The 144,179-nt window shown below is 44.0% G+C and overlaps 3 protein-coding genes across 10 annotated transcripts in view; 1 reads left to right on the forward strand and 2 right to left on the reverse strand.

Annotated features, from left to right (window-relative positions):
* Positions 1-4,949: 4,949 nt before the first annotated feature.
* PHAX (phosphorylated adaptor for RNA export) lies at positions 4,950-21,673 on the reverse strand. Of its 2 annotated transcripts, none has more exons than XM_080677575.1 (5): positions 20,999-21,673; positions 17,981-18,594; positions 15,558-15,678; positions 14,037-14,120; positions 4,950-5,968 (listed from the first exon to the last, which is right to left on the reverse strand). In XM_080677575.1, exons 1-5 carry the CDS (start codon positions 21,092-21,094, stop codon positions 5,699-5,701), a joined length of 1,185 nt encoding a protein of 394 aa, XP_080533701.1. In that variant the 5' UTR covers positions 21,095-21,673; the 3' UTR covers positions 4,950-5,698. The 2 variants fall into 2 exon arrangements, with proteins under 2 accessions (XP_080533701.1, XP_080533702.1); XM_080677576.1 differs by having other exon boundaries at positions 21,005-21,192.
* Positions 21,674-29,674: 8,001 nt separating this feature from the next.
* Positions 29,675-89,786, forward strand: ALDH7A1 (aldehyde dehydrogenase 7 family member A1). Of its 4 annotated transcripts, XR_013961063.1 has the most exons (20): positions 29,675-29,925; positions 31,616-31,669; positions 32,216-32,281; positions 37,624-37,704; positions 38,325-38,448; positions 42,183-42,315; positions 44,413-44,457; positions 51,380-51,457; positions 53,479-53,576; positions 56,510-56,551; positions 58,227-58,321; positions 61,120-61,204; positions 62,795-62,901; positions 65,073-65,189; positions 66,310-66,407; positions 66,605-66,678; positions 70,003-70,078; positions 71,438-71,494; positions 80,906-80,969; positions 88,792-89,786. XR_013961063.1 is itself a non-coding variant. In XM_080677574.1 (19 exons), exons 1-18 carry the CDS (start codon positions 29,734-29,736, stop codon positions 71,490-71,492), a joined length of 1,620 nt encoding a protein of 539 aa, XP_080533700.1. In that variant the 5' UTR covers positions 29,675-29,733; the 3' UTR covers positions 71,493-71,494; positions 80,906-81,094. The 4 variants fall into 4 exon arrangements, 2 of the variants coding, with proteins under 2 accessions (XP_080533700.1, XP_080533699.1); XR_013961064.1 differs by lacking the exons at positions 80,906-80,969; positions 88,792-89,786 and adding an exon at positions 74,010-75,922 and having other exon boundaries at positions 71,438-71,738; XM_080677574.1 differs by lacking the exon at positions 88,792-89,786 and having other exon boundaries at positions 80,906-81,094.
* Positions 89,787-107,285: 17,499 nt separating this feature from the next.
* The window catches only part of GRAMD2B (GRAM domain containing 2B), a 110,686-nt gene continuing 73,792 nt past the window's right edge, over positions 107,286-144,179 (reverse strand). Inside the window, exons 2-15 of one of the 4 annotated variants that reach the window (XM_080677578.1) lie at positions 138,098-138,217; positions 137,263-137,305; positions 134,695-134,806; positions 130,561-130,627; positions 129,617-129,720; positions 126,276-126,371; positions 123,473-123,544; positions 123,280-123,375; positions 119,758-119,869; positions 118,260-118,382; positions 116,163-116,250; positions 114,822-114,926; positions 113,517-113,610; positions 107,299-108,483 (exon numbers count right to left, since the gene is read on the reverse strand). In XM_080677578.1, the coding sequence (XP_080533704.1) occupies positions 108,442-108,483; positions 113,517-113,610; positions 114,822-114,926; positions 116,163-116,250; positions 118,260-118,382; positions 119,758-119,869; positions 123,280-123,375; positions 123,473-123,544; positions 126,276-126,371; positions 129,617-129,720; positions 130,561-130,627; positions 134,695-134,806; positions 137,263-137,305; positions 138,098-138,217 (1,274 nt within the window). In that variant the 3' untranslated portion in view covers positions 107,299-108,441. Of the gene's footprint in view, positions 108,484-113,516; positions 113,611-114,821; positions 114,927-116,162; positions 116,251-118,259; positions 118,383-119,757; positions 119,870-123,279; positions 123,376-123,472; positions 123,545-126,275; positions 126,372-129,616; positions 129,721-130,560; positions 130,628-134,694; positions 134,807-137,262; positions 137,432-138,097; positions 138,218-144,179 lie in introns of all 4 variants that reach the window. The other 3 variants (XM_080677580.1, XM_080677579.1, XM_080677577.1) reach the window with 3 other exon arrangements.

A 144,179-nucleotide genomic window follows, 5' to 3' on the forward strand; every position in this document is an offset into this window, starting at 1 on the left:
AATCCCTTGGTTGATAAGCAGATCATTAGCGTTTACTTCTGACTACATAGAGTTCTAAATGTTGTTTTAGAAATTACATAAGGGGCTTTTAAAAAAATTAGGGATGGCCCTGGCTGGTTTGGCTCAGGGGATAGAGCATCAGCCTGCGGACTGAAGGGTCCCAGGTTTGATTCTGGTCAAGGGCACATGCCTGGGTTGCGGACTCGGTCCCAGGTGGGGGGCGTGCAGGAGGCAATTGATCAATGATTCTCATCATTGATGTTTCTATCTCTCTCTCCTCCCTTTCTCTCTGAAATCAATAAAAATGTATTTAAAAAAGAAAAGTTAGGAGTGTTTTTTTTCCTAGTCTTCATTTTCAAACTTTTTATGTAGTAAAATATATATAATATAAAATTTTGCCATTTTAACTATTTTTAGTTGTACAGTTTTGGGGCATTCGGTACATTTCACATTGTTCTGCAACTATCACTACCATCTGTCTCCAGAATCCTGTTTTCTGTTTTCTTTTGTTAAATCTATGTTTTCCCCATTTTTAAAATTTAATTTATTGGGGTAACATTGGTTCACAAAACCAAACAGGTTTCAAGTGTGTAACTTAATAAGTCATCATCTGCACACTGCATCCTGCAACCATTGCCCCATGAGTTAGGTGTGTTTATATGACATTAAACAATTCTAGATATTGAAAGTAGCTCTACAGCTCTTTAAAAAATTCACTGAAGCTGGTGGTGTGGTTCAGTGGTTGAGAAATGACCTATGAACTAGGAGGTCATGGTTTGATTCCTGGTCAGGGCACATGCCCAGGTTTCAGCCTTGCGCCCCAGTAGGGGACGTGCAGGAGGCAGCCAATCATAGATTCTCCTCATTGATGTTTCTATCTCTCTCTCCCTCTCCCTCCTCTGAAATCAATAAAAATAAAGATATTCACTAAATGTATAATTAGTAGCTGAATATAAAATAAAGCAATTTCCATTGGTGATGATAGTCTCACAGTACCAAATAATCTTATTTAATACTAAAAACTACATCTTTAAAAATCCAGTTAAACATTCCAATTTGCTGAAATTACTGAGGAAAAAAGATAATTATATCAGCTACTATTGAAAGCTCTAAAGAAGTTATTAATAAAAATACAGGCTGTCGCCCTGACCGGTTTGGCTCAGTGGATAGAGCGTCGGCCTGCGGACTGAAGGGTCCCAGGTTTGATTCCGGTCAAGGGCATGTACCTTGGTTGCGGGCACATCCCCAGTAGGGAGTGTGCAAGAGGCAGCTGATCGATGTTTCTCTCTCATCGATGTTTCTAACTCTCTATCCCTCTCCCTTCCTCTCTGTAAAAAATCAATAAAATATATTTAAAAAAAAAAAAAAAATACAGGCTGTCCAGTGGCTCTCTAACAGTGCTAAGCCCTGTATTGTTTCTGCTTTTATTTGATCTGTGTATGTGTGTGTGTGGGGGGGGGGGAGGTGCATTTGACTTCAGGGGGGTGCATTTTGTTTCTAAACCAAGTACTAAGCTTTAAAACATAAAATATTGATGCTTTCTGAAGAGACACTTTAAGCTAAAATTGCACTTAAGACCTGGTTGAGCCATAACATTTCCGCTGTGTGGTGTTAGTAATGAGGACATTTCCAGCCCTGAGTGGCACTAAGTTCTTTGTGAGAGCAATAGAGACAATCAACATTCTTTTTTTTTTTTTTTAATATGTTTTATTGATTTTTTACAGAGAGGAAGGGGAGAGGGATAGAGAGTTAGAAACATCGATGAGAGAGAAACATCGATCAGCTGGGGATGTGCCCGCAACCAAGGTACATGCCCTGGACTGGAATCAAACCCAGGACCCTTCAGTCCGCAGGCCGACGCTCTATCCACTAAACCAAACCAGCCAGAGCTCAACATTCTTGAGTGCTGTGACAAGCTCCTTATTTGAAGGCCCAGATAGCATCGTGCCCTTCCCTGGTGATGTCTTCCAATTACTGGCTCTATGTGACCAATGCCACCAGGAAAGGGGACAGGACTTACCTTACTATGTATTTTCTAAAAGCGAATATAATCATTGCATTGACTGTGTGCTCCAAATGTTCATTAGAAATCCAAACCAAACCAAACCAAACACTTTTTACTTTTAGTAATCATGAGTCTTTACATATTTATATAATATATTGCACATTATATATATGCCCTGCTTACACTATTTTATTTATTTTTAAACATATTTTTTATTTCAGAGAGGAAGAGCGAAGGATAGAAACATCAATGATGAGAATCATTGATTAGCTGCCTCCTGCACGACCCCTACTGGGGATCAAGCCTGCAACCTAGGCATGTGCCCTTGACCAGAATTGAACCCTGGACCCTTCAGTCCACAGGCCAATGCTCTATCCACTGAGCCAAACCAGTTGCAAGCATGTCAAACTTGCGGCCCGCGGGCCACATGCCTCATTTATTTGGCCCATGTTAGCCACTGAGTTTGACATGCTTGGGCTAGGGCTTGCTTACACTATTTTAAAAGAGAACATTGCTTTAAACTAATAGGTTTACCTCAATACTTATCTTTTTTGTTAAGAGAGAGAGATCAATTTTCTGCTCACTCATCCATGTACTCATGGTTGATTTCTGCATGTACCCAGACCATGGACCAAACCTACCACCCTGTCACATCAGAACGATGCTCCAACAAACTGAGCCAGGGCTCAATCTTTCCTCTTTCCACTGGTTCTATACTGAATGCCTCTTCTTGAATAATACATTTTACATCCAATGTAAAGAACAGAAAAATTCCCAGTGTTAATGCATTACCACCCACAGAGCTACCACAATCAAATTTTGATCCTTTCTTTTCTTTAGAATTTATAGTTGCTATGATTGTTACTGATGAAGAAACAGATGTCACCAAACTATTGTGGGTTGTGGTCCTTGTGGATATTGACACCTGGGATGTGTTTTGTGAAAAACTTGTTACTTTGGGTGTAGACTTTAAAGTGGTGGAAGTCGTATTTGTGAGCCTGGTGTCATTTTAGTTGCTATGGGTTTCAAGGTGGTGATTATCACTGGGGCAGCTGGAGTTGTAGATGCTTTCACAGTGCTGTGATTCTGTTGTAGGACTGAAAGGCACATTTGAGGTATTCCCTGTTGGTTTAGAAGTGAAGTTTTCGGGAAGTGCCAAGTCTTACTACTTGAAGATCGCACAGGTTTCCCCCCCCTCCCCGCCCCCCCCCCCCCCCCCCCGTCCTAGATCGCCTAGCAACAGCAGCGCCCGCCCACAGCCCAGCCACCTCCGCTCCAAGTCCCATTGTTTCGGGGGCAGGATGCCACGATCTCGTAGGTACCCAACCAAGGTGGCGATGGCATTAACCAGAGATGCCCAAACGCGCATCTGACCACCTGCCCCCCAATAACCAAATAGGGTGATGGAGCCCAGCCCAGGAGGTGGGATTTATGTCCCTTCTTGAGTAAAACATCATTCTTATCATGAAAAATTAAAACATAAGACTGTTGCCAAAACCGGTTTGGCTCAGTGGATAGAGCGTCGGCCTGTGGACTGAAGGGTCCCAGGTTCGATTCCGGTCAAGGGCACGTACCTTGGTTGCGGGCACATCCCCGGTGTGGGGTGTGCAGGAGGCAGCTGATCGATGTTTCTCTCTCATCGATGTTTCTGGCTCTCTATCCCTCTCTCTTCCTCTCTGTAAAAAATCAATAAAAATATATTTTAAAAAAAAAAGACTGTTTGCAGACACTACAAATCTGACAAACATACTAGAACATGTACTAAACAATTACTATTCACAAACACTTCATAATATTGTCTTTAGCTGGCTTTCCTCTTTATATATTGCACATGGTGTGTCCCATTTACATTAAACCATTAGACATACACTTTGAGTGTAAATCTAATTTGCTTACACCCAAACCAATTCAACCCATCTTATCCCCTAATATTCGAGTTACATTGTATTGTAGAGTACAAAAACTAATTTTAATGAAGAAAGGTTACAAGTAATGAGCATCTAAATGACTAGAACAGAGTGGGGGAGGGTTATTGTAAACCCTAGTAGGAAAAATGTTAGTGCAAAATACCAGCTCGTTTATTAACTGAATATATATCTGGCAAGTTTAGACAAGTATCCCTACCTAGATCTGGATACACAAAAAGCTAAAGGGGAAGAGTAATTAATAGGCAAAACTTTAGGAACCTTAAAAATTGAAGTATTAGTTTGTATATAATATTAGGGTGTGATACAAGCAAGAAATCTGTGGTTTCCAAATATTAAAGAAACTACTGAAGAAAATGATTGAGGAAGGTGAGGAACAATCCATTTAATGAAGATAAAGTAACCTTTCAGGCATTAATGCCCTTCAAAATCAGTAACTTTCACTAAAAAAAATCAGCTTTATATGAATATGTGGGATTAGATTTCTGAGTGTCAATTCTTTCCAATTTTACTGTACCTTTAAAATAACCTCTAAGAAATAATCCCACAGCCAATATCCAGTTACCAATTTAAAATATTTTCCTTTCCTTGGTTATAATAATTTTATGAAAGAATATTTGAGATTAAAAGATAAAGTCACAGGGGCTGGGAGGAGGAAGGAAAAATAGGAGATATCTGTAATACTATCAACAATAAAAATATATTTAAAAGAATGGTCACTTGAATCTCATTAAGGACTGCCAATACTAATTTTATTTTTGCATTCTTTATGAATAAAAAGCAACCAATAACCATTTTCCTTTTCTTTTCCCACTTAGATTCTTTAATCCACTTTCAATGACCATTATTTCAGGAATGACTGAGTTTAAGTACATTGCTAAAAAGAATTGTTTGTAATCACTTCCTAGATATTTTTGCTTAATCTATTTTATAAACTATCGTCAATTCTTGGAACATCTTAAGTAACCTACCTTTAGAAGGTTTATTCCTTTCATAAAAATGAGTACTTGGAAAATCCATGCAGATGTGATATTTTTAATACTTCCTTAACATAAGGTAAAACAAGCAGGCCCCACTGAAAACATTTTAAATATCCATGGTAATTAATTACACAGGTATGGATCACATTCAGTATTTAGTGTATGACCAAGTTAATTAATGTCGAAAACAAAATAAAATAAAAAAGACAAACCAAAGTTAAGTTATGAATCAATACATCTTCGAAAAGCTCCTGCTGTTTATTTACTTCTGGACATACAAGTGAGAAGGCCCATCAGAATAAACATAATTGAATTTTAATCACTATCCTTAAAATAGCCTAAGAGTTCTTCAAACACAGACATACTAAATTTGGATGCATTTGTAATAAATAGTTTAACAATTTATGTATCTTAGTAGGATCTTTTAATGGAATGTATTAAAACCAGTCATAATTCACTGCAAAGATAAATAGGAAAAAGAAAACAAACTTTTGAATGGCATGTTATAATGACCTGGACAAAACTGATTATCAACTAGTCATAGCACATGCAACAGATCGAGAAATTAAATTCTCGGCTATATATACTTTTTAAGTATTTTGTCAGATACAAGAAAATGCAAAAGTTTCTACCAATCTCATTCATCTCCGCCCATATTCAATTTCATTTAAAACAAAAAAACAGACCTTTTTCTCCAGATATTCATGTTAATCAGTGCAAAGTAAAACAAAGCAATTCAGTAGAAATGATTTATTACAATATTATTTTAGGAGGATTCCTCAAATGTACTAAAAAATGTCTAAATCATGAGAATGATCAACCTCAATATCTTCCTCTACATCCAACTTAGTTTCTCCATGTCCCTCCTGTGATTCATCGAGAGAGGCCAAGGCCTCATTCGTGTCACTTGCAAAAGTTTCTCGTGATGTATCATCATCTTCTTGAAAATTCAGACTTTTAATAGCTTGCTTCATCTTTTTCCCCAACAATTGTGTTCTCCTCTTCCTAGCAGCTTTTTTATTTTCATATTCCTTTTGATTTTCAATGTAGAAAATGTCCTAAATAGAGGCACAACTTTAGTAAATAAGAACTACCATGTATTAAAAGTCTATTACAAGGCAGACCCTTTACATTATCTCTATTTCTCACAAAAAAACAAGCCATCACTATTAGACTGACAATTGTATACAGAGTCCAAGATATTAATTAAGTCCCCACTGCAAGAAGAGGATGAAGCTATGATTCAAACTCAACCTAGTGCTCGGTCTAGGGCCCATGTGTATTATACCATAATACATCATCTCTAAAGTTAAAGGGTTATAACTGGAAACATACTGTAGGAAAACCATGTTGTTTAACACTTAAACGAAATATAATTCATCATGACAAAACGTAAGTCTTTGGAGTAAAGATTTACTTTGAAATACCATCATAATCATATGCTAAGAAACGGAGCCATTCCTGAATTGTGTGACTATGATAATGTAACATACACAATGCAAGAACAATTCCATTGCTTAAAAAAAACATGACTGTAATTCACATGTGACAATGTAAATCTTTGTCAAAAACTTTTATCACAAAGCACAAAAATAATAGAGCACTGGAATACATTCCAGGTAGAGTTTCTTAACCTTGACACTACTGAAATTTTGAGCTGGATAATTCTTCGTTGTGGAAGTTTGTTGTATGTATTGCAGAACATTTAGCAGTACACCTGACTCTGTATTTTCTAAACCAAAAATTAAAAGTACAGCCCAGCTGGTATGGCTCGATGGTTAAGCATTGACCAATGAACCAGGAGGTCAGTTCGATTCCTGGTTAGGGCACATGCCCGGGTTGCTGGCTTGATTCCCAGTGGGGGGCATGCAGAAGGCAGCCAATGATTTTTATCATTGATGTTTCTATCTCTCTCTCTCTCCCTTCCTCTCTGAAATAAAAAAAATATATATGTTAAGGAAAAAAACAAACACTAATTCTCAAAGAGAGTTAAAAAAAAAGTACACGGTCACATACAAAACAAAATCAAATGGAAACAAGGAAAGCAAGCCCACTCAGTTTAGTTCTGCTTCCAAGTTTTGCAGACTATGATTGTTAGCAATATAGCGATTAAGAGAATAATTATAACATCATCATCTGGATGGCATTTGAAATTACCTGCAATAAAATTCTATTTGCTTTCAGGTTTTTTCCTCTAATAACAAAGGTACTCAATCCATGCACATACAGAAAATTTGAAAAAACACAGAAAAATCTTAAAAGCCAAAACATTTATAATCCCTCACAATAGATCAAATCTTTGGTTAACATTTTGATGTTTTACATACCCATCTATTGTCCCATGCCTCTTTTTCTTTATAAATTTGTACTTTGCCTATTTAAAAAATTTAGTATTTTTGTACTGTTTTCATTTCCTTAAAATTGCTTCACAAAAATAGAGGCTATAGCATAATCCCTTTTAAAAAAATATATTTTTTTAAAAATATATTTTATTGACTTTTTACAGAGAGGAAGGAAGAGGGATAGAGAGCCAGAAACATCGATGAGAAACATCGATCAGCTGCCTCCTGTACACTCTCCACCGGGCATGTGCCCGCAACCAAGGCACATACCCCCGACCGGAATCGAACCCGGGACCCTCCAGTCCGCAGGCCGATGCTCCATCCACTGAGCCAAACCGGTTAGGGCTAAATATATTTTTATTGATTTCAGAAAAGGGAAAGGGAGAGAGAGATAGAAAAACCAATGATGAGCCCTAACTGGTTTGGCTCAGTGGATAGAGCATCGGGCCTGCAGACTGAAGGGTCCCAGGTTCGATTCAGTCAAGGGCATATACCTTGGTTGCGGGCACATCCTCAGTAGGGGGTGTGCAGGAGGCAGCTGATCAATGTTTCTCTCTCATTGATGTTTCTAACTCTCTATCCCTCTCCATAAAAAAAATCAATAAAAATATGTTTAAAAGAAAAAAACACCAATGATGAGAATCATTGATCGACTGCCTCCTGCATGGCCCATACTGGGGATCGAGCCCGAAACCCAGGCATGTGCCCTTGACCAGAATCGAACCCAGGACCCTTCAGTCCGAAGGCTGATGCTCTATCCACTCAGCCAAACCAGCTAGGGCTAGCATAATCCTTTTAAGAATGTTCCTAGGGGACCCCTCCCTACCTGGGAGTCAGTTCTGTGGGACTCCTTCCCTCTCCCCATGTGGGAGTCTGTACTTGTTCTTCAATAAATCTCCATCTTTGCCATAAAAAAAAAAAAAGAATGTTCCTATAGCCTGGCCAAGGTGGCTCAATGGCTGAGTGTCAACCTATGAACCAGGATATCATCCTTTGATTCCCAGTCCAGGCATATGCCCGGGCTGCAGGTTTGTTATTATAATGCAATGTTTCTGGTAGTTTAACATTAAAAACTAACATTGAAATCCCCTTCTCTACAATGAGTTAGAAGGATTATTTCAAAGACATGTGATTTGGTGAAAACATAGGTTTGAAAAAAAATAGGTTTAAAGCCAGTCAGTGTCTGTGTGATCCCAGGCATATCATTTTTATTACTCTTCATTTGCATAACAGGATAACACTCACTTAGATAGCCTGTGTAAAGATAAAGCCATATAAGTATTTGGCCCAATGCCAAGCTAAGGATGAATAAATGCTCTTTTCTTCTTTCTTGCTTCTGGAAAGTCTGCCCAAGTGTTAGGTACAGAAAGCTTTTCTAGATATTTTATTTAATCCTTTCATAGCCCTATTAAATAAGCAGAGCACATATTAAAGTCCCCACTTTATAGATGAGAAAATGGAGGCAAAGGGAGAATTGCTCATGGTCACATAACCACTAAATGGCATATTTAAGATTAAAACCTAGATTTTTGAATCTTAAGAGAATTCTATTCATTACATCATGCTATTTCTCTGAAAAGACTAACATTTTGCTATCTAATGAAAACCCAAGAATTTCCTTCTAACTACACACTATTTGTCAGAGATTATATTGAGGGAGGAGAGAGAACATTAAGGTTTAAACTGTTCTACCATTGCTAAGGAAATTTATATTGTTACAAATTTATGTTATCAAAATAATTGTCCCAATAAGAAAGAAAGCAGTTACTGACTAGAGATTTCAAATGTGCAACAACAGTAATTTCAATAACAGATCTTTAAAAAGTGACTCGGCCCTAACTGGTTTGGTTCAGTGGATAGAGCGTCGGCCTGTGGACTCAAGGGTCCCAGGTTCGATTCTGGTCGGGGGCAGGTACCTTGGTTGAGGGTACATCCCCGGGGGTGGGGGGGTGGTGTGTGCAGGAGGCAGCTGATGGATGTTTCTCTCTCATCAATGTTTCACACTCTCTATCCCTCTCCCTTCTGTGAGAAAATCAATAAAATATATTTAAAAAATAAAAAAGTGACTCCGAAGTGAACAGGCAGAAGACCTAAAGTAAAACAACATGGAACAGATGCAAAATATGCTCACATCAGCTCAAGAAAAATGGCTCTTATTTATTCATCATTAGCATTATAATTAGTATGGCTACAACATGTTCCTATTTTATCACCCACTGTAGTAATAAAGAGAAGACAACACTTCTCAAATATAGCAGGCATGGCCCGGCTGGCATGGCTCAGTGGTTGAGCGTCAACCTGTGAACCACAAGGTCACTGCTGGGTTCCCAGTCAGGGCACATGCCCGGGTTGTGGGCTTGTTCCCCAGTGTGTGGCGTGCTGGAGGAAGCCGATCAATGATTCTCTCATCATTGATGTTTCTATCTCTCTCCCTCTCCCTTTCTCTCTGAAATCAATAAAACTATATATTTTTTTTTTAAAAAAAATATATATATAGCAGCTTTGTTGCACGTACACACATTTTTCCAATGTAAGAAGTTAGACTCGAATGTATCTGCTAAATGAAAATCATGTTCCTTAATTAACAAAAGATCCAATTTTGAGCTATGAAACACCCACATTGTAAATTCCCACAGAAGACATTCTTGTAACACAAAAATGATTAAGAATACTGAAGTGCCTAGCTCAGCCATGGGCAAACTACGGCCCGCGGGCCAGATCCGGCTGTTCTATCCGGTTCTCTTGCTCTCCCCTCCACTCCTTTACTTTGAATTTATATTAGTTCACACAAACACTCCATCCATGCTTTTGTTCCGGCCCTCCGGTCCAGTTTAAGAACCCATTGTGGCCCTCGAGTCAAAAAGTTTGCCCACCCGCCAAAACCGGTTTGGGTCAGTGGATAGAGCGTCGGCCTGCGGACTGAAGGGTCCCAGGTTCGATTACGGTCAAGGGCATGTACCTTGGTTGCGGGCACATCCCCAGTAGGGGGTGTGCAAGAGGCAGCTGATCGATGTTTCTCTCTCATCGATGTTTCTAACTCTCTATCCCTCTCCCTTCCTCTCTGCAAAAAATCAATAAAATATATTTAAAAAAAAAAAAAAAAGTTTGCCCACCCATGGCCTAGCTTCTAGTTTATAAGAAATGTTGGAAGAGAGGGATGAACAAAACAAACCCATGAGGAGACAATCACCAGAATGTATATTCTTTAAGATTCTTCAAAAGGTCTAAATCATAGAGGGAAATGTGGGACTAAAAAGAGCAAAAGATATAATAAAATGGAATGTGGAAATCTGGACATGATCCTGTTTTGGAGGGAGAAAAGAGTTGAAAATAGATTCTTGGGACAATTCAGGATACAGGAGTTGGCAAGAAGTTGGATGAAACAAAGAAATTGTTGTATTTTTCTTAGGTATGCCTATGTAGGATATTGTCTTTATTATTGAGAGAGGCTTGTTGAAGTAATTAGGGTTGAGTGTCATGATGTTACTTATTTCCAAATGGTACCAAAAAATTGTAAAGTAAGATTGTTAGAGGAGGAAACCAAGATGGCGGCATAGGTAAACACCTAAACTGCTGCCTCGCACAACAATATCAAAACTACAACTAAAAGTCAAAACGGACACCATCCAGAACCACAGGAAAGCTGGCTGAGTGAAAATTCTACAACTAGAAGGAAAGAGGAAAGCACATTGAGACTCAGAGGAGCTGCAAAAGGCTGAGGTACGGAGACTCGCACACAGAGAAGACGGGCGGCTGAGTGTGCGGCTGGCTTTCTAAAGCGGGAGGGAGAAGGAAGCTCCCGACTGCACTGAACTCCAATCCCGAGCGAGACCCTGGGAAACCAGACTCATTCGGGGGGAATCTGGACTGTCAGGAAAAGAGAAAGCACACTGAGACTCGGGAACTGCGGAAGGCAGAGGTCAGGAGGCGTGTGCGCAGAGAGGACTGACTGCTGAATGCACAGGCGGCAGTGCGCGGCTGGCTTTCTAAAGTGGAGGGTGACAGAAGCTCCTGACTGCACTGAACTCCAGTTCTGGGCAAGTTTCTGGGAATCCCAACTCATTCGGGGAGAAACTGGACTATCTGGCAGCAGGCGAAACTCGAGGGCAGCTTTCTCTCAGAGGTGCTTGCAGCAATTACCGAGGGACACTGAGACCCAGGGGCCTCATAGGGCAGGGCTGACAGGAAACCAAGGCTGTCTGCTCTGCCCTGAAACTCTGTCCCATCCAAGCTGAGCACAGAGGCTTTTGCAATTTTGCAAGTCTTGTCTCATAAGAGTGTCTCCAGCACAGACGTTCTCCCAGCGTAGACACAGCTGATCCTCACAGCCAGTTGGCCTGGAGGTCAATCCCTCCTGGTGATACCAACAACAATCAAGGCTTAACTACAACAAGACTGAGCACACAGTCCACAAAGGGGTGCACCAAGAATGTCCACCTCAGGTAACTGGGGAGGCTGAGCCACTGGGCCCTATAGGACACCTACCACACAAAGCAACTCTACCAACTCAGGGAAGCAGCAAAAATGGGGAGACAAAGAAACATCACAAATGAAAGAAATGGAGGAAAACAAACGACTGGATATAGAGTTCAAAACCACGGTTATAAGGTTTTTCCAGAATTTCCTAGAAAAGGCCGATAAATTTTAGCAAGACCCTCGAGGATATGAAAAAGGACCAACTAGAAATTAAACATACACTAACTGAAATAAAAAATATTATACAGAGACCTAACAGCAGACTAGAGGACAGCAAGAATCAAGTCAAAGACTTGAAATACAAAGAAACAAAAAATACTCAGCCGGAAAAGCAAAAAGAATCCAAAAATTTGAAGATAGTGTAAGGAGCCTCTGGGACAACCTCAAGTGTACCAACATCCGAATTATGGGGGTGCCAGAAGAAGAGAGAGAGCAAGATACTGAAAACCTATTTGAAGAAATAATGACAGAAAACTTCCCCCATCTGGTGAAAGAAATACTTACAAGTCCAGGAAGCGCACAGAACCCCAAACAAAAGGAATCCAAAGAGGACCACACCAAGACACATCATAATTAAAATGCCAAGAACAAAAGACAAAGAGAGAATATTAAAAGCAGCAAGATAAAAACAGTTAATTACCTACAAGGGAGCACCCATACGACTGTCAGCGGATTTCTCAACAGAAACTATGCAGGCCAGACGGGAGTGGCAAGAAATATTCAAAGTGATGAATAGCAAGAACCTACAACAAAGATTACTCTACCCAGCAAAGCTATCATTCAGAATTGAAGGGCAGATAAAGAGCTTCACAGATAAGAAAAAGCTAAAGGAGTTCATCACCACCAAACCAGTATTATATGAAATGCTAAAAGGTATTCTTTTTTTTTAAATATATTTTTATTGATTTCAGAGAGTAAGGGAGAGGAAGAGATAGAAACATCAGTGATGAGAAGGAATCATTGATTGGCTGCCTTCTGCACGTTGGATTGAGCCCATGACCCAGGCATGTGCCCTTGACCGGAATTGAACCTGGGACCCTGTGGTCTACAGGCCAACGCTCTATCCACTGAGCCAAACCGGCTAGGGCTAAAAGGTATTCTTTAAGAAGAGGAAGAAGAAGAAAAAGGTAAAGATAAAAATTATGAACAACAAATACATGTCTATCAACAAGTGAATCTAAAAATCAAGTGAATAAAAAATCTGATGAACAGAATAAACTGGTGAATATAATAGAATCAGGGGCATAGAAAGGGAGTAGACTAACAATTCTCGGGGGGGGGGGGGGAAGGGGTGTGGGGGGTGCGGGAAGAGACTAGACAAAAATCGTACACCTATGGATGAAGACAGTGGCGGGGGAGAGAAGGGCAGAGGGTGGGAACCAGGTGGAGGGGAGCTATGGGGGGGGGAAGAGGAACAATTGTAATAATCTGAACAATAAAGATTCATTAAATTTTAAAAAAATAAAAATAAAAAGATTGTTAAACTATCAACAACCCATGAATCTAGGTGGAAGATATATGGGTATTCATTCTATTCTTTCATTTATTCTGCATGTTTAAAATTTTTCAATAATAATAGTTGTAGGAGGGTAGAAAATAATTACGTGCTAAGAAACCAGGAAAAGATGCCATAAAAGAAATCTCGATCTTGGTTCTGGAAGGGAAGAAAAAGAGGCGGAGCTTTCCAAAGGCACAGGTTTCATTTAAAATGAGACTATGACAAAATTGGTCAATTTAAGACAGAGCAAGTGATGAAGATTAGTAGAAAATGAAGTTAGGGCCCGGCTGGCATGCTCAGTAGTTGAGTGTTGACCTATGAATCAGGAGATCACAGTTCAATTCCCGGTCAGGGGGGCACATGCCCTAGGTCAGTGGTCGGCCAACCACGGCTCACGAGCCACATGCGGCTCTTTGGCCCCCTGAGTGTGGCTCTTCCACAAAACACCACGGCCTGGGCGAGTCTATTTTGAAGAAGTGGCATTAGAAGAAAATTAAGTTTAAAAAATTTGGCTCTCAAAAGAAATTTCAATCGTTGTACTGTTGATATTTGGCTCTGTTGACTAATGAGTTTGCCGACCACTGACCTAGGTTATGTGCTTGATCCCCTTTGGGGGCATGCAGGAGGCAGCCAATCAATGATTTTCTCTCATCACTGATGTTTCTATCTTTCTCTCTCTTCCTCTCTGATATAAAATATATATATATATATATATATATATATATATATATATATATTTAAAAAAATGAAGTTAAGAGGCTGAATAGAAGTCAAGTTATTATGAAAAGCCAAGAATATTATCATTTTTACCTTAATTTGTTCCTCACTGATACTAGGAGTGTTTTTCAGGAGATTCAGGAAAACTCCACCTGGTGTTCTTCTTCGACTACCGTTCTACAAAAAGAAACAGAAAAAATATACTTTATAGTCTCTTCTCATGAATGGCCAAAGTATCTTGTCAACAGAGATGTGCCTAAGGAGATGAGGTCTACCCTGACCACTCCAGCTTAACTGCAATGCCCTCCTCACCTCTCTGTACCTACATTTGATCTTTCTTTCCCCACAGCACTTATCACCGTCTAATATACTTAAAGATATTCTATTTACTCTTCATAGACTGTCTTCCTCCACCCCCCCCCCACCCCACTACAATATAAGCTTCCTGTGCCTGGCACACAGTGATAAAGGGAAAGAATGCATCAAAAGAAAGTGAATTTGGACTTCTATCTTCCCAACAACCAGTAGATTTGCATTTGCTCGTTGGAATATAAAGTTTTATTACATTACTAAAGAATTAAAACATTGATGAACCTCTAACTTTGTGTTCAACTAAATGAAAATCAAAGTACTTTAACAATGACACAAACAGAAGGGCCAGTACAGACTATTACAATTTGTTTTAGTTTTTACTTCAGTAATCTATGTTCACAGTCTGTTTCCTCAGCCAGTGCTATCAATTCCAATTGGTTTCCACAGCATAATATTGATTTACTCTCTTGTGATGTTATTATTCAGATTTCCGAGAAGTAAATAAGAAGGAAGCCATTCAAACTTCATCCTCAACCGGAGGCGAAAGCTGAGTGACGTGAGATCTGCAAAACCATTCTGTGGGATAAACTGGCGCTGCCCGGGATCTGGCCCCAGCCAGAGGAGTGCTCTTGCTGCCATTCTGAAACAGTGAAGTGTTTCTCAGCTGTTTTTTCCATTATTGTTTCCCCCACTGTAAGGAGCCTTTAGACTTTTTCCTATTCACACCCACCACCCGTGAAATTTTAATACTCACAGATATAACATGTATCTATTGTGCTTTTTACATAACAAGGTTTTTTCCCTTTTGTCCCAAGAACCAATTTTGAAGAATGCATGAATTAAACCAAAAGTAACACTTCGGTTCATCACTGCTAACTAAGTATTGGGCCCTGTGATAAGCGCCTCATGTGTATCATCTCATTTAATCCTCGCATTAATCGCCATTTTACAGCTGAGGACACTGAGGCTCCGAGAAGTCAAACAACTTAGTCAAATCTCATACCTAGTAAGTTGCAGATCCCGAACTCAAAACAATGAACCCCCTTAATTCCAAAATCCATATTCTTAAAATTTGAGCTTCCGGGTTAGTATGTTGTCTGCACACTAACAGGCTACAATTTACAAATTTTTTTCTAAGTATTAAAACTGACTATACTTTTTTATTCAGTTTTCATTGTTAACAAAGTTTTTTTAAATCTCAAACCAATAATTTATGATCCAACAATCAGAGACAATTTTATTTTGTAAAAAAGTCATATTAAGCACAATTAAAAGTGAAAACAATGAAGCTCTTGGTCTTACCATTATAAAAAGGCCACCATTTTGTTCTACTTCAGCAGTTTCCATCAGAAGTTCAATTGCCTTTTTGTTCCCAATAATACTCACTACTCGGGCTATCAGATCTTTCTTTGGTTCCTGCAACCTGATAAGGAACAAATAAAGTAATATTAACCTCTTTATTTGTTGTATAAAGTTGAAGAAATCCACCTTAGTCTCGTTCAGTCGTCAACTAGAATTTAAGTTTTATTCTAATAACATTTGCTTTTCAAAAATCTTTAATACTTAACTCTGAAATCGATGACATGGAGACATTCCTATCTTGGGTCACCCAAGGAGTAGTAACCTCAAGATTTCATCTGAAGTCTCATAATTGGCCTCTTCACTTCGCTTTACTGGATTATGGTGGGTTTCAAAGTAAATGTGCACAGTGCTTACTCAAGCAGCACATATACCAAAATTGGGAAGATACAGAGAAGATTAGCATGGCTTCTGCGCAAGGATGACACACAAATTCGTGAAGCGTTCCATATTTTTTTCACATTGATGTTTCTCTCTCCCTTCCTCTCTCCCAAATTAACAAAAACATTTATTTTAAAAGTAAATGTGCACATACACTGAGGGGAATGCAAGCCTAAAAGCAAAAGATAAAACCAGTCCACTCCTGTCAAAACAAATAACATATACTAGCTTTCAATTATTAAGACTGAAAGTTAGCTCTCCTAACTTTAGAGATATCTGGATAGGATTTTCTCCTCACAAGCTCCCCACTTCAGAACAAAAGGTATGACTAATATTCAATGATGACTTATAGGATAAGCACAAGCCTAAGAACTTTATATGCATTATCTCAGTTAATTCTCTCAACATCCTTAAGAAAGAGGTAATATTACTTTCACTTTACCACTCAGAATTAAAAACACCAGGAACGCCCTAGCTAGCTGGTTTGCTCAGTGGATAGAGCATCAGACTGGTACTAAAGGGACCCAGGTTCAACTCTGGTCAAGGGCATATGCCAAGGTTGCAGACTCGATCCCCAGTAGGGGGCGTGCAGAAGGCAGCCGATCAATGATTCTCTCTCATCATTGATGTTTCTATCTCTCTTTCCCTCTCTGAAATCAATAAAAAGACATTTAAAACAAAAACACAACACCAGGAGCCTAAGTAACACTTGTAATGTCAGAGCCCATACTCTAGAGATGAAGGAGGATTAATATTGCAGAAGTCTACCATTTCCTTAACTAGGCCTGGCTTCCTGTTTCTTCTCAATAGGAGGCAAAGAGCACTAGACTAGGAAAAAGGAACCAGAGTTAATTCCAGGTTTGACACATAAAAGTTGTGACTTTGGGCAAGCCACGCAACTACTGGGCTTCAGTTTCCATATTCTACAAAGTGAAAACTTTGGTTTACAAAATCCAAGTTCCTTTCCAGCACTCAAATTCCAAATTCCTCAGAAGTTTAAAAATCCAGTATTGACAGGCTTGCCTGCAAAGTAAATGCTTGTTTTCCTACTAGCTATATTACTCTTGAATCATACTTGTTTTCAAATTTGTGACACTGTTCATTAGTGATTTAGAACTTATGAAAAGTTAAACAAAATTTGAACTTGTTAAAAATACATGCAATATTAATTTACATCAAGCAATTCTACTCCGAGGAATTTATCCAAGAGAAATGAAAATCATGTCCAAAGACCTGCATGTGAAAGTTCATAACCTTATTCAGAGTAGCCAAAAGGTGGAATAGCAATTCAATATAGATATGTGTAAACGTGTGTGTGTGTGTGTGTGTGTGTGTGTGTAATAAATAAAACATTACACTAAGTAAAAAGAAGCCAGGCACAAGAGACCACACATTGTATAATTCTATTAATATAAAATGTCCATAAAATGCAAATTTATAACTACAGAAAGTAGATTAGCAGTTATCTGGAGATGGGAACAGGGGTTACCTTTAAATGGGCATATGGATATGAGGGGGGTCTTATTGGAGTGATGGAAATGTTTTGAAAGTGGCTTATGGTGAAGGTTTTACAACTGATAAATTTACAAAAATATCAACACATGATTGAAATGGGTACATTTTACTCTATGTATAATATGCCTGAATCATATAACAAGTAATGAATGCTTGAAAACACTCAAAAACCCCCCCCCCACATGATTTAAAAAGATTTTTTTTCTCTAAAGAGCTCTATAGCACTAAATGGAAAGAGTTGCTTAAGAGTTCATAAAAATTTGCAAAATTATTCTATCAATCTGTCCAAATTTAATAAAATACAAATATATTCACACAACCAAATAAGCCCAGAGTTCGTTCCTTAAATTTAAAACAAAAAAATCTTAAAAAGGAACATTATCATTAATGTATTTGGAATCTACTTTATTTCCTATAAATGGAAGATAGTTGGTCAAGAGCTCATTTGTATGAAAATTTTAAATGCTCACCTGAAAGTAATTTCATCAGCCACTCTCTCCTGAGAATCATCCTCTGTGATCTCATACCGGCCTTTATAGTTCATTTCTAGTCTGTCCCCTAGTCTGTCTTTGACGGGTCGTTTCCGTTTGAGATGACCTTGCCCATTTTCCTCTTCCTTGGAGCCTGTTTTCTTGCCATCTTGCATATATTCATCTAGCTCTTTGTCTAATTCTGTTGTCTGTTCTTGAGACTCCCTCTTAAGTTTCTTAGCAAGCAAGTAATTGTAGGCCTCGCATTGTCTGCTTTTGTCAATAGTGCCTTCCATTTCCAAGATACCAAGTTCATTGGCCACCGAATCTTGAGTCTGCTCCTGCAGCACAGCACCCCAGATGTTGTTAACCTTCTTCCCTCCAGCAAAAGGCGGTTTCTGGCTGCCCTGGCCAAATGGAAAAGGCTCTAGTTTGGGAGGGGGGTTGAAACATTTCTGTCGCTTGCGTTTCCAAAGAGAGGTATCATCATCTGAATCAGAAAAACTCTCTTCACTTGAGTCTACACCTTTAACAGTCCGATAATGTGACACTGGTGCATAGGCTGCTGCAGTGCCCTGGAAGGGCCTCACTGCACTGTCCCCAGCTAGTGCTTTCTGGAAGAGAAAGGAAATAAATCAATTCCACAAAACACATCAACTCCACCCACCCTGTGCTTTTTAAAGAAAAAATTATTTAGGGATTCAGCTGGACCATTTTGAAGCAGAACTGATCTTCAAAAATATGAGAAACCAATTCAGCCCCCACTTTTCTAAAGGTCCATATGGAATTTCCAATTTTAAAGGCATAAATTATTCTTTATAGAGCTAATGCAGAACTTAGTTCTAAGGCCTCCTTCTAAAAAATTACCAAAGCTCTTCATTCTCACCTTTAGAAGATTTGCAATCTTTTCAGTTCTTGTCAGAATGCTTGAAAATGATATACACACTAATTGTTACTAGTAGTTAAAACAGAATTTGTTTTCACTCTTTTAATATGTTTTTTATTTCAGAGAGAGGAGAAAGAGGGAGAGAGATACACAAACATCGATGAGAGAGAAACATCAATCGGCTGCCTTCTGCACATCCCCCACTGGGGATCCAGCCTGAAACCCAGCAGGTTCCCTGACCAGGAATTGAACCAGTGACTTCCTCGTGCATAGGAGTTCGATCAGCCAACTGAGCCACACCAGCCTGGCCAGGATTTGTTGTTTTCTTCCCAAATATGCCTTTCATTCATTTAAACACTTCAACTTCATTTTCACGGTTTTGTGACTATACTTTTAGATTAGATAGTAAACTATGGGTAGGAATCCCGGACATATTACTTTTAAGCCCACCCAGTGTGGCGCAGTGGTAGAACAGTGACCTATGAACCAGGAAGTTACTGTTAGAGTCCCAATCAGGGCACATGTCCAGGTTGCAGGCTCAATCCCCAGTAGGGGTTGCCCAGGGGGCAGCTGATTAATGATTCTCCTGCATCATTGATGTTTCTATTTCTATCTCTCTCTCCCTCTTCCTTCCTCTCTCTGAAATCAAGGAAATATATAATAAAAATAAAAAAAATGCAGAGCCCTGCCCTGGCCAGTGTGGCTCAATAGTTACAAGTGTTGGCCTGTACACCACAGGGTCCCAGTACCTGGGTTGCAGGTTCAGATCTCGCCCTGGTTGGAGTGCATGCAGGCAACCCACATATCGATGTTTCTTTGTCTTTCTCTCCCCACCCCACCCTCATCTTCCTCACTTCCACTCTAAAAATCAATGGAAAAAATATCCTCCAGTGAGGATTAACAACAACAACAACAACAACAAAAAATGCAGGGCCCATGGCGTTAAATTTGCCAAGTCATCTGTCAATCTGTAAAATAACCTGAAAGACACTGAAAAACAAAATACCTCGGTGTCATTTTAATGCAAAAGCATCACCTTTGTTTTTTGTACTAAACACTAAGGAAGTATTTGTTTAGCCCTAACCGGTTTGGCTCAGTGGATAGAGCGTTGGCCTGTGGACTGAAAGGTCCCAGGTTCGATTCTGGTCAAAGGCATGTACCTTGGTTGCGGGCACATCCCCAGTGGGAGGTGTGCAGGAGGCAGCCGATGGATGTTTCTAACTCTCTATCCCTCTCCCTTCCTCTCTGTAAAAAAATCAATAAAATATATTTTTTTAAAAAGGTATTTGTTTAACTATTATGTGCTAGAAATGGGGGTGGGGTGAGTTAAAATCAATTAGGCAATTTTCCTATCTTTTTTAAATAAGTTTTTTATTGATTTTTTTTAGAGAAAGAGGGAAATATATATATAAATAAAAGAGATAAACATGATGTGAGAACGGAACCTCCATGGGCTGCCTCCTGCACGCCCCCGACCGGGGATCGAGCCTGCAGCCCAAGCCACACACCGGCCAGAGCAGTCTTCCCATCTTCAAATAATAATGGCAGCTAACATTTCTCAGGTAGTATGCGCCCCCGAATCCTTACAACCAGGCCATCAGTGGCGCCCAGACACGTGCGCCATTCTCAGCCCACAGACACGTGCATTCATTAGGCTAAATAACCTGCCCCAGGTCACAGCGACGGCGCCAAGATTCGAAGCGGGCAACCCGGCAGCGAAGCCCTCTCAGAGCTGGTTACTCAGCACGGGGGCAGGACAAACCCGCATTCACAAAACCGGGACACCAGTACAAAAATAGTGCCATATGCCGCATGACAAAGATAGGTCGGGTGGGAATATGGAAGACCAGGCTCTGAGCAGGTGATGATCTCCGTTCCCCATCCTCAATCTCCCTATCTGCTCTGCGCGAAAATGAGCTCCACGCGCTTTCGGGCCGGTGTCCCCCCGGGGCGTCCTAGCGGCGCTGAAGTGGCGAACTCGGTAGGTTTAGGAAAGGAAGAGCGGAGAAAAAACGGCCTCCAGGAGGCCGCAGCCCCGCGAGTCCCTCCTCGCAGCGAGTCGCCGGCCCGGTGCGCAGGGCCCGCGGCCGCCGCGCGCCGGCCCAGAACCCCCGCCCGCCCTTCACGCTCACCGGCACCTGCAGCGGCCTCTCGCAGGGCGCGATCGTCATGTCGGAATCCGAGTCGGAAAGCTGCCCATCTTCCATGTCGCCGGCTTCCAGCGCCATGTTCCAGCGGCACGGCGCAGCGATGGAGTGAGCACTTCCGGCGGCGGCGGGCGGGTCCGGCCGGCTGCCTCTCGGGCGCCCCCGCGAGGGGCTGCTCCGGCCCGGCAGCTTGTGTGGGGACGGGTGGGGGTGGGGGGGGTGGGGAAGGGAGGTTCGCTGGGACGCCTGCCCAAGGCAGATGGATGTGCGTGATCCCTGCAAACTGCTCACTTGCACTACTCCGGGAAAATGCGTGCCCTGCTGCCCCACCACTTGGGCGCGTTTTCCTCCAGACGTGGTTTCCGTGCAAGCCTAAGTTTGTGCGCGTACAGCGGCCATCGGGGATTCCTCCTTGGCCTGACCCCTCACTTGAAGTCCCGGCAGAACGTCTGGCTTCCATTCTTCCTTCTGCGCAATCTACATGTAGCTTCCTGGGAAGCCATTACCTGAGGCCCCTGCCTTGCTCCGACCCCCCAGGGGCTTCCCTCCACACAATGAGACCCGAGTCCTCAGCTTGGCCAACAGGGCCGCTGGCCCGGGCCTCTTCTCGCCCTCCCCCTGCCCAGCTCCCAGCTCCCAGCTCCCAGCTCCCAGCTCCCCGGACGCGGTGGCGCTGCTCGCGGCGTTCCTCAGGCACCCTTTGTTCTTCCCAGGCTCTAGGGGCCTTTGCAGTTGCTGTTCCCGCTGCCAGACAGACCCCTCCCAACACCCTGAAACCCCATTCTTTGCACGGGTTGTTGTCGCACATGATTCAGGTTTCTGATTGAATGCCATCTTCTCAGAGAGGCTTCTTCGACCCCCTCAAAATAGGAACTACTAATATCACTCTTCAACCCCTTTTTTCTTCATGACATCAGTAGTCAGATGTGTATTTGTTATATTTTTTTGTCTGAAATGTCTGTTTTATTCAGTGTTGTTTTCCCCCTGTGTTCCACCCAGTGACTTCTTGTATAGAATAGATGATCAAGAAATAGTTATTGAATATTTTTATATAAAAAGGATCTTATTATTTGTACCTTTTAGGATTGGGTAATTTGCTTTAAAAAATAAACAATATAGCAAGTTATCCTGGACACCATTCTATAGCAAAGTACAAAGATCTGGTTCCCTTCTAATGACTCCCTACTATTCCATTGCATGGAGGCCCCATTATTTAGTCTCTGATAGTGCACATTTAGGCTATAGCCAATTATGCAACTAGCACGTATTTTTTGCAAATTTGTCTTATTATTTCCTTAGGATACATTTCTAGACAATATGAAAAAGATGAATATAGATTTCTGAAATGTGAATTTAAGACATAAAGGAATTTTAGAAATCACTTAGTCCAATTTCTTATTTTGAGAAATGAAGAGAGACTACACAGCTATTTTATGTTTTTTTTATTGAGTTTTTTTTTAATAGAGCTGAGTTTTTTAAATTTTTTTATGATGTTGACATCTTTCCTTTTATAAAGAAATTTTATTGATTTTAGAGAGGAAGGAAGAGGGAGAGAGAGATAGAAATATTAATGATGAGAAAGAATCATTGATCACTCGCCTGCCTCCTGCACACCCCCCACCTGGGATTGAGCCCACAACCCAGGGATGTGCCCTAGACTGGCATGGAACCCGTGACCTTTCAGTCCGTAGGCTGACTCTCTAGCCACTGAGACAAACCAGTTAGGGCTGAGTTTGCTTGTTTGTTTTTAATTTGTTTTATTTAATTTTACCAAACCTGATTGGAATTTAGTAGGTAATTATAAGTCCAGTAACAATTCTACAAAAATGGACATACAATGCCAGAATTCCTTGAAAGCAACTAATATCATATTCTTCTTTTGCATAAAACATGCATTCTCTGCCACATGTTGACCAAAGTCGGTCTCTACAAGAAGAGACGGTCCCCCTACTTTCTGCCCTCCCTTTCACTCTCTCTAAAAATCCATGGAAAAAAATATCCTCAAGTGAAGATTAACAAAAAACAACAACAAAAAGTAAGCAACTTTCTGATAGTTAAATCAAACATTTGAGAAGATACAAACTTTCAGGCCCAAACGGTCCACCACCTGTGCAACCTTGCAGAAAGGGTGCAGAAATCCTAACCTGGAAGAGTTCCCAAACTGGGGATTGTAAACAACCTCAAAGATGCCCTGAGCTTTCTAACCCCTTTTCTTACAAGGCCAGCCCGGGGCACACAAGCATCTCCTGTGGCCATAAGACCTTCCAGCTTCAGGATCTGTAAATAGGAGGTGTGATGCAGAAAAACATGGGCTAGCCCATTTCTTCGAGGTCTTGACTTTCTGTAGTTCTCATTCATCTCATCCAGGGATCAGTGGGCACTCGACTACATGGCTGCTGAACACACAAAGGAGTGTTAATAAACACTTGTGGCCCCAAAGCCTCAAATGCTTGTAGTCACATACCTCAAAGGGTGTTCTCTATTGTCAGGGCAGCCCTTGTTCCTCCAGAGGGAGAGAGCAACTCAGTGTTTATCAAAGGGTGTTTTCCACATAGTCTGAGGGGCTTTAAAGAGATTTCAAACCAACTGAAAGGACTTCCCCTCTAATATGGGGTTTCCTACAACGTTCCATGAGGTTCTTCCAAAGAGAATAGCTGAATCCTGACTCCAGGTCTCCTAACTCTTAGACAACTTTATTGTTTTACCTTTCCTACATAGAATTGCAATCGCCTAGTCAATTTGGCTCAGTGGATAGAGTGTAGGCCTGCGGACCAAAGGGTCCCAGGTTCAATTCCAGTTGGTCAAGGTCACTGACGTACCTTGTTTGGGGCCATCGATGTTTCTCTCTGTCTTTTCCTCCTCTTCCACTCTCTCTTAAAAAGGTCAATGGAAAAATATCCTCGGGTGAGGATTAACGCACACAAAGACTTGCAATTGCCTTGGAATGGGTTTGTGTATGGTGTAATGTAGGAGTCAACTTTCATGCTATAATTATCATTTTACTATGTGATATGTGATGCAACTAAATATCATATAAGGCATAGAACAGTCCTCCCACCCCTGAAATATTTTGTCCAGTGTTTTCCTCTAGAAGTTTTAGTTCTTACCTTTAGGTCTATGGTCCATTCTGAGTTAATTATATAGTGTGAAGTAAAAGTCAAGGTTCTTTTTTTTTTTTTTTTTTTTGCATGTGAATATCCAATTACTATAGCACCTTTTATTGAAAAGACTCATTTCTCCGATTGAATTTCCTTGATACTTTCACTGAAAATTGATTATATATACAATGTCTATATCTGGGTTCTCCATTCAGTTCCATTGATCTTTTTTTGTTTGTTTATTTGTTTATAAATCCTAACCTGAGGATATTTTTTCCATTGATTTTTAGAGAGAGTAGAAGGGAGGGGGAGAGACAAATAGAGAGATGCATCGATTGGTTGCCTCCCACACATGCCCTGACCAAGCCTGCAGCCAGGCATATGTCCTGGATCGGAATTGAACCTGAGACCCTGCCACCCTTCAATCCATGGGCCCACGCTCTAACCACTGAGCACCCAGCTAGAGCAGTTCCATTGATCTTTATGTCTATCTTTATACCAATGTAAAGCTTTCTTGATTACTATAGCTTTATAATAATTGTAAAATTGTTATAATAAGTGTTAAAATTATGTACATTTGTTTTTCATTTTTTCCCTCCAAAATTGTTTTGGCTGTTCTAGATCCTTTGCATTTCCATTTAAACTTTAGAATCTTCTAACCAATTCTGGTATTTTGATTCAGATTGTTTTGAATCTATAAATTAATCCACACATTAGGGAGACTGCCTTAGTCTGATGCCATTACCCTTGCTGAAATCATTTATTGTTTGTTAATTGACAACTCTTCTGATTCTGGGCTCATTAAACAACCAGATAGGTAGTTTGTATCCTGGAGGAGAAGGCAGTGATCAGAGGATGTGAATGGTTGGTTTTGTGAGGATAATTTTTCCTATGAAATAATACGCCAGCATTCTAGTTGTAGCATCATTTTTTATGAACTGGGTTAATATCAGTCTGCCCAGAACAATAGTGTCACTCACCCATGCTGTGACAAATCAAGTTCCCAGTTTGCAATAATGAAATTGCATCCTGGGTTTTGATGATTTCTCCAATCTACTGCTGTGTTGGGGCAAGTGTATATGTTTAGATTACATCTCTCTGCCTCCTGGCCAGCTATCTTTGAAGAATGAAGCCGGCTAGCATTCACTGAGGATATTCTAAGCACAGGTCATTTGTACCTATGCTGTAATTCCAGTCCTTGCTTTAATCACTACCTTTGATGCCTTTGATAAGTCATTTGAAAAACAGAATTGACCATTTGCAAACTCTGCCACTTTTAAAAATATATATATTTTTATTGATTTCAGAGAGGAAGGGAGAGAGAGATAGAAACATCAATGATGAGAGAGAATCATCAATCGGCTGCCTCCTGAATGCCCCCAACCAGGGATCGAGCCCTCAACCCAGGCATGTGCCCTTGACCGGAATCGAACCTGGGACCCTTCAGTTCACAGGCCGACACTCCATCCACCAAGCCAAACCAGCTAGGACAACTCTGCCACTTTTTAAAAATATATACAGTATATATATTTTTCTTTATTGATTAAGGTATTACATATGTGTCCTTACCCGCCCCCCCCATGCCCTTCCCCACACCCCCCTGGTGTCTGTGTCCATTGGTTAGGCTTATATGCATGCATACAAGTCCATTGGTTGATCTCTCCCCCTTACTCCCACCCTCCCCTACCTTCCCTCTGAGGTTTGACGGTCTGATCGATGCTTCTCTGTCTCTGGATCTGTTTTTGTTCATCAGTTTATGTTTATTATCCTATCTAATAAAAGAGTAATATGCAAATTAACCCTCACTCCGCTACACCCACAAGCCACGCCCACCAGCCATGCCCACCAGCCAATCAGAGTGAATATGCAAATAAACCCAACCAAGATGGCTACAGCCACAGAGAGCAGGAGGGAGGCTTGGGTTTCCCTGGCAATGGAGGAAGCCAAGCTTTCTGCCTGCCCTTGCCGGCCTAGGCCTCTACTCAAGGCTACAAAGTTTCAGTGATAGAAGATACATAAACCCAAACAGAAATGGTGGCAGCCACTGAGCTGGAAAGAGCAGGAGGCTGGGGTTGCCCCCGGTGATGGAGGAAGCCAAGCTTTCCGCACACCCTGGCTGGCCCAGGCCTCTGCTTAAGGCTACAAAGTTTCAATTATAGAAGATACATAAATCCCCCCAAAAAAAGGCTGCCGCCGAAACCGGTTTGGCTCAGTGGATAGAGCGTCGGCCTGCGGACTGAAGGGTCCCGGGTTCAATTCCGGTCAAGGGCATGTACCTGGGTTGCGGGCACATCCCCAGTAGGGGGCGTGCAGGAGGCAGCTGATCGATGTTTCTCTCTCATCGATGTTTCTAACTTTCTATCCCTCTCTCTTCCTCTCTGTAAAAAATCAATAAAATATATTAAAAAAAAAAAAAAAAAAAAAAAAAAAAAAAAAAGGCTGCCACCAGGAGCAAGCAGAAGGCTTGGCTCCTCTCCAGGCTACAAAGTTTCAATTGTAGAAGATAAATAAACCCCAGATACCAGAGCCTCCACTTGGGTCACCAGGGGGTGTGGCCGGCCTGCAAACCACCACAGGCCCCTCACCCAGGCCGCCCCACGCCCCAAGGGAACCCCCACCCTGATCCGGGACATCCTTCAGGGCAAACCAGCTGGCCCCCATCCGTGCACCAGGCCTCTATCATAGCAAATAAAAGAGTAATATGCAGATTGACCATCACTCCAACACACAAGATGGCTGCCCCCATGTGGTCAAAGATCCTGCCCCCATGTGGACACAAGATGGCCACCACAAGATGGCCAGCAGGGGAGGGCAGTTGGGAGGAACCAGGCCTGCAGGGGAGGGCAGTTAAGGGTGACCAAGACGGCAGGGGAGAGCAGTTGAGGGCAACCAGGCCTTCAGGGAAAGGCAGTTGGGAGGGACCCAGGCCTGCAGAAGAAGGCAGTTAGGGGTGACCAGGCTGGCAGGGGAGGGCAGTTAGGGGTGACCAGGCTGGCAGGGTAGCAGTTAGGCATCAATCAGGCTGGCAGGGGAGTGGTTAGGGGGTGATCAGGCTGGCAGGCAGAAGCGGTTAGGAGCAATCAGGAAGGTATGCAGGTGAGCAGTTGGGAGCCAGCAGTCCTGGATTGTGAGGCCCAGTGGGATCGGGCCTAAACGGGCAGTCGGACATCCCTCGAGGGGTCCCTTTTTGGAGAGGGTGCAGGCTGGGCTCAGGGACACACACACCCCTGTGCACGAATTTCGTGCACCGGGCCTCTAGTATTCCATAAATGAGTGAGATCATGTGGTATTTATCTTTCTCTGCCTGGCTTATTTTGTTTAGCATAATGCTCTCCAGTTCCATCCATGCTGTTGCAAATGGTAAGAATTCCTTCTTTTTTACCACAGCATAGTATTCCATTGTGTAGATGTACCACAGTTTTTTAATCCACTCATCTGCTGATGAGCACTTAGGCCGTTTCCAAATCTTAGCTATGGTAAATTGTGCTGCTGTGAACATAACTCTGCCACTTTTAATATGGAATTGGTTCAAGGTGTCCTGAGGTCAGTGAGTATATTTAAATGTCTATAGTGCTTTGCAATTTTTATATATGCTTTCATATATAATTCATTTAATTCTCTTTTATATATGAAACTAGAGGCCCCCTGCATGAATTCATGCACAGGTGAGGTCCAGCCAGCCCACCCCAATCCTGGCCGATGGGGTGGGCTGGCCGGGGGGAGGGGATGTGGGCAGTTGGCTGGCCCCACCCCCTGGTCGAACTCACGATCGAACACCCAGTCGAGGGGACAATTTGCATATTAGCCTTTTATTATATAGAATGTGCTTTTATATGATTCATTTAATTTTATCTCTTCCTGCTCTGCCCCATCAAAATTCATTTTTTCCTGACCATCTGTTGAGCAGAACTAAGAGAGAGTTTTGTAAAAAGGAGGTGGAAGAGAGATGTGATCCTAATTTTCAATGACAGCATTTGCTGGTGTGTATCTTCCCAGATCTAGTTGACAGCCATGAACCGAGCCTTGACTTAGTGAAGAGAAGAAAGCTAACACTTCCTAAGGGCATTATGCATTGCTCCTAAAATTTACCGCATCTGTAAATGTCTTTTCATTTTTGAATCAAATGATTCAAAATGAGAAGAGAAGGAAGGGTGTGTTGTTGGGATATATGTACAAGAATCTTGCTGGCAGCCAGGAAGTGAGAAGAATTAAATTCTCAGTTAAAATATCTGAGAAATAAAATGAAGGAAATTAGTGCCCAATCCTAGGGGTAGGTGGAAGATAATAGCTCGGTTGTTGATAGAGATTACTAATGCTGGACAGGGTATCCATGCTTATTACTCCTGAGGTATATTCAAAGATTCATTCGTTCATTCATTCATTCATTCATATAGATGGACATGGTCCTAACCTAATACCATGATGGGAATTGTGGAGCCAGGTAAGGATGAGTCAGAGATGGTATTTGCCTTAACAGGGAAAAATGTAACATTTACAAACAGAAGCATCATTCGGCACTGACTACTCTTTCTTGATAGGTGGTTGATACATGCCAAGTATTTGCTGAATTTACTTATGCCATAAGGATGGAACAGATAAAGCTCAGCTTGAATGCAGAGATGGATGGAAGGGTTTGGCAGGTGGAGAGAACAGTAAGGGCAGACACAGTAGGAGGACCACACAGGCTTTATATAGAAGCATAGAGTCACTTATTTGGTCTGGCTGCAATGCAAAAGGCCACAGGCAAGTAGTGAAAAGTAATCTTTTGAAATATAGGTTGGGACTCACTGAAACACCTATTGACCCAGTTGATTTGAGAGTGTGTGTATTAACTCATTTTCAAATCGTTTAGTATTTCCCATATATAGGGTAGGCCCATCTAGGTGGAATTAGATGGGAAATGCGATTGTAAGGGGAATGTGAGTGGAAAGGATGTTGCAGGAAGATAGAAGAAATTGAGAATGAAGGAAATTGATCAAAACTGCCCTTGTTCTTCAAAAGCAAGAATATATTCAGGTAAATATTTAGGAGGAAATACTATAATTTAATATTTTTCATTAATTAGAAAAACTCTAATTTGTACTATAACAAATCAGTGAAAACAAACAACTTTCTTACTCCTTCCACCAAAAAAACAAAAACAAAAACCCAACACACACACACACACACACACCAAACAACTCCTCTTTAGGCTGCTCCATAGAACAGCAGTGCCACTGTCACTTGGGAGCTGGTTAGAAATGCTGATTCTCAGACCCCGGCCCGGAATCAATGATTCAGAATGTGCATTGGACATGATGGCCCGGTGATCACATTGCAGTCTGAGAAGCCTTACTCCAATCTACTGTGCTTGAGAGCCAATATTTTGCTGGGAAGAATTTCTCGCTGGGCTCGCGGTTTCTGGCATCTTTCACTAGATGGCAGTACCCCTCTCGTTTCCTCCCTGCGTCCCCGCTTTGTTCCAGCCTTAAACCCAGGGTGAAGGCTGGGGCTGGCCTTGAGGCGGGAGGGCGTGTCCCGGGGTGGGGCCGGGCCTGCCCAATGGGCTCTCCCGGGCGGGGGGCGGGGCCCTATTTCAGCGGCTCCTCGGGCCGCGGGCGCGCGGCGCGTCCCGGGCTCAGAATGTGGCGCGTCCCCGGCCACCTCTGCGTGCACGTCGCCAGGCGGAGCAAGCTCTTGGGACCTTGGAGCAGGCCGGCCGCCTTCATGTCCACTCTGCTCATCAATCAGCCCCAGTATGCGTGGCTCAAGGAGCTGGGGCTCCGCGAGGAGAACGAGGGCGTGTATAACGGAAGCTGGGGAGGCCGGGGCGAGGTATGCGGGCGCCCGGGGAAATCTCTGCAGCTCCGTGCGCTGCTGGCGGCCGGGCGGGCTCTGCGCAGTCCGACTCCCCGCTGCTGCTGTAGGCGGTTGTACCGGGTGGAAAGTTTCGAAACTCCACAGGAAAAGTTTTTTTTTCTGAGTAGGGCGCCTTCAGAATACCCCTAGATGTTAGGCCCTTGTGCGCTGTGGAGAGTCGATTCGATGCCATTTGGGGGCTGGTTGGGGTTAAACTTTTCACGCATACTTAAAGCCTTAGGGCCGAGTTCTGCCATCTGTAGTGAGAAATGGCCCACGCTTATCGGTGGACGTTACCTTAATTTTGTGCTTGACTGTGGCTCCTCAGATGTGACATCCGCGCCAGGGGTGATGTTCTACAATACAGTGTTGCATTGTCTTCTTTTCTGAATCCCTGTGGAGTTTGCAAGCTCGGACTTCCTGAAATCCTGTTTTCCTTGAGGACCGGTTTTTCCGCATTTCTCTTTCCAGAGCCCAGCACCATGCCTGGCATCCAGTTAGCGCTCAATAAAACGTTTTCTAGGATACGAGGGAAAGGCAAAGAAAGTACGTATCGCCTAGATTTTTTGAGAGTCGCTTAGGGAAGAAAGTTTTTGGAATAAAATATTATATAACATGCAACAAACGTTGTGTATGTTACATAATGAACCTGTTTTGTTAGAGGAAACGCCTTCCCATGGTTCTCAACCTTTCTAATGCCGCGACCCTTTAATACAGTTCCTCATGTTGTGGTGACCCCCAACCATAAAATTACTTTCGTTGCTACTTCATAACTGTAATTTTGCTGTTAATGAATCGTAATGTAAATATCTGTGTTTTCCGATGGTCTTAGGCTCTACAGCAGCGGTTCTCAACCTGTGGGTCGCGACCTACAGGTTGAGAACCGCTAGCAGGGTCACTTAAGACCATGGGATAACACAGATATTTACATTACGATTCATTAACAGTAGCAAAATTACAGTTATGAAGTGGCAACGAAAGTAATTTTATGGTTGGGGGTCACCACAACATGAGGAACTGTATTAAAGGGTCGCGGCATTAGAAAGGTTGAGAACCACTAGGTGGGAGATTCAGGTGGTTTTAATAAACCCCACTCAGTTGGTAGTTTCCTATTTTTGTTTTTCCCCATGGCATGTAATCATTAGCTTCTTGGATAATATGTTTCCTCCTGAAGGCCTTTTTAAAGAAAATTTTTAATAATAGTTATGACCTGATTTTTTTTTTTTTTTTCCTTTCTGTTGATCGTTTCCGTTTGTGTGGGCACAGGCCTCTCCCATAGTTCCCATAGTTGTGTGGCTTTGGCTATTTTATCTCATGACCAGAGGGTGGGCAGAGTAAGGGAGAGAAAATAAGTAAAACTCCATTTTGGTCTGTTAATGGAGAAAGGGGAGGAAATAACAGGTGACATTTAGATTTTTGTTGATGTACCTAATACTTAGAAGATGGCAAGAGAGGGTTTTGCAGAAAGATGGTTCTAAATGTTTAGGTCAAAATGAAAAGCTTTGTCGAGTGGCTTATTTGTAACAGAAGTTAAGGTTCTGAGATTGGATATTTTATCTTAGTCTTTTTTCTTCTTCCTCCCTTTTTTCTTCCCTCATTTGGTCTGTTCCCCTAATTTGGATGGGATTACATTTTCAATATGTGGTTGTCATTTTTTTGTTTTTAGGTGATCACCACCTATTGTCCTGCTAACAATGAGCCAATAGCAAGAGTCCGACAGGTAAGTACTTCTATTTTTCATGCAAACAGTCTACCTGGAGTTATTGGGAGTGATCAAGAGCAATAGGAAATTACAAAGTCAAAGAACAATGTTTCTTTTTCATTGACATTTAAGAGACTGTCCAATCTTCCCAGTGGAGATGTGTGTGCCCTAGAAAAGGTGAACCATAAGGAGGACTAGGAGAGAGGGGGTCCCTTGCTTCTGAATCACCTGGGGACTCCTAGAATGAAGGTTCTGACCTCATAAATCGGGGTTGGAGCCTGAGGTTCTGATATTCCAATACACCTTAGGTGTTGTTTGAGATGCCGCTAACGGACAAAAAGCACACCCAGATTCTACGTGTCTTACTGGGTTCCAGCAAGTTTTGGGAAGCATGGGCCATGAAAATAATTTCAAACCACAAATTTTAGGGCCACCCAGAGATTTCCAGTTCTTTTCCAAAATAGTCTGTGTTCGTAGGAGATCATCACTTTTCTTTTCCCTTTGTCTCCACCTAATTCTTTTTTTTGGTTACATCTTCCTCTCCCCCCTTAATTCTTAATGTAGGCGAGTGTGGCTGACTATGAAGAGACTATAAAGAAAGCAAGAGAAGCATGGAGAATCTGGGCCGATGTAAGTACGGAGGCCATGGCATGATTACTTACTGTAGTTGCAATGGGATAAAGAAGCATCTGATGAGCAGGCCAGTGCCCCTGGCAGAAAGGGGAGCTCTCTGGGGGCTGTGATAATCTCCTCTGCTATAGTCTTAGAATAGTGCCTTTTACTAGTACATATTTGGCCTTCAGTGTCAATGGGTAGTTAAAAAAAATTTTTTTTTAATTGATTTTTAGAGAGAGAAAGGGAGAGAGAGAGAGAGAGAAATAGAGAAACATCCATCGATTGCCTCTGACACACACGCCAACCATGGATCGACTCTGCAACCTGGTTATGGGCCCTGACCAAGAATCGAACCTGCCACCTTTGGGTGGGACAACACTCCAGCCAACTGAGCCACACAGGCCAGAGCATCAGAGGGTAATTTTAAATGGATTAAAACTCTTACTAATAGCCCTGGCCGACTCGGCTCAGTTGGTCGGTCCTCCCCGGTGCACAGAAAGGTTGCAGGTTGATGCTGGTCAGGGCCCATAAGCAGGTTTCCCCAGTAAGGAGTGTGCAGGAGGCAGCTGATTGATGGATGTTTCTATCTACCCTTCTCTCTCTCAAATTAATAAAGACATTAAAAAAATAAAAATACCCATTTGTTTCTTCTCCCTCCCCACCAGCTTTATGGGAGGTGAACGGGGAGTATCTCAGAAATAGGTTCACATTTCTGGTTCACAGGGCAGTGGTGGCTGCTCTTTCAAAAGGCAGGGGCTGGAGTTCCTAAACCGTCTGAAGGCTTTGAGGTGGGTTCTGCCTCCTCCGCCTCTGTGTCCACCAGGGGTTATATGAGCAAATGTAGGGACAGAGTGGAGTTTGGCCCCGCTTAGCTGTCACTAGGTGAGGGCCAGTTCTCTGGAGGAGGGGAGAGTAAAGAACAGGGTTAGCCTGGATTTCCTAATCCTCCCTCACCTCACCCTGAATATCCCTTTGGGTCTGCCACCAAAAATTCTAGGCCTGTGGCTGTAGGAATATCCTGGGGTTCACCCAGCTCTATCCCTGGGGAAATTCACCTCAGTGTACTTTGTCATAAAAAGGGGAGACTGTCTGCCCACTTCCTGGGTTATCATGGGGGTGAAATGAGTTAATCATGTAAAATGCTTACAGGAGAGCCGGGCACATGGCAAACCTCTACCTGCCAGTGATAAAAGCACGTGCTGCTGGGTCTGGGACTGTTGAGCTAAGTGTTTTCGCTGAATCAGTGATTGCTGGGAGGTGGGGGGTGGGGAGGGTGTCCTAGGGGAGGGGCAGTCTGAGAAACCTCTTCTGTGCAAAGCTGGAGGAACATTTTTCCGCTGCTTTAACTCATTCTTAGACTGAGGGTTCCATTATACATGATAAAAAATATGCCTGAGCTGGAAAACACCACTTCCAAAAGTCAACAGTATGCTAAGTAAGTTCCCCCGCGTAGAGAACAGTGCCCAGGGCAGTGTCACTTGTTGTCATGCTTTAAAAATAACTTTTCTTTCTGATCGTAAAAGTAATGCGTATTCCACACTTTAAAAACAATTGAATGATGCAGTAAACAAGATAATCAAGCTACCTTCTCAATACAAACACTTTTCTTGAGTCTGCTGGGTCTTGAATGCCTTCAGCACAAAGTAATCCGCTTGTCAACGGGGCACATTCTGGGGTGGCACAGGAAGTGCAGAGCTCTCCCCTGGCCCCTAGCCCGCTCCCCAAGTTTATTAACATGTTGCATTAGTGTGCGACATTTCTTTTTTTTTTTTTTTAATATATTTTATTGATTTTTTACAGAGAGGAAGGGAGAGGGATAGAGAGTTAGAAACATCGATGAGAGAGAAACATCGATCAGCTGCCTCCTGCACACCCCCTACTGGGGATGTGCCCGCAACCAAGGTACGTGCCCTTGACCGGAATCGAACCTGGGACCTTTCAGTCCGCAGGCAGATGCTCTATCCACTGAGCCAAACCGGTTTTGGCTGTGTGCGACATTTCTTACAGTAGGTGAGCCAGTATTGATACATTATCATTAAATATATAAAGTTCATCATTTACATTAGGATTTCACCCTTTTATACACTATTTTGAATGCCAGTGAAACATTTGACCAGAAACGTCTATTATGTATATGTATTTACCCAGGGCAAATACAATCATGTTTGAGAAAAGTTAGTGTGAATTCAGGATCTTTTTTTTTAAAAAAAATATGTTTTCATTGATTTTTTTTAGAGAGAGCGGAAGGGAGAGGGAGAGAGAGAAAAACATCGATCGGCTGCCTCCAGCAGGCCCCTGACTGGCATCGGGGTCTTTTCTCCTGAACTGGCCTTCACATCCCTCTTCGCTCTAGGGGTGGCAGCTGCTGTTGTGACGTTAGTGTTGGGCTGTACCTGGTTGGTGTTCTCCCTTCCAGGGCCTCATTGGTAATCTGCTCTTACTCAGCAGGGCCGGACTCTGCACCTTATAGCCTTCCTCACACTTCCCCGGAGAATGAGGGCTGCTAAGTGGGAACAGGTTGCTATTCTGGGTGATGGTAGCGTCAGTTGGGGATCCACTTGTTGGAATTCGCGTTAAGCAATTGAGTTCAAAGTTTAGGGAAGAGAGAGACTTTCCCAACTGCCTCCCTTCGGCCGGCCTTGCCTGTGTGAGGACCAACTACTGAAACTACTGTATCATTTAGTTCACTTAAGTTAAGCCAGGAATTTTTCAAAGGAAACATTTCCCTTGGAGGGGGAAGGAACCAAGTAAAAAATGCAGAAGACTAGTTGTAAGAACTGATTTCTTCCTCTTCACTGGAACTTACCACATTGAACCTGGTTGATTCCAAAGGCTGCTTTCTTTCATGAGACAGTTTCAGCTCACCTGTTTCCGCCCCTCTGCATCCTCGTTTGTCCTCTGCATCTCTGGTGAGGAGGAGCCAGAGCCTCTTCCCTCTCTTCAGGGCAGGAACTGTTAACGGGCCATCTTTAACGGACTGAAGGAGTACCAGATACTTGGCAGCTCTTTATCATGGGTGTCATTGTAGTAATTCCTCAACCGCTCAGCTAATACTTCCCTCCTGATTCTTTTTTTTTTTTTTTTTTTTAATATATTTTATTAATTCTGTACAGAGAGGAAGGGAGAGGGGTAGAGAGCTAGAAACATCGATGAGAGAGAAACATCAATCAGCTGCCTCCTGCACATCCCCCACCGGGGATGTGCCCGCAACCAAGGCACATGCCCCCGACCGGAATCGAACCCGGGACCCTTCAGTCCGCAGGCCGACGCTCCATCCACTGAGCCAAACCGGTCCCGGCCCTCCTAATTCTTAATGTGACTTCACGGGTGAAGTGTGCAGGGACGCGGACTCTTGCTGCCACCTCAGGAGGGTCTGAGAGTATTGATGCCCGGTTATGCAAGGCCTGATCAAGTGCCCACTGGAGATGTAGCTTTCTTCCTTGTTTCCCACACCCCCCTCATTCGCTTTCCCAAACCTAACCCTGTGGTTCTCAACTCGTGCTTTTTGTGCAAGTCATCTGGGAAGCTGGGAGGGGGTGGGAGGATGCCAGCCCTGGCCGGCATGTCTGTGGTTAGTGTTGTGGGTTCAATTCCCGGTCAAGGGCACTTACTTGGATTGCAGGTTTGATTCCCAGCCCAGGTCAGGGCACATGCGGAAGGCAACCACTTGATGTGTGTCTCTCGCATTGATGTTTCTCTCTCTTCCCCCTTCCTACTCTCTCTAAAAAATCAATGGAGCTGAAACCGGTTTGGCTCAGTGGATAGAGCGTCGGCCTGCAGACTGAAGGGTCCCAGGTTCAATTCCGGTCAGGGGCACGTACCTTGGTTGCGGGCATGTCTCCAGTGGGAGGTGTGCAGGAGGCAGCTGATCGATGTTTCTCTCTCATCGATGTTTCTAACTCTCTATCCCTCTCCCTTCCTCTCTGTAAAAAATCAATAAAATATATTTAAAAAAATAAATAAATAAAAATAAAAAATCAATGGAAAAAATATCCTTGGGTGAGGAATAATAACAACAACAAAAAAGGTGTCAGATTTGAGTGGTCTAAACTAGAATCTAGCTCTGACCAGTGTGGGTGAGTTGGTTGTGCGTCGTGCGTACACCAAGAGGTTACCAGTTCAATTCCCAGTCAGGACACATGCCCAGGTTGTGGACTGCATCCCTGGTAGGGGTAGAGAGTGTGCAGTAAGTAGGCAGCCGATGGATGTTTCGCACTCACATCAATGTTTCTCTCTCTCTCCCTCTCTGAATAGTCAGGGTTGACAATCAATTTTAAATTATCAAGTCTTAAACATCTTTTTAAAAAATGTGTTTTTATTGATTTCAGAGAGAAGAAAGGAGAAAAAGTGAGAGAAAGATGGAAACATTGATAAGGGAGAAACATCCATTGGCTGCCTCCTGCATCCCCCCACTGGGCATTGAGCTGGCAACCTGGGCATGTGCCCTGATCAGGAATCAACTGGTGACCTCCTGGTGCATGGGGTAATGCTCAACCACTGAGACACACTGGCCGGGCTCAAGTCTTGAACATCTTTTTTTTTTTTTTAATACATTTTATTGATATTTTACAGAGAGGAAGGGAGAGGGATAGAGACCTAGAAACATCAATGAGAGAGAAACATCGATCAGCTGCCTCCTGCACACCTCCCACTGGGGATGTGCCCGCAACCAAGGTACATGCCCTTGACCGGAATCGAACCCGGGACCCTTCAGTCCGCAGGCCGACGCTCTATCCACTGAGCCAAACCGGTTTTGGCAAGTCTTGAACATCTTAAGTTACATTTCTCTCTGCTGCCATTTTTGTAAGTCCAGGCAGCCGCCACCTCTGGTTTGACCTAATGGTCTTCCTATCCCGTTCTTGTTTCCCTCTGATCCATTTTCTATATTACAGTTGGAGTGATATTTTAAAATGTACTGTGATCCACCTCCCCCTCTCCCCCACCACCACTTAAGGCCCTCTGGTAATTGCCTCACTGTTTTTGAATCCTATACATGGCCCTTTGCCTTGTGGCCCCTGCATTTCTTTCCTGCCTCTTTGAACTCCTTACAATTTTCCAAAACCACCATATTTTTTCTTGCCTTTTGACCTTTGCATTCTATTTTCTTTTTATATAATTTAAAATGTTTTTATTGACTTTAGGGAGAGAGAGGAAGGGAGAGAGAGAGAGAGAGAAACCTTGATCGGCTGCCTCCTGCATGCCCTATACTGTGGATTGAGCCCACAGTAATGTTCCCTGACTGGGGATCGAACCCACAACCTTGGCATATTGTGATGATGCTCTAACCATTGAGATACCCGGCTGGGGCTTAAAGTTTATACTTTGAATTGGACATTAAAATTCCATTCTTTTCTTAGATTCCTGCTCCAAAGCGAGGAGAAGTAGTGAGACAGATTGGTGATGCCTTGCGGGAGAAGATTCAAGTACTAGGAAGCTTGGTAAAGTATTTCTGTAGTAAAAATATAATCCTTTAAAGGGGAATAAGACTGTCATGCCTTTCTGTATATAAGATTGATTTTATTTTAAGGTGTGTTTTTTTTAACTTTTCTTTTTTTATATTCACCCAAGGATATGTTTTTATTGACTTTAGAGAGAGAGAGAGAAAGAGAGAAAGATCAATGTGAGAGCAAAACATTGTTTGGCTGCCTCCTGCACACCCCTACCAGGGATTCAGCCCATAACCCAGACATGTGCCCTGACCGTGAGTTGAACTGGCAATTTTGATGCACAGGACGATGCCCAACCAACTGAGCCCCTGCGGCCAGGGCAAGACTGTGATTTTCTTTTTCTTTTTTGGTTTTTCTAAGATTGTGATTTTTATATAAAGCAATTTATGCATTTCAAAAGTCTTTTCTCTGGAGGAAAGATGAACAAGACAGGAAAAAGTGAAGACTATTCTTGGGTTTTAAAATTCTTCAGAAAAATAAGAACAGATTTTCTAAAGTTTATTGCCTTCACAAGAGACACAAAATATGTTTTGCATTCCCCCCTCTGGTCATTTTAATGTTTAAAACATGAATTCTGCTGGGAAATGTAGCTTGGCTTCTTGTATTTTTAGGTGTCTTTGGAGATGGGGAAGATCTTAGTGGAAGGTGTGGGAGAAGTTCAGGAGTACGTGGATATATGTGACTATGCTGTTGGCCTATCACGGATGATCGGGGGACCCATCCTGCCTTCTGAGAGTAAGCAGTGAAGTCATGTAGGCTAAGAGTTCTGTGTTCTGATACAGAGAGCTCCAAAATGCCTTGGCTGTGATCAGTTTGCAAAACTGAGGACTTGTAAGTGGCATGTACATGAATGAATATGTCTTTAATTTTTATAGTCAGAAATGTAATTTGAAACAGATGAAAACATCAGAGTAAGACATTTGAAAAATTTATTTTATTATTGAGAGCATTACAGAAAAATTTATTTTCACTTATTTATTTATTTATTTATTTATTTAAATATATTTTTTTGATTTTTTACAGAGAGGAAGGGAGAGGGATAGAGAGTTAGAAACATCAATGAGAGAGAAACATCGATCAGCCGCCTCCTGCACACCCCCCACCGGGGACGTGCCCGCAACCAAGGTACGTGCCCCTAACCGGAATCGAACCTGGGACCCTTCAGTCCGCAGGCCGACGCTCTATCCACCGAGCCAAACCGGCCAGGGCAACTTATTTATTTTTTAAAATACATTTTTGTTGATTTCAGAGAGGAAGGGAGAGGGGGAGAGAGAGAGAGAGAGAGAGAGAGAGAGAGAGAGAGAGAGAGAGAGAGAGAGAGAGAGAGAGGGAGAGGAGAGAGGAGAGAGAGAGAGAAACATCAATGATGAGAAAGAATCATTGATTGGCTGCCTCCTGCACATCCCCCACTGGGGATTGAGCCTGCAATCCAGGCATGTGCCCTGACTGGGAATTGAACCGTGACCTTGTGGTTCATAGATCAATGCTCAACCACTGAGCCATGCCACCCGGGCTACTTAATTAAATTAATTAATTAATTTTAATGTATATATTTTTTATTGATTTCCGAAGGGAAGCGAGAGGGAGAGAGAGAGAGAGATAGAAACATCAATGATGAGAGAGAATCATTGATTGGCTGCCTCCTGCATGGTTCCTACTGGGGATTGAGCCCATAACCCTGGTCATGCCCTTGACCAGAATCGAACCTGGGACCCTTCAGTCCGTAGGCCAATGCTCTATCCACTGAGCCAAACCGGCTAGGACTATTTTTCATTTTTATTTTTAAAGATAAAACGTAGTGTTGGCAAATTCGTGGGTTGACAGACACTCATATGGGGACTCGTGGTAACATGAATTGCCCATCCATCTGGAAAACAATTTAGAAATAATCCAAAGAGCCTTAAATTTAATACCAGTTTCAAGAATCTAATTTGAGTAAATAATTTGAAACGTGACAAAGGTTTATGTGCAAAGATGTTCATTGTGGTATCAATAGGAAACATTAAAAATGACCTGTAAATGCCATAAGGCAAAGGTTGAGCTTATGTTGACAGTCTGTTAGCAGGTAAAAAAATCCTGTTTATGAAGATTGCCTGCCTCCAACCCCACACTTTTATGGAAAGGTTGTATTTACTTATTTTTAAATGATTTTTATATTATTTTTTGAAGAGATGATATACTCATATCACAAAATTAAAAAGAAATAAAGGAGTAAAGGATGAAAGGTATTTCCCCTGGCTACTCCACAGTATCCCCATGGAAGTAGTTCCTGGTTTCTTGTATATCTTTTTAGAGCGTTTACTCACTTATAGGCAAATATGTGTGTTTTGTAAACACAGACATTCTTAAACTACATTCTGTTCTATATTTTTTTCTACTTAATGGGTCTTGGACATTGTTTCATATTCTTCCATTAAGGGGCTTCCTTCATCTTTTTTTTTTTTTTTTAAATATATTTGTATTGATTTCAGAGAGGAAGGGTGAGGGAGAGAGAGATAGAATCATCAATGATGAGAGATAATCATTGACCAGCTGCCTCCTGCATGCCCCCTACTGGAGATCGAGCCTGCAACCCAGGCATGTGCCCTTGACCAGAATCGAACCTGGGACCTTTCAGTCTGCAGGCAGACGCTCTATCCATCGAGCCAAACCAGCTAGGGCTCCTTCATCTTTTTTTTTTTTATGGCTGTGTGTTTGTAAAGATCCTATATGTAATTTATTTAACCAGTTCCCAGGCGATGGATGTTTTCAAGCTTCTGCAGTCGCACTGTGCTGATGGACCAGACTTGTACTCTGGGAGGTTTCAGTGATGAGCATAAGGGCTTATGTGATTTGTCATGTTTGCAGTTTTGATAGAGCAAACATGGTTCTGTGTGGCTGCACTGAGGATAAAAGAGCTGGAAGTCTGCCAGAGTGGTGCTAGTGGTTATTGTCATCTTTCTATTTTTCAGAATTTCCCTGTACGGTAATTATGATACATTTATGATCTGAAAAGAAAATGTATATTTTTAAAGAATATAATATTAATCTATGCATGGTCTTTGGGGTAACTTTGACCTCATTAATGCAATTAAAGTTTATTGTGTGTCTACCAGTTGCCAGGTGATCTAATAGGTGCTACTTGATCTCAATAAGGCATAGTCCTTGTCCTCAAAGAATTTATAAGCCTATAGAGTCCTTACATTTAAGAGAGGCAAGTGGGAGAGAAGTATAATAGAACATGATAAATACTGTGATAGGGTGGAGGATAGGATAGTGAGCCCCTAAGTTAGCCAGATAAAGTAAATCCAGGGCCTTGAAGAAAAAGCAATTGAAGTTTAGATTTCAGGGCAGTGAGGCAGACATTTAAAATAGGCATTTTAAATAAGTGAAAGCTTAATGTCCTAGCCAGTTTGGAGCATCGGCCTGGGTCTGCGGACCAGAGGGTCTCTGGTTCGATACCGGTCAAGGGCACCATACGTTGGTTGCAGGCTCCTCCCTGACCCCGGCCTTAGGTGGGGCACATGCAGGAGGCAACCAATCAATGTGCTTCTCTCACATTAATGTTTCTCTCTGTCTTTCCCTCTCTCTTCCAGTCTTCCTAAAAATCAATGGAAAAATACCCTCAAGTGAGGATTAACAACAAAAAAATAATTAAAAAATGAAAGCTTAGGATGGGAGAATGTGTCCTGTTTGGGGAACTGTATGGCTTTAGCACACCTGGAGGCACAGTATGAGGGGGGGCTGGGGTGGTGGAGCGGAAGCGGGAAGAGACTGTTCCTGATAGGGAGATGGACTTTAGGTGGGCAGCTACAGGAGTGACCCAGACACCAAAGGGTTTTAAGCAGGGAAGTGTTATCAGAGCTGCACTGGCCTCCCTGGGGAGGAGAATGAAGAGGGGATGGCTGGGGTGGAGGTGGCAGGTCCTGCCAGAAGGAGGCATAGCCAGCACATCATCTGAAGGGAGGTTAGGATGCCTAGACCAGTGGTCGGAAAACTCATTAGTCAACAGAGCAGCAAACCGCGGCTCGCGAGCCGCAGTTTGCCGACCACTGGCCTAGACCAAAGGAGGGTCTGGCAGTGGGTGCAGCAATGGCGGCTTCGCTGTGCCTCGCTAGCTGTGTGAGCAAGGCCAGAAAGATGCATGGCTGGGCGCTCCGCCTTCCTGGTTGGTCTGGTTTTGACCAGGGTTTGTGAGCCAACACTCCTTGCCTCACTGCTTTGGTTGCCCTTGATTAAAATGACCAGAGTTCCTTTAGGATCAGAGACATTGTGTCTGTCATTATGGTTGGTGTCATAACAACTTCTGTAGTGTGTTAATTAATGAACCAATGTCCCGCAGTATGCAAAGCGATCCGCGACAGGGCATCTGGAATCCCCACTTGGTCCTGTGCGCCTTTGTTCTGAAAGTGAAATATAGCAGACTTATTCATGTGACGTGCATTAAATGAACACGCTTAAGCATGCTCCTCGCCTCCCCCTGTCTTCAGGACCTGGCCATGCACTCATTGAGCAGTGGAATCCTGTAGGCCTGGTTGGAATCATCACTGCGTTCAACTTCCCTGTGGCGGTGTACGGCTGGAACAACGCCATCGCCATGATCTGCGGGAATGTCTGCCTATGGTGAGACCTGCTCACTTGCTTTTCTAGTAATAGATGATAAAAGTAGCCATTGTTAGGAACTAGCAAAAGTATTTTAAATGTATTGAAATGTGTTCTACTACTCTACTCTTTTTTTGTTGTTGTTAAGATTTTTTATTGATTTTTAGAGAGAAAGGTAGGGAGAGGGAGAGAGAAACATTGATGTGAGCAAAACATCCATTGGCTGCCTCCTGCACGCCCCTAGTGGAGATTGAGCCTGCACCCTGGGTTTGTACCCTGACGGGGTTGAACCAGCAACCTTTTGGTGCATGGGATGATCCCCAACCAACTGAGCCACACCGGCCAGGGCTCTACTCTTTCTGTTAACATATTAAGTCATATTGGCTAGTTGTGAAATGCCGACTTAGAATTACTCTGTGTTTTACCATTGGTAAAATTTTGTTTTTGACTTATTTCTTTTTTTGACATAGCGTTGTCCGTCCAGTTGTTTCCACCCCAAGGGGGTGCTGTAATTAAATTCTGACACTGACTTCCTGTGTTTAGTGTCAGATTCCTCATGTGTAAGGGCTCAGACTTCCACAAGACTGGCTCCACTTCAGATGTAAGCTGCAAGTACCCCAGGTCCCCAGGACATCTGCAATTCTGACCAGCCATCTGTAAATTTGGGGGTTCCCATGAACTCTCAGCTTCAATAATTTATTAGAATGACCCAGGGGACTCAAGAAAGCGCAGTACTCAAATGATTATAGTTTGTTTTTTTTATAAAGGATACACATAAGGAAAGATCTAGAAGTGTCTCAGATGCAGTGCCTCCAGGCCCTCTCCCAGTGGAGTTGGGGTATGGTACCCTCCCAATCAGGAGTCTCCACTGAGCTTTGGTGTCCAGAGTTTTTTATTGGGGTTTTATTCCATAGACATCACTGATTGAATCATTGGACGTGATTGAACTCAATCTTGATTTCTCTTTCCTGTGGTTGGTCTTTCTGGTGACCAGCAACCAGCCCCCATCTTGAAGCTATCTAGTAGACACCACAAGTCACCTTGTTAGCATAACAAACTCACTGTGTCACTCAGAATCCCGAGGTGGGTTTGTTTTGGTAATTGTCACCTGAGGCTATTTTTTCCTTTGATTTTGAGAGAGAGTGGAATGGAGGGAGGGAGAGAGAAGCATCAATATGAGAGAGACACCGATTGGTTGCCTCCTAAACGTGCCCTGATCAGGGCCAGGGATGAAATTTGCATCTTGGAACCTGCAACCAGGTGCGTGCTCTTGACTGGGAATGAAACCCGGGACTGTGGTCCCAGGGCTGATGCTCTAACCACTGCTCAGTGGCCCAAGGTGTTTGAAAGCTCTATGCCAGAAACAAAGACCAGTTAAATAATCTTTATTGTACTACATTCTCCAAACAGAAAACTAAATAAATAACTAGGAGAAAAAAAGGAACTTTCAATAAGTCACAACCTTCTTTTTAAAGTTTGACTCCCTTTTTCTTCAATAAGAATTTGATAGTGAATTTCTAAGTTATTCTGAAGCCCTTGGCCAATGTTCCCATTGATGCATTAAATTTTACATTTTATGAACTATTTGATAGTAAAAGTGAAGTGGGAAAATGTCAGCATCTGGTTTTAGCTTTCCTGTTCAGTGGAAGAACTAGGTTTGTCCTTGCCTGTTTTGGGTCTTACCACTAGTTATATACTGATCTAAATGTAGGCAGTTGACTGTACTCAAAGACTGTCTACAAAAGCAACGCATAGGTGGAAGGATTAATCATTTGGCACCGTGTTGCCAAAGGGACCTGTGCTTTCTGGCAGCTCACCAGCCTTCCACCATTAATCATGTTGATTTCCGCTTCATTCAGCTCCCATGATCGGCAGATATTAATGTAACAGTTCCTATGAGCAGTGCAGCAAGCAAGTTCAAAATTGCTTTTGTCATTTTTATATTTATGAAAGTTTTGTAGTCTGTTAGGTCCCAGAGACACCAAGCTGAAGGACAGATTCCTATTTCAGTTATGAGAGGCTCAGTTGTCTAAAAAGACTTGCTTCTGCTTGATAATAAAAGGTATTTATGATTTTCACCAAATTAAATTGCCTTTTTTTTTTTTTAACCCTCTCAAGGAAAGGAGCTCCAACAACTTCCCTCATTAGTGTCGCTGTCACAAAGTGAGTATGTGTGACTTTCTTTTTCCTGGGTGTGGAGTAATCTCAAAAGGGTGACTGACAGCCCTAACCGGTTTGGCTCAGTGGATAGAGCGTCGGCCTGTAGACTAAAGGGTCCCAGGTTCGATTCCGGTCAAGGGCATGTACCTTGGTTGCGGGCATATCCCCAGTGGGGGATGTGCAGGAGGCAGCTGATCGATGTTTCTAACTCTCTATCCCTCTCCCTTCCTCTCTGTAAAAAAATCAATAAAATATATATATTTAAAAAAAAAAAAAAAAAAAAGGGTGACTGACAGGCACTGAATTTTAATGTGAGGTAAAAGTCTCATATTTAAGGGGGGATTTGGCTAACCTCTTTCTCTTTTGACTGTAATAACACTTTATGTTGTTTGGCAGCTTACAGAGCGCTTTCAGAGCCATATCATTTAACTCAGTAGAAACATAGCTGATAATAGATTTAAGTGTTGAAATCAGCCCTGTCAGGTTTGGCTCAGTGGATAGAGCGTCGGCCTGCAGACTGAAGGGTCCAAGGTTCGATTCCGGTCAAGGGCATGTACCTTGGTTGCAGGCACATCCCCAGTAGGGGGCATGTAGGAGGCAGCTGATTGATGTTTCTAACTCTCTATCCCTCTCTGTAAAAAAATCAATAAAATATATATTAAAAAAAAAAGTGTTGAAATCAAACTCTTATAAACATTATTGTCACTTGCAAAAGAAAAGCAAATCCCGCACAGAGGAAATTTTCTTGCAATTTTGGGGCTGTAGTTTTAACTATTCAACATGTTAGTGGTTTTGTTTTCTACCCAGCTAATTCTTTTATTGCTTTTGTTTAATGGACTATTAGCAAAGCAGAAAGAAATATTATTCCAGGGATTCTTCTCATACTATCTAAAATGTATTTTATTTTTTGATTAAAAATTGTTTTATTTACTCGTATTTGAAAACTTGACAACTGATTGTCATAAAATCAACGTTAATAAATTTGTCACTCTGGAATTTAGAGATCGTATGCAAGAGCACCCCTTTCCATGTGAGTGATGATGCATCCTTTATGCTTGATTGATTTTGTTGTTGGCAAAATTGGGGTATCCCTTTCCCCACTGAGTGCTGGGAGTGGAGTCCTTATGATACCTCGAGAAAAAGAATTTTCTGAGACTTTCACGGGATGATGAGTGATTTTTATTTGCATGGAATTATATCATGGGGTTTCCAAAGTCCCATTTCCCTTAGTCCAGTTATAGATGTGTAACTGAGGTTTCAGTAGAACGAGAAGCAAAGCCAGTGTCCAGAATTTCCCTTCCATGTTGCAGCGGGGTCCAGTCAGCATCAGGCTAGTTACAGTTTGTTAGTCCATTGTGTGTGGGGGTCCACATGGCTGTGGGCCATGGGAGAATGCCAGGAAGCAGGAGTGAGAGCCCAGGAAGCAGGAATCAACCAAGGGAGTGAATGTCTTTGTTTAGGGGATTAAATATCTCAAATCTTCATGTGCTTGCAGTGGCCATGCCCATTCTGGCCCTTGACCTGTTCTCAGGTGTGACTGACAGTCAAGTACCTTCCGACATTGTCCCCAATTTATCACCCCAACTTTACTGGGCATGCGTCTATTTCCTCTCTGTCCGGTCTTTTCCCCCAGCCATCTGCAGGGAATAGACTCGTGTCTCCATGGGGAGTGTAAGCTATGGCTTCCCGGTGAAGCTGCCCAATGATATGCCTATAATATTTGGCCTTTCCTTTACTCCTTCCCTGTTATTAATAACTAGGATAATTACAATGGTATCATGCCCATGGTTTGCATTCTCTGATTTAAGAATTGTTGTAGAGAGCTTGTGGTGGAGTCTATATGTAAGAGGGTTTTCAATATTAGAAGATCATTTATAGGGTACTGGTTTAGGAATTGAAAAGTGAGCTGAAAAAGAGAGAATTAAAAAAAAGAGACAATAGCATTTACTTGAAAGGAATGTGTGATATTGAGCAAAATATATCCTTCAAGGTAGGGGTATTTGAATGAAATATTACATATTACTCTGATATACAAAACATAAAAATGATGAGATTCCCCAGGCAATTTTTTTCAAAATAAAAAACTTAGAACTGACTTGCCAGTTTAAGCAACTGGTTTAAAATACTGTCAGGTTGTTTTGTTTTGTTTTTGAAATACTGTCAGTTTTGATACTAGTTTTAAATGTTCTAAGTTATTGTTGCTTTGAGCTGCTTTATAATTACTATATGCTTTAAACATTTTGAAGGGTTTGAAATGCTCACATAGGAACACAGCTGATATTTTAAGTAACTGAGAATGTCTTATTTTGCAGTGCAAGACAATGAGTAGATGATGCTAAATTTTGCCCTAATTCAGCAAGGGTGCTGCCATATCTAACAGGAGATCTTAAATTCACTTAAACGTTCAGACTCATAAGAGGAACATAGGCCACACATCATACCTCTATTTAGAAGGATATGCTAATTTGCCAGGAGGATAGCATTAGGTATTTCTCTTTAATCTGTGTCTTTGTAGCAGTTTGCACAGGGGTAAGGAGATGAGACCTACGATGGACAGAAGTGGGGGTTGCCCTGACTTATACCCTAATGCCCCATAGAGCCAGACTATCTTGTAACAATTCTATTAACAGAGCTTTCAGCTGCCCATAAGCGACATGCAGTTACAAGAGTTACTGCACTCAGGGAAGGTCAAAAAGTATGAGGTCCCTATTTATCGTTCTCAGGAGGTTATTGTAGTCCAGATGCAATTGGCCAGTCGGGTCATTTTTACTGTAAGCCATGTTGTCTGTGTAGGTAGTGTGGTTGACACTCTGACATTTATCAGGTAACCTGGTTAACAAAACTAGAGAGTTAACCTAAGGTTAGATTCTCATGCATTAGGGGGAAAGGATTTTGCTAACCTATACCCATGGGCACAAAGCAAAATCATTACCCTTCAAGGACAACCAGTTTCCTTGTGCAGACAGGATGTACACCCTGGTCCCTGGAAAGAATTGTACAATTGGATATCTCGTCTCAGACATGACAGCTGTAGTGTGTGATCCTTGTTGGATGGAAAAAAAAAAATCACTGTAAAGAATATTTTTTATTAAGTTTATTGGGGTGACATTGGTTAATAACATTATATAAGTTTCAAGTGCACAATTCTATAATACGTCATCTGTATAATGCATTGTATGTTCACCACCCAAAATCTAGTCTCCCTTCATCACCATAAATTTGACCCCCTTTATCCTCTTCATTCTCCCCTCCCTCTTCCCCCTCTGGTACCCACACTTCTGTTGTCTGTGTCTATAAGTTTGTTGTTTTGTTCATTCTTTTGTTGCTTCCTGTTTTATATCACACATGTGAGTGAAATCATATGATTCTTGTTTATAAAGGACATCTTTTGGGGGGACAATTGGAGTATTACATTTGCAATAGAATCTTTTATGGAAATGGGTATTGGATTTGGACCTTTTTGAAATTTAAATTAAACCAGTTAGAAAGTAGTCAGCAAGTTCGGATGATTGATGAGAAGAACCTTAGCTCTATTTAAGCCCATGCTCCTCAGGAAGCTCAAAACGAAGAACCGTGTTTTAGAGAAAACAGAATGACTCGAGCCATTTTTATAATTCGAAATAAGATTGAATCAGCATTGAGCTGTGGTTATTTTATTTTTTTATATATACAGTTCTGTAATTTAACTTTATTTTATTTCATTTTTTAAAATAAATCTTTATTGTTCAGATTATTACAAATGTTCCTCTTTTTTCCCCCCATAGCTCCCCTCCACCCGGTTCCCACCCCACCCTCTGCCCTTACCACCCCCCCACTGTCCTCATCCATAGGTGTACGATTTTTGTCCAATCTCTTCCCGCACCCCCCTTACCCCTTTCCCCCTGAGAATTATCAGTCCACTCCCTTTCTATGCCCCTGATTCTATTATATTCACCAGTTTATTCTATTAATCAGATTTTTTATTCACTTGATTTTCAGATTCACTTGTTGATAGATATGTATTTGTTGTTCATAATTTTTATCTTTACCTTTTTCTTCTTCTTCCTCTTCTTAAAGAATACCTTTTAGCATTTCATATAATACTGGTTTGGTGGTGATGAACTCCTTTAGCTTTTTCTTATCTGTGAAGCTGTTTATCTGCCCTTCAATTCTGAATGATAGCTTTGCTGGGTAGAGTAATCTTGGTTGTAGGTTCTTGCTATTCATCACTTTGAATATTTCTTGCCACTCCTGTCTGTCCTGCATAGTTTTTTTTGAGAAATCCACTAACAGTCGTATGGGTGCTCCCTTGTAGGTAATTAACTGTTTTTATCTTGCTGCTTTTAATATTCTCTCTTTGTCTTTTGTTCTTGGCATTTTAATTATGATGTGTCTTGGTGTGGTCCTCTTTGGATTCCTTTTGTTTGGGGTTCTGTGCACTTCCTGGACTTGTAAGTCTATTTCTTGCACCAGGTGGGGGAAGTTTTCTGTCATTATTTCTTCAAATAGGTTTTCAGTATCTTGCTCTCTCTCTTCTTCTGGCATCCCCATAACTCGGATGTTGGTACGCTTGAAGTTGTCCCAGAGTCTTCTTACACTATCTTCATATTTTTGGATTCTTTTTTCTTTTTGCTTTCCCGGTTGGGTGTTTTTTGCTTCTTTGTATTTCAAATCTTTGACTTGATTCTTGCGATCCTCTAGTCTGCTGTTAGATCTTTGTATATTACTTTTTATTTCAGTCAGTGTATGCTTAATTTCTAGTTGGTCCTTTTTCATATCCTCAAGGGTCTCACTAAATTTATCTGCCTTTTCTAGAAAATTCTTGAAAAACCTTACAACCGTGGTTTTGAACTCTATATCCAGTCGTTTGTTTTCCTCCATTTCTTTCATTTGTGACCTTTTTCTTTGTCTCCGCATTTTGGCTGCTTCCCTGAGTTGATAGAGTGGCTTTGTGTGCTAGGTGTCCTATAGGGCCCAGTGGCTCAGCCTCCCCAGTTACCTGAGGTAGACACTCTTGGTGCACTCCTTTGTGGGCTGTGTGCACAGTCTTGTTGTAGTTAAGCCTTGAATGTTGTTGTTGGTATCACTGGGAGGAATTGACCTCCAGGCCAATTGGCTGTGAGGGTCAGCTGTGTCTACAATGGGAGAACTTCTGTGCTGGAGACACCCTTATGAGGCAAGACTTGCTTCAGTGGGGCTTTGGTGCTCACTAAGTCTGTCCCCTGAATGTGTCCCTTATGGATCTGAGGAGTTGTAATCTGGATGGTCCTACTCTGACCACTGGGTACACTGGCTCTTGGATCTCCAAGGAGGTGCTAATTTAGCCTCTGCCTGAGGCCACCCAGCAGGAGCTACGGAGAGATCTCCAGATTCCTCATCTTTGTTTGGGTTTTGGAAGTGCCCAGATGAGGCCCAGCTGTGAAGCATTGCAAGCTGCTATGGGGCCTTGGGCCTTCTTTTGGATGTTCTGGGTCTCACTGACTCAGCTGCAGTTTGTTAGGTAAGTTTAGAATTCAAAGGACCAGGCCATTCATATGCAAAAGCCTCTGCGCACAGCTTGGATGGGGCAGAGTCTCAGGGCGGAGCAAACAGCAATGGCTTCCCGTCAGCCCTGCTCTAAGAGGCCCCTGGGTCTCAGTGTCCCGTGGTAATCACTGCAAGCACCTCTGAGAGAAAGCCGCCCTCGAGTTTCGCCTGCTGCCAGACAGTCCAGTTTCTCCCCGTATGAGTCTGTGTCCCCAGAGTCTCACCCAGAACTGGAGTTCAGAGCAGTTGGGAGTCTCCCTCCTGATTGAGAAAGCCAGCTGCGTACTCAGTTGCCAGTCCTCTCTGCGTGCACATCTCTGTACCTCTGCCTTCCGCAGCTCCTGTGAGTCTCAGTGTGCTTTTCTCTTTCCTTCTAGTTACAGAATTTCCACTCAGCCCACCTTCCTGTGGTTCTGGATGATGTCCGTTTTGTCTTTTAGTTGTAGTTTTGAAATTGTTGTGCCAGGCAGCAGTTTAGGTGTTTACCTGTGCCGCCATCTTGGTTTCTCCTTGAGCTGTGGTTATTTTAACTATTACAGTATAGGTTGTGGGAGACTGAGGAAAAGCTGTGCTGCTTGCAGTGCTTTAACCTGGAGGTGCTAATATTTCCCGACTATGAAAGGGTTGATGTGAAGGCAGCCCGCAATAGTTCTGGACTTCAGGGTTTTGTAGGCAGGTCCAGCTCCCTCAGCTGTATCTCCTCATAACCTACTCTAGGTTTGGGGGACACTGGCTCTGCTTAGCAGAGATGTGTTGTACCTTCTCATTTGCTGATGGGGATGCCCTTTCACTTCTTTGTCTTTCTAGGTTTACTTCTTTTTAAAATTTCTTTACCATCATTTTAATGGATTTGTAGCAACAGACAAAAAAAAAAAATGCCCTGTGATCAGTTAACCATCTTGAATAATATATGTCCTCATAGCTTCACAGAAAATACTTGAAAACACTGATTACATGAACTACTTGACCAATGCTTTATATCTTTTATTTATTTTGCAGATTTAAAAAAATGTTTTAATTGCTTTTTTAGAGAGAGAGCAAGGGAGAGGGATAGAAAGATAGAAACATAAATGAGAGAACATTGACCGGCTGCCTCCTGCACACCCCTACTCGGGATTAAGCCCAAAACCTGCCCTGACCTGGAATTGAACCAGCGACCTCCTATTGCATGGGTCATCTCTCAACCACTGAGCAATACTGGCTGAGCAGTGTGTGTGTGTGTGTTTAAATTCTTTTTAAGATTCCCTTAGGGAGGAAAAAAAAGAATTCTACTTTTAACTGTTTGAAAACCTCATTTCTGTTATGTGAGGAGAAATACAGGCCTGGATGTTTGAGGGGAGGGAGAGTCAGGTGGATGGAGTATTTAAAAAACCCTATGAATGAAATTGCTCCCTTAGCAGTAATTGCTTTTTTTTTCTAGGATAATAGCCAAGGTCCTGGAGGACAACAAGCTGCCTGGCGCGATTTGTTCCTTGACTTGTGGCGGAGCAGATATTGGGTAGGTCAATATGTGCAGTTGAAGGACCCCAGGTTGATCGACTGGAACCATCTGTCCTAGAAGAACTAAATGCAATGCAGCTGGAGTGAGCATGGTTTTTTGGAATCATTATCATTATGGACCTCATTTGGCTCTGCCTTTATTAGTGCACTAGAGGCCCAATGCACAAAGATTTGTGCAAGAACGGGCCTTCCTTCCCCTGGCTGCTGGCACCGCCTTTGCTCCGGACTGGAGCCGCCTTTCCGCTCCGGCCTGGAGCCACCTTTCCGCTCCGGCTCGGAGCCACCTTTCCACCTTCCCATGCTGCCCAGAGGCCCTGAGCAGCTGGAGTGGTGCAGAACGCGTGCGTCATCACCATGCAAGCGTCCTGCCCTGCCCTCGGCTGCTCGGAGCCCACATATGCAAATTAACCCGCCATCTTTGTTGAGTTAATTTGCATACTCACTCCTGATTGGCTGGTGGGTGTCGCAAAGGTATGGTCAATTAGCATGTTACTCTTTTATTAGGTAGATAGCCTCTGTTGGAGGGTGAGTAAGATATTGCCTTTTTAATTGCCCAGAGCTACTATTGTAAGATGTTTATATCCTTCAATGACAAGCTGCTGTAATGGTGGGCAGTTCGTGACCTGCTGACACTTGATTTATAAAGGTGTGTGCTTACAGAGCTGAGCTGGGGAATTGGAGTCTAGTGTCTCACTGCCACCCCCCACCCCCCCGACAAGAACCTAGTCTATTGGTCTGCGTTCTTCAGCCAACCAAAAAGGGGAACCTTGGGAATACAGCTTCTTTATTTAAATTTATTCAGGGTTTTTTAGAGTATTCACAGTGTTGTATAACCATCACCATTACCTTATTCCAAAGCATTTGGGATGGGGGACCCCAAAAGAAACCCTGTAACTATTAGTAGTCACTTTCTATCTCCCCTCCCCCTAGCAGTCACTAAACTACTTTCTGTTTCCATGGATTTGCCTACTTGAGACATTTCATAAAATCAAATCATGCAACATGAGGCCTTTGTGTCTGGCTTATTCTCTTCGCATAATTTCACAGCCTCTTTTTAAGCTGGAACTGACTATATAATTGCTCAAAAGCATGATGAATGAGATTGTTGTTACCAGCTTAGACTTTGACTAGGTGAGATTTCATAGGGGTCTTATTGGTATAGTTCAAATGTTAGTCTCCCTCTATTTTACCTCCATACTACTATATTTACTGGGCTATCTCAAAAATGAGCAATAAGTGTTCCTTTTTTTTTAATAAGTGAAATATATGCATAGTGAATTATCTAAATGTCATTTAAAACGTGAGTATAATATCCTTTGACCAATTTGTTCTTATCTTCTGGGCATCCTTGCCTTTGGCCTTAGAGTAGCTCAAATGATTGCATGAGTGTGTAGGTATGCATTACGGAACACCTGCCTTTGGGTATCCATGCCTGTGTTTGCTGGGCTGAAACTGGGGAGGCCTACATGGCTACATTCATCAAGCTCTTCATGCTCTATATTGGACTGATGTTGTGGCTGCCTGGTTGGCCCACACCAAGCCCTATGAAGCTCCGAACTGAGCAAATCAATAGTGTCTGGTCTACGTTCCTTAGAGGCAACTGGAACTCCTAGCATAGCCTTTATAAATCATCTTCCACGAGGGATACTTAGGATGTTTCCTACAGTCTTTAGCTTTTTAATTCTCGGAGAATTAGTCGTTTAAGAGTGTGTAAAATAACTGGGATGCTCATCGAGGAAATGCTAAGGTCACACTGTCAGTCACCCTTTTAGGACAGGAAGGACTGTTTTTCTTAACAATGTCCTCAAAGTGATTTCTGTTTATAGAGAGCTCAGAAGAGGTTAGCCTATTGTATTCCATGGTTCTACTTGTGAAAATCTAGTTCATTTTCATGAAGACCTTCCCTTGCTCTCCTGTAACTTGGACTGCCTTTCTAGGAGCCTATGTCAGGGTTTTCTGGCCAGTACCATTAGGTGGCGCCATTGCTCGGTTTCTCTGAGTGACCTGTCTGTTCTGCAGCACAGCTATGGCCAAGGATGAGCGCGTGAACCTGCTGTCCTTCACCGGGAGCACTCAAGTGGGGAAACAGGTGGCCCTGATGGTGCAGGAGAGGTTTGGTAAGTGTTGGCTTTCTAATGATTTTAATTCCCTCAGAGGTATGGATGTGAAATTGAAAAGTTTTTTGTTTTGTTTTTCTTGACCCTTTCCATGGAGATACCAGCCATGTTTATCTGAATGTCCAAGTAAAAGAAAAGGGTACAGTTATTAGTGGATTAATATTAGGCAATCGCAAATTTAAATAGCATAATTTGGAAAAGAATGTCATTTTTCTCTCTAAATGACTGTAATAAAATCATATCAAATGTATCAAGTTCTATCGGGCCTATTTGGCAAATTAAAAAAAGAAGACTCACAATTTAGACAGGAATATAGGACCTACAGAGAACGTGGAATAGAAGATTTAAATCTGTTCCCTCATTTATATAAACATAGCTTTGTACACTCTACTTTATGGCTGATTACAGAGGGTTTGAAGGGTAATATTGACTGTCATTTCTGGCTATTGTGAATTTAGACTCTAACAAGGGGAGACTTGATAGGTAATCCAGCCCTTTTGCTTTTGGGGCATTGCTTTTATTTATTTATTTATTTATTTATTTATTTATTTGATTTTTTTAAGAGAGGAAGGGAGAAGGATAGAGAGATAGAAACATCGATGAGAGAGAAACATCATCAATTGGTTGACTCCTACACACTCCCTGCTGGGTATTTAGCCCACAACCTGGGTATATGCCCCAACCGGGAATCAAACAGTGACCTCCTGGTTCATAGGTTGATGCTCAGCCACACCGGCTGGGCTCCTGTTCCCTTCTTGTTTGAAGTAGTAGTTAGTTGTTCTCTCTTAAGTAATACTATTAATTAAATGGGTTATGGTAAAAAAAGGACAAATATTCTGTCTGTCTGTCTTAAGTTACAGGTGCTTTTCATGGAGGGGGCTGGCTGCAGGAGCGTGGTTAGGGAGCAGACAGAGAGTTGGAAAGATGTAGGAAGCGTAGGTCCCTTCTCTTCTGCCGCACAGCTGGCAGCCAGGCAGGAGGAGCTGATGTGAGGTGTGGCATCTTCTGTTCCCTCCCTTTCTCTTGCCATCTCGGGCAATGCTTTGCTGTAGCCAGCCGGCTGTCACCAAATCAGCTGCTGCAGCAGAGACCAGGGCTGACGGGGCACTCAGTGACTTGGTAATAGCGGCTCTCTCCCCTTATCATCAACACTCATTGAGGCGTGACTGTTTTAGAGCGTGGAAGTGAGACCTCTCCTGCTGTCACATACACTACTGACACCACAGATAAATAAAAGTGATTTGCACAGAAGCTGATTTTAAAGTGCATTTAAGGAAAAATAAATGTATGTTCAAATGGTGTGGTAAATACAGCTCTAAAATTGAGGCAAATACATTTCAAATCTTTATGCTGGGAGTGTAAGGTCAGAATAGCATTCTTAGCCTGCTGTGTAATTGCCTGGAATATAAGCTGGCAACGTATATAGTATCCCTAATATTCATGCCCTTTGACCCTGACCTACATCGGTAAGAGGTAGATAGATATCCAACAGTCCATATATTCAACACTAGAGAAGTAGCTAAATAAAATTTGGTGCATCATCATGATGGATACTATGCAGTGATTTTTTTTAACAGCTCCTAATAATTTAAGTAGAAGGTATAAGATATTAATCGGCAAATAAAGCAAAGTTAATTCGATAGTATGATCTCAACTAAACGTAAGTGCACAGGAGAAGATTGGAAGGCACCATACCAAAGTATAAGGACAGATTTCATGGTGACCTCTGGGCCATAGCTTTTTGCCTGCTTGATACATTTTGCTCTTTTTAAAAAATAATTTTCTACAATGAGCACATAATTTTTAAACCTTTTTATTGTGATCAGATATATAAAAATTTACCATTTTAACCATTTTTAAGTGTGCGGTTCTATGGCATTAATTATATTTACATTGTTGTGTAATCATCACTAATATCCATCTCCAGAACTTTTTTTTTTGTCTTCCCAGTGGAAACTCTGTATCCATTAAAACTAACTCTCCATTTCTGCCTTCCCCTGGCCCCTTGGCAACTACTATTCTACTTTCTGTCTCTGTGGACTTGACTCTTTTAGGAAGCTCATATAACCAGAATCACACAATATTTGTCCTTCTGTGACTGGCTCAAGTCATTTAACATAATGTCTTTAAGGTTGATCCATGTTGTAGAATTTCCATTCTTTTAAGGTTGAATACTATTTCATTTTATATATATTCCATATATGTGTGTGTGTGTGTGTGTATATTTTTTTTTTTTTAGCCATTCATCCATTAGTGGACACTTGGGTTACTTCCACCATTTAGCTGTTGTGAATAAGGCTGCTGTGAACATGGGGGTACAAATGGCTATTTGAGTCCCTGCTTTTACTTCTTTTGGCCCTGTACCCAACAGTTAAATTGCTAGATCATTCATATGGTAATTCTGTCTTTAATTTCTTGGGACATTGCCATATAGTTTTCCATAGTGGCTGCACCATTAATACTAACTGGGGTTTTTTTGGACATAACGTCAAACTTAGAGAAAAGTTGTAAGACACACAAGTAATTTCTATATAGCCTTAACCAGATTCACCAATTGCTTACATTTTGACCCATTTGAGTTACCGTTTTCTCTTTCTCCAGTAGCACATATATACAAACACACGCACACTCGCACGTATGCATACACGTACGTATATTGTGGTTGCATGTTATTTTTTGAACCATTTGAAAAGAGTTGAAGACCTTTGTTCCTTTACCACTATTTCAGTGTATTTCCTGAGAAACAAGTACATTGTGTCATATAACCACAGTACAATTATTAAAATCAGGAAATATTTCATTGATTCCATGGCTATGTTTTAAGCCAGAAAATAAATTAAAATGTAACTGGGGTAGATTATGATTTGAGGCCATCTGTCAGTGTGCATTAAATACTAAAAGAGGCATTAATGTGTGTTTATATGTTTTTAAAGGGAGAAGCTTGTTAGAGCTTGGAGGAAATAATGCCATTATCGGTAAGGCTGCCCCCTGTTTTCGTTTTGTTTTCCATTCAGAATATCTTCGGTAGCCGTCCTGAGTATATAGCACTTGTAGGAACTCGTCTGGTCTGTTTTTATACGTGCCTAAGGCCTGACTCACATGTTCAGGAATTTTATGTATAAGACTGGACACATGGTTTGCAGGCAGAGATAGCTAGGAAGGAAGGGTGTTCATGTTGGAAAATGTAACCTGGGCTTAGCACCTGTGTGCAATACTTCCTAATGTGGCATTGTTCCTGGTTTTCCCTTCTCCCGTGTCCTGAAAACTGGCCACATGTGTCTCTAGAAAAAGTAACTCCTATGTGACTTCCATTAGATTTCAGAAGCATGAGTTTGTCTTTTGTGGAATATTTGGTGCTTTTATAACTGAGAAGGAACACTCCCTTAAGGCATTTTAATCACTCACCGGTAGACTTGGGCATTACATAAGTCTGTTTCTCAATTACTTGGCACAAAAGGAAATAGTCTACCAGTGTAACTGGATAATATAATGACCATCAGTAGGTTGAGACAATAAAAGCATGGGTTTTGTGATAAAAAGCACACTTGCTAATTTGTACATTGCCATCACCATCACGTTTGCTGGGTACTGTGCTCAGCTGGTTCATATGCGTTGCTTCATTTAATCCCCACAATAATCCCATGAGGCAGATACCATTATTTATCTCATTGGAAGGTTATACTTTGAGGCTTAAAGTGAGTATGTGCCCAAGTGACAGGCCAGGAGGTGGTGGAACCAGCATTGATATCCTGGCAGTCAGACCCCAGAATACTGCTCTTTCCTTACCTCCTTGCTGTCACCCATTAGTACCCCAGACATTATCCCATTTTATGGCTAAGGAAATTGAGGCTTAAAAAGATAAAATAACACAACTAAAAGTGGTGGAAATGGACAAGAACCCGTGGTCTGCTTGGTTGCACAAACCCCCTTCTTACCCATCATGCTAGTCTGGGAATGCTGTTAGTTTGGAAAAGGGACAGTGGAAGATGTAAGAGGGAACCGTGTCCATAAGTTTCTCTAAGGGGTAAGAAGGAAGGAATCACAAGTCATATAAAGGGAAGGGTTAACTTTGTAAAGACTGGGCTAGTTTTTTCTCTGAGGGTGAAAGGGGAGGAATGAATGCACAGAAGCAGAGGACATCGATCCTTCAGAGGAGCAGAGGAAGCTGGGAAGGGCCCTCTGCGTGTGGTCACTAAATGGGGTGAGGTAATCCAGAGAAGGAGTAAAGAGCGCGAGGGGTTTCAGAAATTTGGACACACTTCTGTAGGAGCAACACGAGGATTTCGGGCCTGGACTGGTGCAGGGTGGGGTAGATGCTAGAGAGGCAGTCTGCAGGGTGATGGTCCAAAGCTTCCCCCGCTTTCCACGGGCCCAGGGAAGCTGGCATCAAAGTGGGCCTCGGGGTTGAGACTGGAGGGAAGGAAAGCTGACAAAAAGGATGGTGGTCTTAGAGAGGAGACCTCGAGGAGGCTGCAGAGCAGGCTTAGTATCAGGAACTGGGAGACACGAAAGGTGAAGAGGTCAGAGGAGCGAGATCCGCCATGCACATCTGTACTGGGATAATCTCTCAATTCTCATATAATCTTTTTAGCAAGTACCTTGTCTGCCTACTTCACCACACTGATGGGTGTGTGTTTGTGCTTCTCTAAGCTTTCGAGGATGCGGACCTCAGCTTGGTGGTCCCATCAGCTCTCTTTGCCGCCGTGGGGACAGCCGGCCAGAGGTGCACCACTGCGAGGCGCCTGGTGAGTGTGTGTGTATAGGCACGTGAGGTTGTCCTGCTCTGGGAGGGAGGTGTCGTAGAAGTACTTCCTACCCACCATCTAGGTGCCAAATAATGTGGCCCTGTTCTCTTCTCAGCCAGGGGCTGCCTTACCCTCCAGCCTAGGCTAACAGCGGTTTCTCTCTAACTGGTTGGACTTGGACTGGGAGGTGAGACTGTTTTCAGTCCCACCACCAGAACAATATGGACAAAGTCCAATGCCACTTAGAGACTAAAGCAAGCTTAATATTTGACGAGTTCTAAAATTGTTAGCTAACAGATAGACAGCTTTGGCATTTACTTATAAAAGCATTTTTTTTAAAATATATTTTATTGATATTTTACAGAGAGGAAGGGAGAGGGATAGAGAGCTAGAAACATCGATGAGAGAGAAACATCGATCAGCTGCCTCCTGCACACCTCCCACCAGGGATGTGCCCGCAACCAATGTACATGCCCTTGACCGGAATCGAACCCGGGACCCTTGAGTCCGCAGGCCGACGCTCTATCCACTGAGCCAAACCGGTTTCGGCACTTATAAAAGCATTTTAAAGATTTTAATTTTGGGCTTATAAATCAAGTCTTAGATTTGACTTGATATGACATGGTTTATTGAAAAGCAAATGACTATGTATGTGCTTTCTCTCTTTATGAATAAATAAATACATAAATAAGACATTAGTATTATGTGCATATAAGGAGATGATGTTTAGCTTCAGCATGAATAGGGTTTGGGATGTTAATCTCCACACTCAGATTTGGGCTGAGTTTCAAGTTTTGTATCAGATACATCCTTGATTTTCATGACTCTTGGTAATGAAAAAACTGTGTACAACTAGACACGTTTGGTTAGGCTCAAAATTTGGCTACATTTGTCATTTTTAAATTATTAGTGTTAAGTTTTCCTCCTGTAATTAAAAAAACAGTTTACAGTTGAATTACAGAGGAATTGATTTTGGGTTTTTACTCTCACCCACAGTGAGTCTGAACAAATTCTTCATAAGGTTGATATAGTCTAAGTTAACAAAAATAAAAGATATATGAACATTAAGTCTTTACTTTTCCCAAAACATTTTATATACATTTTTCCTGTATTTTACAACAAAAGAACACTTTTTCTATTACTCAGTTGAAATTCTCAAAAAATATCTAAGATACAATATTCATAAAGCATTTAGTTTATTAATCTTAAACATTTATTCCATTAATGCTGAGAAGAAAATGAGTTCTTTAAAAATGATTAGCCTGTAATAATAAAACCCTAATATGCAAATCGACCAAACAGTGGAACAACTGGTCGCTATGACGCGCACTGACCACCAGGGGGCAGACACTCAATGCAGGTGCTGCTCCCTGGTGGTCAGTGTGCTCCCATAGGGCTCATGGCTGGTGAGCTCAGTGGTGGTGGTGGGAGCCTCTCCCACCTCTGCTGCAGGCGGGCAGTAAGGAGCAAAGGGTCCCGGACTGTGAGAGTCCGGACTGCGAGAGGGATGTTTGACTGCTGGCTTAGGCCCGATCCCTAGGGGATGTCCACCCCTGAGGGGTCCTGGACTGCGAGAGGGTGCAGGCCAGGCTGAGGGCATCTGTGTCTCCCTCCCCCCCCAGTGCATGAATTTTGTGCACCGGGCCTCTAGTAATCTTAATATGACAAAATATGCAATGCCATAAAAGGAGCATTTCTCTATTCAGCCAACTTTTTCTTTTCCTTTAAGTCTTAGAGCAAATATATATAGCCATGCTCTCTCTCTCTCTCTCTCTCTCTCTCTCTATATATATATATATATATATATATATATATATGTATATATATGTGTGTATATATATATATATAATTTAAATATATTTTTATGGATTTCAGAGAGGAAGGGAGAGAGAGAGAGAGAGAAACATCAATGATGAGAGAGAGTCACTGATTGGCTGCCTCCTGAACATGCTCTACTGGGGATCGAGCCCGCAACCCAGGCACGTGCCCTGACCAGAATTGATCCATGAACTCCTGGTTCATAGGTCAATGCTCAACCACTGAGTCACACCAGCCAGGACATGCTTTATATTTAGTTTTAAAAAGTTAGAAGCTATTATTAGTCATTGCCCAAATAGATTTCCATAGAACAGTTAAGTGATATGTAGAAAAACCTATTGCAGTACTACAGACTAAAGTACTACTCATAATGTCAATGTATTTGCCATATGGAGACCAACTCAGAGAATGGATGGCTAGACAAGTTCACCTCCACCACTGGGAACATAGCATGGAGCTCATGGCCTACCTAGAGTGAGTCCAAGGCATGTCCTCACCTGAGTAAGGCCTCACTCTGAGATCTTGGCCTGAGGCTAAGAGCACCTGGTTACACAGCAGCAGAGGTCGGCTGACAATCACTGTGGTGTGTGTTCTCCATGACTCACGCAGGCACAGTGGGGGGATAGGTATACTTAGGTTTTCTGCTTCTTACGTTATCCAGTGCTCTAGAATAGAAACAGGCATAATTGATTGTAAAGCTTAATCAAATGGATCCCTAGAGATCTGATCAAGACTTGTCTCATGGTTTTGTTCTAACAGCCACCTAGAGGAAATTATTATCTTCATGTAGTAAACAATTAAAATTAGAAATTATACAATTACAAAAATAAACATACTTGTATTTGCATATGTTTTAGAGATCACAATTTTTCAAAATTTATTATGAACTATAAATTAGCACTATTAAGAAAAATTGTACATTGTTAACAAATTTGTACATTTATTTGACGATTCCCTTGCGTGTTTCTTTTTTCACTTAGTTTTTGCACGAGAGCGTCCATGATGAAGTTGTAAATAGACTTAAAAAGGCCTATGCACAGATCCGGGTCGGGAACCCGTGGGACTGTGAGTATCTGGTTGGCTTCAGAGGAGTTCCTTTATGATGGTGTGACAGTGTTTCTGAACCCCCCCCCCCCTTTCCTGAGAGGACTGGGGGCAGACAGAGCAGGTTATAGGGCGTTGAGGGTGACACGTCTGCTTCTAGGTCCGGATCTTGAGTGCTTGGTGTGGGCTTGGGGATGCCCCGGGGCGTGGTGTGCAGCTGGGATGAGTGTGATGAACTTTTCTCTCTTCACCCTGTTCCCCTCGTCTAAGCCACCACCATCCTCTCTCATGGAAGACTGCAGGAGTCACCGGACATACTTCCTGCTCTTACCTCTGCCTTCCACAGTGATGAGAGTGATTTTAAAATGTACTTAGATTAGATGATTCACTCTTACTTTAAATATTCCAGTGACTTTTCTTTGCTCTTTGACTAAAACCTAGATTTTTTCCTGCTCCTTCTTTAGCAGGCTCACCATCTGTGTGATCTGACCTATGCCGCCTCCCCTCTTTACCTCCTGACCTCTACCCCTGCCCTCCTACCTCCTGACCTCTGCCCCTACGCTCCTGCCTCCCAACCTCTGTCCCTGCCCTCCTACCTCCTGACCTCTGTCCCCATGCTCCTACCTCCTGACCTCTACCCCTGCCCTCCTACTTCCTGACCTCTGCCCCCATGCTCCTACCCCCTGACCTCTGCCCCTGGGATCCTACCTCCTGACCTCTGTCCCCACGCCCCTACCTCCTGACCTCTGCCCCTGGGCTCCCTGAGCTCCAGCTGTTCCAGCCTCCTCTCGGTGCTGGGGTCCAGGCTGTCCTGCTGTTCTCTCTGCCGAAAAGCTCTTCACCCAGATCTTCCCGCAACTGGCTTCCTGCTACAAGGCCACCTCCGCCTGAGCCTACCTGCCTTCCTTCTTCCTCTTTCCTGGGCTCAGCTGAAACGCTCTGCTTTCTGGCAGCCGTCCATGGGTGGCATGAGGCTCTCCCCTGTAAATTGCACACCAGCTGCTGAGCCTGTGAAGTTCTTAGAGAGTGGTCACCCTGCAATGAGTGAACCAGGGGCTCGCTGGTTGATCTAAACCAGGGGTTGATACGCACATTTGGCCTGCCACTTGTTTCTGTAAAGAAAGTGTGTCAGGACACGGCCACTCTACTCGTTTACCTGTCTTCTGTGGCTGCTTTCAACTGCAGTGGCCAAGTTGAGTAGTTGTGACAGAGACCACATAGGTCATCTGAAGCATTCCATATTTACTGTTTAGCCCAGTGGTCGGCAAACTGCGGCTCGCGAGCCACATGCAGCTCTTTGGCCCCCTGAGTGTGGCTCTTCCACAAAATACCACGTGCGGGCCCGCACGTACAGTGCAATTGAAACTTTGTGGCCCATGCGCAGAAGTCGGTTTTTGGCTCTCAAAAGAAATTTCAATCGTTGTACTGTTGATATTTGGCTCTGCTGACTAATGAGTTTGCCCACCACTGGTCTAGCCCTTGACAGACAACGGTTGCAGACACTTCTAAACCGAGAGGACATAGGAAGGGATTGGTTCCTTGGGAAAGCTGTTATAAGAATAAAATGCTGCCATTTAAAGGACAACAAAGGACATTCCTTTTTCTCTCCAGCTAATGTTCTCTATGGGCCACTCCACACCAAGCAGGCAGTGAGCATGTTTCTTGGAGCAGTGGAGGCAGCCAAGAAAGAAGGAGGCACCGTGGTCTATGGTGGCAAGGTAAGGACAGCCCGGAGCTTGGCAGTGAGATTTTCACCTCCTCTCCCTGGGAGACGGGCCCCGACTGCCCTCTCCCTCTCCTCCTGTTTGTAAGGGGGAATACGTGCTTTAAACAATGACATCATAACCCATGGGAATTTCTGGAAGGACACACAAGAATCTCAGGGCTGTGGTTGCCTTTGAATTGAGTCTCTAGGAATTTGTATGGAGGGAGACATTCATGGTGCAGTAGAAGACTTTGTACTAGAGTAATTAGAATCCGAATTTAATGGTTATTTTAAAAGGTCAAGTGAGACCAGGAATCAAAAAAATACACACCAAAAACATTTTAATTTAACACAGACAACTACATTTGAGTCTTTAGATGTAGTCAAAGCAGTTTTCCCACGTGTGGTAGGAATTTGTCTTCATCCTTGCATAAGGTATACCAGTAATTTATTATCTACAATTTAGTTTCACTTTCTTTTTAAACATTTAATCACCTTTATTTATTTTTTGTTTGTTTGTTTTTGTTAATCCTCACCTGAGGATATTTTTCCATTGATTTTTTAGAGAGAATGGAAGAGCGAGAGGGAGAGACAGAGAGAAACATCGATGTGAGAATAACACATCAATTGGTTGCCTCCTGCAGAAGCCCTGACTAGGGCCCAGGCCAGGGAGGAGCCTGTAACCAAGGTATGTGCCCTTGTCCAGAATTGAACCTAGGACCTTTCAGTCTGCAGGCCGACACTATCCACTGAGCCAAACCAGCTAGGGCTCATTTTCTTTTTAAAAAATATATTTTTATTGATTTCAGAGAGGAAGGGACAAGGAGAGAGAGAGAGAAACATCAATGATGAGAGAGGATCATTGATTGGCTCCCTTCCACACACGCCACACCGGGGTTTGAGCCCGCAACCCAGGCATATGCCCTGACCGGGAATCGAACTTCGACCTCCTGGTTCATAGGTCAACGCTCAACTACTGAACCATGCTGGCTGGACTTTAGTTTCTCTTTCTTTAATAGCCACTGAGATGAGTCTCTTGCAAAGCTATCTGAGAGAAGACTCCTCTCTGGTTGTCTGACAATTGACACACCCACATCTCATTGGACAGCGCGTATATGAAAATTATGTATTTTTTGTTACTTTTGTTGATTTTTTTTCTGAAACGTTTAACTTAATTTTTATAGAAATAGCTCTTTTTCCTTTGTGTAATATTTATTTAAGTTATGCAACGCAATATAGCATTAAAATAACAGATACAGCTGCCATGCCCAGGATTGGGAGTAAATCCAGCTGCCTCTTGGTAAACATAAGCTCAGAGGCTGATGCAGAATTACACAGGCACACCAGAGAGTCGACCCCTAACAGAGCAGCTTGCTGTGGGCGCCAGTAGGGTATGGAAGGAAAAGTGATCATTAAGTGGACAGGAACTAGTAATTTGATTACATGGAGGTTAGTTAGGAATGTCTACACTATATCCTTTTGGAGCTTTTGATTTTTGTACAATGTGTATTAGTTTGCTGTGGTTGCCATAACAAAATATCATAGATTGGATGGGTGAGACAACAGGACTTTATTTTTCTCGCAGTTCTGGGGGCTGGAAGTGTAAGTCAGGTGCTGGCAGGATTGGTTTCTGGTGAGGCCTCTGTTCCGGCACCAAGTGTCCTCACACAGCCTTCCCTCTGCATGAAGAGAGGAAGGCGCTGGCTTCTTCCTCTTATAAGGACATCAGGTCCATGAGATTAGGTCCCCACCCACGTGACCTCATTTAACTTTACCTCCATAAAGGCCCTGCCTCCAAATTCAGTCTCTCTGGGGGTTAAGGTTTTAACATGAATTTGGGGGTGGGGATTCAATGTAGCTATAACACAGTGGGTATAGGTTACCTATTTTAAAGTTATATGAATTTTAAAATCATCACTTGTAACTTTTTTTCAGTGCTACTTGGCTGTGACACATGGCATAGCTCTCTATCCTTGATTTCTCTTTTTTCCTTTTTATCTTTGACTAAGGTTGAGCCAATAGGAGCCAGAGAAAATTTTCATTCATGGTGGGAAGTTATTATGCAGAAACAATTCACCTAAAATGGTGTTGGCTTTTTTCTCCTAAGTATCAGCAAAGATACCTGACCACAAGTACTGGAAAACAAAATGCTTTCATTGTTTTTATTTTCTTTCTCTGCCGAAGGTTATGGATCGCCCTGGAAATTACGTGGAACCGACGATTGTAACAGGTCTTGCCCACAATGCATCCATTGCACACACAGAGACTTTTGCTCCGATTCTTTATGTCTTTAAATTCAAGGTAAAAAATGGGTTCTGTCTCTCTTTTCTCTAGTCTAATGTTGAAACAAACATTAGAAGGCCAGGAGAAAATGAAGGTGTGTTCAATTTCACTCAATTTGCCTTTAGGGAGGTTTTCGAAAGTCCTTCTGATTAGAATAAATTTGGAAGTTATGGATAAAATGTGATGGGATGAACACTTTAAACTGTAGAGCATGTCAAGCAAGCTGCCAGGGAAACCAAGACTGTGTTGCCATTTATGGAGATTGTGGCCCTCATCTCTTGTATCACCTGATTCTGAGCCGAGTGGGCCGAAATCTGGCTTCTGTGTAGAAGGACTAGATAGTGTGAAAGGCTGAGAGCCAGGTATCAGCTGACAAAATGAGAAGATTGAGGGCAATGTAAAGATCTTCAGTTACAGTCTGTCTCGAGGACAGGCTCTGGCGGTTGTAGCAGATGAAGAGAACCATAGGGTCTCCTTCCCCAGTGTGAGACAGGCCCAGCCCTGCCAGATCATATTTAGAGATTGAGTCAAGGTCTGGATGTGCCATGACTGACTGTTGAGGAGTAATGAGAATCGCACCTTACTGCAATCACATGATTGTATTTCTTAACATCTTGCTTTAAATTATCTTATCACGTTTCACATATGGTGATTAGAGGGTATAATTTCATGTTTTGTAGTGTGTGCTTGTGTGACTGTGAGCTCTTGAGCAAATAATTTAGACTCTTGGGCCTCCTTTGCCTCATCTGTAAATTGGGGATAATAGAAAACCTGTGTCATAGGTGAGGAATAAATAATTAAATGCATGCTAAGTGGTGGTCAGTGTGTTACACTTAATAAGAGTTCAATAACTATTACTATATAGTAGGTTGAAAGGTTGAATGGAAGAATGTACTGGGAGCCTGTAGGAAAGATTTTTGTTCCCTAAAGTACATTTGGGGACAAAACCCTTCAAAGGCACTGTATGAGAAATAGACTTGGTGACTCTGTGGTTCCTTTTTTGCACTAAAATTATACTGGTGCACTTGGGAATCGAACTTCGACCTCCTGGTTCATAGGTCAACATAGAAATGAGTCTAACAGTAACTTTGATCCGAACCCTGTGTCATCTAACAGCTTTGAACATCTGTCCTTTCAGAACGAAGATGAAGTCTTTGCCTGGAATAATGAAGTAAAACAGGGACTTTCAAGTAGCATCTTTACCAAGGATTTGGGCAGAATCTTCCGCTGGCTTGGGTATAACCTTGTTTATTTTTAAGACCTCTGTCAGTCTGATTTGTGTGGTGATGGACTTTAAAAAACACATGAAACCATCATCGTTGAAAATCCATGTTTTGGCACTGAAAGTCTCAGAGTTTGTTTGGATTGTTTATTTGTTTTGTTTTTTACTTTCCTATATGTTGCTCTCACCATGCCTCCCTTTTTACACACAGACCGAAAGGATCAGACTGTGGCATCGTGAACGTCAATATTCCGACGAGCGGGGCTGAGATTGGAGGTGCCTTTGGTATGTGCAGCACGTGTCTCCTTTTCCGTGTTGGGCAGTGTCTTGGTCTGCTAGGGCTGCCAGAGCAAAATACCACCGACCAGGTGGCTTCAACGACAGAAGTGAATTTGCTCACCGTCCTGGAGACGAGTCCAAGATCAAGGTGTTGGCAGGTTTGGTTTCTCCTGAGGCCTCTCTTCCTGGCTTGAGGCCACCTTTGTCTTGTGTCCTCACATGGCCTTTTTCCTGTACATATATCTCTGGTGTCTCTTCCTCTTAGACGGACACCCGTCCTGTTGGCTTCAGGCCCTAACTTTATGACTTCATTTGACCTTAATTACCTACTTAAGTCTTTTATTCATTTGTTTACTGAGCTCAGCTACAATCTGAGTTATTGGAGGCTAGGGCTTCAACATGTTCATGGGGGCAGGTGGGAAGGAGGGGGAGACAATTGAGTTCATAGCAGGCAGTAAAGGAAAAGCAGTAGTAGCTTTTAGAAACGTTTGACCAAGAAACTGAAATACTTGTCTTACCTGGTCTAACATGCCGGAGAAAGCATGTTCCATATTCCGAGTGACTGTCCAGGGCCCTGCCTTCTATTCTCAGCCGCGGCATCACGCTTGGGCAGGGCCCTCAGCCTGAGATGTGTGGACCCCTGGCGTGGTGGCATCTGTTTTCTGGGGAGACGGTTTAAGACCCCCCCAAAAAAATTAAGACCCCTGCTTTAAAGACAGAAAATTTCACATGAAAAATTCTGGTTTGTATTGGCAAAGTGGGCATAGTAAATGTTAAATGTTATCTTTCATCTTAGATAAAATACTAAGTTGTTTATTTTTATGGAGCCCTGTTCCTAATTTCTCATTTATTTAGTTATTTATTTTTATCTATTTATTTCCACCTCCAGCCCACCGCCACCCCCCACCTATTTTCTCTTTGTATGCTTTGAGTTCTCAGTGCTTAAACTTAGTAATAGTAATAATTTTTAAAAATCTTCCCAACAGTCATTTATTGTTTTACTTATTAAAAATGATCCAAAATATAGTAAACACAGATTGCCTTTAATTATATAGAGAAGCAAAACAAGCATTCATTAATCCTTGTAAAAGTTTAAATAATTCGGGGCATTCCTATATTTTAAACAAAACTATAATTACTATTCAGTGTGAAAACTTTGACAAAAGTTTCCTGCTTTCATTTCATTCTGTCACCCTTGCCCTCCACTATTTAGTGGCCTGAATGCATCTGTCTGTCCTTCTGTAACTCTTTAATCCCTGTGTCCAGCCCATGCCTCCTCTCTCCTCTTCTTCATTTCAGCCCTCACATTAATTTTTTTAAAAATTTAAAGTTTTAGAATGGAAAAAGAAATTCGGCCCACACTTCCTCTCCCTCCTTCTTTCCCAGAGGCAACCATTTAGAGATTCTCACTAAAAGAAAAAAATAAATTGACCTCTGAATTTACTTCAATTTTTCTACGTAGTGTGCTTTCACGGCACTGTTTCGCAGCTTTAGACATTATGTATTGACCCTCTGCTGGGCTCGATTAACTTTCTTAATTCCTTTCTTCCCTATAAGCGATAGGACACTTGTGTGGGGTGTGGGGTGTGGTCCGGAGGAAAGGAGGTACTAGAGTCTTCTCCAGTGGGGTCACAAGAGATGAACTTAATTCTTCCAGCAGGGGATTGTGACAAATGGGCAGTCTGCCAGGAAAGCAAATGACAGACTCCGCACCCCAGCCTTCTACTGGGGCCTGGTCGTGGAGGCACCTTCTGCCTGGCACATCCCCCAAATTCCAGGCTCTCAGAGGAAGGCAGGTGTTGACCATAAACCACGTTGTTTGTACAGAAACAGTTCAGGCCCAATGAGGCACCTCAGTCATTCAGGGAACTTTTTTTTATCGGTGTAGGGGACTGTGTAGCAGCTATGGGCCCAGATGCAAGCAGACCTGCTATGCTTTTTCTGCATAGTTCAGTTTTGAATTGATTTTTTTTTTTTTTTTTTTTTTTTTTTTTAAATATTTTTATTGATTTCAGAGAGGAAGGGAGAGGGAGAGAGACAGAAACATCAATGATAAGAGAGAATCATTGATTGGCGGCCTCCTGCACATCCCCACTGGGGATCGAGCCCGCAACCCAGGCATGTGCCCTTGACTGGAATCGAACCTGGGACCCTTCAGTCCGCAGGCCAACGCTCTATCCACTGAGCCAAACCAGCCAGGGCTTGAATTGATTTTTCCTCAGAGTTTTGGAGCTGTTTGTCTTCTGGTTTCTAGTATTGTGGTTGGAAAGCGCAATCCACTTTGATTTCTGATCTTTTTCCCCTGTTTTTAAAAATATGTTCTGAAATTTCATAGTCATATGCCTCAGTGGAGATCTTTGTAAAAGTATCTGTGGGACAGTGAGTGGGCCAGTGATTGTCCTTGGATAGTGGGAGTCATAGTTTGCAGTTCTGATTTTGCTTTGGCAGTGTTTCTTTGAAAAATTTTCCTTTGATTTTTCTCTATTTTAATTTCTGGAACTCCTATTATTTAAATGTTATCTCTTTTTTTCTTTTTGTTTTTTATATGGGAAATTTCCTCAAATTTTTCTCCTAATCCTTCTAATAAGTTTTTTTCTCCTCTGCTGTTATTAAAGACAACACCAAGACATTTCTTGTCCTTTGATAACACACTTTTAAATAGTATCCTTTTCTTATTTCCATGGATTCGTTATCTTTTTATAACATGAGGATATTAATTTAACATTTAAAATATTATAAAGGCAGTTTATGTATATCATAAAAAATTACACATAGCCGAAACCAGTTTGGCTCAGTGGATAGAGCATCGGCCTGCGGACTGAAGGGTCCCGGGTTCGATTCTGGTCAAGGGCACGTGCCTTGGTTGCGGGCACATCCCCGGTGGGGGGTGTGCAGGAGGTAGCTGATCGGTGTTTCTCTCTCATCGATGTTTCTGGCTCTCTGTCCCTATCCCTTCCTCTCTGTGAAAAATCAATAAAATATATTTAAAAAAAAAAATTACACATAGATCATCATAAATGAGAAAATAAAAACATCTTAACACCTTGGTTTTAAGGTGTTAATGGCAAAGTTTTTTTAAAAGGTTTTCTTCTTCCTGACACATTTCTGTTCCCTCTTAATTCCTTTTACTTTTTTTTCTATGATTTTCATTTTATTTTGGTCTCTATCTTTTATCCGTTTGTTTGCAAAGGAAATTGGGCTAAATGTCCGGGAACTGGTCAGGTAGCTCTGGCCTCCTTTTGGTATCTTCTCTTCAGTGGTACCGAGTAGGAGCCCACGCAGAAAGAACAGCCCAGGAGACGAGACTGAGCTGCCTTTGTGTTCCTCCAGGGGGAGAAAAGCACACCGGCGGTGGCAGGGAGTCCGGCAGCGACGCCTGGAAACAGTACATGAGAAGATCTACCTGGTAAGAAAGACTCTGGGAAGACGGGTTTGGGCTAAAGCTATTGCAGCGTGCATTTACACTCTTCTACTTTCTGCTCTGGCTTTATGCATTTCCATTTAACTTTATCTTTCTAATGTTCCAGGCTCTCCCCTCCATTTTGTACTATTTTCTACTTTCTTGTCCAGCTTTAGCTAGTGCCCAACAGCCGACTAGGAAACCATCTCATTGGTAGTTCCTATCCAGAGACAGCATAGGAATAGGACACTGGGAGGAGGTGTCCCCCAGCAGGAGAAAGCGGAAGAAGCTGTCCTTTTCTAGTTTTCTTTTTGGACGCAGTTACCACCCATGCTACCTGTAGAATTAGAAGGAGAGGAGGTGTGCAGGGGCTTGGGGGCCTGGCTAGCAAGCTGGGGGATCCCAGTTCTCTGAATAGCGAGCATGACCCTTCAAAGTTAGACTAACTCATTCCCCCAGCACATGGGTAGCTGGTGAGGGAGTTGGCTTCTGGGAGATTTTGACTAGGAGTTGTTTCTTTTAAATGTACACTGTTCCCCCCTCCCCCCCACCACCCCCATGGTTAGAAATACATTTACCCAAGTGCAATACAACAGTATGTGGGGTCAGACCCCTGTGGTGTTCTGTTGTAGAAAGAACTCGGGGTGAGGAAACAAGGACATGCATCCTCATCCCATTGACTGCTTCCCACTAGTTCTGTAACCTCAGGTGGGTTTCTCAGCCTCGGCTCCGCGTAGCCTTAGTGCTTTGTGTCTGTCGGGAATTTCTGAAGTGCTTGCTACGTCTCAGACACATGCACACTCTTTGCCCGATTCCCATTCTCTGCAGTCACTTACGTTCTTTTTCCTTTTCTGTGCATTTGAGATCTAAAGCAGAAAACACTTAACTGTGGCCTTTTGGGAGCCCATTTAATGGGACTCTTTTCCTCTTAGGAGAAATGAGGTGATTACCAGATAACTGACTAGCGGGGTCACTTTTATTTTCTAAATTATTATAGTTCTTACTTTTTATCACAATAGGAATAACTGTTTTTTCTGCAAATTCAATACATTATTGAATTCAGTACACGTTATTGAGAGAGAGAAAAAACATTGTTATAGTCCCCATAGTCTTGTGCTCTTAAAACTATGAATAACATGTATGCTGTGTGTTTTTCCAGACTTTTGTGTTCCTCCTCTTTTTTCTTTTATAAAACTGGATTCATACTAGGATTGTTTTGATATTTTCTTCACCACCCTGTAATTTGGACATTTCCTGTTGTTAACATATACCGTAGATCTGCTACATTTTTTAAAGGCATAAAAATATTCTAGTTATGTACATGCTTTCCTTCATTTAATTTTGTTCTTTTTTTTCCCTCCTTAGTACCATCAACTACAGTAAGGACCTTCCGCTGGCCCAAGGAATCAAGTTTCAGTAAAGGTGCTTTAAATTGACATTACTTCAAGTCTTCTAGGTTTTCTTACAGCTCTGTCTTCTGAAGAGGACAAAGAAATTAAGATTTTCCCTGAATAAATGCATCCTTTTGAGTATGACAGTGGCTAATTCTTTATGCCCGTGAGGTCCTGACTGAATCAAGAGACTCATTTAAAAAAAAATAAAAATTGTCATGGCATAGCCATATTTAGTATAAGACAGGAAAATGGATTTTTATGTTACTAGTACCGTGTTTCCCCGAAAATAAGACAGTGTCTTATATTATTTTTGCCCCCAAAGACACGCTAGGTCTTATTTTCAGGGGATGTCTTATTTTTCCATGAAGAATAATACAGTACACATTTATTGTTAAATGAAAATAAAGGAAATTTATTACCTGTATACGGTACGGTAGTTGTCAACACAAACCAGACAAACTGTGAATCCTACAGTATCAAGAATTTACTCATTTATTCAATGACAATCATGTCATCATCTTCTGGAACATCATCATAACAATCCAATTCCTGAATTTCCTGGTGAATTTCTTGTGACTCCATTTCTTTCAGAATCAGTGGACCAAATCTCTCATGTTTAGCAATAGCACTGTCTTTAAATGAGTACTTCTTGTCAAGGTAGCCTGCTCGCAGTGCATTTGCAATGCAACTGTCAGTGATTTTCTCCCATGAATTCTTCACCCAAGTCACAACTTCTTGCAGTTTAGGTTTCACAAAGTTTCCACGCTGATTTCTCTCCATTCTATTTTCAACGTAGTCATTAATTTCCATGCGCAAATTGTCTTTGAATGGCTTGTGTATTGCAATATCAAGAGTCAGGAGATAGGCCGTCATTCCTGCGGGAATCATTATCTGATCTATTTTTCTTTCGTGAAGAAATGTCTTCATGTCTTTAGCGCAGTGAGTGCTGGCTGCATCCCAGACTAGCAGACCTCTTTGGCTCCCTCGCATAACAAGCGGCAGCATTAAATCGACTCACTTCCTTATAACTGCTTGTGTGGCCCAGGCCTTTTCAGTTTCAAGAATAAAAACGCCCAAAACACGTTCAATCTTTTCCTTCTTGCCCTTAGAAATGATTAAAGGTGGGATTTTAGTGCCATCCAGATGAATTGCCAAAATACAGGAAACACGTGCCCTTTCGTAAGCAGTGGAGGGAATGTACGCCAAGGAGGCACCCCGCTGTTCAATTGTTGTTTGAGATGATTGGCCCATAAACACTGCAGTTTCATCCATAGCAATCATGTTGGAAAGATTGTATTTAGAGAAGTCAGCATCATCAATAAAGGACTTGAATGCAAGTGCTCGCTTAATAACTTGAGTATCTTCCAACCTAAACAATGTTGTAGATCTTCTTAAAGACAGTTCACTTTGCTGAAGGAAATTATCCAGCCAGTGTTGTGATGCTTTGAAGTCTTCGGGGGCTATGTCAAACTGTGGTGCCATTGCAAGGGCAAATTCTTGAATCTGAGCCCTATTCACAACCAAAGCCTTTGCTCTCCTGTCAACAACCCATTCACAGATCAGGTCTTCCAGCTCGGAAAATAATGGTTGCCGACCTGATCCACACTTGCGCTTTTTAGCATTTCCCTTGTCCACTTGTTCAATGAGGTTACCATACTCTGCTCACCATTTTCGGACCAATCGGATACTCAACATCTTCTCTTTGCAGAAAGCAGTAAGATTTTGGCCCCAAGAGTCTTCCACGATTCCTTTCTTGTACTCCACGGAGTAGCTTTTTCTTTTTGCGCTCATTTCTATCGTAGGGGTAAAAAAAAAGGAATTGGGGTTTCAAGGTGGGGGGAGGGGATCACTCAAAATGACACGGGGGATCAGAGGGGGGAATCAAAATGGCACAGGAGAATCAGAGGGGGGATTACCATTTTAGTAACCCCTTTTGATCCTCCTGTGTCATTTTGATTGCCCCCTCTGATCCTCCTGTGTCATTTTAAGTGATCCCCCTCCCCCCACCCCTGTGCCACTGAACACCTTCACCAGTATCCCTCCTACCCCTTTATCAGACATTTACCCCCTGGGGCCTGCCTGGGGACTGTCACTGGGCTTGCTGGGGCCTGGATCTGGGCTGGAGCAGGGTCTGCCACTGACTGAGAACCTTCAGTCATCATGAAGGCGGCCGCGAGCATCAGGTAGTGTCACCAGAGACAGACCAGCACTCACCACCTTCGCCGCGTCCCGTCCGCTCTAATTCTCCTGTTCTTCTACACCCATCTGCGAAAGTCTCCTCCCCTCTCCCACCCCGCGCTCACCGCTCACTCTGACCTCCGCTCTGCCTCCACACAGCAGTGACGTCAGGACTCCACGTAACGTCACTGGTTGCTAGACGCCAGTTGGGGCGGCCCTAGCGACCAGTTTACGGTAAATTAATTTTCATTCTGAGACAGTCTGGGGGCCTTATTTTCGGGGGATGCCTTATATTTCACTCAGAAGGAAACCTGTAAGTAGGTCTTATTTTCGGAGGATGTTTTATTTTCGGGGAAACACGGTAGTTACTAATTTTTTTACAGTTTATGATTATAATTTAGAAAAAAATAGTACATGCCAGTGTAGGAATTTGGAGAAACAGAACATAAAAAATATAAATCTTCTCGGTAGCTGCAGGAACATCTGAGCAGGTAAAGAATTTTCGGGTGAGTCTTGATTCGCATCGTCCTCTTCTAGCCTGTGATGGAAAGAAGGTGTGTCTTTATGTATGGGGACCATGGCACCATACCTGTGGAATAGCTAAGGTGTTCATCATCATTGCGACTTCTCTTCTCACGGTGGCTTGTGTCACCACAGGAGAGGTTTGTGGGGAGGACGTAGCTATCACTCCTGCCCTGGAGCCGGCACCGGCCGTGCAGAATGCTATAGAGAGCGTATGTGGATTTCTTCTGCAGCCTCAGGCCATCCTCATTAGCTGGTAGGCTTCTGCGGGTGCCCTCTGTCATTGCTCTCGGGGAATGCCGCATGTGTGGCAGCATGCGTCGAGTGAACTCAGCAGTGTGCACTTGTTCTTTGTCGAGAGTCGCTTCCTTCTCTGGGGAAGCCGCCCAGGAGCCCTCGGGGTTCAGTCCAGGCCCCGTGGAGCCCGAATGGCTCCTGCAGTTCTGTCTTCCCGGCGATCTGTGCTCCGTTGCACTCCTCCCAGATCGGACTGGGCAGATGCCTTTGAGGATGACATTTGTAGATGACCTGATGCATTTTCACAGCTGGCGCAGAGTTTGGGGTGATGACAGAGAAGCAAGCAAATAGAAAAAAATAAGCAGTTGTGAATTTATCCGGAAAGGAAAGTTACTGTGTGACCAGTGTTCACCTACATATGTTGTCATCAGCCTTGAATATAAATCAAGCCAAATGCTGATGATGGGCCATTTGAGAACATGTTGATGGAAAGAAGTTAGGGGTGAGGAGGTTAGAGAGGCAAATAGTTCTTCATGTTCCATAGTGGAAAATCAGTAATACCTAAAATTAGAAAAGAAAGAGATAGCTACTTGGGCTTATAAAAATAGGGAGGTAAATTCCGAAAGAATCATTGCTTCAGGGAAGGGCATGTGGGGTGGAGCATGGCGACAAGATAGAGTGCTATTTTTCATAACTAGCCCTGTAGAGATATTTCACTCTTTAAATCAGGACAACACATAACTGAATAAAAATTAAAATCACAAAAAAAGCAAATGAATCAGGTACTTGGAATCCTGCGTTTCCAGACCCTCCTCCCCCACCCCGCTCACAGCACACACCTGCACACTTGTCTACCCCCGTTGTTGAACAAGGGGCTCTTTTTTAATATAAAGTGATCCTCCCAAAAGCCTAATTTCCTTCCATTTTTAAAGTTTAAAATAGACTAGATTATTCTGTATTGATACATTTATACTTTTTAATACAAGTGGTTGCTTATGAAAATTGTGCAATGTGGGCATTTACTTTAAACATCTTGCTGTGGTTTCTTCTTGTGTCAGTATTAATTATTCTAGCTCTGTCTTATTTACTGACTAATGCTGTCTGAAGAAAGTACAGCACTATTAAAACAGTAGATGATTTTTGTTTTGTGAAATTGAGATTTAATGAAAATATTTTCTATATTCTGTTCCTCTCCCCCAGCATAGTATTTCTAAACAAGCATCCCAAGCTAAAAGTAGTATCAGTGTTTGTTTTAATTAAAAATGTTTACATTATAATTTCTCTTTAATTAGGTATTTAAGGAGGCTCTTCATCCTCCTGTGTATCTACAAAGCCATGAATTTGTGTCCAATGTGGAATAATGAATATCCAATGCATGGTTGGGGTGGAGGGCTGGGGACTGGCAGCTCTAATCTGAGATGTAGAAGTCAAGTTAATCTGACTCTGAAAACTTTTTTTGAAACTAATCCATCATTTTTCTACATTTGTCATAATGTTTATTAAAAAAACTTTACTTTTGAGTTGGTTCTCTTTGTTCTTCGACCTAACGAATGAAAGTTGCTCATTAGTATCTTCAACCACAGAAGTTAAATTGTGAATTTGTATGTGTTATTCCTGGCCATGTATCTGAGTGCTTGCTTTGCTAGGAATCCTCTACTGCTGATTACGTTACTTTGAGCCCTGGCTGAGTCTCCTGCCCCTCCCTGCCTGCATCTGGTGCTGTGGCCCTACTGCCAGTTCCCAGCCCACTGTGGATAGGAGGAGCTTGTGGTCAGCATGCCCACTTCTGCTTAGGATTTTGCTGTATGTCTCCAGTCCCTGGAGAGAGCATCCAATCGGCTGATCCTAGGATCCTGGCTCTGGTTCTATAGGAAGCGGGTAGAAGACTGGGTCATTTTGGCTTCCCTTTGGGGAGGGAAGCAGTCCTGATGAAGGCTTCACACAATGGTGATGAGCCAGTTTTCTCAAAGCAAGTAGGGGTGTCTGCCACCCAGAACATTCTCGGGGGCATTCTCTGTCCCTGGGAACACTGAAGGGACCGAGAGGGGTCAGTGTCCTTGCTCTTGTGTTCTAACCTGGCCGCTTTCAAAACTTTTCCTGTCGGCTTCACTCAAACAAGGTTGCCAACGGGGAAGCTGGTTTCTATTTCAGTATTTCCAGACAAGGACATGCTTGTACATTTCCCTTCCTGTGGTCTCCTGTACCCCATTGTCTTACACCTGGCTTGGCCACTTGTTCATCCTGTTCCCCTGCTTTATTTTATCTGCCTGATTGCTGTAGACCTTTATACTGATACCATTTCTGCCTTTTCTACCCTCTCCATACTCAGCACCCCTTCCTCATCACTATTTCTTAGTCTTAAAGGTTTCCTAGAGGATGTGTGAAGAGGGTAGGTGACAGGCCATTATTTTCAGACCCAGAAACTTGATACATTTTGATGTAACCAATTTTGGGACTTTTCATTTAATGAAATCTGTTGATTTTTCCAACTTAAGCTAAAAAGTTAGGTTACAAATATTTCTCTCTGCTTACTTTTTAAAGAAGTAATATTTGTGTGTATGCAGCTTAACATTCAAATGGGGCAAGTATGCTCTAGCAAACACTGGCAGCTCCTGTTTCCTCCTGTGTCCTCCCACAGTTCCCACTTAAAGCCACCCTCACCTTCTCTGCTCTTGTTGACCTCCATATTTCTAAATAAGTTCATTCTGCTATTTTTCAGTTCGTCAACGTAGATACTGTCTGTTGACTTGTGGCTTATTACCACATCCCCAAACATAAACCTTCTCTTAACTCTATCTGTGAATATCACAGCTTTTGGTTAAATCTATAAGTCATCATTTAATTATTGTGAATATGCAAAGACAAACCAAGCCCAATCATGCCATAAAATCACACCTACTTTCTTGTCTAATCTTTTATTTTCTCCGGAATTAATAATTGTCCTTATGGCTTACTTTGTATCTTTTTAACATCGTAAAATACAGCATAAGATTCACCGTTTTAAAGTGTGTAGTTTAGTGGCATTTAGTACATTCTCGAGTTGTGCAACCATCACTACTTCCTAGTGAAGCATAGTAATCCCTCCTTTGGAAAACTGCTATTTGAACTACTCTGTTATTCTTAGACGGTCTCTTATTCTGTAGGTCAACTCTGTTATTTTTAGATAGTCCCTTATTCTGTAAAATAACTTTTAGTTTGAATAATAGAAAAAGATAAAAACTTAGCTGTCTGACCTTGCAAGCTAGCCATCTGACGGTAACAGGCTAATACTGATACTGATTCCCATATTCTTATGCCAAGTATTGGTTCATTATATGTTCAAGGTTACAAACTGTCTGTAACAATAACCTACACAGAGCTCCTTGTGAAATCTGCAGACAAAGAAGCTGGAAAGGTAGAAAAACGGGAAACTTCCTGTATGTGGTTGCTGAGAGATTTGGGAAACACCTCCCTCTGGGCCTGCGCGAATAAAGACTCCTAATTGGCTCACTAAGGCGTCTTGTATCTATCTCGCTGATTTACGATACAACACTAGTTGTAGGATATTTTTATCACCCCAAAAGGAAACCCCTTACCCAGTAAGCAGCCATTCCCCATTCTCCTGTACCCCTCGGTACCTAGCCATCACCAGTCTGCTTTCTGTTCTGGATTTACCTATTCTGGATATCTATAATAATAAAAGCATAATATGCTAATTAGACCAGAAGTCCTTCCGGACAACCTTCTGGACAAAGCTGGGGCTATGAGGAAAGCTGGTGCCGGCAGCCTGGGGAAGGAAGGCCTACTTTTACATGAATTTTGTGCATCGGACCTCTAGTTTCATATAAATAGAATCTATTACTAATTATTCCCAAATGCCTGAATTATCTCTGTAGCATGCCTTTTAATATTTCCCAATTGCTCATAATCAGTTTCAATTTTTATTTTACTTTTCCTGGGATCAAGTGCCCTTTGTCCTGTTTACTTCCATTGGACTGGCTGCTCATTAGCGCTGCTGCACAAGTACCTTTGCTGCCCTTCCATGTTAGAGTCCTGTGATTCCTGGATCCTGTGTTTTCTTCCTCATTTCACTCTTGCTGTAGCATATGCGGCAGAAACTTCCTGAGAATGGTTGTTTTGGAGCTAATTTTTGAGAAATCTAAAAGAAAGGACTTTTCCTCCACATTGAAGGGGAGATTGGATAGAGGATCTGGATTTAAAATATACCGTGTTTTGTTGTTTTGATTGCATTGGAAGGACCCACAAATGTTTTGTGGTAGGGATATTTTGGTCTTTAATCCATTGGAATTTGGATATATGCTATAATTGGATCTAAATTGATTTCCCCTTCAAATATTTAATAATTCCCCCCATTCCAAATTTGACAAATGAATTTTCCTTTCCCCACTAAAGCCTCTTTTCACTGCATATTTATGGATACCAGGATTGTTTTGGGGGTTGTGTATTCTGTGTGTGTGTGTGTGTGTGTGTGTGTGTGTGTGTACATACTGACACATATATTGGATTGGTTTAATTCTTGTGGACTTTAAAAATGTATATATATTTGTATTGATTTTAGAGCGGAAGGGAAAGAGAGAGAAACTTCAATGATGAAAGATCATTGATTGGCTGCCTCCTGCACACCCCATACTGGGGATTAGTCAATGCTCAACCACGGAGCGTACTGGCCAGGCTTCTTGTGGACATTTAAATTTCCTTTATTATATTTGTTTTCAAGTACTACATGATTACCTGTGTGGGCTTCAGAAAGTGACCTAACCTCTTTGAACTTCGTTTTGTTAGCGGTAACAGTTTGCTTTGTAAGCTGCAGACACCAATCTGCCTTTAGCAAAAATTGGAAAGCATGCCGCTCAGACTCATTTTGCTCCTCCACTTCCATTCACTAACGTTCTCTCTCCTGCTGTATCCTCCGGGGCTGACCTCTGGACTGGTTTACCTTTGTGTTCTGGCTTTTGATTGTTTGGCCAATGGTCAGAAATCAGAGCAGACAGAGGTCAAGATATTCTTTTCCCTACCCTCTCCCTGCCAGCCCTGGGGAGTTATTGTCAATGGTTTTATTCCTTTTTCTACCATCACCGACCTGTCAGGTGTCCCCTCTCCCACAGCGACACAGGGCTCTGCCAACACCATTGCCCTTCAGTCAGCAAGTGCAAATGGCATTCTGTTAGTACTTCCTGGTTCACCACCTTCCCTCCTTGATTCCTTACCTCCGGGAGTCCCGCTAGGTAGGAGGAAGTACTCCACTGTCTTGTCAGGACACCTAGCCAAGTGCTAGAATGAGTGAACATCAACCATTTTTAGGCATTTTGTTTCTTGACTCAAAATTAAAATTTTGCAACAGCAGGCAGTTGGCCTAGCATGGGTCATTTAGTTGTCCTTTGGCTTGGGGAGAGCAGGACAGCTGGATACATAGTGCTAATGCTGAAATCGAGGGAGGAGAGTTCCCTCGATTGGGAAATCTGAGCGATACAGGAAAGAATACTGGATGCTGGTCAGTAAAACGGTGCATTGCCACACAATGGAATGGTAAGATTTGTCCCATACAATTGTAAAGAGTACAGAGAAAAATTATAAAAGTAACATTGCTTAGCACATGGTAAGGGCTCAGTATTGACAATTGTTATTAGGGTGTTTTTCATATTTTCCTAAGTGAAATTTAGGAGCATTTTTCAGGTTTTTGAAAAGGAAAGTTCTTTGGGATTTTTATCATAATCACCTTAAATTTATAAATAAGCTAGAGGCCTGGGGCCTGCACCCTCTCACAGTCCAGGAGCTCTCTGAGGATGTCCAGCTGACGGCGGAGCAGGCCTAAGCTGTCAGTCGGACGTCCTTAGTTCTGCGGAGGCGGGAGAAGCTCCCGCCACCACAGCAGTGCTCACCAGCCATGAGCCCGGCTTCTGGCTGAGCGGTGCTCCCCCAGGTGGAGCACCACATTGAGCGTCTGCCCCCTGGTGGTCAGTGCCCATCATAGCGACAGGTTGTTCTGCTCTTCGGTCAATTTGCATATTAGCCTTTCATTATATAGGATTAGGAAAGAACTAATTTATAGTACTTAGATATTTTTATCTAGTTATATGATTTGTTCACATATGTATACTTTTTTGCAAAATTCTGTAGTTTATTTCCTGCAGTATCTTAACCTTTTAAGTTTATTTCTATATATTTTATGATTTTAGTAAATAAATGGGATTTCCCTCTCTTTTTGTGTAAGTTATTGAAGAGGCCATTTATTTTCCCAAGGTATATTAGGTTTGAAAATAGAAACACGGATCCTGCAAGGACTCAGCCATTTGCTGGTTGAAGGTCTTTAGAAATCTGGCCAGGAATCGGATAAAATCAAAGTGTCTTTACGGTGTTGACCTGTGGGTGGCACTGTTGGTCAGAACAAATGACTGGCTGGGAAGTGTGCGGTGTGTTGACACTGGTATCCAGGAGGTCACCATGGAAAAGGTTTTCTATTCAGACAGCGGTGCTAAACTCTACCCACACTTTTACATTCCAGCACTGTTGGTAACCTGCCTTCCCTCTCTTCCCTGTGACAACTACACAGACCAGCGGAGCTTCAGGTGATTACTCTTCTTCGGTAAATGGTAAATCACGAGCCCCAAAATGTTAAAGAGAAGAAACAGTGTTTGGCTGTAAGTGCAAATTAGTGTCTTTTAAATGAAGAAACATAGTTTTATTTCCCATTTACTCCCCCACGGGACATATTACTTGTTTTGCTTACACTTACATGATACTACATTCCAGGCATTTTTCAAAGCATTTGACAAATATAAACCCATATAATACTTGTAACAACTCTCCGAGGTAAGAAACATTGTGATCCTCATTTTATTAGTGAGGAAACAGGTACAGAGAAGTTAAGTAACTTTCCCGAAGTCACACAGCAGGTAAGCAATGGGGCTGAAATTGGAACTCAAGCACTCTGGCTCCAGAGTTAGTGCTCTGGTGATATGAATCGCCTGAAATTGTGGGATTCTCATAATGCCTTTTTCTGTCTGTCCTTCTTAATTGCTGACCCTTTATGTGTGTTTTCTTTGTAATGTTCTTTATTTTTCATTTTGACACAATCACAGCCTTAAAGAAAAACTGCAAGTACAGTACAGATAATTTTCCCTCTAACTGTGAGAGAATATGCTGCTGATCTGATGCCCCATCACCCCAAATACTTGAGTGTATAATTCCCACAAACGAGCATTTTCCTAGATGACTACAATACAGACATCAAAATCAGGAAATTAATGATATGTTACCAACATGTAATTCTCAGATCCTATTCATCTTTTGCCACTTGTCCTGGTAATGTTCTTTCCAGCAAAAAGAGCTGTGTTGTCACACCTCCTTAGTTTCCTTTCGTCATCTTGCCTTTCGTGACCTTGACACTTTTGAAATTATAGGCCACTATTTGGTAGAATGGCCTTCAACATGGTGTTTCCTCGTGATTAGATTCAGGCTGTGCATCTTTGGTAATACAATCACAGACGCGATGCTGTGGTGCCCTCACTGCATCCCGTTGGGTGCACATGATTGTGATCTGCTCATTACTGAGGACGTTTATTGAGGAGCACACTAGACTATGTTGAACCGTTTTTAAGGAGGACATTCCTAGAAAAGGGAAGTGTGTGGAAGGCCGCCTGCCTTGTTTATCAGAATTCCGTCTTAGGAGAGTATTGAAGGCGGCGCCCCTAATTATTCCTTGACCTTTCCAAACAAGCCTGTGCATGTGCAGACCCCCGAGTGTTTACTGGAATCCTTATTCTTAATCCCTGGATGCCCTTGCCTAGGGGACAATGTGAACATATGTGTCCTCCCAAGATTGCTCACCTACTGATTGTATCTAAAGATGAAAATTCCAATAAAGGCCTAATGAGACAGGCAATCGAGGCTGCCTGGCTTCTTCAGCCGGGCCGTCCCTTAGCCCTCTCCCCCACAGTGAAACTGTCGGAGTACTCTGTTCATCCGCCGTTCAGGGGCTGCTGGTCAGCCCCGGCAGATGTTAACATTGACCTCGATGAGGGTGATGCCTGCCAGCGTTCATCGTGAAATATTCCCCCTTGTAAATTCATGTCTTTTGTGGGGAGGTCCTTTAAAATTACCTCCATGTCTTGTTCTCCATCAAACTTGCTATTCACCTATTTGCATGTGCTTACAGTTCCCTGCTTGATCCAATAGGTGTAATTCCTTTATTACATTACTTATTTTGATGCTTAAAGGTTTGGTGTCTCTGGTTGGCCAGTAGGATTCCTTTCAAATTGGCCTCTGTGTCCTTTGGGTGTGTCCCCATTCTCTGAGCACTTCCTACTTTCTGGAACAAGCTGTTCTAGGTCCTTCCTGTCCTTTCCCTGTCCCAGCCCTGGATCAGCCATTTCTCCAAGGAGCCCTCCTTCCTTTTAGTCAGGAGTCATATTTAGAAGCTCAGGTCTGGTGTCGACATGCCTGTGGACATAAGGACATCACTGCTCCCAGGTCCTTACCATGGACAGGGCTGATAATACATGTGCACACACAAGTACACCGTCTGCTTATATTGACAACCACAAGTTCACATCATCACTTCCACGTTCAGTCCAACGTCACAATGTTCATTTCAGTTACCCCTTTTCAACTCGTCCCTGAGAGTAAGAAACCTACCTCCTATTACCCTCGATGCGTTTTCTCGTTGGTATAACCAATCGCCCACCTCTGGGTGCTGGTCCGTCCCCCACATGGATGTCTTCCTCACCCGACTCGGGCTCTGACACCCATGCGCAGCTGCCCCTCTGTGGGACAGCCTCCTCCCCCATCTAGTGGCTTTGAGACTGAGCTGTTCAGAAAGAAAAGAGGAACTGCTGGCCTTGTCTTAAATGCAGAATTTTGAGTCAGCATCAAAATGGCACTTGACTGGCCCCCTCCTGCCCACCTGCCAGTGAGCAGAGATGCCTGGGCCTCAGCGGGTGCACGGGGTGGCACAGGTCGGGGGCGAACGCCCGTGGCCTAGGACAGCACTGCTCCCAATGGGCTGAGCTCTTGGAGAAGTCCTGCCTCTTGGTGCCTGGGCTCCCTCAGGTATAGAATGAATGGACTGGACCAAAGTTGGGGGCCTGGGCCAAAATGGTTCTAAGCCAGGGGTGGGCAAACTTTTTGACTCGAGGGCCACAATGGGTTCTTAAACTGGACCGGAGGGCCGGAACAAAAGCATGGATGGAGTGTTTGTGTGAATTAATATAAATTCAAAGTAAACATCATTACATAAAAGGGTACGGTCTTTTTTTTTTATTTCAATAGTTTTATTCATTTCAAACATTTTAACAAGAATGTAAACACTAATGATAATTTGAAACTTCAAAAAATGGAGGAATCATAGCACAATAACATACCTTATATTGAAGATGGCAAAGGCAAAATAAAATTGCCTAACAAAGGAAAGGTACAAAAGCCTTTCAAATTAAACTTAAATATAATAAAATAATTTAAAACTAAAACAAATAGAAAAGAACAAAATGTGTAAACAGTAAATTAAACATTTTCTTTAGTGCAACTTCCAAATTATGCCCGGGACGTAGATGTAGATGGCAATGTAGACTGGGTTGAAAGGTTTTTGGTCTTTAAAACATCAGCTTCAGTGGGAACAGTGTTGTTGGTCTCCTTTTTAGCTAATGCTCTGATACTGTGCTCTCCAGGGGCGTGTCTCCCTACATCACCACGATAACGTATCTACGCATTCCCAGGGTGATGTCGGGGGACGCGTCCGCGGGCATTACAAGGAGCCTCTGGAAGATTGAGAGGTTGTTCCTTCTACTGAAGAAGGAACTGTGGCCGTGTTTCCCGACGTTGCCATGTTAACACTGCTGCTGGTGAAGGAGTGGAGGGGAGAGCAAGAGAACCCTCCGCTCTTTCGGCTCCGCGGGCCGGATCCAGCCTGCGGGCCGTAGTTTGCCCACGGCTGGTCTAAGCACTCATTTGGGAGCTAGTATTTTAAAAAATCACAATTTCTTTAGGTGGGAGCTATGCACTCCAGTTGGCCACAGGTAGGCCACAGCTCAGATGGTCACATTTCTTTCCCACACTCCCTTCCAGCCCAAGGATTCTACAGCTATATTCTTTAGGTTCTGAGGAATTAGTCTTGCCTCAAACTACCCCTTTTTTCACTAAGGACAGTGTTATGTTTTGTTTTTTCTTTTAAATATGTTTTTATTGATATTTTTAGGGAACGAGGAAGCGGGTGGGGAGAGAGAGAAACATGGATGTGAGAGAGAAACATCAATTGGCAGGGCACCGAACCCATAACCTGGGCATGTGCCCTGACTGGGAATCGAACTGGTGACCTTTTGGTGCACCGGACGACGCTCAACCAACTGAGCCACACCAACCAACCAGGGCAAGGACAGTGTTTCTAACAGGAAGAGTGAAACAGTTTATAGACTTCCGGTTAGGGCCCTGGTATTACTTATTACTTTTTTTTTTTAACTATATATTAATTTCAGAGAGGAAGGGGGAGAGAGATAGAAACATCAGTGATGAGAGATAATCATTGATCAGTTGCCTCCTGCTTGTCCCCCACTGGGGATCAAGTCCGCAACCGGGGCATGTGCCCTGACCAGGAATTGAACTGTGATCTCCTGGTTCATAGATCGACACTCAACCACTGAGCCACACCAGCCGGACAGGGCCCTGGTATTATTTAGAATATTATTCCATCCCTAAACCATTTGGGTCAATGAATAGAGCATCGGCCTGCGAACTGAAAGGTCCCAGGTTCGATTCTGGTCAAGGACATGTACCCTGGTTGTGGGCACATCCCCAATAGGAGGTGTGCAGGAGGCAGCTGATCGATGTTTCCCTCTCATCGAAGTTTCTAACTCTATCCCTCTACCTTCCTTTCTGTAAAAAATCAATAAAATATATTTAAAAAAATATTATCCCAGCTGCTCTAACAAAGACTGCAAAGAATAACAGTTAAACAAGATAGTTTCTCCCTCTGATTTAATAGTCCAGGTATAAAAAGTCCAGGGTGAACTGGTGACGCATGGTGTCAAGGCCTCAGGCCTCCATGCACTGCGTAGGGTAATGATGGCCAATGGCCACCACACAGTTCAGCTTGCGGAGGGCACTCTTCCATTTAAGGGTGTCACTCAGGAGTTGTACACTCACATCACACTGGCAGGAGTTAGTCACGCAGCATATACAGCCCAATGAGAGGTTCTTTTTGGGAGCCATGTATCTAGTCAAAACTTGGGTGTTCTGTTCTGTTGAGAGAGGACAGGATGGATATTTGAAGGAAATTAGCCGCTTCCACCACAGCTTTTGTTAAAAACACTTGCCTCGCTCACTGTCTGGAATATCTTCTGTTGCATGTCACTTTCTTTTCAAGAGGACATTTTATTAGTACACGTCAATCACCGTAAACACCTTTGATGAAAGATAGTTATATTGCAGTAATTCTGAAAAATGGTTCCCCGGGGATGCTCTGCTGGCTAGACACACAACAATATTTCTGCCCTTTGCCCTTGTACCCACACTCTCTGATGGAGCTGATTGCAGACTCGCTCAGTTTGTTATGCCAGTCGGGCAACGTGTACATTTGAGACACCGCCAGGGACTTGGCATGCCCTCTTTGCCAAGTATCAAAGGTTTGCCAAGCCTTTGATCTTGAGGGTATGCCCGTGCCTCTGCCGGAGCGCCAGGGACTGTCCGGGTGGCCGAGGCCTCTCCACGTGGTCCCTCAACCTTCAGGAAGGCAGCCTCGGCTTGCTCGCATGATGGTGGAAAGGTTACCAGCAGCAAGAAAAGTGCTGCACATTTTACTTCCCTCATGCTACCTGAAAATCTGCCAATTAGGAATTCTTTTAGATTCTGCTATCATTCCCCAGGGCTATCCTCATTCATCCCTTAGTAAAAAAAAAAAAAAAAAAAAATACAAGTAATCTGCTTCCAAAAGCAGCCAATCAGGGAAATGTCAAAGTTGCTTGGATGGAGTGAGAGGTGGAAGAGATGAGTTTGGACAAGTGGGACCGTGGGAGGAGGTGAGTTGGCCAAGGTGGGCAGGAAACCCTGTGGGCAGGGAGTGACTACTGGAGAAGGTAGAGCTGGTGGAAGAGAAACGGGGGAAATGGGGCCACGAGGCTAGCAACCAGTGCAGGAGCTTCCTTCAGCATCGCCTCTTGGCTCTGTTCGCCACTCTCTGGCTCAGCGGATTCTTCATCTGTTGCATCAGGGCTGTCAGAGGAGCTAGACTCAGTTCCTGACTCTGGGCCAGGTAGCACTGGCGAAGTCACATGTCTTCCAAGACCCAGTAACCGCTTCTGTACAAAGGGAGTAATCCTCCTACCATGCTTCCCTTCCCAACACGGTTGTAAAATACAAATGCAACATCGAGTGTGAATACTTTCTGTGTGGGATATAACAGACAGGAGCTATTACCGACAGACTGGGGGAGCTCCCTGCTGTCTGTGTGCAGCTGGTCTAGGCCTGGGCTGTCCCGGAGGCACTGATTGAGTTGAGAGAGGCTCACAGGTCTGGACCCATGGGAGTCAACCCTGATTCAAAGGTCATTCCTTCAGCAAACAGTCTAGTGGAGGCTACCGAGTCCGGGTGGGAGGGGCAGGGCCTGGGCTTTCAGAGTAGACACCTTTCTGGAGAGGCAGAGAAGGAGACGGACAGGTGTCAGGTGTATAGTCAGAGAAACGCCCTAGGCTGGGCCACTGGAGGTGTGGTGGGCTCTCCAGGCTGCCTTTGAAGGAAGGAGCTCAGGAAGTCCCAGCCCAGGGCTTTTGACAGAGACCCAAGAACCGTGGCAAGGACTGGTTTTGTCTTGGATTGCAGAAAGCCAAATAGCCATACCACCAAATCTCTCTCTGCTCTAGACCTGGTTTGAGCTGGTGAACTCACATTCAAACTGCTTGGCTTTCTGCCCTGGCCAGTGTGGCTTTGTTGGCTGAGTGTCATCCCAGGCACCAAGAGGCTGCCGGTTTGATTCCCAGTCAGGGCACGTACCTGGGTTGCAGGCTCAATCCCCAATAGGGGGCATGCAGGAGGCAGCTGGTCAATGGTTTTCTCTCATCAATGTTCCTCTCTCTCTCTCTCTCTCTCTCTCTCTCTCTCTCTCTCTCTCTCTCTCTCTCTCCTCTCTCTCCTTCTGAAGCAGGAATTTTGGGGGAACATAGGCAGGCTTAGGGATTTTTTAGAATTGAGGTCCATGGAAAAGCAAGGGGCTGCAGACTGGGAGAAGGTATATTTCCATAACACAAGGAAGCCAGGTGCAGTTACATCTCCATAAGATGAGGAAGCAGCAACAGTTGCATTTACATAAGACAAGGGAACTGGAAGTAGCCAAGAAAGGTCTATATTTACAAAACAAAGAGAAGGAAGCCCTTCATTCATTCAGAAGAAGAAAGCCCAAAGGGAATAGGGAAACAATAAGGAAGGAGGGGGGAGAACCTCACATGTCCCATATGAGGTTCCACCTTTGAGCCCAGGAGTTACTATAGTAACCAGTCTAAGGAAATAGTGACCAATCAGAGGGGATATCAGGCACCAGGATCTGCAGCCTTTATAAGCCTTTGGGAATAGGAACCCAGTGGTACTTTTCCCCCTCCCCACGTGGGAGTCTGTACTTATTCTTCAATAATTCTCCACCTTTGCTATACCACTTTCTGTCCCTGGATTCATTCTTCAATTCTGGCGGACAAAGAATCCAGGTTCCAGTCTAAAAATTCGGTATCACTTCCCTTCCTTTCTCTAAATTCAATAAAAACATATTAAAAAACAAAACAAATGGCTTGGCTTTCAGCTGTGAATATCCCCTGGGTGGAATAAGGAGACATTTTCTCCTATTTAGTGTGTCGTTCGAGTGTGCTACTGACATGAGGACTTTTGACTGTGGGGTAGGAAGGTGAGCTTCACTCAGTCTCAGACAGTGCCTCTGAGAAGCTTTGCCTGTGTCCTTTTTGGGGTCTAGATGATGCATTGCCTTATCTTTTCCGGGGATAGTATGAGGGGACAGTGTCTCAAGGAGGCACCCTGCTCTAGTTTATACTGCAATTGAGAGAATCAGATGTTAATTTTATACTACATCTCTCAATATTAACAGCTTTCATTTTTAAAATATAGCAAATGGTTATAAGTACAATCAAGATGATTCATTGAAGATTTTTCTTACTTGCTGCAAGGTAATGATTTGTTCCGGTTTAAAGCATTAGGCATGATCATTGCCATGTTTCCCTGGTGTTTTAAATTCAGACTCCGGATACCCAGAGCAGTGATCAAATTATTTTAAACCTCTTAAAATGGTGGTGGTGGGCGGGGGGGGGGTGGGGGGGAAGCTCTAAAGAAGTGCCAAGGATTTCTCTGTAGCTTCTGGACAGGAGGCCCTGCTGCAATGACTCAAATTTTTATCCTCCTCGACAGAAAAAGATGTTTTCTCACCGGTGCCTTCTCAGCCTCAGCCTCCAAGGAAACAGCAAATCCTTCTAGCATTTCCTGTGAACAAAGGTAAGCTCAGGGCCTCCAGCCTCATTTCATTCCCCATTTGTATTTGACCTCTGTGGGATCACACTGCCTCCTTTCCTCCTCGAGGGATTTCGTTTTATTCTTGCCCACAGAAAGCACAGGGCCTGGCTGGCTGCAGCTGGATCAGCCTCCCCAGGAACTCTCCCAGTGCCTCCCAGACCTTCCACACCATAGAGATTTCACAGCCTGTGTGCCTCCACAGTCCTGCGGCTTCATAAATAACCTAGTCAGCCTCCGCGTCCCCCTCCCCCACCCTCCCAACAGGATGCCACTCTGTGACATGCTTTCTCTGAAGTAGGTAAAGGCCTAATTGTTCCCTGGGAGTTACCTAAACCACTTGAAGGGCTTGCATTTTTAGTCGCTTTGAGAAACAAAAGGGGCTTTGACAAACATCGCCTCCAGCGGAGTTCCTCTGGCTGACCTTTGTCATTAAGCAGCTCAGTGCCAGTGGCCTGGGGCTCCTCCTCAAACAGTCACCACATAGATGCTGTGCACTGCACTTTGGAGCTATAATTGGACTTCCAAGGTCTATTTCTGCTTTATTTCTTTTTCTTGGGTGTCTCCCTTAATAACAAAGAAGTTTTTTATGACCATTCTCACCACATAGTTAAATTCACTTTTCCCTCTTGGCCCCCATGGTTAAATGTCTGTTTCCCTCCCTAAATGAAAGCCCCATGTGAGGTCAGAACCTTGTCTAGATTATTCAAGTTCTCTGTCTCTTCTGCATCTAGTGAGATGCCTGACACATAGTATGGGGTCAGTAAGTGTTTGTTGAATAAGCAGATAAATGGATGCTTTGTGGAGGTTTTGGCTTCTTTTTGTTTGTGTCTGGGAGGAAAAAAAATTTCCTCTACCTTCTTAGGTTCTTTGACTGGGACCTGTGGATTAAACTGAAAAAAAAAATTTTAATGGAAAAAAAGAATACAAATTTATTTGATGTTACTATTTTGTATGCACACAGAGTTCTTCATAAAAATGAAGATCCAAAGAAGTGGTTAAGCTTGGGGGCTTACACACCATTTAAACAAAGGGTTAAAAATTGTGGAGAAATACAAGACAAAGGAAAGGGGTTTGGGCTAGGAGTGGTAAATTGTGGGAAGTAAATATATGGGGGAGCTAATGGAAGCTAAGGGTTATCTGTGGGGAAGCACGGGACTTGGTTGCAATGTCTGTAAGGAGGATTCTCTGAAAGGTCGGGGGCCACTGAGGGGTCCTTGCTGAAGGCAGCAGCCCCTGCCTTGACTTTTCCAAACAAGTCCGATCCCCTGGGTGTTTTGCTGGAATCTCTATGTTTCGTCTTTGAAGACCTGACCTTGTAGAAGCATATACTTTCTCAAGGATACTTACCCTGCTGATATTATCTAGAAGTTAATTTGAGTTCAGGCTGTTGTTACAGTAAAAGCCAATGACACCCTAGCTGGTTTGGCTTGATGGATAGAGCATCGGCCTGTGGACCGAAGGGTCCCAGGTTTGATTCCGGTCAAGGGCACATGCCCGGGTTGTGGGCTCGATCCTCAGTGGGGGGCGTGCAGGAAGCAGCTGATCAATGATTCTCTCTCATCATTGATGTTTCTATCTCTCCCTCTTCCTTCCTCTCTGAAATCAATAAAAATATATTAAAAAAAAATGCCAATGAGGCAGGTGAACAGGACTGCTTTTACTACTGAAGTAAATGAGTCCTTTAGCTTCTTTTTCACAGAAACCTGTGTCGGAGTAATCTGCTCATCCGTCGCTCAGGGTCTGCCGGTCAGCCCCAGCAGCCATCTACTGAGGTCCAGTTTCTGAAGTATCATGGCAGCGCCCTCTCCACCACTGGTGACGAAGCTTACTTACTCTCTTTCAGACACGACGGAGGGGCTCCTTTACAGAGGAGGTTTAGGCCCTGTTTTTAGCACAAGGTGGGAGAGCAGAGAGCTTTTTCTGTGTCTGCTTTTTCTCTATTGTGTTTGGCTCAAAATGATCCTTATGCCGAAGAGGCACATTTTGGGGCAGCATATTGGGATCTCCTTCATGTGTTTGGTAGAATTTGATTGTGGTAGAGACGGCTCACTTACTGTTCCAACATGCACCCGCTCCCTCTGACAGTGGGCGCGTGGCTGCCTGTGGGAGTCTCCGTGCAGGGAGGTGTGGCCAGGTGATAAAGTGGGCTGGCTTCCTGAGGACTTCCAGGTAGACCTACCTGCCCTGGATGGCCTACCCCTAGGGTCTTCTGAGATAAAGACATAACCTTCTATCTTGTTTATGCTGTTGTGATTTTAGTGTTTTGCTTATTACTTGCACCTAAACCTAATCATAATAGGTATGTTGGTTTACCATTTGCATATATGAGGACCAAGGAGAGACTGGGAGTAGAAATCTAAATCTGGCTGGGATGCCCATAAAAAATGTTAATTAGAGGTCTTCAGCATCTCTGACAGCCTCGGCTGAGGTTATTTTCTTTGCTAATTTATTTCATATCCATCCACTCACAAGTGTGGAATATGCCCTCTTTTTCCACCTTACCCCTTGGCCTAGAAATATTAACAAGCAATTAGTGCATTAAAATGTTGATGTATTTAATGAGTCTGTTAGGCCAAAAATATCTGTGCACCTGAAACTGGCAGCAATGCATAAATATTACCAGGAACAAAATATTGCACATATAAAGCAATGGCAGAAAAATGGACATTTTTAAAATGAGTGATTTGTAGATAAAGAAAACAAGGCTCAGAGAGCTGAGATTATTGCCCATGTGTACAGAGCTGGGAACTGTAGAGTCATCATGGGAACCTGGGTCCGGCAGAAGCTGAAACCCACGATCTTTCCCACAAGGCTCCCTGTCCCTCCCTCCTTGGTCACGTTTGGGAGAGAGAGTACCCACTGCAGGGATGAGACTCTCGCTCCGGAGCCCTTGGGAAGCCTGGAGCTTCGGTACCTTTACGTGGCTCTTTGGAATTAAAAAAGCATTTCAGCATGTTGTTAACATGAATATTCATCTTTTTTTTTTTTTTAATGTAAAAATAACCTACGTTCTTATTATGAACACAGGGCATTGAAAAAAACACACCAACAACTTGAAAATACAGGTAGACAAAAAAAAAGAAGAAGAAATTTGGCAGCCATATCTCACCAACCAGAGACAAGCACTGTTAACACTTGGAGTATAGACTTATCTCATTTACTTAAATGTTTACCAAATAGGCACTGTACTGAGTGTTGGGAGACTGGAGGACAAGCAGACATGGTCCTTGTCCTGGGTCTAGAGAAGGACAAAGTCAATAAACAAGTAGATCAACAATTACATTGACTACAAATTGTGATATTTAAAGCCAAGTATCTTATTGAATGATTTTATTTATTTTTATATTTTTATTTTTTTAATATATTTTTATTGATTTCAGAGAGGAAGGGAGAGGGAGAGAGAGATAGAAACATCAATGATGAGAGAATCACTGATCAGCTGCCTCCTGCACGCCTCCCACTGGGGATCGAGCCTGCAACCCTGGGCATGTGCCCTTGACTGGAATCGAACCTGGGACCCTCCAGTCTGCAGGCCAATGCTCTATCCACTGAGCCAAACTAGCTAGGGCAATTTTATTACTTTAAAAATGTATTTTTATTGATTTCAGAGAAGGAGAGGGAGAGAGATAGAAACATCAATGATGAGAGAGAATCACTGACCGGCTGCTTCCTGCATGCCCCACACTGGAGATGGAGCCCACAATCTGGGCATATGCCCTGACTGGGAATCGAACCGTGACCTCCTGGTTCATATGTCGATGCTCAACCACTGAGCCACACTGGCCAGGCAAGTAACTTGTCTTTCTTAATCATCAAGACATATATATTGAGTCCACAGTCCTTTTGATGCACAAGTGTCATTACCCGGGTAACCTTGCCTGTTTCTTGCTCTCTCACTGCCTTTATAAGCCAGAGAACTAGACTCTCTATTTCTACCAATATAATATAGCTTAGGGGAAAAACCCTATCACTTCTCTGTATATGCATCTATGAAAGTAGTTTCCCTGAGAATGGGTAAAAAATTTACAAATGGGCATTTTTCTAACAGGAAAGATTCTTTTGGTGAAAAAGGAAAGAGGTTTATTTAGGTGCTGTTCACCTGAGAAAATGGGGGACTCTTGTCCAAAGCACATTCCCACATCTCAATGCAGGCAGACATTTTTATAAGGAGGGAGAGGGGAAGCAGAACAAAGAGATCAGGGGGAGGGGGTTTAAACTGTTCTCTATGTCTATTTCAATAAGGAACTCAAAACAGGCCAAGAGATGTTCTGGTGTGCATCATCGTGGTCTTTGTCATCCTGGTTCTGCACTCGGTCACACTGTTATTGCATCGTCTGCAGACTTGTGAGTCCTTGCCCCCCTTGCAGGTAATGGCACTGAACTTGGCCAAAACCTCACTGTTGGTAAGTCACAGAAGAATAATCTGAATCTAGAGAGCATGGTTTCCGAATCCATGCCCTCAACACTTGCAAACTTTGCCTTTGAGTTCACAAATTTACCATTTTCAATAGAGCATCCCTTCTCCCAGAATTCCTGAGAATATCACTGTCCCTTGCCTGGGCTGAGTCTGATCTGAAAATGCAGAGTTCTTGTCGTTCTAATGGATGAGTGGCACGCATTTCCACAGGCTTGATATTGTAGGGGAGGAGGAACTTTTCCTCTACCTTCTTAGGTTCTTAGGGCCGTGAATTAAATGGACAAAAGGCAGATTAACAGGAGAAAGTGTATTTAGATTGTGTTGATGTTAATAATTTTATATATATGAGGGACTTCACAGTAAAAAGGTGAAACACCTAAGAAGCAGTTATATTTGGAGGATTATATAGCCAACTTCATAGGAGAAAGGGAGGGGAGGAAACACTTCTGGGAAAACAGATAACCTTCAGGGACGATAAATGGTCCCTAGGGGACAGGTGGAGGTATGCTAGTCCTGACAATGTCTGTGTGGGTGTGATTAGATTGGAGTTCTTCTCAGAGAGATTTATGACAATGGAGCTTTTCTGGGAGGCTCTGCTTCTAGGTAGATAAGGAATTTCAGGGACTCAAATGCCTTCAACTCAAAGAAATTCTTGGACCAAAATGGCATCTGTTGAGATGTCATAGTGTGGTCCTTTTAGCATGCCTGACTGAGTACTAAGTTTTCAAGGCACCTAATAAATGTATATGAAGACAATCTTACTGGTAAGCAAATCCTTTGTAGGGAGGTTTCATCTTTGTGGAGGTAAAGTGTGGAGATATTCCCGTGGGGACAGAAGGTAGGTGTCCAGTCTGGGGAGGCTGGCTGGCGGTAGTGGCTGCTGCCGGTGACACAAGGTCAGGGGAGGTGCAAAGGGCAGGCTCTGAGAGGTCGGGGCAGGAGGAGGGAGGGCAGAGAGACAGCTCAAGGCTGGACAGTGCATGATGCATGCTCCCCTGGGTATACTTCACATTGCCAGGAAACTGACACATTCAGGAACTTGTACTAGGTCTTCTGAGGAAACTGATGGAGACAGTGGTGTGCAGGGACCAGCACCGACAGACACAGAAGTGGCAACACAGGCACAAGGGAGGAAAAAAATGGGGACAGTAAACCTGTTAAACAGAAAAATACATTCTTTTTGAGCAAAAACTAAATACTAAAAATGCATGTGTTGGTTAATTTTGCATCCACTTGGCTGGGCTAAGGGATGCCCAGCTACCTGGTACATATTTCTGGGTGTGTCCTGAAGGTGTCTCGGGAAGGGATTCACATATGAGTCAGTGGACTGAGTGAAGATCTCCCTCCCGGGTGAGGTGGGCCTCCAGTCGATGGGGCCAAACCGAACAAACAGGGCAGAGGCAGAGTGAGACTGCTTTCTGAGCTGTGACAGCCTCTTCTTCTGCCCCTGGACCCTGGTTCTCAGGCCTTTGGGCCTGACCGTATGGCACCGCTGGCTTTCTGGTTCTCCAGCCGTGCAGACGGCACATTACGGGATTTAACCTCCATAACGGGTAAGCCAGTTCCCATGATAAATCTCTTCATCCTATGGTCTGTTACTTTGGAAAACTCGAATACAATGCACTGGGCCATATAGGATGCCGTAATAAATTCCAAAGGGAACAATATCAGTCAGATTATGTTATCGAATCATAATTGCCAATAACATTAGAAATCCGTAACAGAAGAAAACCTTAAACAGTTTCTATGTTGGAAACCAAATAACATTACTGAAGAAACTTTAGATTTAGAAAGAACTCATCAATTTAAAAAGAGCCTCAAGTTAAGGATTTGGGACCAAGTGACAGGAGAGGCGAGGCATCACAGATGTGCACCCTCAGGGACTGAGGCGAGGTTAACCTAAACCTCGGAGATGCAAGGAGGCCAAAGCGGTCAGGAGGGTGTGGACACTAGAACCGGCCTGTTGCTAGAGAATTCTGGGGCCTGGCTTTCAGTATTTGACCTCCAGTAATGCTGCGACGTCTTTAATGAGCCTGTGCACATCGAGATGCTTGGAATGTCCACACTTTTCTTCAAGGACATGTTTTGTGTATTACCACTTGGGTGGCTCTCAGGCTCCTGGGATGGTTCCGGTTTATGCCTGCTGTCCCGGCGAAATTATTAATGGCACCATCTTTTACTCCTTGAAGTGTCATGGTGTGGATGAGAAATGATGCCATTACCCTCATGGTCAGTCACCACTTAAGTTGGCCATGACCTGGAAGTGTTGCTATTTTGAATTAAGTAATGTATTTGTAAAATTATTACTTTTTAAATGTATTTTTATTGATTTCAGAGAGGAAGGGAGAGGGAGAGAAAGATAGAAACATCAATGATGAGAGAGAATCATTGATCAGCTGCCTCCTGCATGGCCCCTACTGGGGATTGAGCCCACAACCCAGGCATGTGCCTTTTTATTTTTTTAAAAAATATATTTCATTGATTTTTTACAGAGAGGAAGAGAGAGGGATAGAGAGTTAGAAACATCGATGGGAGAGAAACATCGATTAGCTGCCTCTTGCACACCTCCCACTGGGGATGTGCCCGCAACCAAGGTACATGCCCTTGACCGGAATCGAACCTGGGACCCTTCAGTCCGCAGGCCGACGCTCTATCCACTGAGCCAAACCGGTTAGGGCGGGCATGTGCCTTTGACTGGAATCGAACCTGGGACCCTTCAGTCCGCAGTCTGACGCTCTATCCACTGAGCCAAACCAGCGAGGGCTGTTTGTAAAATTATTATTATGGTTTTGTTTTGGTAGTTGTTTTGTTCTTAAGTAATTGCTCCATTATTACCATTTTGATTGATTTGTTCCTCTCCTTTAATTCTTTGTTATCCAGCTTCCCCTCCCCATGGGAGAGTTGGAATGGTGGGCAAGCTGTGAGGGACTTCGTCTCCCCAAATGGAGTAAGTTCAAACAAAGTTTGAGCCCTCTTTCTGTGAGGCCACCTTCCTGCTGTGAGGCCGACTTCCTGCTTCAGTGCATTTTCATTTCTGAGCCAGCAGAGAACACAGCTTAAGATTCTCAACACTAAGTTCCACCAAGAAATGTCTTTTCTTTGATGTGGCTACAGCCTGTGTACATTTCACCCAGGTGCAGAAGAACTGCGAGGATTACAAAGTGGAACAAACTGACCTGATCCATTACCTAGTGCAAGAGCCTCCCTGTTCTTGGAGCCGACAGTGTAGTGGTTTTGAGGACCTCTGCCTCCGGTTTGGGACCACAGACACTGCGGTATCTCCGGAGATGTCCTCGGTCTGTGGTCTGCCTTAGACAGGCACCACTGAGGTCACATCAGTGGAAATGTCAGCTTGAAATGCACACTGGCATCTCTCAACAAACACTCCTACTCATGCCCTGTATTCTTGAGGGTAGACCATTAATCACTCTGGAATAGGCATAACCAGTGTATTGTGCGAACCGTGAGGACCAGATCTGGTCATGTCCTCGGAGCGAAGGAGAAACCTGGGGCGGCCTGAAAGGTGCAGGCCTGACCCGGCTGCATGCAACGTTGCTTCCTCTCTGTCTTATAATGCATGGCCTCGGAATCTGCTTGCAGTGAGTGTTCCTTTGCATTCCTAAAGCACCTCATGATTTACAGCCAGAGCCAGTTTGGATTTAACGATTTTACTATGTTGTAAGTGAGGGACGTTAGGTTCCCACACCCACCACCAGGAATTGTAATTCAAGAGATCTGAGGGGAGTTCAGAATCTGTTTCCACAAACATCTATCTTCCTAGGACTTAGTGGCAGGCGTTCCTTGGGCCACACTGTTTTGGAGGGGGAGCCAATGCCGTTAATCCCATTGCCAGTTAATCCCTGGGAAGCTGGCATTGTGGACTGGAAGGGCCGGTCAGGGAGTTCCTCCTCAGGCTGGGCCTGAGGTCTCAGGACGGTCAGGTTCAGGAAGAAGGGCAGACAGAGCCGTTCTGTAGGGCCGGCCCGCGTTTCTCCACGGCCAGGGTCACCAGGGGAGCAGTGTGCGTGACAACCTGGAAGGTCGGTGGGACTTAAATACTTGGGAAGAAGAGCAGCTAACGCTTCAGGTGCTCCACCCTGGAGCAGCGTCCTGTCCCAGCAGATTCACCCAGGTCTCATCCAGGGACTGCTGTGTCTAGTGACACTGCTTGGTGCTGGATTCATTATTGGTGCCAAGTACCAAGAACTAATATTATGAAACACGAAATAAAAGTGTTTATGGGATCCTGGATCCTTCATGGAAACCAAGGTCATGGGAGGAAAAACCATGTTCAATGCTTGTTTATTTGCTCACCCCAGCGGCACCCCAGCGGCGCCCCAGCGGCGAGGTTTAGACATGTGTGTGTATGAAGAACAGCCCCGTGGGAGCGCCCGCATTTGAAAGGAAGCAGAACCGTCTAAAGCAAGTTCCTTTCCGTCAGTCCTGGCTGCTTGGCCTCCAGAAAATGACTTTACTTCGCTGTCTCAGACACGGTTTGTGAAGCTGGAAGCAGAGGGCGGGAGGGACATATTTGGTCCTTTATAAACGTCATGGGTTGACTTATTAATATTTACCCAAAGGTCAGGAAGTCTTTTATAGTCTTCCTGGCAGGACTCGAACAAAAGACTATAAAAATATTGATTTAGAAATAGACACACCTCCCACTTTTCCAGGAAGATCATGTTCCCGGTCCTGTGCATTTACCTCCATCGCAGGTGTGGTCATGTGGGAACACTTACTTGGCGGCCTTTCACACAGATCTAGTCAAGCCATGACACGTATTCATTTCAGAGAAAACGCAGCTCTTGGTGCCACTATCACTTTATGGTTTTATGCCCTTTTATAGCTTTTATGCCATTTCATATTCATCACCACTTCCCCAGACAGCATTTAGCAAACTTTTAACCTGCATTTAGGCTCCATGTGAAAATGGAAGAATCTAGTTCTGATTGGACACTGTCATGTTCTTTTCTTCCCTGGTGAAATCAGGGGAGGGTGTGTTTCCAGATCTTTCTTCTGGAGACTGTCACTTGATGTAAAGTGTGGATTCCCACCCAATTTAACACTCTGCCCTCAAAAGGAGAATGAATCGTGGCTCAGGAAGGTTTGCAGTGGCTCCGCTGATCACCAAATTCACCTCACCTTCGGAGACCTGTTTTTGTATCATTTGGTCTTTGAAATTAATCATTATTCCTGAAATTGAAAGTACAAGGGAAAAGATCAGGAGGCCTGGGTTGGCTCAAGCCCCTCAGAGAGCCCATCTACAGTGTTATTTTCTTATAAAACTTCATCCCAAAATCCATTTGGGCAATAGGATCAATACCGTCACGAGCCTGCAAGATAGACCTGCCTTAAGCTGAATTTCATGGTGCACATTAGAGAAAATAGTGTTAGAGGAGACCATCAATATCATATTCTACTCACCGATCATTCAGAAGGATGGGGAATACAATGGAAAATTTCTTTTAAGGTGCCCAAGAGTTAAAAGCAATGACAGCTAAAGGATGTGTATGCTGACAGAAGGCTTATCCTTTTCTTTACCAAGATGGCCAGTAGGATTCTGCGCAGGGGGAGGTATTGGAGCCTGGATGGAGACCAAGTTCCTAGGCTCCAGCCCAAGAGGGGACTGTTGTACAGGGAGACACGGGTAGAAATCACCTTGTGTTTAATTGCAAGTTAATTCCTCTCCTTGTTATTCAATTTTCTTTCCTCCAGGGTGACTTCAGGATTTACGTAGCATTTTATCAGTTCAGCAGCCACTTGGCTTTGCTTGTGCAATCAGTACTCGCCTTCAATTTCCCTCTGTCAGTAAACTCCCTTTCTGGAACCACAGTCTGGCAAACAAATGGAGTCACAATATGCTGGCCTGCCAACAGCACAGCACATCCACCACTCCATTTACCCAGATCACCTGTGTCAGGGCCCCAGCATCACCGTGTGGCTGCTGTTCTGATTTCTTAGTTTATCAAGAAATGGCTTCATTTCCCACGGGTGACTTTACCTCTTGAATGGAAATCTGCCACAGCCTTAAAAACGAGGGGGAGTGCGGTGGAGGAAATGCAGGTGGCTCACGCACCACCGTTCTCTCCTGAAACAGCAGCGCGATCTAATACCAAGCCATAGAGATTCACCCCCACCTCCCCCAGCTGACCGGCTCTGACTGATTCATCACTGACCGTTCACTAAATAAATAGCATTTGAACAGGTCCAATGCTGATGGGAAGGCAGACTGGAACTTGTGAATAGCGCTCTCTCTCTCTCTCTCTCTCTCTCTCTCCAGCCGAAAGGCTAGAGTCCTTGCTCTGCATTCAATCTGAAACAACCCATTGCAATTTTAATCTTTAAATAGAGAATAAATGTCGAAGATCATGACGTTTGGTTCTGGGTTCACCTGCACGGACTTCCCTTTACCAAGCTGCCCTGGCGGAGTGCCTGACCTGCAACTCCTTCCTTGGGGAAAGGGTGGAGGTGGGCAAGCTGGGCCTCAGGGCGGGTCTGCAGCAGGGAAGGACGCCTCCTGGGTGCTCTCATATTTACAGAGGACACCAGGGCCTCCTGGGCAGGGCTGGAGGGCGGGGGCCCCTCCAACTCCTGGGCCCACCAGGGCTCGTCGGGCAGGGTGGTGGCAGAGTGTGCAAGTCCCCAGACACCTGGGAGGGCTGTCACCTCCCCACCCTGAATGAATCCCTGGGGTTGGGGGCTGCCGTCGAGCGCCGGGCTGTGCACAGAGAGGAAAAGCGAGTCCTCTGCCCCTTTTCGCCGCTCCTCCATCACGAAGGCCAAGCACCTGCCAAACACCTGGGCGCGAGGGATGCTGGGAACTCCTGGAGGGGCCGGCAGAGCTTGCGGTGGGTGCAGACGGGCTCCGCGCAGCTTGCGGAGGTCGCGGTACTCCGGGTGGACACCACGGATGTGGGACGTTGCATCTCTTCATTGTCAGGTAAGGATGAGAACACCTTCCTTTGTATGAAGTGTGTTGCGTCGGGTTAGAAAGAAACAGTTGCGTTTCTTGTCTGAGAGTTCACGTGTGCATAGAAAGGGGTGTATGGCAGCCGCGTAGCCAGCTATTAAGCTTTATCTCTTAGCCCCACGCCGCACGTCTGGACTCCGCTTTGTGGCGCTCATGCCGTGATCCTTCCAGCCGTATTTTTGCCAGCTTCTCCCGGTTACATCCGGCGCATACCGGGCATCAGCAAAACCGTGAGGCTGGAGGGAAGACGGGATTGCGTCTTCCTGTTTGCTCCCTGGGAACTTCTTGAATTTCTCCTGTTCCATTGAGTGTCGCCTTTTTCTCACGTCTTCACCTCGGTAATGACGGTAATGGTGGGTGATTCCCGGAGCAGCAGCTGAACCCAGTTTGCAGCTTTCTCCACATTTGCAGGCCTGGCCTCACTGGGCCCGCTCTGTGGCATCAGCCCACCTGGTGGCCCTCCTGAGCTTCCAAGCTTTAACCCTTTCACCCACTTCCCACACGTTCCCCAACCCGAGGTTCGCTGCCTGCACACTGTCTTAGGGCTGTGCTTCCCTCTCCTGTCACCAACGAAACAAACTCTCTACCGGGTGCACCGCCCTTTACCTCGTTTTCTCTGGGGTGGGACTTTCAATTTCAGCCCAGATAGACTAACAGGGACTGGATTTGATTTCTCACCTGTGTCAAAAGTTCAGCAATAGCCCTAACTGGTTTGGCTCAGTGGATAGGGCGTTGGCCTGCAGACTCAAGGGTCCCAGGTTCAATTCTGGTCAAGGGCATGTACCTTGGTTGCGGGCACATCCCCAGTAGGGGGTGTGCAGGAGGCAACTGATCGATGTTTCTCTCTCATGGATGTTTCTAACTCTCTATCAGTCTCCCTTTCTCTCTGTAAAAAATAAAATATATTAAAAAAAAAAGTTCAGCAATAGCTGAAGAGAAATAACAACGAACCACGAAGTGGTAGTTTATTGTGCACACACCAAAAAGTTCCCAAACCGGGAGCGAATGTGGAGTGAGCATCAGAGCTTTGTTTATTGTTGTAGAAGCTTCGCAGGGATTGGCTATAGAATTGTTTTTTCAATCATAGGGAGTTGGTCAGTTATTGCCTCGTATCAACCTTGGGAAACAGTTTAGGTTTTCCCTATAATTTCCAGAGGCATAAATAAATGATCCAGGTCGAGTTTGACTTGCAAAATAAGTTAAATTAAGCTTTGTTTGTATGACTCATCTGGTTTTGTCTGCTCAGGGAATTTTCATGGCTGGTCTTCATTTGTTTTTTATTTCAATACCTGAAACAACCAGAAAATCCAGACAATATATATAAACAATGGTTTTCAAGACACTGGAAATCTGGTAATGAAAAACAGTTAACACTTGATGCTGCCTGCGTGGCTCGGTGGTTGAGCGTCGACCAGGACATGTACCTGGGTTGCGGGCTTGATCCCCAGTGTGGGGTGTGCAGGGTGATTCTCTCTCATCATTGATGTTTCTATCTCTCTCCCTCTCCCTTCCTCTATGAAATCAATAAAAATATATGAAAAAAAACCCGTTAACACCCGAGAGAAGGGAAACAATGGAGGTGCACCCTGTGATTGCCCCCACCTCCCCACCCCACTGTCTGGAGTTTTCAGGGAGGGGAGCCAGGCAGACATTCGTTACAGAGAGGGAGCTGGGAGAAAGCCGAGCTGAAGTTTGCAGAGAGAGCACTGGAGAGGAGAGAACCTCTCTCTGAAAGACATAAAGAGAATGAAGAGACAAGCCAGTCTGGGAGAAAATATTTATCAAATTATGTATCTGGGAAAGGACTTTTATCCAGAATACAGTATAATGAACTCTAAATCTCAATAATAAGAAAATAGTCCAATAGAAAATGGGCAAAAGATTTAAACAGACCCTTCGCCAAAGAAGATATACAGATGATGTCAAATAGCATATGGAAAGATGTTCAACATTAAGTCATTAGAGCTCTGCAAATTAGAACTACAACCAGGTACCCCAGAATTTGAAAAGCTCCTTATAAATGTGAAAGACTGATACATCAAGTGTTGGTGAGGATCTAGAAAAACTGTCACTCTCATACCCTGTTGGGAATGTTAAGTAGTACATTTTGGAAAACAGTTTGGCAGTTTTTTAACTTAATCATATACTTTCCTTCTTTAGACCTAGCCATTCCACTCCTAGGTGTTCACCCAAGAGAAAGGACAGTGTGTGTCCATACAGAGGATTGTACAGGGATGTTTATAAAGCAGCTTTATTTGTTTTTATTTATTTATTTATTTTTTAATATATTTTATTGATATTTCACAGAGAGGAAGGGAGAGGGATAGAGAGCTAGAAACACCGATGAGAGAGAAACATCAATCAGCTGCCTCCTGCACACCTCCCACGGGGGATGTGCCCGCAACCAAGGTACATGCCCTTGACCGGAATCGAACCCGGGACCTTTCAGTCCGCAGGCCGATGCTCTATCCACTGAGCCAAACCGGTTTTGGCAAAAGCAGCTTTATTTGTGATAAATAAAAACTAAAAACACCCCACAGGTTGATGAATTAAACAATTTGTGGCATGTATGTACAATGGAATACTACTTGGCAATTAAAATGGAATAGAATATGGAAACACGCTATAAGTAGAAAAATCTTAAAATAATTATTCTGAATGAAGGATCCAGACCAAGTACATACAGCATGTTCCATTTATATAAAATTCTAGAAAATTAAAACCAATATATAGAAACAAAAAGCAGACCTGTGGTTGCTTGGGGCTGGGGGCGGAGGTACAGTGAGAGGCACAGGAGAGGGATTGCCTAGGGATTGCTTTTGGGAGTGATGGATATTTTTATTATCTTGATTGTAGTGATGTTTTCACAAGTATATGCTTAAGCCAAACTTAAATTGCACACTTTCAACATGTAGTTTACTGTATATAAATTATACATTAAGAAGGGTGTTAAAAATTAGAAATAAAACAAATTAGGATGCTGTTAGGATGATGCAGGTTAGACAGCACACATATTCCTTCTGGCAGCTAACAAACCTATTTCTCTCCTAATCGACTGCCTTGAGCTGTACTATCACTAGAGTAGCTTTCACCCTGGGGCAAGCAATTCACAATTTGGTCCTGGGGAAGGTTTGTGGGTTTTTTTAATCCTCACCTGAGAACATTTTTTTCCATTGATTTTTAGGGAGAGTGGAAGAAAGAGGGAAAGACAGAGAAACATCGATGTGAAAGAAACCCATTGATTGGTTGACTCCTGCATGAGCCCAGACCAGGGCCTGGGCCGGGGCGAAGCCTGCAACCAAGGTACGTGCCCTTGACTGGAATTGAACCTGGGACCCTTCGGTCCTCAGGCCAATGCTCTATCCACTGAGCCAAACTGGCTAGGGCCTGGGGAAGGTTTTTTGATGCTTCCTACTGTGGTCCGTATATGTGCAGAGAAGAAGGAATAGAGCTTACAGTCATAATCTTTATTTCTTCTTCTTCCTCTTATTATTATGCTCTCTCTGAGGCTTGAACACAGTTGTATCTTTAAATGGATAAAGAATGAATGGGGAATGGGATCACTGCCTGGCCAGGGCACAAGAATAAGGGAGGGTGAGAGCCTACACTGCCTGGGTCCAGTGATTATTGGCTATGCTATCACCCCATTATCATATGGGGAGGGAAGAATGAATATGTGGCTGAAGTTATTTAGGCACATATGGCTTAGGGATCATCAGAAACGGAACAAACTACACTGTGAAAATGTATAATTGTAGCTTTCCAGAGACAGAAGGAGGCATGCTAACATGCCCCCAAATTGATCAAGTTTCGGCAGGACAGACAGATGCCTGCCTCCCTGTGTGACTGCCTCACTCCTATGTTTCAGAGAGGGAGAGATAGAAACATCAATAATGAGAGAGAATCATTTATCAGCTGCCTCCTGCACACCCCCTACTGGGGATCGAGCCACTGCCCTGATGGGGAATCGAACTGGTGACCTCTTTGTTCATGGGTTGATGCTCAACCACTGAGCTACCTGGATGGGCAAGTCTTTAATCTATTTTTGAGTTGATTTTTTTGTGTTTAGTATAAGGTAGTGGTACACTTTCATTTTTTTGCATGTGGCTGTTCATTTTCCCAATACCATTCATTGAAGAGAGAGTCCTTTCTCCATTGTATATTCTTGGCTCTTTTGTCATAAATTAATTTACCATGTATATAATAGTCTATTTCTTGGCTCTCTCTTCCCATTGCTCTGTGTTTGTTTTTATGCCAGTACCATACTGTTTGATTACTATGGCTTTGTAATATAGTTTGAAATCAGAGAGATGGTGCCTCAATCTTTGTCCCTTCTTAAGATTGCTTTGTTTGGCTGTTTGGGGTCTTTTGTCTTTCCATTGAGATTTTAGGATTGTTTGTTCTGTTTCTGTGAAAAATGGCATTGGAATTTTGGTTGTGGTTGCATTGAATCTAAAAATTGCTTTGGGTAAGGCTTCACATTTGGAGAAAACACAGATGTGCTGGAAATTCAATGATCAAAGACTTTATTTAATATCTGATTTTTTAATTTTAGTCAAGAACTGGTAATATTAGCAGCAGGAATAGGCTTAAAAGAAGCACATGAAAAGAATACCAGTATTATATTACTGGGCTTCTTTGTGAGCAGATCTGGTTACGAATGACGGCATAACTCTTACTGATATGTAGGACTTTGACTTTTTAAAAAATGCTTGAGAGCAAAGTCACCTGGGCTATCTGTAACATGTTAGTGTCCAGGACCTTTTGATCACTAGAAACAAACAGATGAACAAGAAAAGCATCTCTTGAATTTCACTATTAGGATAAATAAATCAAAACAGCATGAGATAATTCATATTTAAGCTGGAAATCTTTTGGTCTGAGTCCATGAATTTATGAATTAGAGTAAGTTGTGGACAGCAACGAAAAGGCATCTTTAAAAAAATGTGTTTGGAATAGCTTCAAAGAATTGCATAAATCCATACCTGGGAAATGCCTTGGAGTTTTGTAGAGTATATGTAGGAAGGTATCTTAAATAGTAACAAAACTTGAGATGTCAATAATAGCTTTTCCTGTTTATGTAAGACTGGTAATCTCTATTCACCAAAATCCTATATAATAAAAGGGTAATATGCAAATTGACCCTAACAGCAGAATGACCAGAATGACCGAGAACGACTGGTTGCTATGACACACACTGACCACCAGGGGGAAGATGCTCAATGCAGGAGAAGCTCGGCTCAGCCACAAGCCGGGCTGACAGCTGCGAGTGCAGCGGCGGTCGCGGGAGCCTCTCCCACCTCCTTGGCAGCACTAAGGATGTCCGACTGCAGCTAAGCCATCAATTGGACATCCCCTGAGGGGTCCTGGACTGTGAGAGGGTGCAGGCCAGGCTGAGGGACCCCCTCCCCCACCTCCGAGTGCATGAATTTTTGTGCACCGGGCCTCTAGTAGTATATAATCAGATTAAAATATCAGAATGTATTGGAATAGCATTACAACCAATAATCTGCTTTTAAGGCTTATTCTTTTCTGATTCTGTAAAGATGAATATTCAAGCTTTAAAGGGCAAGGTATATGGTGGATATTTGCTATTATTTTAGCCCCTCAGCATTTGAAACCCTTCCTATGTTAAGATTCTCTACCTTGGTAGCTAGGTGGTAGAGGCTGAAAATCCCAGATGCTTGCTTTCCCATGCTTGTTATAGTTAATATGCAGACATACGACCTGGGTGTCACATTTAGATCCACTCACCAGATTTTTTCTTTTTTAATCCTCACCCAAGGATATGTTTTTATTGCTTTTAGAGAGAGAGAAGAAGGGGCGAGGAGAGAAAGAGAAACATCAATGTGAGAAACATTGATTGGTTGCATCCCATTCACGCCCTGACCAGGTATCAAACCCACAACCTTAGTATGTGCCCTGACTGGGAATGGAACCTACAACCTTTTGGTGTATGGCATGCTGCTCCAACCAACTGAGCCACCTGGCCAGGGCCACTTGCACCAGATTTTGACTTAGGAGCTAGTTATAAAAAATAAAACAAGCAGTAAGCACACAATGCAATATACATATGATGTATATTACTGTATACCTGAAACCTATATAATTTTATGAACCAATGTCACCCCAATACATCCATTAAAAGAGAAAATAAAATAAACAGCAACATACCCAAAGGGGAAAAAAATAAGTACATAAACTAAGTCCAGAAATGAAGCGCTTTCTTTCTCTTTGGAAGACTCAACTATATGATTGTTGGGGAAGGGAGGAGAACACGAAAAAGTGGCTCCCTCCTGGAGAGTGTGCTCAGTGGTTGAGCATCGACCTATGAACCAAGAGATCATGATTCAATTCCTGGTCAGGGCGCATGCCCGGATTTCGGACTCGATCCCCAGTGGGGGAGTATGCAGGAGGCAGCTAATCAATGTTTCTCTCTTACATTGATGTTTCTCTCTTTCTCCTTCCCCTCTCCCTTCCACTCTCTAAAAAAAAAAAAAATCAATAGAAAAATATCCTCTGGTGAGGATAAAAGAAATTAAAAAAGCATTGACATAGAACTTTTATAAAACTGGAATGCTGGACAGGAAAACATTAAACAAATAATGAATATGGTAACTTGTTATGAGATTATACTACTTGCATGGCACAGCAATATACTTTAGAGACATTATTACATTTACTCCTCACAGTGACTTTTTGTTGGTCCTTTCAATAAAATAGCAGGGGCGGGGTGGGGGGTGGATGGGAATGGCCAAATATCTTGCTTAAGGCCACACAACTCACAAAATGTGGACCCAGGAATCCAGCATTGGTTTCCTGATTTCAAAGTTCTTTTTCTTTTCCTCATATTATTACAACCCAAATCTAAATAATTTTGAGTTCTGAAATGAATACTCAGGAGAAAAGAAGTATGGGTGAGTTGGAAGTAGTAGGGAGGAAGTAAGAAGCAGTTAAAAATATGTCTTTGTTAAAAGAATTAAGAAATTGACAAAGCACAGTGCTAGCAAGATGTTTTCACCAATGAATATTTATTAAAAGCCAGGGTGCACCAGGCACAATTCTTGTCCAGTAGGCTAACAGACACAAATGATGTAACCAATTCACTTATTAGCTTATCTGATTAAATAAAATACATTTCATAGAAATGATTATAAAATGCATTGCAGACAGAAACGGAATACCTTTCATATTACAGATCTTACGGTACCTAAATAATTATTAATAAAAACCAGGCAACCCTATGGTAAATAGAAGTTATCAAACCACCGGTTATTTCTTTACTTTAGTCAGCAAAAGCACAAAAGCATGCTGTCGTTATGCTGAAATGCGTTTCAACATTCAATACAGACATCCTTTTTTCAAAAGTAACATAGTCCACCTATAATCTTAAAATTTCCATGTTTTTCATCGTGTATCAAATCACATTATATTTTTTGGTTTAAAGAGTAAGTTTATTTAGTACTTCAGTCCCAGGTCTCACAGATTCTTGACTTGGGGCGGGTGAGAATCAGTTCAATTACATATTAGAGGGACAAAACAAAATGTAAACGGGATGGTTTATTTGCTTTGCCCAATATTTTTGCCAGTATTCAATTGAGAAGTTAAGATACACAGATGCTTTAAACCAGAACATAACAGTAGAAGGAAAAAATAAGACAAAATGCTGGGGTCATTTCTTTGAAGCAAGCCTGTCCATTAGAGCTCCTTATTGCCTTCCGGAGAGTTATGGCTAAATCTTCAGAGGGCCACCTCAGGGCTGTTGGCACATGATCTATCCCTTAGCTTGAAGGCTGCGGTGCAGAGCAGGGTGGGAGGGACTGACAAGGCACGTTGTGGAGTGTTTGCTGACACAGTCACGATGGCCACCGAACCACAGTCGTTTAAGAGTATCCACCAGGTCCTCCCGAGATGGGGCTGGTTCCTTCAGGCAGCAACACGGAACACTTCCTCAGAGAGTCAAGGTCAACTTTTATTGCACAGGAACCAGGATTATTCCCCCTCCCCCTTTTCCTGAGCTGGAGACCTCCAAGCGCGAACGTGGCTGGGTGCCTCTCCGCTCGCTCCTCCGGCCAGCAGGGAGCGCTCGCCGGGCGCCTCCCGGAGCACCTTCTTCAAAGGGAAGCGCGAGGTATCACGTTGGCCCAAGCAGTCTGGTCTGTCAGTCGCCATTCTCAAGCAATTTCTGTAAGTTGTTCTGTATCTTGAAATAATAACAGAGAAGCTCCTGTTATTAAATAGAATGGAGTCTATGAAGGGCATATTTGCTATGGCCTATGTAGTGCTTGAGATTATTAAAAAAAAAACTACCCAGCGGTTAACTTTGGATCAGCCAAACAAATGCTTTTTAATAGAATAGAACTGTTAGTCAATCCACTTTAAAAATGAAACAAGAGCCAAAACCGGTTTGGCTCAGTGGAAGAGCGTCAGCCTGCGGACTGAAAGGTCCCAGGTTCGATTCCGGTCAAGGGCATGTAACTTGGTTGCGGGCACATCCCCAGTAGGAGGTGTGCAAGAGGCAGCTGATCGATGTTTCTCTCTCATCGATGTTTCTGACTATCTATCACTCTTCCTTCCTCTCTGTAAAAAATCAATAAAATATATTAAAAAAAAAAAATGAAACAAGAGAGGGCTGGGAAAGAAAGCGGCACAAAGATAAAATGTCCGAAGAGACCCAGAGCAAACAGGTGGAAGAACTACACAGCACTGGAGACACCAGGTGTGACCCAAAGCATTCGGACACAGCAGGGAGCTGGCCCTTACAGAGCCCAGTGGATAGTCTGAGACAAACACCACATACTAACGTTTAAAGTTCCACCCAGCAGCGTGGCTCAGTGGTTGAGCGTCAACCTATGAACCAGAAGGTCAGGGTTTGACTCCCGGTCAGGGCACCTGCCTGGGTTGTGGGCTCGATCCCCAGTGTGGGGCATGTAGGAGGCAGCCGATCAATGATTCTCTCTCATCGTTGATATTTCTATCTCCCTCTCCCTCTCCCTTCCTCTCTGAAATAAAAAAGTATTAAAACAATAACATTTAACTTTCTTATTAGATATCATACATTTCCCAGAAGATTGTGACTTTCACAGGGACAGGGACCATGCCATATCATTGGGTCTCAAGACTACAGTACAGGGTTGGGCATTAAAAATGTGCTTAGTAAATGTTTGTTGAGTAAATGAACTTAAAAGAATTCAGAGCAAGAAATTCTCACCAGCCAGACTCTGATGGTGGTAAGGAACACTGAGAAACAGAAGAGACTGTATTCTTTGGAAAAAGAGTCTGTGATGTCCTACAGGCACACACAGGGTATGTGAAGAGGGAGGAGTTTAACACATCTGTGCCAGGAACTCCATGCATGCTCCCCTTCACCACGCACCATCACCACACACAGGCAGGTTTACACATGAAACCGAGGCCAGAGGCTCTGGAACAAGACCAGTTGCACAGACAGTAAAGGGAAGAGTAGGGATAAGAACAGAGGTCTGCCTCCAGAATTTATGCTTTTCCTCCTGTACTGTTCCACCTTGAATGCCGTTTCCAGTACTAAGGAAATCAGTATTTCCTTTTTCACCCACAAAAGGCATTGCCTTCATCCTCCACATTCCTACTTCATGTCTTCCCTATCTATCCCACAGGACCAAAGATAAAAGCAGGGGTGGGAAGACAGAAAAAGAAATGATTAGATTCCACATATGAGTGCGGTCATGTGATACTTGTCTTTCTCTGACAGGCTTATTTCAATTAGCATAATCCTCTGGAATCTTAAGAACAAAATAAACTGATGAACAAAACAGATCCAGAGACACTGAAACAAGCAAGAGACTACCGTATTTCAGAAGGGATGGGAGGGGAGGAGAAGGGAGGGAGGGGAGGGGAGAGGAGGGAGAGATTAACCAATAAATGTATATGCATAGGAGCACAGCCCATGGACAAACATAGTGTGGGCCTGGGGAGGGGGTGGGAATGTGGAAAAAAGGGGGACATCTGTAATACTTTCAACAATAAAAATTAAAGAAAAAGAAATGAAACCAAGAATTGATGTCCAAAATATATAAAACATACCTACAAAGACAAAAAACCCAAAAGTAAAACAAGGGGGGTAATTTACAGAACAAAATCCAAATGGCCAATCTATCTATATATATAAAAGGCTAAGTGACCATCCAAATGTCCGACCATCCAACCGGTCAGTCCTTACGGTGCGCACTGACCACCAGGGGCAGGTGCTCAATGCAGGAGCTGGCGAGCTGCGGTGACTTGGCAGTGGCGGTTCTCGGTGACGCACCCCAGAACCAGAGAGGAGGGAGCCCCATTTCTCGCAGGGCCACGCAATTCCACCTTAGGCCGTGGGTTATGTTGTTGCTGGGGCACTGTTGGCCCTGAGTCTGATTTACTAGTAAAATAATTTGTATTTTAATTTTATAATACTATATTATATATACACTATTTTGACATGTAATTTTTGCAGTAATGTAATTACCGCATGAATCTTTCTTCTAATTAATTTCCTTTCAATGTGCATGAATCTGTGCACTGGGCCACTAGTAAATATATAAAAAGATGTTCAGCTGTGGTAGTAATCAGGAAAATGCAAACAAAAGCCATGATGAGATCTGAATTCCCACTGCTGGACTGGGTGTCAGGGGCCAGAATGGACACAGATGCTGCCCCTGGGAAGCATTTGGAGATAGACTGCAGAGGATTTCTCAACCCATTAGGCAAGTGGAAAAGAGGAGGGGGTTAAAAACTGTTCGTAGGTTTCCAACAAGGATGCTGGAAAGGGCCTCGAGGCCATGAATGGAAATCGGGAAGTTACAAGCGGAGCAGATCAGGGGGCTTGGACAAGAGCAGTCCTTCAGGTCCTGAGTGAATGAGTGGAGTTGGGCTTGGTTCCCACCGCACGCAGCTGTGGTTTCACCAGCAGGCTGTGCTGCACCATCGCCCGACTGCCTCTGGCTGGAGGGGGCAGACCAACCCCAAGGAACATGGGTGTGGCCTGGTCACTTCTGCTTCCATTCCTTAGAGTCATGTGTGCACTTTATAACTTTTTAAAAAATATATATTTTATTGGTTTTTTACAGAGAGGAAGGGAGAGAGATGGAGAGTTAGAAACATCGATGAGAGAGAAACATTGATCAGCCGCCTCCTGAACACCCCCTACTGGGGATGTGCCCTTGACCGGAATCGAACCTGGGACCCTTCACTCCGAAGGCCGACACTCTATCCACTGAGCCAAACCAGTCAGGGCAACTTTTTAGAACATCAACATATGCATTTTGGCTCTAAATCCACTTTTGTCTGTTTCTGCTGCAGGACAAAGGTTTCTCCAGGAACCTAGCGTGGCCTCTTAGCTGAGTGGCGGGGCTCTGTCCGAGCTCCTGTTTTTCTGTCCCTCTTTATAGAATGTGGTGGCCTCGCCAGGCCGGCAGGAGAATGGGAAGAAACACAGGCGAAGGAGGCAGGATTCTGTGTGCTTCTGGTCCAAAGAATACCGGCATATGCCAGAGGGAGCAAAACAGAAAATCAAAACCAGCCCACTCACTTGGTCAGCAGAGAAGCCCAAGCACTGGTAAACATTTCATTACAAAGAAAACCAAAAATTATCTCAGGTCTCAACAACTACCGTTGTAGAAAGGAAAGTAATTCTGGTTGCTACCCCATACCTTCTCTAGGCTGATTTTGATTTATTTTTATTTTTATTTGTTTAATATATTTTATTGATTTTTTTTACAGAGAGAAAGGGAGAGGGAAACATTGTTGAGAGAGAAACATCCATCAGCTGCCTCCTGCACACCTCCCACTGGGGATGTGCCTGCAACCAAGGTACATGCCCTTGACCGGAATCGAACCTGGGACCCTTTAGTCCGAAGGCCGAGGCCTTATCCACTGAGCCAAACTGGTCAGGGCTAGGCTGATTTTGATTTAAAAGAGAAAAAGGTTTCACCGGTTTGGCTCAGTGGGTAGAGCGTCGGCCTGCGGACTGAAAGGTCCCGGGTTCGATTCCGGTCAAGGGCATGTACCTTGGTTGCGGGCACATCCCCAGTGGGAGGTGTGCAGGAGGCAGCTGGTTGATGTTTCTCTCTCATCGATATTTCTAGCTCTCTATCCCTCTCCCTTCCTCTCTGTGAAATAGCAATAAAATATATTTAAAAAAAAAAAAAAAAAAAAGAAAAAGGTTTCAGGTCAGCCCGTAGATACAATGAAGCGATAGGAAGGATCCGGCATGCCTTGGTGTAAGGACAGGAGTTTGGGAACACCTTTGCTCTCAATACTAAAGTGGTTCAATGTTGGATAATGTTTGGTAAAGCAAAACAAACAGTTTGACTCATTTGTAGTTCATGTTTCTCCCCAAGTAAGTGTAACTGCACGATAAATGGAGAGCTACTGGGCATTTGTGGGCTTGAACTGAACACTTAACTCCTCGAACCCTTTCCTTAAGGGTTAGGGTGAAAACAAATTTTTAGAGGGGAAGGGATAAACACGTTGACAGGAGTAAGAAATGTTAATCAGGCTTAACTAGGGTATTTCTGGCATGCCTCACTTTTTCTCCTGTTCACTCTCCTACTGAGTTCTAAGAATGCCACGGGCATGAGGGCAGGCCTGCCCTACAGCTGCCCTATAGGAAGGTACCTTCAGTGGTACAGGTACATCAGTGGGCTTAGCAGCAAGGACTAAGGTTGGATTCTGAGAGGCAGTAGAGCAGGGGGCTGCCAAGCACAACTCTGACGTCACACAGACCTGCTTCCAATCCCAGGTCTGCTGACTTCCTGGCCTCGTCTCCTTGCGCAAGTTCATAGGAACGTGGATTCTTCTCGGTCACACAGGAACAGTGACACCCATCTCCCAGGGTTACGACAGGGAATGAATGCAATGACTGTGTATGGCCACCGTGGGCCTGGGTGGAGGTGGGGCTGTGCTCTCGGTTGGGACACTCCCTACTGGGTCCCTCCCCGAGCCCTGTGTCAGAGGTCACTTGCCACTGGGCTCTGTGGCACAGAGAACTATTCCTAACCAAGGAGGAACGCCAGAAGACAGACCAACAAGGAAAATGAGATCGGAACCTATTTCTTTGTGGAAGTAAAAAATGGTCTTTCACATTTACCATGTAATCCCCGGGCTGGGTTTGGCCATTTAGGTGGCTTGCTGCACACACCAGAAGGGTTTTAATGTGTGACCACTGATCTATGGCAAGCGGCAGGCACCACCACGACTGCCCCAGCACAGGAAAGAAATCACCTTTTCTAGTTTCATGATGTTCGCGGTGAGCTCTCGGCAGAGGACCTCTGCGTTTAACTGCACCTGTGACCCCAGGCTGGACGGCGCTGCCTGTCTGCAGGAACAGAGAGAACATTACCGTGGAAGAAACACCTCTGACATGTATTTGAACAGAAAACCAGGTTATAACAGAAGAGAATGAGCATTTAACTTGTTAACACCAGAAAGGCCCCACAGTAATCCACTCCAGACTGGATGTTTGGGGGCTAATTCTTAACAGCTCAGCTGGAAATCTCTGAAGCTATTTTTGTTTAAGTGGTTGCATTGTGCCTCGGCTTCCAAACAAAAATTAGACATTTATTTCTTAAACCCCTTTTATTAGCCTCCAGTAACCTCTCTATCCCCACTACAGCATCAATTTGCAAGAACTGTTGCTCTTCTCAGTTGTAGATGTAGCCACTGGTGGACTGGGCAGTGTATGGTCTTTGTAGTCACACAGACTGCATTTGAATCCCGATTCTATTTCAAACTGTAAGACATGAAGCTAATTATTTCTCTGGGTCTCAGTTACCTCATCTGTAAAAAGGGAATAGCAGTAATAAGGTACAGTGAGAGAAAACTGTATCTGTGCATGTGTATATCCATTCTAATAGAGTCAACAGCACATGGCGTGTACTCTGTGTAAAGGAATATCCCTACTTTTAGAACATCTGCTAAAAGCATGTTTCCTAATGTGGAGTAACACTTTATTTTACTTTTTAGGCAGTATGTCAAAATCCTCATGGGAATGGGTTTAAAGGAAAGGGCTCTGTGTCTGAATAGGTTTCATTAGGTCAGGCATGTAAAATGATTGTGATGGAAAAATTTCCCAGGCACCATCAAACAATTACTAGTCACACGGATCTTTACAATGAGGAAGAGTTTTGAAAGTAAATGGGCCAACACAGAGTTATCGGTGATCAAATGTGCTGAGTTACTTGAACTGCTTCTCTCCTACAAATGTCTTGACTCCCCTTCCAGCTAAACGTCCATATTTTAATAAATGGGCCAAGGTCACAACTAAGTCTCAGGATAAAAGAACAAGATAATGTACAATTAGGCTTGTTTCTTGCCTCATCACTGGCAACACTATAGCAACTCAAGAACATGCACAGTCAGGTCATTCATTTCTGGGGCCTTCCCACCTCTGTATTTCCCATGTATACACTTGAAATATCTCATACAAAATGTATGCTTAATTAATATTTGCTGAGAAGGTTGCTAAGCTCAGGTCAAACATCTAACTAATCTGAATAGCAAGCAGATGCTAGCGTAGGAGGGACTTACTCAGCATGATGGGTGTCCATAATGGAGGTCAGCGACCCCAGCTGCTCCTCCAGGGTGTTAATTCTGTATCTCATGTAGAAGGTCGAGAGGATTAGCGCACAGACACTGGAAAGGAATACAAGAGAGATCTCAGAGGTCAATGGCCAGGCCCTGATGGTCACAAAATAATAAACTCAAGAAACAGCCCTGGTCGGTGTGGGTAAGTGGTCAGAGCATCGGCCTACACACAGAAGGGCCTTGGGTTTGATTTCCTGTCGAGGGCACACACCTGGATTGCAGGTTTAATCCCCCGCTCATTCGGGAGGCAACCAATCGATCTCTCTCTCTTACATGAATGTTTCTCTCCCTCTCCCCCTCCCGCCCTTCCTCCCTTCCCTCCTTCCTTCCTTTCCACTCTCCTTCTCTCCCTCTAAAAATCAATGGGAAAAATATTTCAGGTGAGGATTAACAAGACAAAACAAAAATAAAACAATAACTCAGAGCCAGCTGTACATTCTTCAAGGCAAAGTATTTTCTAAAACAACTCAGCCAAAGAGATTTTAAAAAAGATCTTTCTTCAAAGGTAGAAGCTTGTCACAAAGCTTTAGAGCTATCAAGGGATTTAAAATTCTTTAGCCCAAATTCCTCTCCTTGGTGTGAGGAAGAGCCCAGAACCGGGTCTGGCTATTTTCAGAAGAACCACTGATTACAGACTGGAAGTGAGGGGGAAGTTAAAACGTCAATGCCCATGTTTTCAATCAAGGGGATGACATTTTCAAGTTGTTTTGGCCTCTAGCCAGAGAACGTGGGTTGGATGGAAAATAAACAATCAGGACAAAGATGCTTCATTGTAGTTTCCCAGCCAATAGTATCCACTCAGCCCTCAGTCCTCCGCTGGATTTGGCACAATCAGTTTGCTTTCCATTCCTCCCTCTTTTCACTTTAAATGAGAAAGGGATGAACATGAAAACGTGACCGAAGCTTAAGGGAAAAAATGTTGCAATAGGAGACGAAAACTGTGGAAGAAAAGATTTGGGTCACATTAGAGACAACTGAGATTTACAGTGGGTCTTGGCAACATGAAAAAATGATTTCTTTCAAGAACTCAATACATATTTTTATTGATTTCAGAGAGCAAGAGAGAGAGAGATAGAAACACCAATGATGAGAGAGAATCATTGATCGGCTGCCTCCTGTATGCCCCACACTGGGGATGGAGCCCGCTACCCGGGCATGTGCCCTGACCAGGAATCAAACCCTGACCTTCTGGTTCACAGGTCAACACTCAACCACTAAGCTATGCCATCTGCGCGAGAACTGAATCATTTCCTGAAGCCACTTCCAGTAAATTCATGTACTTACACAACTGCATAGAATAGAAGAATATGGTGGAGAGTCGGACGATTCTGAGACTTCACTTTGTGTAAGATTCCAATGGATTCTGACTGACCTGTTGGGAAGAAAACAAAAAGTGACTGTTTTAAAACACCTTCCAGCAATATTGCTATGGGGAAGAGGTACTTGAAACAGATAATTATTCCCAAGTATAGAAATCAAGGCAAATACTAACAGAAGCTTCCTGGTGTCATTTTAACCAGTAGCTACAATTCCTTCCAAATTTTCCCTTCAGTCCAAATTACTGAGGACCTCCTCTGTGTTAAGCATTGTTGGAGGGAATGGTAAACCATCTAGATATCCTCCTTTTCCTCATACCAGTACAACTGGTAACTGGTTATTAGAATAACTTGTGGCCTGGTGCATGGATTCATGCACATTGAAAGGAAATTAATTAGAAGAAATATTTTAATATTGCTATTCGCCCTTTCTCTATAATAGAAGTGTCAGAGATGAGAGAATATTAGCAAAATGTATATGAAAATAATATATAAATTAACTAATAAATAATAACATGATATAACAAAAAAGACATGATATGAAAACAACAAAAACATGATATAAAAACAACATTGATAAAAACAATGACTGATAAATTGATTAAACTTATTCTAATATCTCCCTGAATAACACATTAAGAGTAAAAACACTTTCAGAGTGCTGGACTAATTTCCCTTGTGATAAAGTATTTACAACTTTAACGTCACGCTCTTCGAATTCGAAAGAAAGCAACATATAACTGATCATGTCTGAAAACAGGTTCAGGTAGGAATATTCCTACTCTGTCTAGAGTTTGTCTTTGTGATTTATTAATAGTCATGGCAAATGCTGGCATCATGGGAAACTGTCTTTGAATTAATTTAAATGGTAGGCCAGTGTCAGATGGGGACAAATCAATTCTTGGAATCAGAACAACCTCTCCTTCTGCAGATCCTGTTAATACTTCAGCTTCGATTATGTTAGGTCGCAATCCTTTGATAATAAATCTAGTACCATTACAAAGACCCCATTTACTATTAAGATTTCTCAGTAGCATGATGATTGCACCTACTTTCAATTTTAATTTATGACACAGCATTCCCAAAGGAGTAATACTATTAAGAAATTCGATGGGAAAATTTTCCTTTTCAGCATCATCCGTTGAATCGATGGAATTATCACTCAAATAGGTGTGAAAATCTCCATCAAGTATATCCAAAATTTCTTCATTTAACTTATGAATGTGCTCATTTTTAGGACAAAGGATTGCACGTTTAGATATATATTTAATGTTATCTATAGATATACTATTTCCAAAGGTAGCTTCAATAATAGATTCATTACAAATCATTTCACAGGGGATTTCAATAATATCCATTCCTAAATGAAAACTGCTATCAGGTTTGCCATCTCCAAGAATCTTTGTTTATCATTAATTTTTAAAATATATGCTGGTTATTCTGGAAAATTTATATCATTTGGACAAACTTTGCCTTTGCTACAACATCGAGTAAATTTTCCATCAGATGATTTTTCATCGGAGAAATTTAGTGATAGGCAAAATTGACACGTAACAGTTATTCTACCACAACTATGTTAAAAAACAACCAAATTCACGATCAACAATAACAGATTGAAACACACATGTGCGATTGGCGCCAGTGAGAGATTTATATGTATCGCGCATGTGTGAGTCAATGTTTATTTTTAAATTGCCAGTGTGTGCCATATGTACTGGTCGGACGGTCGGACAGCCGTACAGCCGGTCACTTAGCCTTTTATATATATAGATTAGTACATAAAAATAATTCATTAATTTGAGTTTTAACAGCATTTTTTTGAATCACAATCTCAAAGTATTCTGAGTAACAGAGGGGCCTCCATGAAGGCTGTTCACCTTTATATCCCCCACAGTAAAGCAGAGGACTGAGCAATGTTTGTTGAGTGAATAAATAAATATGCAAAGACCTACAACAAGAAAGGGGGGTGGATATGAAAGGCAGCCATGAAATGAAATGTGAGGGCCCTTTAATAGTTACAAGCAGATCCTCCACCCCCTGCCCCCGCCCCCAATCTGCTCCTCACCGTGTACAGGGAGACTCTTGGCTTTGCCTTCAGGTGCTCTGTTCACCTGGGCATCTGCCCTCATTGGCTTTGCTTCTCCCTTGGAGACACTGAGGACTGTCTGGGATTCCGTCACGTGGAAATCTGTCAGGCCAAATGGGGCTGGATAAGTTCTTTCCTCAAAACACTGAAAATGTAGTATCAACCACAAAAGCAAACCAAGCTCTCAACATGCACAATGACCAAGTACATAAATGGATCTCCTAAGTTCGTTGAGTGGCTGGGGATTGCAATCCAATGATGGAGCAATCCTATATAATAAAAGGATAATATGAAAATAGACCAAACGGCAGAACAAATGGGACAACCGAACAACCAGTCGCTATGACGTGTGCTGACCACCAGGGGGCATGCATGGAACATGGCGGGCATCAGCCGCGACGGGATGGCGGAGCAGGTGAGCGGTGGCGCCAGACCATGGCGGGGCACCGGTCACTGTCATTGGGGTGAGCCTCTGGTGGTTACTAAAAATTCTTCCCACACACTGCAGTTCCGCCTGGCACTCATACCTGCTGCCAGCGCACAGCACTGGTCCCGATGGCTCAGTGCCATCAGCGGGTGTGAATGGCAGCTGCCACCCCTGATTGCCCCTGAGGGCTTCTCCACCTCCCCCTGCTCCTGAGGGGAGATCGGGGCCGGCAGCCACCACTCGCACCCACCCCCAGCGCCAGCCCCGCTTGCACTTGCAGCCAGTGCTGGAGCCGCCGTTCGCACCTGCTGCCTGGCGCCGGTCCTGATTGCTCAGCACCATCAGCGGGTGTAAGCGGCAGCTGCCGGCTCTGATTGCCCGAGGGTTTCTCCACCTCCCAGGGCTCCTGAGGGGTGATCAGGGCAACAGCTACTGCTTGCACCCGCTGCTGGCGCCGGCCCCAATCACTCTGCACCTTCAATGGGTACGAGCGGGGCCGGTGCTGTCAGTGCGTGGCAGTGGCGGCGGTGGGAGTGGGGCTGCTGGCAGACGGGACCGGGGACGGGGGCAGCGGCGGGAGGGGCCGGGCGGGGGCGCAGAGGATGAGCCGAGACCCAACCCTGTACCTACCGCAGCCTCGTGGCCCACAGTTCCTTTCAAGGTGCACGAATTCGTGCAGTGGGCCCCTAGTTAAATAATAAAATAAGGACGGTCTGTCTTTACCCTAGGGACTCATGGGGATGATTCAGCTGTAACAATTCATAATATTCTTAAAAAAGGGAGGGAAACAGTATGTTTCTCTTTTTCAATCAATGTAGTATTATGTTGATTTATGAGGCATTTATTAAATATGCATAAATGGAAATGGAATTTTACCACATAGGCAAATCTGTGTGCTGGAACTTCCCCCAGATTCCCTTTCCAGTTGTTAACTAGGAAGACAAACGGGTGTTTTGTTGTTGTTGTTGGTTTGTTTTGTGTTTTTAAGGGGTGGGGTGAAGATGTTTTGTGGAGAATGAAAAGTTAGTCAAGATACAGAACTTTCCAGACCTCTGGAATTCTCGGACTCGGGTGTCTGCGAGCCGGAGCTGCTGTAGCCTCCCAGGTCTTGCCTCCTTTGTTGAACCACTCCATCCAGATCTGAGAACTCGTCGTTGAAATCCTGCAGGGAAGTGATGAAACAGAGAGAGGACATTTCCCCTGTGAAGAAGGCAGGCCTTTGTAGGCCCCAGCCTTTTTCCTTAGGCCTGACCTATAAAATATGGAAAGGAAGGAAGGATTTCCCCAAACTACTGGGATTTTCCCAACGGATCACCGGGCATCTGCTTCCTGAAACTGAGATTCTTCCGGGCTGTTAGAATTCTATCAACAACAGAGGCCAGCTTGCTCTGTCTAGCAACAAATGTCTAGAAAACACCGAAATGCTGATGATTGAAAAGCAACAAATGTCTAGAAAAACACTGGAATGCTGATGATTGAAAAGCTGCAGAAGCCGCACTTAGCACTTTATGATGAGAAAGTGACGGAAGTAGCCATATATAAAAGAAAAATGTAGACAGAAAGATCTAAATGCATGTTTGAATATGCAGACACAGAGAAAGGCATTCTTTGATTATAGTTTAAAAAAAACATATTGGAAACAGACAAGGGCAAATGGCTTTAAGAAATTAGACCCTGAAAGGAAAACTTTAGCTTTTTTTTCTTCCCTTCACTAAATCAAAACAGGGTCAGCAATATTACATGTAAATTACAGAAGGATGATAAGGGAGTGAGAAGGAGGGAAAACGTGGAATGTGTCCCTTTGTATCCCAGCCATTCCCCCCACGTGCTTCAGAACCAGAGAGACCAGGCTGTCACTGAAACACCCTGGGAAGGCACAGTGGGCTGACCACTCCACAGTCTAGTTAGCTGTCAAATGAAGAGACTCGTCTTGTAAGCAAGTTACCAACCTTCCACCTTCAACTAGCTATCTGGGTCATTTCAATGTCATGCAAGATTTTTATAGGGAACGAAAATGGAAAAAATTCAAGTCTCTTCGACGTAATGACTATGTATTGAATGCCTGTCATGTACGAGGCAGTAGGCAAAGCTCCTTCCACATGGGATTGCACTTACCTTCACAGCCACTTTGTGGGGTTGGCATTGTGCTAGATGAGGAAACTGAGGAGGGCAGTTACAGAGCCTGTCTGATGGCATAGCTCAGCGGGGTGGAACCAGATTTGAAACCAGGCTTGTTGGATTCTAAGTCATATGCGTTTAATTCTATTTTGCACTATTTTTCAAAGGTTTTAGAAAAGGTTTTATAGAAGTTTTTTTAAAAAAATTTGAGATAAAATTCACCATTTTAAGTGTACTATTTGGTCGTTTGTAGAAAATTTACAATGTTGTACAACCATCACCACTATCGTATTTCAGAATGTTTCTATCACCCTGCCAAAAAGAAACCTTTACCCATTCCCAGTCACTCCCAGTTTTCCCCTCTCCCACGTTCCTTGGCAAGCGCTGATCTAGTTTCCATCCATATGGATTTGCCTATGTGGAACATTTTGTAAAAATGGCATCTACAATATTGTGGCCTTTTGTGTCTGGCTTTTTTTCACCTGGCATGTTTTCAAGGATCATCCAGGTTGTAGTGTGTAACAGTAATTCATCATTCCTTTTTAGGAAAAGAATATTCCATTGTGTGGATAGATTACATTTTGTTTATCCATTCACCCATCAGTGGGCATTAGGTTTGTTTCCACTTTTTTGCGATTACGAATAACTAGATGCCTGGTGACGGATTTGTGCACTGGTGGGGTCCCTCAGCCTGGCCTGTGGGGATCGGGCCCAAACCAGCTCCTCCCAGGGGTCCTGTATTGTGAGAGGGTTCTCGGATGACGCACCCGGAATCGGGCTCCCTCCTCTCTGGGTCTGGGATGCGGGTGAAGAAGATTTGGGGCCAACAGTGCCCCAGAAGCAACCTAACCCACGGCCGATTCCACGAGGAATCAGGCTCCCTCCTCTACTGGTCAGAGCATCTGCCCCCCCTGGTGGTCACTGCACGTCATAGCTACCAGGCGAACGGTCGAAAGGTCAGATGGTCGCTTAGGCTTTTATATATATAGATAGCTATGATCATTCTTGTTCAAGTTTTTGTGTGGATATATTTTCAATCCCACTACTTTTTGAATAGCTCTCAAAAAAAGATTTGTAGATCTTAAAACCATGGGCTCATACCACTTCACCAAAGGTATTTCAACATTCAACAAATAATCAATTTGGGAATAATCAATTGAATCATATGGCTAGGACTCTCCTGAGCCAGCTTACATCATCACAGTTCTACATCGTGTACAAATGGGGGACTTACTCCCCACAGGAGATTTACTTGACAGTCAACAAAGTCTAAAGGAACCAAAGAATCTTTGCCTTTCATTTGGGCATTATAGCTTTCTTTACACACACACACACACACACACACACACACACACACACACTGAGTGGCCAGATTATTATGATCTCTGACCTCATAATAATCTGGCCACTCAGTGTGTGTGTGTGTGTGTGTGTGTGTGTGTGTGTGTGTATATATGTATATGTGTATGTGTGTGTGTATATATATATATATATATATATATATATATATATATAAAATCAGTGGCCCAGTGCATGAATGGCCCAGTGCATGAATTCGTGCATGGGTGGGGTCTGGCCAGCCTGGCCAGGGTGAGGGGACATGGGCGGTTGGCCGGCCTGCCTGCTGGTCGAACTCCTGATTGAGGAGACAATTTGCATATTAGCCTTTTATTATATAGGAATATACACTGAGTAGCCAGATTATTATGCATTCAGAGATCATAATAATCTGGCCACTCAGTGTATACATATATATTTTTTATTTATTTCAGAGAGAAAGAGAGAGAGAGAAACATCAGTGATGAGAGGGTATCATTGATCAGCTGCCTCCTGCATACCCTCAACTGGGGATCAAGCCCGCAACCCAAGCATGTACCCTTGACCAGAATCGAACCCGGGACCCTTCAGTCTGCAGGCCTATGCTCTATCCACTGAGCCAAACCGGCTAGGGCTATAGCTTTCTTTTTTTTAGTTATTTCTAGGTATTACTTATCTTCTCCATTAAGCTGTCAAGTCTTTAAAGGCAAGAACTAGTCTAGATTTTTCCTGATGTCCTTAAAGCATGTCCTAGCACAGAACCTTCAACACAGAAGACATCCAACTGTTTGTGGGATGAATCATGCCCCACCCCGAATAGATTGGTGAATGTTTCCAAAACAACACTGACAAGCAAACGCAGCAAGACTTTATGAGTATCTCTGGTGACCAGTCATCCCAAGGCAGCCCACTACCGGGTTTCTTTTCCTTTGCAGGACAACCCTTCAATTCCTTGAAAGAAGTTTATGACCCCGATGGTCATCCTCTTCTTCAGGACACAAATGCCCTGTTTCTTCAACTTGCCTCAACTATTACGGTCCTAAGTTCCTCCTGCACTCTGGTCATGGCGGAAGGAGACGTGTAGTTGCACCACATATTCCCTTCCTTTTGCATTTAGACACCATGTAGGCAACTCACCAGAGGCAGAGATGAAGGGCGGTCTGCCCGGAAGCGGTCTGCCCGGAAACTGTTTTCAAGAGAAGACGGGTTGGGACTGTTACCAACACTTGTATTCTGCAGTGATTGAAACAAAATGAAACACCGGGTTAACTACGGAACTGGAAGAGGCATGGCAGACAGACAAGTCACTGGGGATCGGCAATGTACTCACATCTAAGTGTCCACACACGGATTTGAGTAGTTTATAAGTGGAATCTCTGGAGAGGAGGGAGACAAATATGTACTGAAAACAAAACAAGAGTAATTAATAACAGACACTGCCTGATGAGAAACGAGTATTCAGAGTTCAAACATTTCTTTGTATATATATATATTTTTCATTTTGAATGATATAGACCATTCTCTGGTCCATATACTCATTCTGCTCACCCACACATTCAGTTCTTATTCCACTCCTGCACTAAAGGAAATATACTCCCCAACGATAGCAACAAAACCCTCAAACTCAATTGAAGTAATGGACAAACAGAGAAAAATGAAGGCTCCAATATCCTGAGAAAGGCGCCCCAAATCAGGACCAGAGGAAAAGACCTGGGCATTAAAAAAAGGCTAGTGATATTTACTAGACCCTCTCCACCTCCTTTTTTGTTGTTGTTTTTTGTTTGCTTGTTTAGGTATCTAGCAATTCCTGAGGGTCTGCTTTTTCTGCGCTGATCTCGCTTTCCACTGAAAATTTCCCAGGGGCTCTAATAGGCTCGTTCTTTTTCAAGCCACTTCCAGATCCTTCCTTGTACAAATATGGAGATTTCTGCAGACGGTGCTTATAAGTGAGTTATGGGAAAGAAGTAAAATCAGAGCCAGACAAGTAATTTGGAGACCAGTGACATAAGGAAAAATGATTTTACCCTAAACAGTGTGTTGAGAAAAATATTAAAACTCACTCTTTTTCCATGTATTTGAGCCATGGAATCTTTCCAGACTCACTTTCCAAATTTTGTGATTACCCCTCTCATTCACCCATGAAAGAAACTAATACAATTTCCAGTACAATCTACATATATAAAAGGCTAAGCGACTGGCCAACTGGCCAGTAGGTATGATGCGCACTGACCACCAGGGGGCAGATGCTCAACACAGGAGCTGCTGAGCGATAGCAACTTTGCAGAGTGCCCTCTCACACTCTGGGACCCCTGGGGGATGTCAGACTGCTGGTTTCGGCCCGATCTCCACAGGCCAGGCTGAGGGACCCCGCTCACTCCGCAGACGCCCTTTGAGCCCCGGTGCTGCCCCAGGTGCAGCTGGTCATGGAGGGACCATGAGAAGTTGGCTCCAGGGCATGTCTGGCCTGTCTCGCCCAATCCTGCCCCATTGGCCACCTTCTAATTAATTTCCTTTCAATGTGCACAAATCTGTGCACCGGGCCTCTAGTATAATATAATACAGTATTATAGCCCAAAGTAGTTAATATTATAGGTTCTGGCATTAGAAAGACACAGTTGTAAATTTTGGCTCTGACATGGAGTAGGCCACATTGGGCAAATTGCTTACTTAGGCCCTCTTAGCTTCAGTTTTCTTATAACAATATCTACCTCCAAGAGGGTGGAAGGGTAGACTAAATGGGAAAACATAAGGAAGTATTTAGCATATGCCTGGCAAGAAGTACTTAATGCTTATTAACCATTAGTTTATCTAAATATTTTTTTCAAAAACAGATATTAACATATTTCCTAGCTCATCTTTCCCTCTTCAACTATCCAGTATGGTTACAAATGGAATGTGGCTTTTATGCTTTCATAGAAATAGTAGGCAAAATATTAAAAAATAATTTCCAGTAAAATATGGATAACCAAAATATTCCACTCCCTCTCTCTTCCCAATCTGAAATAAACACCTCTCAGTGCAGATATTTCTGGTTGCACATGACTGTGGCATCACAACAGTCAACAACAGCTTGAGAATTCCCGTAAAGAAGTGGGATAGAGCCCAGCCCGTGTGGCTCAGTGGTTGAGCATTGACCTATGAAACAGGAGGTACCTGGTGGACTGGAGACCCAGTAGGGGATGTGTAGGGGGCAGCCGATCAATGATTCTGTCTCATTGGTGTTTCTATCTCTCTCTCCCTCTCCCCTCATTTCTGAAATCAATAAAAATATCCTATACAATAAAAGGCTAATATGCAAATAGACCGAACGGTGGAATGACCGGTTGCTATGATGCGCACTGACCACCAGGGGGGCGCTGCTCAGTCAGAAGCTGGGCTCACGGCGGGGGAGCACAGCAGTGCTGGTGGGAGCCTCTCCTGCCTCCGCAGCAGCGCTAAGGACCCCTTGGGGGATGTCCGCCTGCTGGCTTAGGCTTGCTCCCTGAGGGGTCCCGGACTGCGAGAGGGTGCAGGCCAGGCTGAGGGACCCCCCCCCCCCCGCCCCAGTGCACAAATGTCGTGCACGGGGCCTCTAGTATTTAATAAAAAAAGTGGGATAGGTAAGGCAACATGGAAGCCAAGAGGGGCCAGGAACTGGTCTGATTTGCGCGCACATAACAAGCACAAGTTTTAGGTATTTGGGATGCCTTTGGAGAGGTCCCAGCTGAGGTTATGGGGCGGCTGGCCACCCCCACTGCAGGGACTCCCCACCCTGTCAACAAGGTGGTGATGGTTGTTGTTTTAAATCATGTTAAAGACACTGAATGTCAATTTAGACTGACCTAACAGATGTTAGGGAAAGGGAAGTTAGGAAGGAATTTTATTTTTTTGACCTCGGTCAAGCAAATATAATTAAGTCAGCGGGAAATTAAAAATTGGCAACAATTATATTAGAAGAAATCATCTTGTGAGGGGAAACAACACTACAGGAATGTCTAAAGGCTAGGATTTTACAAACCAGTCTTATATATACTTGGTGATTCCCTGTGGGAGATAATGATATTTATGGTCCAGGGTCTAGGTCTCGTCAGGAGGCCCATAGAAGGGAGATTAGAGCAGATGGAGCAAGGTGCCCTGCTCTGGGGCATACTCACCCTGTCTGTGACCGTCGCTATAATCAGGGCATTTGGCACCAGAAGGGCAGTTTTGGTTTTCTTTATCAGGGTTACAGAGAAAGCCGGAATAGAGATCTGAAACAGAAGCACTGCATTAACACACTGGTTAAGACTTCACAGAACAACACTTGAAGTTTTCCTGTTAAAGGAAAAAACAAACCAGCAGCAGGCTCTCTGGGATCCATGAAAAGTCCATCTTAAAGAGTGGCCTGGGTGTGTCCCTGAGCTCCTTATGCTGTTGTTAATGCAAAGCCAGAGAATAAATCGGAATCATCAGTCCTGCAGAACAGCTTCCTGGGAAACCTTTATCTTTAGACTTGGGACTAGAATGCAAAATTTACATTCATGTTAACGATAAGCCCAAGGCTCTAAAGAAGGCTGCTTTTGCAGGCTAATCTCCCATACCCCACTCTCCTCTGTCTCAGGCACATGTGGGTGGGGAAAAGGTTGAAAAACACTGGTGTAATAGAACCATTACCGGACAGAAAACCTGGAATTTGAATTCTCAGCTCAGTTCCATTATTGTCTACATGACCTCCTCTACCTGATGAGTTATCCTTTCTAGGCCTCAGTTTCCTGACCTGTAAAATGGGGTCAGTTTTATCTACTCCCCAGGATTTTCTGTAGATTAAATGAGAACGTATGGAAAATGCTGACCTTCCTGTAAAGTAGATATTCTAAGAGATAAGGACATTTGTGTAGCGAGGCATATGACTTGCTTAAGGACATAAATATAATTACAAAGACGGGATCTGAACAAATCTTATCCTAAGTGTAGTTCTTTTTCCATACAATATACTACAAGAATGTATCAGATGCCACAAAGAATAGTTGATGCTCCTGACACTTTTATGTTATAGTGTATCCCTTCAACCCAGTTTGGTTTTCAGGGATCACATCACTTTGATCCCTGAAAAACAGAGTCACACACACACCCATGGTAAAAAGAATATGACCTGAATCTCTAGGTGCACCCATTCACTTGAACATAAATTTTGCAAAAATGCTTTATATATTCTGAAAGAGATCAACGAGGTCCGTGGGGAAGAGGAGGTCCTTATGTTAATACTGGCAGTTTAAAGGAAGGAAAAAACCACGCTTTTAACGTTGAATATTGCATTCACACTTGGGTGGAATTGTTCTACTGTCCCTCCAGTTATAGGTTGAGATGACTTTGAAAAAAGATGTCAAGATCTACTCAGACAGATGGCGATGTAAAAATGAGTCTAATTTTGTTTCTGAGCAGTGTTGAGGGGCTATCACTTTGGATTTCTTTTCATCATCTAAGGCATGGAACACCCTTACGAAGGAGTTTTCAATCAGTTGCTTCATGAGTATAAAATGACAACTAGATCACATGTGAGAAATAAAGTGGAAATAACAACCTTTCAGTTCGAGCCTAGGTGGAACGTGATACATTCAATTTTACAAGCCTCTGAAAATACCAGTGGGCTGAGGTCCTGATTAAATGAAGACTACACTTTATTAATATTTCTTTCCAGGGGAGGGTGTTTAGAAAAGTCCTCTTCCTACAGAAGATCGTGGTTGCCTTTAGTTCACATTGGATGGTGTTGGAGCCAGGCCTGCTGGCAGGGAGGAAATTCCACCACGGAGCGGAGGCCCCGTCTCCTTGACTCCATCCTTCCCGGGGAAGCAATGTACATGGCACTGTCACGCTCCTGTGTCCCCACTCTGCGGACTTTCAATCTCCTGTCTCTTAGATGTAGCACATGCAAGAGCAACCCCAGCGTGGCAAGTCTTTAAAAACAGGGTCACTGCCCTGACCGGTTTGGCTCAGTGGATAGAGTGTCGGCCTGTAGACTGAAGGGTCCCAGGTTCGATTCCAGTCAAGGGCATGTACCTTGGTTGTGGGCACATCCCCAGTGGGGAGTGTGCAGGAGGCAGCTGATCGATGTTTCTCTCTCATCGATGTTTCTAACTCTATCCCTCTCCCTTCCTCTCTGTAAAAAATCAATAAAATATATTAAAAACAAATAAACAAACAAAAAACCAGGTCACTCCTTTCACCTTTTCTTTGGTCAGTTTTCTCGTAGGTGGAAGTAGGATTTTGAAACCATTGGCAGAATCATCTTCATTTGAAACTGCACATGCTGGCTTTGTGAATTCCCCTATCCTTCACAAAGGAAGACTAAGACTTTCCTCACTAATGTCTTCACACCCTGCTACTTCGGTGAGCTGTTGGCTCTCCCTGAATTCCTGACAGCCATCTTCACCACCTTGAACTGCATGGCGCTCAACCCCCAACCCCTGTTCCCCACTCCATGAACAAGTTCTTAGAATCCAGAAATCTTAGAAATAGGGTGGAATACTGCTTAATATCGCTTTGCATTATAATGATTCAGATAATACTGTGCATCTAAAACAACACTGTATAGTAAAGGAACAATACAAAAATAACATTTGACCTAAAATTAGCATGCTAGTTTGCTGACTCAACACCAACAAAATAAAGAATTTCCATTTTATTTGTTAAGTGGTCTTTAGCTAGAAGACTGCCCGTGGCTTTAGGGAGAATACTTAAATAAAACATATCTGTCACTTAAAAAGAATTTTTAATCAGCTACCTCATGAATATAAAAGCTGCTTACTCATAATCACAAATCAGAATGCTTGAAACCTCGCTGCAGTCAGGCACACCCACACGGCATTTCTCCGACTCCTTATTCGGGTGGCCTGAATGTGACAGCACAGCTCAAAGGGCAAGAATGTCAATGGCATGGAATTCTCTTCCCTTCTGATGCCACAGTCCCAAGGTCCTTGTTTTAGAAGGCGGTGGCTTGGGAAGCCGCCAACTCCTTCAGGCTGTTCTCCTTTGTGGCTCAGTGTGTCACGGGCCTCTGTTCTCCCAGTTCTGTACTTAATGGGGATGCCAAGGTGTCAGTCAGCACCCAGTGGGGATTGTGGGTATATGACTCTCAGACTCAGTCATAATGCTGCAATTCCTGCTCCTTCTGGGCTGGCAACAGTACAAAGTGAACTCTGTAAGTAGCTTTTTCTAGATGGTTAACTTGTATGAATACAGAACAAAATCAGTATTTCTTTAAAAAATTGTTTAATGTACATCCTTGAAACTGATTGTGGAATACTTTTCATAGGAATAACGTGTCCTCTGGTGACACCAGCCGGGTAAGAAGGATTGAGGGCAGGATTGTGGGAGAGGGGGAGGTGTCGGCATTGAGAACCTCTCTGGTGGAACCACCAGTAAGGGTATAATAATGACACAATATTTACAAATATTGCTACATTGAAAGCAAGTCATATCCACAGGGTTAGCTTCCTTTCTGAAAAATGATACTAACCTTAGTGTCTTTTCCAAAGACCTTGGAATGAAAGCAAATCCAGTTTTCTGATACAAAGAGCTTCCCTTGGTATAAAATTTCTTTCTGCAGAGCACAGGTAAAGCCTGAGAAAATATACACACGTATTACATCATTTGGAAGTTACATTTAGGACGAGAATCCTGTATAGATGCTGGTGACTCAGGGATGGGCAGAGACAACCCCCTCCCAGGCTCACAACATCTATCACCTCCTTTCAGTCATCTTCACTGGAGGAAAAGTATAGAGACAAGGGTTTGTTCTTTTCATTCAAAGTTTTACACATCTTAGCATGAAAATCAAACCAGAAAGGCAAGTCTGTCACTGCAAATGAGGGTCAAGAATGGTGTTTCAGGAATCTCCTCTATGTAGGAAGGCTGCCCCCCTTCCCTGGGACTGTCACTAGTGACGCCCTTTGAGATAGATGGTCCAACTGCCGGTACAGCATGTGACCCATGCCTTCCTGCTTGGAGATCATGGCTGGAACCAGCATCTCGTCTTAGCACTGTATGTGGAGGGGCTGGAATGGAGCCCTGGTGAGCCCCTACGGCGAGTCAGCACATGTCTGTCCACCCAGATCTGTGTGTCCTTTTAGCCTTCTTTTAGTGGCCTGTCTTGCTCCAGGCTTGTTATCCTAATCTCAGGACATCCAAACACAATGCATTTCAGCGGTAGATAGGGAAGGCGAAGATATCGTTCTGGAATCATCTTGGATTGACTCCATATCAAGTAGGGAGACTCAGGTTCCCATTCTACTCGTCTTTCAAGAGCCCCGGTGAGAGCTGCATGAAGCTGGCGTTGCGGCTGCCTCGTGTCTTTCAGAAACCACCCCTTGGAGATTCAGTCCCCAGCCCTCTTCCTCCTCCCAAACCAATAAGCATCTTTTCAACTATGGAGCTTAAAAAGCCAAACGGGTCAGAACTTACTTTGCCTCAGTGGTTCTTCAGTCGGGACTTCAAGAAACAGCTTGTGGAAGTGCAAATTTGCCTTGTACTACAGTGGGAACAAAACAGAGACATGGCCGCTCTCAGTTTTTTGTGGAACATCACACATTTTAACTTCAATTTAAATGACACAATATACTTTCCCTCCCTTATTTCAGCATCTTCATGAATTCCATCTCTCTGATCTTACAGTCTCCAACAGAACCCTTCAGTGGAAGGCAGGGCACAAAGGGTTCCTCTGCCAACAAGACCAGTGACTTGCTGGTTGCATATACAGTATAACCAGGATGCAGCGGGTGGTCAGCCTTCCCCAGGTGCTGGATAAGGATGTCCCGCGTAAGAAATGAGAGGGATGCTAAGGAATCTCACCAGGGAAGGTAGTAGATCCCAGGGCACTAAGGCTACAGGTGAGTAGTCTCAGAAGAGGACAGTGGTTAAAAACTCTGTAGTCACATCGACCCGAGTTCAAGCTTGGTCACACTTCTTTGGTATGTGATTGTGGCCTACTCATCACTTAACCTCTCTGGGCCTCAGCCTCCTCTTCTGTGCCCGAGGTCAAAAACGACTTGCCTCCATGGGATGCCCTAAGGCTCAAATGGGACAAAACAGCTAAAGGACCTACTACCTGGGATTGTCACTAACACTGTTATTGTTGTGAAGGCGGTTCCTTAGCCAATGTCCCAGGGAGATGACCGTCAAGACCGGTAGGGTTTGTGTCAAGGGAGGGAGAAGGCCCAAGAGTCTGAAATGTTGAAAACCTCTTCATTTTCAAGGCATCTATTTCTACAACTATGACAACAATGTACAGACCAAGTTTCACACTTTGCAAAATGCTTTCACAAACCACCCAGGATCGCCTGGGAACTGACATCCCCACTGCCTGGGTCAGGACACTGTGCCTCAGAGACACCGGGTTAACTGGAACCACAGCTCTCAGGCGTAGAGCTGGGTCCTCCTTCCAAGCACCACTCTGCCTGACAGATGCTTTCAATGGAAAACTCTTAGGAGCAAAACAGATCCTTGATGTCTTATTATCCAAACTAGGTGTGATCCCAATGGCAAAAGTGGCCCTAGTATTGCTGTCAAGAAGAGCTTCAGACAGGCCGTGCAGATGACTGATGGTCCCCACAAGTTACTATCTATGCCAGGGTGGGCAAACTTTTTGACTCGAGGGCCACAATGGGTTCTTAAACTGGACCGGAGGGCCGGAACAAAAGCATGGATGGAGTGTTTGTATGAACTAATATAAATTCAAAGTAAAGGAGCGGATGGGAGAGCAAGAGAACCAGATAGAACAGCCGGATCCAGCCCGCAGGCCGTAGTTTGCCCACAGCTGATCTATACTAATAATCTATACTAATAAAAGGGTAATATGCTAATTAGACTGGGTCGACCAGACATCTTCCAGTTGTCCAGTCCTCCTTCCGGACAAAGCCACAGTGGCGGGGGCCGAGGCAGAGGTGGTTAGGGGCAATCAGGCCGGTAGGGGAGGGCAGTTAGGGGTGATCAGGCTGGCAGGCAGAGGCAGTTAGGGGCAATCAGGCAGGCAGGCAGAGGCAGTTAGGGGCTATCAGGCAGGCAGGAAGGTGAGTGGTTAGGAGCCAGCGGTCCTAGATTGTGAGTTGGACATCCCCCGAGGGGTCCCAGATTGGAGAGGGTGCAGGCCGGGCTGAGGGACCCTCCCACCCCGTGCACGAATTTCATGTACCGGGCCTCTAGTTTTATAAACATCTCATATAGTAGGTTACCTCATGATGCCTCCTAGGAGTACACCTGCATCCAGGAAGTTACCTGATTAAAGCCAGGTGTGCGAAAGGGCTTTACTGAGATTTTGTTTTTTAGTGGCTATAGTGAGCACCACTTGTTTTAAAAATATCCCAGGCCACAGACTCTTCAAACATATCCTATCTAATAAAGAGGGAATATGTTAATTGACCATCACTCTGTCACAAAGATGGCTGCACCCACAGCTGAGGCCAAGTTCCCATAAGGAGCCTTAATGAGCAATCAGCAGGGACCTGAGGCTATGCCCTATCCCTGCCCCCATGGGGCTTGACAAGGGACCTCAGGCCGAGTCCCCCACCCACAGGGCTTGACAGGGGATCTTAGGCCACACCCTCCACCCTGGCATCAGGCTGGGGGACCTCAGACTGCACCCCCCACCCCAGTGCTAGGCTAGGGGACCTGAGGCCACGCCCCCTGCCAGGCGGGGCTTGACAGGGGACCTCAAGGTGCGCTTTCCGTTCTGGTGCTGGGCTAGGGGACCTCAGGCTGCTCCGCCCATCCCAGCACCAGGCCGGGGGACCTCAGGCTGCACCCCCCACCAGGAAGGTCTTGACAGGGGACCTCAGGCCGCACCCCCTGCCCCAGCACCGGGCCAGGGGACCTGAGGCTGTGCCCCCCTGCCTGGCTGGGCTTGACAGGGGACCTCAGGCCGTGCCCCCCACCCAGTGGGGCTTGACAGGGGACCTCAAGGTGCACCCCCAGTGCTGGGTTGGGGGAACTCTGGCCGCGCCCCCACCCAGTGGGGCTTGATGGGGGACCTGAGGCTGCGCCCCCCCTCCTGGTGCTGGGCCGGGGGACCTGAGGCTGTGCCCGCCCGCCTGGCAGGGCTTGACGGGGGACCTCAGGCCATGCCCCCCACCCAGCAGGGATTGACAGGGAATCTCAGGCCATGTCCCCAACCTGGCGGCGCTTGATGGAGGACCTCAAGGCACGCCCCGGCCCCGGTCTGGGCTGGGGGACCTCAGGCCATGCCCCCCCATCCTGGCGCTGGGCCAGGGGACCTGAGGCTACGCCCCCTGCCCAGCAGGGCTTGACAAGGGTGGGACTGGCTGGGTCTGGATCTAGCCCAATGGGGGGAGGCGGCCGGATCTGGGTCTCACGCAATTTTGAAGTGCATGTGGGTGGGCGGGGACTTGACTCTGGGTCCCGTGGTGTGCCCCAGACTCTGACAGGAGGAAGGTTTTCATATACATTTTACTAATTTTCTTTAATCTCTGACACTTCTATTACAGAGAAAGGGCAAATAGCATATTAAATTATTTCCTCTAATTAATCCCCTTTTAATGTGCACGAATTTCGTGCACCAGGTCACTAGTCATTGTTATAAAAGGTTTTAAAAAAAAAAGGGTAGTGGGACTGATAGAAATGAAAAGCAATACCCAGCTCTTGAGTGGATGTCTGAGAGGGGAAACAGAAAAGCCTTTATAAAAAGTGTTCACAACTGGCCGAAACCGGTTTGGCTCAGCGGATAGAGCATCGGCCTGCGGACTGAAGGGTCCCGGGTTCGATTCCGGTCAAGGGCATGTACCTTGGCTGCGGGCACATCCCCAGTGGGGGGTGTGCAGGAGGCAGCTGATCGATGTTTCTCTCTCATCGATGTTTCTAGCTTTCTATCCCTCTCCCTTCCTCTCTGTAAAAATATCAATAAAATATATTAAAAAAAAAAAAAGTGTTCACAACTGGGATGATTGTGGACATTTGAAAATGGATTTCACATTAATAATATATATTTTTCCACTTACTATTTAGTTAAATTTCTTGGGTGTGCCAACAGTGTTTTGTAATAGTTCTTAGGAGACACATATGCAAATATTTAGGGATGAAGTGTCAAAAAACCCCACTGTTGGCCCAGTAAGTCGGTCACACTCTATGGTGCAGAACTGGGCCTCGATGCCTGTCTGGGTATATTTTAGAGCAGAAGCAAGTCATGACCCTGTCCACAGGTCTCCTCTGTGTGCAGTGGGGTGGCCTCTGTCCCCATACTCCTTCATTTTAATGCAAGGATGTCACACCTCTCCTAGTCTTGGCCAATTATGAGACAAGCACAGGACTCAGTGCTGGTCCCAGCTGGGGGTGCCTGTGGGCACCTGTCAGAGTTAGGGGCACAGTATGGGACTCAGTACCACTCAATATGTGTTGAAAGGCCAGCTGTAAATTATGATATTGATGAAAAATCGATGGAAAGATCTATGGTCTGTCCTTTCTCCTAGATTCTCTACAACCAATGCCCATGTAGTCCTGCCCAGCGGGAAGCTGCCTGCATGGGCTCTTTCTTCCCATTGGCTTCATGCCTGTCGCCCTGGAAACAACACATGTCTCACTCCCGCTTACCTGGCTGGAAGATGAAGACTTTTTCCTCTCAATCTTAGAGTCATTTTTGCTTTCTGTTTTGCAGTCGTTCTTATCACTTGCTAAAGAGACACCATCGAAACTGGATTTTGACCTGAGGAAAGAAAACCCAGGGAGACTATAGAATGAATTTTTTATGCTGCTCATTCAGTTCATTGTAATACATCTTGATTATTATCCCATCTCACAAGAAGACCTGCCACTCGCCTTTCCCTTCTGGATGTCAGCAACCACGTGTTACCCTCTCCCGGGTTTACAGAGCGGATGCTGTAGGGCTGGGATGGCTTCAGCAGATAGGAATCTCAGACTGAAGACATGTCCATTTGTAGAAGAGAAACATAACCATCCAATTGCGAAAATAATTATATCACCTCAAAAGTATTTTAATCAGTATAAAGAGTCTAGGAGGCAGATCATTAAACAAAATTGCAGCTATAGTTCAATCAAAAACATTTTTATGTCAGAAATCTATTAATATTTAACAGTTGTTCATTAAGTGGGGCATTGTGTGAAATGCCTGGGACACACAAGGCAGTCTTTATCCTTAAGGAGCCTGTGCACAATCAAACATCTAAGTCCTCATCCCAAGAAAAAAAACGTGTAGCTATGTATGAGGACAGATGTCAACTAGAGCATTTCACAATGTATGCAAATATTGAATCATGTGGTATACCCGAAACGAATATAATGTTATACGTCAATTATGCCTCAATAGAAAATGAAAATAGATTAAAAACAAAACTTCTTAGCAGGGCAGTACACGATTTAGCACCAAAACAATAATATCACAGGTGTTAGGAAGAGGTAAAGAGACAAGTAGTCTAGCAGGAGGAAAGAGAAGAGGAGACCAATAGAACAATGTGGGTTTAATGCATGGGGCCTAATAGGATGGGCAGGATTTGGGTGTGAGGAAAAGAGACAAAACATCCCAGAGTGGGAAAACAGTCGGAGTGAAATTAGGATACAAAAGAACATGTTTGGAAGTCAAGTCCAGGATTCCTTCCCAAGGTAGTCCTAGTCAAGGCTCTCCATTCAGTAGACGTGAGACTACACATGGCTTCAGCCCACAGCTCAACACAGTCATCTCAGAGTGGGTGCACAGGAGATTTTTAGAGGTTTGTGGATATATACATATGAACAAGTTTTATGATAGGATTATGCAGATTTTCTTTTTGTTTATTGGGGGAAAATGGCCCATGAAATTCATGATTTCACAACATGATTCCTTAGAATGAGGCACAGCTAAAAATTTTTGGTTCAAAGCCGATTTAAGAAGAATTTTAAGCAATCTGAGTGGTATATGGGTGTGGCAGAGGGACAGAAATGTCTGAAGTCAGAGGGACATTAGGCTCTGGCTTTCTCAGCTGTGGAATGACAGACTATGTGATGTCCCAGGCCCCTGCCAGACTCGATTTGAATCTGTGATGCTCAAACCACAAGTGAGATACCTCTCAGCTATTCAAGGGACATGGATTTGGATTCAGGTACTGGCCACTGAGCCTATTCACAGATGGAAATTTCCTTAGAATTCCAGGGATTACTTAAAAAAGTGATGAGTAAACATTTGTACTGTACTTGAAAATAAAATGATTTTTTTTTCAAATGTCAAATTACCTATTATTTATACTACCCACTAATTTGAATTTCTCAGTTCTGCTGATTCAGATGAACAAGTATTAACGGAGTGGTCAAGGCAGTGGGCTGACCTTTTGAAGAACTATGGACGGGATACCCACGTGACAAATAGGGCAGCTGAACTCTTGACAAGCAGGGGTCCTCAAACTACGGCCCATGGGCCACATGCGGCCCGCCGAGGACATTTATCCGTCCCGCCGGGTGCCACTGCCTGTCCTGCTTAGCAGCCGACTCGTCCCAGGCCCGCAGTGCCCATAGGAATTTGTTCATAGTTGTTTTTTTAAACTATAGTTCGGCCCTCCAACGGTCTGAGGGACAGTGAACTGGCCCCCTGTTTAAAAAGTTTGAGGACCCCTGGCAAGAGGAAGAGCAGAAGGGGTCTGTCCGCATACAGAGTGCCCATCTCTGGCGGTGGGGGAGGGGCGCATATTTACATAGCATTGCTCTGGTCTCCTCAACCGTGTTAGTCTCACCTCCCACAAGTGACTCTGAGCAGGAGCAGTGCAAAATGAAACTGCGGGGCCCCTTCTGCAAAACCCAAGAATTTCCAGACAGCGAGAGCTGAGCCTGAAACCAAGCGCTGGGATGGCGGCACCTCTGGGAGCACACGCCCTGTGCAGTTGAACCAGCCTGTCCTGGCCAGGAGGATGGCTCTCATCTAAAGCCTGGGGAGGTTGGAGTTAAACCAGCGGTGCTTTAAAGGCGCATGCTGCAGCCAGTCAACATGGTGAGAGAGACAAGAAACAACACGCTCCGTGCCGCGCGGAGGGACTCATCTGGCGAGTGACACAGGATGCGCCGACAGGAAACGGCTACAGCGAACAGGGGCAAAGTGAGAGGCGAGGTCAGGCACGCAGCACAGCTGGCGAGAGGGCCGGCAGTGACCGGAAGCCCTGGGCGAGAGCGAAGACTTACACGTGGTCCTGCATGAAGTATGGAGGTGGAGAGAAGGCGCGGGCTGGGCAGCCAGGAGGAAAGGGAAAGCAGGAGTTACTGACTGGTCCTCTAGCAGCGGCCAAAGGACGCAGAAGGCAGCCGTTCTGACGGACCTCACAGCAGGAGGAGAGCGGTCACTGCGCGCCTCCTGCGGACCCAGGGCCACATCACTCGTACACCATTGGTTTAACATTCCCTTTCCAGGGCTAAAAAGCCACTCTTATGTTCCTACGTAGGGAAGCTCTCATGCGAAGGAAAGCACATACTGGTGCCTCTGAGAGTGATGGGGACCACAGTTCCCCATCTCAAACTGCCGGTTCCCCCACAGCCCCACCATCAAACCGTGGCCCCAGCCTGCACAGCCGGCCCGGGGACCCCCTCCACTCTTCTTCGTGGCTGCCAGGAGAGGGAGACTGCAGGTGTGCACGCCCAGAGGCTAAGCAGACACTCCAGCCTGGGCGGCCCTCCCCGGCCACCGGACAGCCTTCCCAGGTGCTTTATGAATCTAATTCGGAAGGAGGGCCACCCCGCTTTACCAGTTGGCAAAGTCAGTGCTTTAAGAAAAGGGCAGACACCGCAGCAGGCTGGGGCGGGGGGGAGAAAAGTGCTTCTCGGGAGAGATGAGCAAGGAAGGCAAGCGCCAGTGCCGGGATCTCAAGGAAGAACACCCGCTTCTTTCTCAGGGGTGTTATTTGCCTATGGACAACCCTCACGCACGCTTGAACCAGCACCCTAAAGCTAGAATCACCAGCTGCTCGCAGCAGCCCCTCCTCCCCCAAAGGGCAGGAAGAACCAAGTGGGCGTGAGGACTCACCGCAGGCAAGTGGCTCTCTTCGGGTCTGGGGACTCGGCCTCGCTGGACGGGGTGGGAGACTGGGCTGTGGGCGACCTGCAGACCTTCTTTTTCTCCTCCACACCATTCTCAGCCTCTGAGCTGGAGAAGAGAGAAAAACGCTTCACCTTAGACATCCAGAGCCGGGGTGGACGGGGAAAAATGGTGAAGTCACCTCGCTTTCTGGAGCGTGGAATGCTCTTCCGTCCCCACCAACAGGCTGAGGTCAACTTGGGCGGCTGTGCCCTTTCCAAATCTCCATTGTAACCCAGCTCGGCGGGCTTCAGCAGGTAAACACGGACTCGGTGAGGACACGCAGCCTCCCAGGTCTGCTCGCGGGCCCTGCTCTGCCCTGCCTAGCTGCGCAGAGTGCAGATCACCTGGAGGCTGGGAGGGCCCCTGCGCACACGCACTCCCAGCCCTCAGCCAGGTGTGAGCCTTTCTGCCGGGAAACCCCAAGGCCCTTTGTTTGCCCGGCCTGTGTCACTTAATCACCTTCTGTTGTCCTGGGCCCCACTTTGGGTTGTTGTTATTTAAGCAAGCACTTCTTGGGCAAGTTGCAGTCTCTCATCTATCTGCACAACCACCCACCCAGGCCAGGTGGAATTATTTCCCCAAGTGACAGATGTGGAATCTGAGGCTCTCAGATATTAAATAATCTTACCCAAGTTTGCAGAACTAGCATTTGTCTGAGTTGGGATTCAAACTCAGGTCTGTCCATCTCATGGGCCTTAGTTTACATGTGTGTTCTCTGTCTGTCTTTCTCTCTCCCATGCATCCATCTCCCTACCCCCTCAACCACCTATCTATCTATCTAGCCCCTTTATTAGCTCTTCAGTGCAAGAACTCCAGGGTGGGCTGGGAATCTGACTGATTTTTATACTGACCCAGAGTCTGGGACACTGGTGGTATATAATCCTGGGTTTTGGAAGACTAGGTTTGACCTTGGTGAAGAGGGACTAGAGAGGAAAGTCGGTCAAGAGGGTCCGCACACTGAAATACTGTGGATGGAGGTCGACCAGTGTGCTGGACACAGGGGTGACCCTCAACCTCAGGAACAGAAGACACCATTTCCAGCGTGGGAAGATGAGAGGCAGGAACCAGGGGAGGGAGAATACAGGTGTTATTCATGGGTCAGACCTTCTGGGTGTCAGCCTGCACAGCAAAGAACTCACAGAACATACTTCTGAGAATGTGAGAACCCCATGGTGGCTGAGCGAGTGTGAGGGAAGGCATATCAACATCGCATTGCTAGGACAGTTTAGCTGATTTTAATCCTAACTTAGCACCCCTTCGGTATCTTCACCTGCCAATGAACATGCAGGCAGGAAGTGTTACTGGTTAGGTTAAGCTTTGTGGTTGCTGATTTACCACATTTTACCGCTCGCGAAAATTCCATTGTGGTGTCAAAATCAAGGCCAAGTATCTCTGACAAGGTATCTATGAATAATCCCCACGGATGGCTGATGCTCCCATTTTGTAGTTAGCATTTCTCTTTTCCTAAACAGATACCTATTTGTGGACAAAGGCCCAGCCCTCTACTTCTTCAGTTCTTTTCAAAGCACTTAGAACTCTGACAAAGGGGCTCAGTCCATAACCAAACTGCATTATGTGAGAAAAGGGACGTGGAAAGCCTTAAAATAGTAATAGGAAAACACTGCTTTGGTTTCAAAGAGAGGACTTTGCTTAAATTTAGCATCAAGTTTAAAAGAATTTTAGAACTGCTAAGGGGCCTTCAAGCCTATCTCTGCTTTTTCCCTCTCCCCCAAGGCACACACAGCACCCTTCCTTCAGCAGCATCAGGCAGAAACCCACACGAGAGTCCCTCCTGAAGTAGGGCGACAAGTGTGTGTGGAACTTCAACAATCCATCTCAGCTGTTATTCAAGTGTTTACTGCATTTCAGGCCGGGTCAGATTGAGACTCAGAGGCAGAGCCGCCGCTGTCCCGGGCAGAACCTGTATGCCCTTAGCAAGAGCCATCCCACCCCCACAATAAAGAGGAGCCTCTCTGTTTGGATGGAGCCCCCCTGGTACACAGCCTGGCAGAGATAAGGTGCCCCTTGCTTAGCCCAGCACCAAGGTGCTAGGAAGCAAAGCTGGCTGTGTTCCCGCCTCTCTTGGTCCCAGCTGGGCAGGCACTTGTATGTGGGGCAGGGCGCTGAGTACTTCTCCATGTGGTGGTCCTGCTTCAGGGCCCGGCTCAGCACTGAGAAGATGCGGTGCACACCTGTCAACCCACCACGCCGTGCCTCAGAGGTCTGCTCAAGTTAACCGGCTTCTTTCTAGATAGTGTCCACCCCACTTTTCCTTAAACTTGCACTTGGTCTCCAGTGCTGGGTCTGTCCTTGAAGGCCATAGGGTGGTGGGCACTGGCTCCACAGAGCCGTCTAACCCAGTGGTCTCGGCTCTGCTGCTGCCGGCGTGATCACTCACCAGGCCCCGAATCAACCAATGCCTTATTCTGTTAACTTTTTTCTCTCAAATGGCTTAGCCAACTACTAAATAAACTCCTTAAAAGCAGGGAACTTCTGTCTCCCCCTCTCCCTTCCACTGCACTTAGCTCAGCATTTTGCTCATGGTGGTCATTTATGTGTGTTGACCGACGTAGGATTCATTCTGTAGCGTCTCAAAGAGTCAGTGAAGTTCATCTAGGGACCAATTCCATTTTAGTTTAGTTTTGTTTGTTTTTTTACTTAAAGATGCTATGGAAACTGAAGCAAGCTAATTCCTACCAACAGGAGAGATTATTCCGCAAACCCCCCACCCTCAGAGGCCTGTCAGCAGCAGACGAAACTGTGTAAGTCAAACAGTGGAGACTCCTGTCTGAGGAGCAGAGTGTGGGAGGGGGCAGAATGCTTCCTCAAGGCCTCTCAGTAACTAAGTTACTGTCAGGGAAGCCGGTGGTGGAGATGAAATAACACGTCTCATTTAAATCATGAAAATAAAGGAGTCAGTTTTGCTTAAAAAAAAACACCAAAAAACAAAGCAAGGCCCTTTCAGGGACACTACTAAAGAGTTAACACAGCTAAGCTAAAAAAAAAAAAAAAAACCCCACAAAAACAGTACTCCTCTTTCAACAACGTTTTTGGACAAGTCCCTGCTGACAGGGCAGGATGCTCGGAGCTGGGCAAGCGGGAGAGAGGAGTGAGTGACAGCTACAAGGAGCCACGGAGCAGCAGACAATGCTGGAACACAGGGCCCACCTTCCCCTGGCCACGGCGGGTTCTTTCTTCTCCCACCTCCAACCCATTCAAGCATCCATTATGAGCCCTGAAAGCTTTTCAGTAGGAATTTCAGAGCCGTACCAACCAGCCTGACGCCCCCCATCAGGGGACAGCGTTTGTATTCCCAGCTGGGAAGTGCTTGCTCCACTGAGACACTGCCCCGCCCTGTCACACAATCTGTAAATACACAACAGGCCAGACAGTGCCTATCAACGGCCCAACATCTGTCAATTCCCAGACCTCATGGATCGGATGAGAACGTGATGTGGATTTCACAAAGATTCAGAATTGGAATTCTAACATGGGTCCGCTCTCATTCCTCCCAGAGAGGGACTCTGTTCTCCGACACATCAACTCCCCGCCGCCCCTCCCGCTGAGAACACGTTGTATTCAGGCATCATCACACGTAAGTCAAATAAGCAGCTACCGGGCACAGTGATGACTAAGCTGCGTGGCAGGAACCTGAAAACAAGTGCCCGACTGAGGCTCATCAGGGAAGCTGTGCTCCTTTCTAATTACAGCGGCCAACACCCGTGTGTGAGTCTACCTTCACGTGAAATTAGTCTAGGCTGAGGCATAAAAAAGGTCACTGCACTCCCTTAGGATAGCACAGGGGAGGGTGGTTTTACACCCATCATCATTTCTAAAATCCCGGATCACCATTTCCTAAGACCTCAGTCTTGACCAACAAAGGTTTAGAAGTGACTTGAAGGTCGGATATGTTTCCGCAGACCTCGGTGGGATGAACTCCTCGCCCTGCGACCGCCGTGATTCAGGCCAAGTCTGCGACAGGCCAGTGTCGCCGAAACCCTGCACTGAAAACGGGGCTGCACGTGGCCGTGCCAAGGCCTGGGGCCAGGCAGACCCTGGGTTCTAGGTGCTGCCTGTTTAGTGGCTCCACGGCAGGCAGACCCTGGGTTCTAGGTGCTGCCTGTTTAGTGGCTCCATGGCAGGCAGACCCTGGGTTCTAGGTGCTGACTGTTTAGTGGCTCCACGGCAGGCAGACCAGGGCAGCAACACTTGGGAAGAAAGGAGATGGGCTACAGGGGCAGAGGAGGGTGCTGGGGACCACTGGGCAGCAGCCCCAGTACAGAGGCATTGATCACACTGACCGAAAAAGGGAAGCAGAACAGGGTGTGTAAGGTTCAGGGATGTGATGGTGACCAGGGCCTCCCCAACCTCTCAGCCTCTCTACCTGCCAAGTAAACTCAGAATCTCCCAAACTCGATTTTTAAGTCAGGAAAAACAGCCTTTCACTCACTATTCTGATACAATATACATTTTACTTCGTTATCTGTCTACACATTTATTTCTGAACTAGAGGCCCAGTGCATGAAATTCGTGCGCGGGGGGGGTCCCTCAGCCCAGCCTGCACCCTCTCCAATCCAGGATTGCTGGCTCCCAACCACTCACCTGCCTGCCAGCCTGCCTGATTGCCCTAACCGCTTCTGCCAGCCTGCCTGATTGCCCCTAACCGCTTCTGCCTGCCAGCCTGATCACCCCCTAACTACTCCCTTGCCAGCCTGATCCATGCCTAAGTGCTCCCCTGCCGGCCTGATTGCCCCTAACTGCCCTCCTCTGCAGGCCTGGTCACCCCTAACTGCCCTCCCCTGCAGGCCTGGTCGCCCCCATCTGCCCTCCCCTGCAGGCCTGGTCCTCCCCAACTGCCCTCCCCTGCAGGCCTGGTCGCCCCCAACTGCCCTCCCCTGCAGACCTGGTCGCCCCCAATTGCCCTTCCCTGCAGGCCTGGTCCCCCCAACTGTCCTCCCCTGCAGGCCTGGTCATCTCCAATTGCCCTCCTCTGCTGGCCCAGTCACCTCCAACTGCCCTCCCCTGCAGGCCTGCCCCCCCCCCCCCAACTGCCCTCCCCTGTTGGCCTGATCGCTCAAATGAGAGCCTGCTATTCTCTACCTGTTTTGTTTTGTGTTTAACTTACTGTATCTTGGTGCTTTCCCTATCACCACACAGTTTCCTCATTCTTCTTAATGACTGCATAGAGTTCACTGTAATGTGTGGCTCATAATCTAACCAGTTCCTTATTGATGGGCATTTCGGTGGATTTCAGTCTTGCTACAAATATAAACAACACCACAACAAACGTCCTTGTATGTTTATCATGTGTGTGGAAATTTCCATAGGATAATTTCCTGGAAATGGGACTGTGTCAAAATGTACATAATTGTATAAGCCAGTCAGAGAAAGGCAAATACCATATAACCTTACCTACTGTGGAATCTAATGAACAAAATAAACTGACTAACAAAATAGAAACAGAGGCATGACTACACGGAACTGATGGCTGTCCAAGCGGGGGGGGGGGGGGGGGGGGGGTTGGGGGGACTGGATGAAAGAAGATGAAGGGATTAGCCAAAGAACATAGATGCATAACCCATAGACACAGATAACAGTGTGTTGATGGCCAGAGGGAAGGGGGTCAGGGGCTGGGTGGAAGTGGGCAGAGGGGAAAATGAGCGACATCTGTGATAGCATCAACAATAAAAATAAAGTTAAATAGATCAAGAAGTACATAATTTTAAAATTTTATAGCCATCACTAAGTTGCCCTCAGTAGAGGGTTTGTGACCCATGCCCACAACAGTGATTACACATTCTTACTAACAAGGTGCTAAACTTTAAAAAAATCCCGTTATAGTTTTGGCATTTGCATTTCTCTCCTTATGAATAAGATTGAGTGTACTATTTTTATATGTTCAAGATTTTAAAATTTTTCAGTTTTGTAAATTAGCTACTTTTATATACATTTTGCCAATTTTTCTAGTGGGCTGTTGATTAAAACGGAAAACAATTCTTATCATAACTGCAATATTCTTGGTGATATT

This window comes from Plecotus auritus (assembly GCF_963455305.1).
Source record: "Plecotus auritus genome assembly, chromosome: 7".
Lineage (NCBI taxonomy): Eukaryota > Metazoa > Chordata > Mammalia > Chiroptera > Vespertilionidae > Plecotus > Plecotus auritus.

Excerpts from the sequence above, each read along its gene's own strand:
- PHAX (XM_080677575.1), bottom strand. The coding sequence starts at position 21,094 with ATGGCGCTGGAAGCCGGCGACATGGAAGATGGGCAGCTTTCCGACTCG. Across the intron at positions 15,679-17,980 it reads GCTGATGAAATTACTTTCAG|GTTGCAGGAACCAAAGAAAG; the intron begins GTGAGCATTTAA and ends GTTCCTTATCAG. Across the intron at positions 5,969-14,036 it reads TCAGTGAGGAACAAATTAAG|GACATTTTCTACATTGAAAA; the intron begins GTAAAAATGATA and ends GCCTCTATTTAG.
- ALDH7A1 (XM_080677574.1), top strand. The coding sequence starts at position 29,734 with ATGTGGCGCGTCCCCGGCCACCTCTGCGTGCACGTCGCCAGGCGGAGC. Across the intron at positions 61,205-62,794 it reads GGTCGGGAACCCGTGGGACT|CTAATGTTCTCTATGGGCCA; the intron begins GTGAGTATCTGG and ends TTTTCTCTCCAG. Across the intron at positions 66,408-66,604 it reads AGAATCTTCCGCTGGCTTGG|ACCGAAAGGATCAGACTGTG; the intron begins GTATAACCTTGT and ends TTTTACACACAG.